This window comes from Gouania willdenowi, chromosome 22, assembly GCF_900634775.1.
Source record: "Gouania willdenowi chromosome 22, fGouWil2.1, whole genome shotgun sequence".
NCBI lineage: Eukaryota > Metazoa > Chordata > Actinopteri > Blenniiformes > Gobiesocidae > Gouania > Gouania willdenowi.
In genome coordinates, this window is record NC_041065.1 from 13449807 (window position 1) to 13593985 (window position 144179).

Genomic DNA, 144179 nt, shown 5'->3' on the forward strand with positions numbered 1-144179 from the left:
AATATTATAAAATTTGCTTTGTTAATGCTCCTTTTAAAGAGACTCAGAATTAAAGGGCTAAATATATGATCAAAACAAGGATAAAAGTATTTATCGCCCCCTTGTTTATATTTATTTTTATCTAAAAACAGGGGGGATATAATTGTTGTTACTTATTAGTAATCATTATTCTGTGTCTTCCAAAGATCAAACTAAGCGAGTTTGAAATAGCCTTATTTTTCAACATTTTAAGAAACAAGTAACGCGGAACCTTTGTTTTTAGCGCTGGTGACGCAGGGGGGACATTAATGTAAGACGCACTCTTCCCGGAAGTGATTCGAAATAGCCGCGTTGTAGTAGTGTAAATGTGTAAGCAGCGGTCTCCGTTAATGTTGTGATAAACTTTGAGGTTAGTAAGCTCACATTTTTAATAATTTGTGTAAACACCGGTTTAACGTGTAGTGGTGACGTCATAGTAATAGCTACAGAGTGGGTTTAATAGACGGCTTATTGTTCATGTACCTCAGTCGGAAAGCTAACGTTAACTGTTTGACGTAATGAAAAGAAAGCACTGTTTAAAGTTGTAAACCACAGTAATAATGAATTATTATTTTTGTTATAATTGTTTGTTACAAATTATAGCTTGGAAAACGTATAGTGTAATATTAAGGTGTAAATTATTATTATCATAACAATGTATCGTTTTATGTGTTATTGTATTATTATTGTTTTTGTTTTTTTAAGTTTTTAATCAACATATTATATGGTTGCCATAGAAGCTGTCAGTGATGGCCACCACAGAAAAGGAAACCCCAGCAAAAAAGATTGCGGCACCGTCTGTTTCACAGATAAATGCAGACTATGTCACACAGGTAATGTTGTCCGTGTTGTTTTTCATATATGATTGTCATATTTTGGCTCCAACTGCACAATATGAGAATTAGTGTGGGATAGATCGTCATGGTGTTTCAATACAGTATATGTTCTATGTTTCATAAAAAGCTGGTGATCAACCCTAAAGTATTGTCAATATAAGGTATACAGTAAATATATATGAATTCCCCATCAGTAGGTAGATACTAAAAGACATTGTGCCTCAATCATTATAGAAGCACAAGATCTTTTTCTATTTTCTGTTAAAGCTAGTGCCTTTGACCCAATATCTAGTCCTGCTCCATGAGATAAGAACTTCTGGTCTTAATCTACTTAAGTTTCATATATGAAGGTGAAAAATCTCAAGAATTTTAAAGTCAGCAAAAAAAAAAAAAAAAGCTAGAGCTGAACTTCAATATGTAATTTTTATTTTTTATTTGAATTTTTTAAAAAATGGTATATTTATGTTAAAGCTTGTCCCACTTACGCCACTTGGAAGGCCACTTTTCTTTTTTGTTTGTGCCTTATAATTAATTATTTTGATTAATTAAACCCCAGAAGACTAAATCTTGGCGGTCACCCTCTCCTGCTCCATTCACGGGATTTAGAGAAAGAAGGGGTGAGCAGAGCCCAGAAAGGAGCCTCCTCATTGGCTGCCGCGATATATAGTGAAGTGCGAGCACGGTGCAAACTTGTTTTCAGTCTTGGACTAACTTTGGATGCGCAGTGGCTGTTTTCCTTCTAGACAGGTAATCTAATATTCCATTTTGCTATATTTTGTGTGCATCCTTTTGCGTGGTGACACGTTTTACCGGTAGTGCACTTTCAGTTCTCGTACGTGATTTAGTGCACTTCCAGAGAGGAGGAGACTGGGAGGGATTATCAGAGTGGGGGGCGGTATTTACGGTTCAAATTCAGCCATGCCCCTCTGTCATGGTTCAAGATTCAGTGCAGCTTTAATGGGCTAACTAGGGCTGCACAATTAATCACATTTGAATCGTGATCATGATTTTGGTTGCCACGATAAAATGAACGTGATGGTCGGCAATATTTACATTTAAAACGAGAGCACTCGGAGAGTGCAGACCTCCGCCAAGTAGCTGATTTCCACCCATATTGTGATTTAAAGGTTACAGCGCGTACTTCCCTACCACTACTACATTACCCATAAGCCACCTTGCATTACCCATCAGCCACCGCGCTGAAAGGAGCAGGCACATCCGCCCATGTTATGAGTGGCATTTTCTCATTTTTGGTAATCCAGAACAAGACCGGTTCCTTGTCCCATTATCAACATTTCCTGAAAATTTCATCCAAATCTGTTCATATCTTTCCAAGTTATCTTGCTGACTGACAGACAGACAGATAAAAGCGCTCATGCAGTGCAGACTTTCGAAAAGGCCCAATTTCGTTCTTAGTTGTTTCCATCACTGACAAAATTTGTCATACTCATAGTTAAGATATATTGACAAAAATACCGCAAAATGGGGTTTTCCATGTCAAAATTGGCAAATTTCAGCCTGCTGCCAAATCTACATTCTGGATCGGATCCGTATGAAACTCAACATTTTGATAGAGGTCACAACCCGGCATCAATCCACCAAATTTGAATGAAATCAAAACTTATTTAAACTGTATAGGAATTTTTGAAATTCGTAAATGGGCTTCCCAATGTTAATTTCCAAAAATCGCTGAGTCAACAATCTGGATGGGATCCGGATGTTGCATGTCATTGCCTGACATCATCCTGAAAAATCTTGAACGAATCAATGAAGAGCTGACGGAGATATGAGTTTTAGAAAATTTTGCTAAAGATAGGGAATTTAGCTATTTTTCCAAATTTTTTGTGACCTTGATCTTGAACCTACCTTCACCAAAATGTACTGGTCTCATCTGTGCCCAAAAACCAATTCACAGGAAAAAATTGAAGTGGATTCGTCAAAAATTGAGGACACTACCGTGTACACAAACAGACGCACATACAAACAAACATGACGACCAATATACTTTTGAATGTGAGCTGTTTCCAATGAGCTGCATTTCGTGAAAGCACTCTGTAATAGTATATTTATTCAGTTAACCCTCGGTGCATTTTAAATTCTTGTGTTAATAATTAATAATAAAAATTTTGGCCATTATTTATTCTACAATAAATTAAATAATCGGAAAATCTGTAAATTTGAATCCAATATCCGATATTCATTTTCAGGCTAATATCGGTCCGGTGTCGATATTGGATCGGGACACCCCTAATAGAGGCAGTCTTTATCATTGTTTTTAATGGAAAACATAAAACTAAGACAAACTGAAAGTAATTGGACCAAAAACATTAAGTGCCCGTGAATGTCCAAGATCCTCTAATCATATGTTCAAGGCTAAAGACTAAGACTGATTTACTTTTTGTTGCAAATGACCATAAACGATAAAAAATTAAATATTCTGGTTTATTTTGCCATTACTTTTGTTACAAAAGAACATAAACAATAAAAAAAAATGTACGTATATGCACTGTATATGTTTGTATAGTATTCTTACATAATGAAAAAACAAATATGAAGATTAAAATGTTATTTTGTGAAGGAGGGGTAGGCACCTATAAGTGCCTTGAACTTCAGCCTACTCCTTATGAGCACTTTCTCCTTTAAATAGTGTTATGTATTGTACATAAAATGTTTTTTTTATGTTGCTCAAATAAATAACTAAACAACAGTGTGAGAAAACTCATCTGCTTGTAAGGCAATGAGCTCATGAATAAAGGGAGTTCCAGATAAAGGCTGGAGTCAGTGGTAGTCATGTTATCCCTGTCCAACAATGAGTAAAGAGGAAGAAAGCAGTGGTCCATCATGATCTGCCCAGTGATAAACTGGTATCCTGATACATAATATGTAACATAATATTGTTTGTACTATGTTTGGTGTTTTTTTGCTAGTCAGTGTAATATTCAGCACATGTTGAATGACTATTTTTGTTTTTTCTAGCTGGCCAATAAATATTGGGCACCGCATGCAAAGAATAAGCTCCCGTTTGACCCTAAGGTGAGTAATCTAGATAGAACTTTCAATTAACATGACTCATTTCAATGATAATTTACAGAGCTGTGTAATACAATATTGTAACATAAAAATTGATGATCACAATGATGATTACAAATGGTACGAGTCATTTTTTAAAAAAAGGATCATTTATTGAAATTAACAAAGGTGATGTAGAACGACAACAAGTAAAACATTTAACAAATTATAAAAACAGGTGATGTAGAACAAGAACAAGTAAAAAAAAAAAAAACAAATAATAAAAACAGGTGATGTAGAGCAAGAACAAGTAAAAAATAGAGTGAGACATCTCATGAAATATTATGAAAGAGAACTGTTCGTCCTTGTCCTGAAATTAGCTTTGACAAAGGTTGGCCTGACTGAAGATACATTATTAACAGGATTATTGAGTATAAATATATATAATTATAGTATTAAACACAAAAAGAAGCCATGAATAATAGTCAATTCTAACACAACCCCAGAACATAAATTAGCAGAGGAAAATAACTTGTCAGCCAGCTGCTTGTTAAATACAACTGCGACAATAACACGTGGAACCACGGAACAACGTCGGCTAAGTTAAAAAGTTAAAAGATGCTTTGAAAGTTTAAAACTTGCTGTTGGGGTTGAAGAGCTTCCTTCACGCTCTGCTAGTGGGGGGAGGGACTCTGTGCTCTGTCCCGATACACGTTAAACATGCAAAAATTGTCCGGTTAAATCGTCCGGCCGATGAATCGGTCGATCACTAAAGGAATAGCAATTTAGATAAACTCCCAATTCTCCCTTTCTTACAGGTTTTGGAAGATGTTTATGATCAAGAAATTCTTCAGTCTAAGTAAGTGATAAATACATCTATTGTCACTTGTGCTGCTTTTGTGTTATAAAGACAGAAAGAATTGTTTACTCTCTGATTTGTTTGTAGATTTTCCATCCGAAAAGTTATGCTTCTCGAATTCAGGTATGTTATTTGACTATGTCTTTTATAATAACCAATAAACACTATTGATGACCTATTACACTGTTTTTACCTCTTTTAGCCAGTACCTTGAAAACTATCTTTGGGTAAACTACACTCCTGAGGTCTCCAGCAATGCCTTCCTCATGTCCATTTGTTGCATCATCAATGAGAAATTCAGAGAGAACGTTCCCGCTTGGGAGGTACAGAAAACTTAGCCTGTCCTACTTTTATTTACCGATATTTGTTAAAAGTAATATATGTTTGAACACTACTCCCTTTTCTTTTGGAGATATTCTGTGTTCTGGTGATTTGATTTGATTTTTTTTATTTTTGCCTGATGTTCATCAGGTGTTCAAGAAGGAGCCCACTCACTTTCCTTTCTTCTTCAAATGTGTAATGGAAGCAGTGCTGGCAGGCACGGAGGCTGGCCTTAATCTGAAAGAGCAAACAGTGCTACTGGTTTTCATGGATCACTGCTTCAACAGCCTGGTGTGTACAGCCTTTAACCATCATTTCACAACAGAATATTGGTTGATTTTTTATTTATTTTTGTGGAGGGGTAAAAAAACCCCAAAAAACGAATAAGTCGCATCTGGATGTAAGTCTCATGCCCAAATGTATTTGTAGTGGTTTGGATACGTTGTGCCAGTTATTATAAGGTATTACAATGGCAGGCCCAGCCTATACGCAGACTAAGCAGCTGCTTAGGGCCCCCTGGCCACTAGAGGGCCCCCAACCTGACAACCCCACTTGTATGTTACTGGTACTGCTGTGCATTGCGTGCATCAAAACTGGAATTGCCTACTACTCTTAAACATGTTCATAAATGATTCCTTACCCCTTTAACACTGAAAGAATATCTTTAATATTACGTGAATATCTGTAAAAGTCACATTTTTCTATTAGCTCTGTCTGCTATGCATGCCAACCAACCACTGTGTTACCAGCGCCCTCTGCTGGTCGAAACAAATATCTGACGAAAATACAGTACACTGACTATAAGGGAATATCTATTATGAAAATAACTAATAGCGTTCACGTTTTTCATGTTGTAGGCTTGTCAATCACTAAAGCTTCCGAGTTTCCTGGTTTTACCCCTTGACCATGTTTATACTTTTTATTTACGTTAATTTTTTTAACTTTTAAATGTGACCAGCAATGGCTTGTTTTAAGATTCACTAGGATTTAACTTTAGTGGAAACAATTGATATTATTTATTTTAATTGTAATATTTTTGGGTTTGTTTAAACCGTATTTCAAGATTGTTCCTTTTTTAACACTCTACGTTTTAGTATAGTTAATACATTGCTTATAATAACACAGTTTAGTCATAATTTCAGAATTCCTGTCAAATTAAAAAAAATTTTTTTTAACCAAAACACGGTGGGCCGTTAGTGGGCTTCTCTACCACCACTGGTGTTTGACTTTGTATGCACGAAACAGATATTGTGTTTGTTTGTCAATTGACTCGGGTGTGTTTGGTCTGCAGTGAGATTGAAATATTTGTTACCTTTTTGTTCAATACTTAAATTTAGAGTGATTACCTGTGTTCTCTGTTTGCTTTACTTGAATTTAAAAGCGCTTTACTATTTTACTTGACTTTTGACACGTAATGATTGCATGTTACAAAAAATAAAAGCAGGAATTGCAGAATTTTTTTGTCTTTTCAGTTTAAATTGAGGTTTTTTTTTTTATTTTTATTAATTCAGTTCATTTCCGACATGGTTGCAATCACAGAAATTCATTTTGACATTCAGAGCAGAATCACATCATTGTTTTTTTTTTTTGTTTGTTTTTTGTCCTTTTGCATGCCGGAAAGGGCGACGGAAAAAAGAATTATGCTTATCCAGATCCGTCCCCTGATTTGAACACAGATAATTTTACATCAAACCTCGTTTCTTTCCTTGTCAAACATTCTCATCTTCTTCATAATTTCATCATTAACGTTTTTTTTTTTCTCCAAGTGGGAGTCATTGTATCGACCAATAAACCTGTTAAATTATGCCGATGGCCTAAAAATGTACATATAATTTGCATCATTGAATAAATTCACACCCCCTAATTTTCAAACTGAAAATGTTGCAACTTTTACCTTGGAAATTTTGGTAGCCAATCTATCAGTAACGTGAGCAAAGTATCTGAATATAGTAGCCCACCTTTGGTCATTACAGTGGATAGATTACCTGGTAATAAGCCGGTCTTATATTGCATTATTTATGAGCATTATATTAGCATAATTTCTCTATTAAATTGAGGTTGTCGGCTTTTAATTGAAAAGTGGTTTATTGCATTTACCGCGGTGAATGTGAGGAGCAGCGGTGGTGATGAGTATTGTTCCTGTAGATATTTATGAGATCATAAAGTTCAAGGTTGTTAAACTTGGCAACAGTTGTTATTGTAATTTCAAATTCCAGTTATCATCATCAATCTAGCTGTTTAAAGTCTGGGTACTCCCTGAATAGGTACTGAGACCATCACAGGCAACACACATTGTCAGTTATAGTTAATAACAATAACACCTTTATCCACATTTTTAAATTAGAGATTTTAATTACATTAACTAAGTGCAAACTCCTCCTAAAAAGATGATTATACTGTAAGGAGTTGTTGGTGACATCCTACTACTACTTTAAATTATTAGGATGTCTCCATTAACGTGCACAGGAACTAATTGACCTACCTTTCCTGGGTGTTTTGCATATTAATGAGTAACAGCTTCAACATTGCTATAGATTTGCAGTGTTTATGAGAACAAATTCTTCTATCTGTGAGTTTTTGATTGTGGATGGAACGGCCTGGCTCACACTTTCTGCTGTCATCTCAAAAATCATCTAAAAAAATGTTCGTCTAGGGTGATCTCAGGACTCCTTGGAGGCTAGTCAAGTTCCATCACACTAAAGTCGTTCATCCATGTCTTCATGGACCTTGTTCTGTGCGCTGACGTGTGCATCACTAGGGGACGGGAGGCTCGGAGTTTGCAGCTGCTTCACAATAGACTCACTCTACACATACACACACTGTTCCTGATATTTTCTCAAAACCACAGAACGTTTGGATCTCTGAGGAAGTTTCTGCACACTGTGCATATCATGATCTGCTGACTCAGCTCTGTGATTTTACATTTCCTACTCATTTATTGAGTTGTTTCTGCTGCTGCTGCATATTGTTTCATTAAAATAACACTAATTATTGACAATGAAATATTTGCTTAATGACTTACTGCAAGAAGAAGAAGACGACAAAACCTTATCAAAGCAGTCTGCGTTCCTAGGTGATAGCTTCGCCTTTACAGTGGAAATGTTTGCCAAGGACCCCCTAAAATGCTTATTAAAAACACTTTATAATACTACTATTTTTATTAATTAGCTATAATCCAGACCTGTTTAAACATTAAAAATGGCTTTTTAAAATTCCTATTTCAATCTTAAAAATGTGACATTTTCTGAATTTATAAAAATAACAAAGTTTACACTCCTTAATAGGGATGTCCCGATATAACTTTTCTCACTTCCGATACGATACCGATATTGCAGCCTTGCGTATTGGCCGATACTGATATAGATCCGATATCAGCATGAATCATACATACTTTTATGACTTATTTTATAGTGTGGAATGTTAGAAAAGGCTTGATCAAGTGGTGGTACTCACACAGAGAACAATAGTCAACAATTCAAGTTCACCTCAGTTATATTTTACTGTCAGTATATGGTGGGAACAACTGAGGGCGGGGACAAAAACAGCCAAAACTTATGGGAGTGCTTATATCGGAGATTTTAAATGCAGTCCGATATTCGTTTTCTGGCTGATATCGGACCGATATCCGATAACAATATCGGATCGGGACACTCCTACTTCTTAATCAGATTTTCTACACTTGCATTCCTACTTGCTATTATAGAATTAAAATTTTTGTTTACATTTTTGTTACGTTATCTTCTGCCAGGTCATCATTGCAAATGAGAAATTGTTCTCACTGATTTACTGGGTAAATAAAGGTAAAGTTAATTAATTAACAAAATGCAGAGGATGAACATGAGTGTCTTCACATTAATAAGTGATCGTACGGATTGGAATATAAATATACATTTATCAGTAAGACTAAAATGTATGTGGGATATTTTGGATTTGCTTTCACTTATTATTTTGGTCATTTTCTTCCATGATGTATCACAATTTTAATTTTGATGAGCCAACCGATAACTTGCCACCTCTTCAGACCCAAAAACTCCCATAAGGAAATTGTTTTAAGGCAGCATTTAAAGTCTCCACTAGATGGCAGTATTAAGTAAGCATAACCCAAGCCAACAGAATAAAGCACACTGAAGCACTGCAGATAGACTCCCCTGAAAATCTGATGCCTAAAAATAAAGCCTCATAAATATTTTTGCAACCGACTTTATAATTTGAGGAGTTTTTATTTATTGCATTATGCACATTATAAGGTGAAGTGTCATAAAAGTTTGTCATGTAAATTGTATTTTAATAACCTTCTCTCTCTCTCTCTCTCTCTCTCTCTCTCTTGGCCGTGCTCCCAGGAGGTAGATTTAATCAGAGAGCAGGTGCAGCAGCTCATCTCTCTGCCCATGTGGATGTGCCTCCCACCAGTAAGATATCACATTATCCTCCTAATGCGGTTTATTTGGTGGGAATTGGCTCACCCAGTGATGACAGTGTTTGATCCCATCACACACAAGCATGAGCTTCCTCACTGTCACCCCCAATCCTCCTCTAAACCCTCTGAGTGCTGAGGGTATTTTTTATATTTTTTTTCTCTGTGTTTACAGTCCAGACTCCAGCATGAGTTGAAGAAGAGTCCCAAGCTGCAGAAGTTGTGGAATCTAATCAAAAAGAAATTTGACAAGATGGATGCAGCCGCAGCCGAGCAGTAATTTATTTCCTTTGTTCACGTGTTTACAGGAGGGTCTACAATACATGCTAATAGATAAATAGATTTTTTAATTGTCATGTGCATTCTGTGTTTCTTTTTTTTTCAGGGCAACTAAAGAAAGAACCTTTCTCTCAAAGCTCATTAAAAAGTTTCATGAAGTCCTTAAGTCCATTTCACCCACAGGTAATAATGAAGGGAAAAAAGTTATGTTTTATCTTTTAAAGTTATCTGTCAGATTAGCATTATATGTAAGGGTGTGAGGATACACTCGACCAACGATTCGATTCCAATCCCAATTTTGTTTTTATTTTCTTTAAATTCAAATCAAAGATTGGGATGTAATGATGCTCTTAACTCCTTACAATTTGAATATATAGAGATCATATTTTGGAGAAAAAATACAGATAGTGCTGTCAAGAGAATTAAAAAAAAAAACTCATTCACTACCATTCATTTTCAGAATGGCTACCCCCTTCACTGCCAGCCATTTTAGAGCATTTTGACTGATTTTTAAAGACCCACAGAATATTTTGTACTATGACATCTGAAATCTGAAACCAGATTCTGGAAGATTAGTCTCTATTTGAATTTTTGTTTTTGTTTTAAGCTTGTTTCGTTCTTCCATAATCAGCAGTTGAATATAGGCAAGTTTCACACAAATTGCCAATTTCTGACAAAAAACTGAGAAAAAAGGCTTTTTCTGAAAAATCCTGTCAGTGACTTAGAAACTAGAAACTGACTTGCTTTGGGGACACCTCAACATTGTTTTTCTTTTATAAAACTACAAAAACAACACCAAGACCGGGCTTTTGATGGCAAAATTATTAACATTTTGTTGTCTGGGTCAGAATTGAATGGATTTCTTACTGTTTTTTGGTCCAAGTGTATCAGCATTTATTGACACACTGTGACGGTTCTTTATGATTGTATTTGTATTTTCCCAAATTTCAATCTAAAACACTGCCCATTGTGCATCATATTTCACTCCTCCTACTCATTGTTTTGGGTGCACTCTTTTGTTTCCCAGCCAAAGGTGTGCACCAGCTGCTTCCCCAGCCACCGGCACTAACCACCATGTGGTAATTCAGGCCGACACTCGGACCCCCTACCTGAATGCTAAAAGCAGAATGTGTGTGTTTAGATAGAATTCAAACTTGACAGATTGGATTACAATCCTAAACCCAGCAGGGTCCATCACTCCGGTGTTTGCTGCATACCTCAGCCTCTAAGTACACAGACACAGCACTGTGCCTAATGAGGGCCGAGGTCCCAGGGTGCTGCTGTTCTGGCCATGCAGCATCTCACAGTGCAGCTCACACAGTCAGCATGGCACCTCAGGGCTGTCAACATCCGTTAGCTGCCCTCGTGTCCTTGGTGAAGAATACACATCCTGCCGCCTTGGCTTCGGATGTTAATCTGATTGTGTTTATTTCTGATTTCCTCATCTAAAGTGAAGAAGTAAACTCAATGATCCCTCCTTCATTTTCCACAGGGCCTGTAAACATGGACAAAGTGCGTTACTGCGAGAGATTCATTGAGCTCATTATTGATTTGGAGGTAAGACTCCGCCTCTGCTTCCATAAACACCAGCCAGAAATAATGCCTGTTCACAATTCACTTCAACTATTCTGTATTTAAAGTTTATGGTGAAACATTAGGCTCTGATACAGTAAGTAGTTGCAGAATTGTTTACATGACACTAATTTAGCTTATTTATTCTTCTGTTGGAGGAGCCAGGCTAGCAATGTGTTTTTGCTGACGGAGTTTGTATCTTGTGCTTCACATTTTGAATTACTCAGCTTAGCATAGAATACAGCTCAGTCTAACTGTGAGCTTTCTAGGCTAGGTATTTATTGTGTGTTTGAAATATATCAACTTTTTAACAGAATGAACATGTTTTCACCCTTTTGGTGCTCTAGCTATTCTGCTGTTCACACATGCTTAAATCAGTGGTTCTCAAACTTTTCTCAAGCCCCACCATTGCCCCCAAATAATCCTGACAAATAACACATTTTAAAATGTATTGAACTGGGTAAATACCCATGAGCATGATGGTGCCAGTGTATGTGGCCGGCTGTTTGCTGCTCCTGCAAAGTTTGGTGTTTTTGTTGATTTTTACCATCGGCACTACACAGATCCAGTCTCTGCTGGGGTATGATCGCCAGTATCTCCTACTTTTATAAGAAAGTGTCAGAGATTTGCTTGCGTTCCTGGCGGGGATTCCGCATCACTTGTAACGGTATATAGCCCTACCTTTACGGCGGAAGCGTCTCATCCTTTTTCCGTGCCCTGGCATTTCCTTGATCCCATCAATGCCTGCCTGGTACCTGTCACTGGCTCATCAGAGAGTTTCACGTTCCACCAGACCACAGGCCCAAGCTCTCACAAGGATTGGCTTGGTGAATGCTAGATCTCTGTCAAATGAAGCTCCCGTGGCCTGGATAGAGACCTGTGTGATAGAGACTTGGATCGGTCCTGGTGAGTGCAGCGCTTTGGTTGAACTTCTACCTGCTGACTGTTTGTATTTTAACCATCGGGTCGTGGAGGTGGAACGGTGACAGTTTATAAAAATGATTTCAAATGTAAGTAGCGCACTGTACGACCACCCAAATAGAACAAGGACTTTTTGAATGACTTTTCCGGTTTCCTGGCTAAAATTATGCCCAAGTATGACCGTGCCCTTTTTCTCTGTGATTTTAACATTCACATGTGCTGTCCTGAAAAGCCTAGGACTTTTTAAGCCTTATTGACTCATTTAATTTGGTGCAGTGTGTGTCTGGTCCTACACATGAACATGGACACACATTAGATCTTGTCTTTCTTATAGGGTATCTGTGCCAAACTTGGAGGTCTGTGACCATGTGATTTCGGATCATATGTCTGTATTGTTTGATTAACTTTTTCCTGTGCAGCGGTTAAATCTGGAGCTCCTGCTTAGAGACTTAACTCTTTTAACTCTTTTACTGCCGGTCAGTTCTCTCAGCTTTTGATGGGCTCTGTGACTGTCCTCTCTCTGTTAATACAGAGGAGTTCAGCTCTTGGTTTTACTCCTGCCGAGCCATACTGGACTCCGTGGCTCCTTTAAAAACTGTGCAGCCAAAAGTTAAATCTGAGCCCTAGTTAAATGAGCGAACTCGCGGAGCTAAATGGGAGTGCCGCAAAGCTGAACATAAGTAGAAGAAGGACAAGCTGCGGGTTTCCTTCCAAATCCTAAAGGACTTTTGGCGCTGCTATCAAAGCACTGTTAAAGAGTCCTGAAGAGAATACCTGTCAAACATAATAAAGTGCAATCGCCACAACCCATGTGTGTTATTTAAAACTATTGACTCTGTTCTTAACACCCCATAGCCAGTCAGCTTAGAGGCATCCCCTGAAATTCGCAAAAGCTTCCTGCACTTTTTTATAGATAAGGTTGCTACTGCTATGGCCCTCATCTCAGCTCCTCCAGCTGACCCATCTGACCCCGTTCCCTGTTCTGCAACTTTTGACAAGTTTGAGCTTGTGTCTTTGTTGTTTTTAGAAGATCTGGCTAGCAGTAGTAGTAAGCCATCAAAATCTCCCTGTGACGCACTCTCTCCTCGTATTTTTAAAGAAGTTTCCCCTAGTATAGGGCAGTCAGTTTTAGCTATTATTAACAGCAGCCTGTCTCCTGTTCCCCTAAGTTTTAAACTTGCAGTGGTGCATCCCCTACTTTAAGAAACACGGCCTTGATGGCAGCGTGCTGGCCATTTTTTGACCCATCTCCAAACTTACTTTTATTTTTTAAATCCTGGAGAAAGTTGTTTATGCGCAGTTTAATTCATTTCTGGTTGAGCAGCATAATGTTCTGGAGGTCTTTCAGTCCGGCTTTAAAATCCGGCATAGCACCACTGAGTCACCGTTATTAAGAGTTTTTTTTTATCATATCCTCCTGGCAAATGACACTGGTGACCATGTCATTCTTGTCCTTTTGAACCTAACTGCAGCCTTTGACACTGTGGACCACAATGCCCTAGTGGCTGCGTCACCTTGTGGGCATCTCTGGTTTGGCATTGGAGTGGTTTAGGTCTTATCTGGCTGACAGAAGCATGAGAGTTAGTCTTGGGAATTCAGTGTCCACTCCTGCTCCACTGTTGCATGGGGTTCCACAGGGGTTGCTTTTAGGGCCTCTTGTTTTTTCTTTGTACTTTCTGCTTCTGGGCTCCATCCTGAGAAAGCATGGCATCTCTTTCCATTGCTATGCTGACAACAACCAAATATATGTGCTGCTGAAAAAGAAAAATGCTTTCTCTCTCACACCACTTTTGGCATGTCTTGAAGGCATCAAAGCCTGGATGGTCTTAAAATTTTTAAACTTCAATGAAAAAAAAAACAGAAGTGGTGGTGTTTGGCCCCAGTGGTCCTTGTGATTCCCTTCCTTTTGATTTGTTCCCTTTAGCAAATTATGCAAAGCCAAGAGTTTTAAATTTGGGTTTTAAGATGGACAGCGATTTTAAATTAGGCCGGCAAATTAGTGCTATAGTGAAATCCGGCTTTTTCATATTGGGCAAGTGGCAAAGGTGAAGCCTTTTTTTTCCACAACAGCTCTTAGAAACAGTAATCCATGCATCGCGGCATGTAGTGCACTTTATTTTGGAGTCAGCCAGTCATCCCTCACGCATCTCCAGTTGGTTCAAAACACAGCTGCTCGCCTCCTAACTGGGGTACGTAAGAGCGAGCACATAACCCCTATACCGAGGTACCGAGGTCCAAATGGAAGCTCGGAGTGGACAGAGCTTTCTCTGTTGCAGCTCCTAAGCTGTGGAATGAGCTGCCATTACACATGAAAAATGCCTCATCACTGTCCAGTTTTAAAACTGCTCTTAAAACACATTTTTATTCCTTGGCTTTTAACCCAGTATGAAACTCTGCTCCTGTTTTAGTGTCCTGTGGCTTGTCTCTTTTCAATGTTGTTTATAATTGAATCAGTTTTTACAACACTTTGTGCCAGCAGGGCTGCCTTAAAGGGCTCTGTTGAGTTGAGTAACAGGGAACAAGTGATATCATATTTCATAATAAATAAAAAACTAGATTTAACCAATTACTTACATAAAAAATGTAAAAAGCACAGTAGAGAGCAAAATTAACTGTGACATCATGTTTCATTTTGCAAGTAACATATTTCATAAATACAGTAAATCAAAACTCAAAAACTGAATAAAATAATCACCTGGATAAGTGCAGTAGTCAAAAATACAGGAAATAACCAAACTTTTTGCAATCTGTACCAAGAAATTTTTTTTTGCGTCAGCTATTGAAAGTGTGTTTATTGTTCCGCTGCATTTCACATGCTGAAATAAATCGTAATTTCTTTGCTTAAATTTCATGTTACATTTTGTTCCCGGTTGCATATCCTATGCAGTCTAATAATTTAAAGGAGCATAGGGCAGAATCTAGAAATCAGACTCCGCAGGAATACACATCAAACGTTTGTTTATCACTGGAGCACAGCTGATACTGTGGATAGAGGATGGATACCCAACCGAACTGGTGTTCGGGTTCGGTCACATCGTGTTGTTTGCACTGCAGCGTTCTTCCTTTCCAGCTGCAGCTGTGATCCACGGTGGATGGAGAATGGAGCAAAGGACAATTTTAAAGGAATACACCAATGGAACATTCCTTTTACTGCACAATAACATGGCTTATCTTCTTCTTTAATACATGAATTATGTAAATAGATCCGATGGGTGTCTTGCGTGTCTCTTGTTTGTGTTTCACTTTCGCTTGTTACTCGTGCACTGATCTGATGTTGACATTAGCAGTTGTTTGTTAATAAAATTGGTGCTTACCACTAAAACAAATGAGAAAATGCGGCCCGATCTACACTCTAACTGTGACACGGTTATTTATTTACTCGCCGTTCATCTGACTGTTTACTGCAAGACCTGTGCACATGCCTCTGCCTGCATCTGTGGAACCAAAAAGTAGTTTAGTCCACTCTGCGTTCTCCAAGCAGTCTTCTTCTCATTCGGCTTTATTTCCGGTTTATTGGTACGCCTCTCAAAATCATTGGAGAGACGTACCAGAACAGCAGAACTGTACTGCTGTTTGAACCCCAAACAGAAATACAAAATGTATCACAATCTGTTCAAGGCAATAGGGAGAAATGTGTGTGGGATCACTCTCTTTCGTTGTGAGCGCTTCATCACCCATTACCATTAAAAAAAACTTAAAATGAATGTTTATTTTTTTCTCAAATCCTGCCCTATGCTCCTTTAATGCTCTTTTAATTCCTGCTACTTAGGCTATTCATTATTACTTTCAATCAATCAATCAATCAATCAATCTTTTATTTGTATAGCGCCAAATCATAACCAGTGGTATCTCAAGACACTTTACAGTAGAGCAGTCTTAAGGACGGACTCTTCATTTTATGGATACACACATATGCATATATACTTTCTTTGTGCGTAGGTGTTTTGTTTAGTGTTAATAAACATTGTCAATAAAGAAAGCTTTTTAAGAAGATTGGCATGAAATTGAAAGTGTCCTCCTGTTTGTCACGCCACACCTGTCGTACCTCAAGTCCCCACCACGGGGTGTGCCACACACTTTGAGAAGCACTGGCTTCAATGGACATGAAATAGTCAAAAATCAGAACTTAAAGGAGAACCATTTGGGAAAAAGTGATATTTTTTTCCCACTACTCAAATTCCTTAAGTTTCAAACCTTCAAATGAGGCAGACCTCCAATTACTTTAGGACTTCATAGATTTCATGTGGCTCATTGCTGACAGGTTGGTCTTGCTTTTCCTGGCAGCAGCCAGTGACCAGCCTAAGGACTGTCTCTGGAGACAATACCCCACGTTTCAGCGCTGTCCTTTACTAAAGCTCTGTTGCATGAGATCTGATAGAAATCTGAAAATTAATGCAGGAAAACACAGATTCTTGTTACAGTGGCCGTTTCATGTTGGCTGTCAGGGCTGTGGGGAGATCAAAGATGGCAAGGACGGTAAACGTTTCTGTTCCCTCAGTGAGTCGGTATAACTGGCTGCACCTGCTGCCTTTGAAGTGCAGCTTTGAATGGATAAAATGATTTTGCCTGTATTTTTCATATCAACACTCCACTTTACTAATATGTGTGTTTTCCCCATCTTTCTTTTACTCGCTCTCTTTGTAGTGACATTCTGTCTGTGACCCACCCTCCACCCAACTTCTGTTCAGCAAGATGTTACAAGATATTTTCATTTACATTTCCACTAAAGTAACTGTTTTTCTGCTTTGATAGCCTGCTATTTTCACTTTCACAGTATGTACGTGTGCTACAAAAAGGATGTTAGGAATTAAATTACTTTAGCAATAGTCCATTTTCATGTGATCTTTGTCTCAACAGCAGCTATTTTTGTTTTTTTTTTTCTAACTGATCGCAACAAACTCAAGAAAGTCAAATGCGTTATGCAATAAGTACAACTTTAATGAGGCAGGGGTTGTATATACTTGTGTTTGCATCGTAAACACGAGTTCACAACTGATTTCCTTTGTAATTGTATTCTGATGTGCTCTGTTACTCTGTAGCAGTGTTTTTCAAATGGGGGTATGTGTATCCCTAGGGGCAAATGATGGCACTACAAGGGGGTGCTTAAAGGTCCCATGTCAAGGTTTTTTTTTACCCATTTCCATTTGTTCTAAGAACCCCAGAAACATAGTATTTGAGGTTTATTTTCCCAAACTTGCCTGTTTTCCAGAGTTTTAGCCTATGAAAAGTCACTTTCTGAGCAACACTACACAAACAGGCTGATTTGCTGCCTACTTATGCATATTCACGAGTGGGCGTGTCTATAGACAGGACACTGACTTCCTCCTCCCTGCATGGTGAATGTAGGGCCAGAGGATGGCCCGCCCTCCTCCCACCCACTCTGTTGTTCTCATGCTGCTTTATAAACATGAGACAGAGCGTGACGGTGGGGAGTTCACCGGTACATACTGTACATAGACTTTAGAAAATACATACATAGTACTGCGCGAAGGATGCTGAAATGCTCACCTTCGTGGGCGTATCTGTTTACATGTCAATCATGGCAGAGCTTCCTGGAGGCGTGGCTTTTCCAGCTCAGTCCCGCATCAAATTCGTCATCAAAGTGAGAATGCTTCATCAAATTGGAGCGAGTTGTTTGGGCTCAAAAGGAGCAAATCACCCTCTAACTAACGATTGACGGAATTAATGAAAAACACTTTGGGCATGTGTGTGAAGCCCAAATAGCACTTTTATGATGTTTGAAGCACAGAAAAGTCCATTTAGCTTAACATGGGCCCTTTAAGAGAGAGAGAGAGTGGAAAATTAACAAATAAAGTGTCGGTCTTGGTTCCAACCCAGGCGTGAGATGACCGGAAGCCACTAAATCAGTTTTTCCAACCTTGGGGTCAGGGCCCCACGTGGTGTCACCTGGAGTTTAGATGAGGTTGCCTAAAATTTCAGAAAAATGTAAATAGATTTTAGAAATTATTTTAATTTTTTAAATTTTTTTTATTGAAACAACAGGGAATGCAGTATGAATACAAAAAAGCTGTTTAAAAAATTCTGAGCTCAAAAATGATCAAAAACTAATTCTAGAAAAAAGTGTCTTTGGGATTGCTAGAAATTCTTGATATTGATTTAAAAAAAAAGGTTAGAAACCACTGCACTAAATAGTGTTTTTTCCACTTACAAAATTACATTCTTTAAAATGTGTTATCACTCTTTCATTCCATCATTATCCTCAGTAGTTGTTTTAAAGTCGTTTTCTAAGCTAAATGTTATAGCTGGACAAAGAGGGTACCTGGATTGTGAAATAAGAGAAAGCGGATTCAAAAAAGTTTGAGAACCACTGCTCTATAGAAAATAAAACAAAAATTGAAACGTCTACCGGGGCAGGGAGTGCTAATTATCCCAAAGTAGGAGGGTGAACCACATTTGTAAAGCAGGACACATGACCAATTTCTAACAGATCCCCACCTTTATTACATTACCTTACATTACCGTATATTATCAAATAATTTGTCAACAAACCTTTATAACTAAGTCAAAAGAGCTTCCAGGTATTAGTGTTGTCTCCCAGTAACTCTTTGCTGTGCACAGTGTGATCTTGTAATAAAACAGGCCAGCAGTTCTATGGAACAGAATCACTACAAAGTTTCTGCACACATGAATGGGAAGTGGCTTGTTCACGTTCTTTGATTAGTGCTTTCACCCAGACTTTAAGACGTTTTTTATGTGAGCATCTGCTGTGTCTGCAGGCGCTACTCCCCACCAGGCGATGGTTCAACACGGTGCTCGACAACGCTCATTTGGTGGTCAACTGTCACCTTTCCAGCCTCAAGCAGATGGAAAAGGAGGGACACCTGTTCTGTCAGGTACACAACACAACTAAATATACACACACACACAAATATCACCATGCTGTAACTTAAATGCTTTAGGATGTGTGTGTTTATGTAAATATGTGTCTGTGTATATAACATTGCAGTTGCTGGATATGTTGAAATTCTACACTGGTTTCGAGATCAATGACCAGACAGGAAATGCCCTGACTCAGAATGAGATGACCACCTTACATTATGACAGAATTACCTCACTGCAGGTAAATGCAATTTTATGGATACACACATGTTCTTATTTGCCAATGTTTCTAAAAACATCCTTTAAAAATATATATTTCTTCAAGCTGTAAGAACATCATTATATACACCTAATTACATTTTCCTGTCAATCCAGCATTCTGCTTCACCCATTACACTTTATTGTTCTTAACCAAATATTTGCTACCTCTCTCACTGTGAAAGATGTGCTGGTGGGATACCTCCCTTCCTTTTATCAGATACTCAGAGCTACCTCTGTCATTTATTTATTTATTTTATGTTCTCTATCTTGCAGAGGACAGCCTTCTCTCATTTTCCAGAGCTGCGTGACTTTGCTTTATCCAATGTGGCAGCTGTCGACACTCGAGAATCTTTGACCAAACACTTTGGTCCCCTCAGGTAAATGTTAACTAATGGAAAAGCTGTGAAAAAAATAAGTAACACGTTGTAGTTTGATAGTGCACAAATAATAGGAAGTCATTTCCTCTGATCTGTTAATAATGCATCACTGATGTTTATTGTTCAATGTCTTTACTTGGAGGTAGTCGACCACCCTTTCCCCCTATTTATGCACTATATTTAGGGCTGTCACTTTAACGCTTTAATTGCGATTAATTAATTACAGGAAAAAATAACACGCAAAAAAAAATAACGCTGTTAATCACACTCCAAACAGTACGGAACCTTTCTCATTTCAAGAGTTCCCGGTATACCCATAATGCTGATGCACCGACTACAATACAAGACGGACGACTGCCGAGTTTCTCAGCTTTGTTTGCATTAATTCTGGCTTAAATAAAAACACAACCCCCCTCTAGCACCTCAATGCTAAACATGTAGTAGCTAGTACGGACAGTGCTAACTGCAACATGCTCCGAGCACGCCATGTTGCCAAAACTGAACAAGAAGACAGGGATCAGAGCCAAAATGAATAAGTCCTGATGTTTTATTTCATTTGTATTTTCTATTATTTGGAGATTGACTGAAGTACACATCAATATTCATCCTGATGGTCAAAACTAAAGGTGGCAGCAGTTCTTGGGACTAGTCTAACATACAGAGGAATATAAATGTCTACACCTGCATCTGTTCAAGTCTGTTAAAAACAATACATTACTTTATAAATACACTTTGTTATATATCAATCTTTTGATCTGCCACAATAATGTCATTAAAATGAAAATACCTCAAGTTGAGGGTGTTTCTCAGCAATTTTTAGGTGCAATTCAGAAATAGATTAATTAATTACAGAATATAATTAATTAATTGCACAATTTTTTTGACCTCTTGACAGCACTAACTATATTTATTCTCGTATTAATTTAATGCCTAAAGCCTCCAACTTAAAACATGTAGGTTTTACAATATGTGCAGCTTGTCCATACCAATCCACTTCAAAAATAAATAGCAGATGAAATACAGCCCCACACAGTCACTGTGCTGCTGTGCTGTAATACAGGAGCACCAGCCTTCCCCACCAGCCAACGTCTGTGCTAAATGGCAGCTAGTGAACCCGAGAATAGGCAGCTGGTAGCAGCCAGAGAAAGAGGCACGCCTCATTAATTTAATCGATTTGCAGTGGCTTGAGAATAAACTCTTTGAACAGCTGTGTTTGTCAGCTCATATTAGCTTGCCAAAGAGGCGAAAAGCAGCTTCACTTTGCTCCAGTCCATGCGTGTCTGCGTTTTAATGTCTGCATATGTGAACGGTATGAGAAAAGACATTGATGAATTGCTCGTTAGTACTTCATTACTTCCAAGTCTAATAAATCTTGGCATAAGGACATGTTAAGACTACCAACCCAACTGTTTTTATTATATGTAATTGTGCTAAAATTTCCCAAAATGCCCTTGTGTTTTGTGTTTCCACGGTTTTTAACTTCTCTTGTGGATTATGTATTGTAATATTGTTTGAGTCAGGCAGAAAGGTTTGAGCCGAGCTGAGCTGAATCAAACTTCATGTATTTCCTAAAGCGCTGCTGCTGCTGCTGCTGCTTTCCCTCCAGAATTACAGTTTTGAATGCAGTTTGAACCGCATTGTTCTGCGCTTCACAACTGTCACCAAAGCAGCTCCTGGGTAACTCTAAATATGCCGATCAGATTTAACGAGTCACTTTTCATCCAAACAACTTGTGCTAATGCCAGTTTATTCCAGATGTGCTACCCTCGGGCTAAGCCCCCAGTCACCCGCCATCTGAATTTATCCGTTAAGTCTCCCAAACACACAAACGCAGCATTATTGCATAGCCTCCCCATGCTCTTTCTCTCTCTCACACACGCACACACACACAAGCTAAGCTAAGGCATGACTATGTTTTGTGAAATAGGTCGTTTGAGGGCAAATAGAATGAATTAAAACAAAAAAGGTCACAGACAGTTAAATACTAGCACAGCACAAACTGATAAGTCATTTGGCTCTTCACAAAGAGTGTAATTAGATCTGTTATTTTCTGTTATATGAAATCTGATTATTTAGCTTGTTTTCTTTAAATGTTCCAAAAGAAACATAAACTGATAAACCATGACATAATTTGACAGAATGAATTTTCTTAATTCATATTAATTTGAATTGAACAAATGTAGATGCATGATATAATCATCTGTTGATAATGCTTGAAGGTGTCACGCTAAATTAACAGATTGACATGGAGTTATCAAAAGCAATTACACATGTATTTATCCTAATAAAGCTGTTATCTAGATTCTTTGACGCAACTGTCAAACCAGCAACCGTGACCAGTTTGTGTCACATCTTCATGCTCGCCTCACCTTGTCAGCAGCTTTGCTGACCTGGAACCTGTCATCTCAGTGCAAGTTGTTGTGCTGCTGTTTGTTGTCCACATGACCTATTCCAGGTCATCCACTGGGTTATCAAACTGCAACAGTGGCAGAAATGCCACCCCAGTGCCCAAGCATGACATGACAAGCCTCAGAATGAATGCACACACACGGCTCACAGTGGGCCGCCGAGGCCTGTCACAATGTGTCCAGATCCTGTCCTTCGCCGCTCACACCAGAGCCCGTCCCATGTCACAGTGCGTCAGCATGATTAAAACAGGTCTGTATTCAGAGAGCCACGCCTGAGCTTTCTGAGACAGAGATGGGTTTTGATTTTTATAATCCTGTCTCATCAGCACACATGCTGACGGAGCAGGAGTGCAGCGTCAGAGCAAACAGATTGCACCGCAGTGCTAATAAGCACAACAGATTTGGTAAAGTAGGGAGAATCTTCACGTGGAAGACAAAAATATGCACGTTAACATGGAATTAATTCAGTCTGTGTATTTTTTCCAGATCACATGTGCACCGTGCATGTCATTGTTCCTGTTATCAACTCAATCTCCTTCATTTCACTTGTTACCAAGTTGTTATCCTCTGACAGCAGTTGGTTACTATCTGCTTTTTGTCACCACGGCTTTCAATAAGTGTCAGCTCAATTTGCAGAGGCTAATGTTCAGGCTGACTAACTACTTGTTTGTCCTGTTTTCCTGTGTAGCCCCAATATGCTCCACCAGGTGGCCTCATATCTGTGTTTGCTGCCAGAGCTGCCTGAAGGGCAAGACACCACCATTGACAAAGAGGTTCTGCTGGAGCTGCTGGTAAGTGTCATGGTAATAGAAATAGTACAAACTGTGTGTTTGTAACAGGGTTGGGGTCAATTACATTTTCAGTTACAATTACGTCTTCAATTATTCATGTTCAATTAAAATTCCATTATGATTACGGTGACTGGCATTATTTCCAATTACAATTAAAATTACCATTATGATTTCCCCCCTGAAAAGCAATTACATTCTCAATTACTAAAGCTCAAATTCAATTAACTACAATTACTGAGCCTGAAATGAATAACAACATAAAATGTAACCTTCCTCTTATGGTAGCTTTCTGTTAGCATCTCTTAGTCAGTTTTGATCCATGTCTTAAATCAGCTGTAAAATACACAAAAAATATTATCTTTCATCCAATTCGTTTTTAATCTCTTGGTTACCTTGTTATTTTTCCTTATCCATGAAAATTTATGGTATTAATATTTTTGCTGTAGGCTTTTTTTCAGTTACTATACCCCTCGATTTATTTCTCTTTTTTCTTTTATGTTAAAATGATCTTAAAGGGAACTGACAGGTAATAGGAAAACTTGATATGAAACCTATTTTTTTTTTAACGACATATGTTAAGTCATAGAACTGTAACATTGTTCCACAGGTTTGCATTCAATTAACTTATAATTGACAGGTTTTATAGAAGTCAATTATCAGAACTCATTTCCAATTCAATTACGATTACAGCAGCAACAGGTTGTTTCAATTACATCATACTTGTTATTAATGATCAATTACGGAATTACAATTATAGTTGACACATCCCTGGTTTTAATAGAAAGTGTCTATTTGTACGGTTGCCGTACAGACAACCCCCGGTGCTATTTGTACGTTTACCGAAGTACTAGTACGTAGCATCTTAGGTTTAGGGTTAGGTTATAACCCTATATAGCAAACATTTTTAGGTTTAGGTTTATGATTAAGTTTATTCTTAGTCACGTGAGCTAAACTGGCCAATGACTGACCTATGACGTGACCTCAACTAAATGGGTATCCAGGATCCAGATGATATATTTTGACCTTTAGCTGCTGGCTGCAAACCACTTCACTACCCCTTCCCTCTTGTTTTGGTCTTCTAACTTAATTACTGCATTCAGTGAATATTTTAGGCGGGCATAGTGAAGACAGCCCTGATGAGCTAGAGAAGCATTTGTTTATTTCATTTCTCTGTAGTACCCCCTTGAAAAGCTTAGGCTAATTTCATGATGCTTTCCCTCCCCCACTCTCCTAATTTTCTTCTTAAAAGCCTCTTGAGAAATCGGTTGGGCCCTTGTTTTGCTCCATGTCCCAATACACACTCAAACATTTGCTGTAAGGCTCTTCATCAATATGCGTGCTTCTAGGCTTTCCCGTAGTTAGTCATAATTACCCATGAGAAGCAATAGAGAAGACATTTGGTGTTTTTTTTTTCTGATTTGATTCAAGTAATCTAAACCCTAAACATATGTCTCTGATTAGAGAATTGTGGGGTTTAATTTTTGTATGCCTGGAGTTGTCCCTGACAACCAGCATTTCTGACCAGAAACTAAAAAGCCTTAAATGCTACTAAGCATCCTCACGGACGCGCTCCAGGAGGGGGAACGCGTTTTCATTTTTTTGTTTTAAGAAGCACTACTGCAGCAGTCCCAAAGCTAGACCGAGAACACCGAAGTTGGTTTCAGTTGTGCAGCTTACATCACACATTTTTGCCCAACAACACGTGTTTTTTGGGGGGATTTTTGAAGTTCCTCAGATGACTATGGACAGAGTAAGAAACTCTTTTGTCTCTGCGTCTTTTGCCACATCCAGGTCTCTCGTCACGAGCGTAGAATCTCTCAGATTGAGCAACTGAACTCGATGCCTCTTTATCCAACTGAGAAGATCATCTGGGACGAGAACATTGTCCCAACAGAGTACTACTCAGGAGAAGGTGAGCATTTTAAACGGCATGCTAACTTTGCTTGGGGTTGGGGTTGCGCGTGGATCCCATGGGCGAAAATGCAGTCAAGTTAAAATGTGAGCCCAAAAGTGACATTTTTTTAAAATAAAATTACCGTAACATACGTGATAAAATTGATTTTGTAATACCTTAATTTTTCTTTGAGACCCAGTACCAAATGGTCCACAGATCTGTACCGGTATGCAGCCCGGTAGTTGGAGACCATTGCTCTAGATTTGTCTCTCTCTAGATCAGTTCACATTACCTGCAATCACATGTTGTCAGTGGTCTGTTCTCGGGCTGGCATTAATCTAGCGATTATTTTTTCGATGCGATTGATTTAATAATTTATTTTTCCAGTTCGATTCGACTTGATTCGATTATCAATTATCTCCCCATTAATTGACTAAAAGTAATTTATACATGTTGATATACATATCTAAAATGAAAAAAAAAAAAAAACATGAATTCCTTAACATTGCAATATAAATGTTTATTGCTCTTCGACCCAAAATTCCAAAATAAAGTTCAAGTAAGAATATAAAAGTACAAAATAATGCATTCAGAGTCAGAGGTAACATTCATTAAAAAATAAAAGGCAGTGGGAGCCAGCAGCCTGTCATGGTGTCCTTCCTGAACCAACAGAATTTAATATTTATGTTTAACACATAAACCTAACTTACTGAAAAGAAGTGCATCTTTTAATTTTTCATTCACATGAAAACAACAACTTAAAGTAATACTCTGCCACTCACACTTTTCTTAAACTCAAAATTCCAAATGCTAGTACAGAAAGTGATTTTCCAACAAAAAATAAGAGAAACTCGGAGGAGCTACTCGCGTTAGTTATTCTCCGACACTGCCATCCTTGTTTTTTGGTCAGACGATGCATCGGCGCGCATATTTTGCGTCAACGTCATTGATTACGTTGACGCGTTGTCCCGGCCCTATTCATGTTCACAACATTTTTAGAGTTTCTCTGTGTCTGTGTGCGTGTGCGCTTGCCAACATATTTACATTATACTCTTATACTTTTCATACGAGGCTGCCTGGCTCTTCCAAAGCTAAATCTCCAGTTCCTGACGCTCCACGACTACCTGTTGAGGAATTTTAACCTGTTCCGTCTGGAGTCCACTTACGAGATCAGACAGGACATTGAAGATGTCATTTTTCGCATGAAACCATGGTAAGATGTCTTGCATAGAAAAATTGTTTTTTGGTTCTGTTAGAAAGCCTATTATAAAATGAATTTCTATCAATGTAAGTTGAACACAAACCCATTTGTCTTCGCACAACACATTGATGATATTTTATTAAAAGATGTAGACGTCTGGAACATGATTCAGCATAATAAGTGATCCCATTATGTCAGGTAGAGTTAAAACTGTCTCGCTGTTTCCTGCAGAAGTAAACATGTAAGCAGTAGTCCCATGTGCTGCCCTAAATCCAGCATTCTTTCAGTCTTACACGTGCGCATTTGGACTTCTCGTTTTTTCCTCTTTCCAGGCAGTCTGAGTATGGTGGCGTAGTCTTTGGAGGCTGGGCCAGGATGGCTCAGATGATTACTGCCTTTTCTATAGTAGAGGTTGCAAAGCCCAACATTGGGGAGAGCTGGCCAGCTCGTGTGCGTGCTGATGTCACCGTTAACCTGAATGTACAGGATCATATCAAGAATGAATGGGAAGGTAAAACAGCTAAACATTTATTACATTACTTTTACATGTGCTGTGATCAATATTGGGATGGACGAATACATACCAAAGGACATGACCCTAAGACAGTGGTTCCCAACCTTTTTTGGGTCGTGACATCATTTTGATACCACAAATTTTTGGCAAACCTAAAGACTTTTTTTTTTAATTACTTTTTGATCATGTTTGTAATTTTTATTTTTTTTTATAATAATTTACTAAGTTTATACACATGTTTTGAGCCTATTTAGTGCTGTTCAGTTTGTGCTTTTATTATTAAACCTCATTAGCTTACTTTCTATTAATATTTTCTCATGTACCTCTTAATCTTTGTTAATAATGTCAAAAAAGCTTGACAGCTCACGAATGAGACTGAAACCTATATTGGACTACTTTTATTATGTTTAATATTATATTAGAGGATATATTACGTTTAATTCCAGAAACGTGAGGTACGGTACCAATGAGTTAAAAATAGTTTATCCATATCTGGCATGTTCACTTCCTCCTCAGTCAATGATGAGGCTTTATTAGATTATTTTAAATGTGTTCCATGTAGCGAGTATAACTTTCTCATTACATTCCCATGAGTCCTTTTCCCAGTGTTGAGCTTCATGTTATTAAGATCAGGCAGCTGCTGACAGGGTGTTTTGTCTCCCCACACTGATACTCTGCCTTGCTACCTCACATTTTTTCCCTTACAGACACTTTTTTCATATGTTTACCTGAGTGTCTCTTGAGGATTTATTGAGTTTTTCTACAGTTCAACATTTATCTATCGTCTGACTTTACAGGTCTGAGAAAGCATGATGTTTGCTTTCTGATCACCGTGCGGCCCGTGCTTCTCTACGGCACACGCTTCGAGCGACGTAAGCCCTTTGTGGACCAAGCTGGTCTGGTGTATGTGAGAGGCTGTGAGGTGCAGGGAATGCTGGATGAAAGAGGGCGAGTCATTGAGGAAGGTAAGTTCATGTCCCCCTCCCCACACAGACACACACAGTGACCATTGGCATCCACTTTTTCACTTCAGTATGTACCATCAGCCCTGATGATAATCTTAACGAGAAGTTCAGATGTTGTCAAGGTTAGAGTCAACAGTGGGCGTGACCTGTTGCCATTCATTCAACAGCAGTGTTGAAGTTACAAGTCCAGCTTTAAACTTTTTTATTTCATGCTTTTCTTATTAAATGTATTATGCAGCTGCAAAACAAAAGATTGCAGTACCTGCAAAATCTGATCCACCTTTAAAGGTTTCATGCTGTTTATTCACATGCAGTTATATTTGAACAGCAAAGTTGTATGAGAAAAGGACATTTATAATTGTATTGTTGCATCCTCGATGGTATCATCCAAAACATCCTACAATGGTAAATGGTATACCTTAGGACTAGTCATTAGACATTTTGGCGTGCTAATAGTTTTCTTTCTCTGTTCATCTTTGCCCATTTTTTATAAGGCGACACTCTTTCTAAGGTTTTCTTTTTTTCTTTTATTTATTTTTTATTATTCATTACCTTTAGTTTAAGTAGGTACTGTTTTATGAAAGACGACTAGCCTATAATAAAGCTAAACTTGAGTACCGTAAAGAACAGTAACACAATTTCTTTTTCCTTTGCACTCAGTTGCCTCTGTAATATAATAACATGGAAACAACTGAAGCAGACGTTAAAAATATAAAAATATTTAACCAAATATTTTTTTCACATCACAATGAAGTCTGTGTGAGGTCAGTTAGTCAGGGTAGTCTTAGTTTAGTTAGAATATTACAATGTATGTGTTTGTCACACTGCATGTAATGCAGGCCTTGTTGTTAATTGTTGCACTTGGATTAATATTATTGTTTTTTGTTTCTTAGAAATAATGTGATTTAAAACTAATTGACCTACTAAAAAAAATTTGTACAATAGTGTTGTATCTAAAAAATTAAGATTGTAAAATTCGTTATTGTTTATTTTTTCTGTGGAAAATAAATAGTCTTACTAAATTCAAATTGATTTCTTAGAAAGTGATGATGTCACCATGACACAAGCTCTTTTACTCGGTTGCTGTCCATGCAGCCCATGGCTGTCTGCTTGAGTTGTTGATTTAGCCAGGTTATCATGCAGTTGTTTGACTTTTTCCCCAGGCATGTTGTCCATGTGCCAAGGCATCCATTCCTTCCCCTCATTATCTCTCATCTGTTGGGAATAAATATGCAAATAACTGGGCTTTTACATAGACTGTGCGGCACAGAGTATGCTCCACCACTGTCAGCTTGGTTCAACTTTCACATGCTAAACGGGGATGAGTGCTATTGTGCCCGTTTCAGCTGAGCTGTTGGCTAATGTGGCAGTAGATCATCTAATGTTAGGTTACATTTTAACTTTCCTTTTGAAAATATTTGACACTTTAATACAACTGTACTTACACATTATGGTGCTGCTGTCCACATTGTTACTGCATATTGTAGAGGTTGTAGCTTTCACTCGTAAGCTATCACCCTGCTCTTTTAAGTGAGGGGATTTGATGATCTCCCCAATGTGCACGGCTCGCACACATCAGAGGCCAACAGGATTGGTTTCACTCTCCCGCTCTGAGCCCAGCAGCTCCTCACACGATCTATTTAGAAATCTGTGAGAACTGCACTTGCGGCACAGCACAAACTCCCAATGGGAGTAAGCCTAAAGGCTGTGGCCCGTCACTCATTTTAGTAATTCCTGCTCCTGAGAGGCCGATGTGCTGCGGCAGGACAAGGCTTGGTCAGCTTTTTAAAGGTTGCCTGGTTTTTTTTTTAATGTACGAACAGAATTCACTTGGAATTTAATACTTAGTTTCACAGTGTTCGTTTTTTGAGTAACATATTTTTTTCACCCATTGACAAATATTAATCCTCTCCCTTTGGTCCAGGACCCGAACCAAAGCCCAAGCTGAGAGGAGACACTAGAACGTTCCGTGTCTGGCTAGACCCGAACCAGTATCAGCAGGACATGACCAGCAGTATCCAGAAAGGCACTGAGGACCCATATGAGACTTTCAACATCATAATGAGACGCAAACCCAAAGAGAACAATTTCAAGGTTGGCATACACACACTGAATGAAACACCACAGCTTTGGACCTCCTCGCCATGCCATTCAGTCTTACTACAACTGTCATAACTGCTATAGTATACACGTTATACATTCTTTATGGCAGTGGTATTCAAACTTTTCAGCCTGCAACCCTCAAAATAAAGGTGCCGGAGACCAGGGACCCCCACTGTACCTGAAGGTGGTTAACACAGACATGAAAATTGAAGAACAGTCATGTGTAGACAGGGCCATTTATAAGGGTGAATAAAGGGGTGAGATTTTTGGGGCACATCCACAAAGTCAGCAAAATGATGGTCCATTGTTCTATGAATTTGTGATAACCATATTTATTTATTTATCTGAATAATATCCACTGTTATACCGGAAGTTTATTATTATTTGTGCCCTAGTATATAGGGTTGCAAATTAGAGTGGCCAAAAATGGACAGAAACAGTAGTAAAAAGGCTTCAAAGTGTCTATATTGGGTTAAAACTCAGTTTTTACCTGTTTTAATAAGTCGACCCTGTGTAAACTCCAAATGGTTCAAAATGCTGCTGCCAGACTTTTGACCGGTATGTCCAGAACATCACACATTACCCCGATACTTTCCTCCCTGCACTGGCTCCCTGTCAATTTCCGGATTGAATATAAAATACTTGTTCTAACATTCCGGGCTTTGCATGGCCAGGCTCCTCTATATATTTCAGACATGTTGTGTCCCTACACTTCAGGACGCAGCCTTCGATCCTCAGGTCAGGGTCTACTAAGGTTCCCAAAAACTAAATTTAAAACCAGAGGAGACCTGGCGTTCCAGGCTGCAGCCCCCAGACTCTGGAATGGTCTGCCCCAGTCTCTCCGGGAGATGAACTGCGTGGACACTTTTAAAAAACATTTGAAGACTTCGCTTTTCAAAAAAGCTTTTAGTTAACAAGATTTTATTTTTAATTTTTACTGCCCTTTTATGATGCTACACATGTGATGTAAATGTATGTTTATTGTTTCTGTGTACAGCACTTTGTGATTTTATCTGCGAAAAGCGCTTTATAAATAAATACTTACTTACTTACTTACGAAATGTGGCAAAAATTGGGATTGGGGTGGGTGGGGGGGGCTATTTGATTTAAAAAGGAGAAAATTATTTGGGGATGACAAATCGCGAATGTGGTTAAATTGGCAAAAAAGCACATGAAATATGGTGAAATAAGGTTAAAAGTTACAATAATGGGTCAACATATGGAACATTTGTTGGGAAAAGTGGTAGAAAGGGTATATAAGTGCCAAAAATGTGTTGAAAGTGGAAAAAAGGTGCAGAAAAGCTAATAAAATTTGATAGAGAAGTGGCAGGAATGGGAGTAATTTAAAAAAAAAATGCATTAAAAGAGCAAAAAGTATGGCAAGAATAAGTGATGAAAATAGATAAAATAAGTTTTGTGTAGTTGTAGAATAAGCGTAAACATCAGAAAAATCCCAAGGTTGAGAACACTTGCTTTACAGAACGTTATAAAAGGACAGACCTTTTTGTTTTTATATTTTCCAAAATATTTTCCACTGGCAATAAACAAACCATCAACATCATTATGATGTTGTTGGTTGCATTGCTTCAACTTGCACAACATTTTTCAGGTATTAAATCATGCACAAAACTCTTTAATCATTTCACCAAGGCTTTGTCAAGTCTGCTGTTTCAACCTCTGATTTCCCATCCCTGCCTTTCAGAGCCAGAGGATTGACAGATGGTTGTGAAGTGTTTTTTTTGAAGTGCAAGAGCTAATGGGTATTCAACAAACATTGTTCACAATCTTTGATGTTTGACACACACATAAAAAGTTTACATGTTTCCCCACACTGAGTTTGATGCACAGTGTATTAGACAGTTTTCGGCTCATTAAAATATATTTGACAGACAAAATACCCACTGTCCCATCAGCCCACCACAAAGCTGTGTCTGTCTGGGTAAACCATGTCCTGTGGGATAATTTGCATTTGTCTGATGTTTTTCATTCACCTAAATCTGACTTGTTTTTTATTTTTTTTATTTTTCTGAGTAGTGGACAGCACCACTGCAGCACCCAGGGAGCATTCATGGGTTAAGGGCCTTGCGCATGTGTCTTGCCTTTCACTTACTACCAATTAGCTGTCCAGCAACTCCTGATCCTCCAATCAAAAATCCCTTAGGCCACAATTCACTGCCCATAAGTGAAGTATTTATCTGTTTTCTGTCTGTATTGTTTCCGTTCAGGCTGTGCTTGAGACCATCAGACACCTGATGAACACAGAATGTGTCGTGCCAGACTGGCTTCATGACATTATCTTGGGTTACGGTGACCCTGGCAACGCTCACTACTCTAAAATGCCCAATCAGATATCGACGCTGGATTTCAATGACACTTTTCTGTCTCTGGACCATTTGCGCTCATGTTTCCCCGGTTACATGATCAAAGTTCCAGTTGAAGACCCTGAACTACAGGTTCCTCCTTTCAGGTAAACGATGAAAATCTAAGTATTAAGATACACTTTTCTTTGGACTAACTTCTCTTGATTAGTGACGTTTTATCATATGTTTTTTCATATTAGACTGCTTACGACAGTTAATCAAAATTGTGTTGTCTTTACCAGAATCAAGTTTCCAATCAAAGACCAAACAAACAAGGGAAAGAAGAGAAAAGCTAATGAAGAGTCGGAAGAAGACAAGGAAGACTTGACACTGATTGTTGAACCTTATGTCACACCAAACCGTGGACCGTATCCCTACAACCAACCCAAACGGTGAGAGGTCAATACCTGGGATTCATTGTGCCAACTCGTAGATAATCGAACAGTTAAGAGTTTGTCAAGGGTATCGTTAAACATCAAGTCCTTGGTGATCGGTCCTTTCTTTGAAGGCAACTGCACATGGTTTATAGCATTATATGCATCTACTTTTCCACTCCAGGTTTTCTATGGTGTAGCATGGATTATATCTTTGAAACCGGATTGGATGCTTGATTTAGTCCTCTCCCTCTGGCCTCCTGCCAAAACTACACCATCTCTATTAGAAAGCTGTATGCCAGCAAGCAGATGATTTGTCTCACAGCATTGTTCTACAGCCTAAATCTAAATATTGAGAACACTTATCACATGTTATATATATATATATGTGTGTGTGTGTAAATATCATGTTATTGTCATTCTCGTGTATAGCACATTATATTAGGACTTGTTTATTTGTAAATTGCTAGTTGATATTTAATTCAGTTTACTCCTAATAAAATGATTCAAATATAATCTTGTTGTATAGCAATGTTAAGCCTGTGCAGCATCATGAAAATGTGTTTTAATTTATCAATGTTGGCTATGTGAATTTTCTCGTAGGAACACAATTCAGTTCACGCCCACTCAAATCGAAGCCATCCGAGCTGGCATGCAGCCAGGACTCACCATGGTAAGGATTGAATTTTGTTGCTGATGTATAGAATGAGAATCATGCCATACTGAAAATGCAGAAAAGGCATCAGAAAACATTGTTTCTCCCAGTAGTTGAGATATTAGCAATAAAAACAAAAGCCAACCTAAAATCATATATGCCTATTGCTGCATTTAATGCAAACTCATCAGCATTTTCCTAGAGCTTACTGTTGGTGAAGTGCCGTGATGATGGGAGACTAGAAACAGGGTCTGAGTTATTTATGATGCTGTGTATGGCAAAGAGGCTATCATTACAGTCATAAAACAACTCTGTATGCATGCCTTTCTCTGCCCTACTCTTCACCCCTTTTTACCTTCCTTCATGGCCTAGGTCACAGTCATTAGCACCGTAGTAAACACAAATAACCATGCACTCATTTGTTATTGCACCTTTTATGTTTGGCATAGATGTAACACTGTTTATTGAGTTTGTAAGCCAATAAATTAGAATTTTAATTTGGTTAGCATACATATGATGATGATGATTATTATTATTATTATTATTATTGTCGCTTGTATACAAAGATGAGATGCATGTAATATTTTTAAGAAGAGTCCAAATTGGTCAAATTTCGGTTGTGCTTTTTCCAGCATTTCATCAGAGTAATCAAAAGATAATCATACACAAATTCTTATTTTTTGTTTCCTCCCTAGGTTGTAGGACCACCGGGTACTGGAAAGACAGATGTTGCTGTTCAGATTATCTCAAATCTCTATCACAACTTTCCAGAACAGAGGACGCTCATCGTTACACACTCAAATCAGGTCAGCAACCACCACACACACAGTCATCTACACAGTTTACAGCTTGGGCTCACAACTGCCCATTAATTAGCCAAAAGGCTTTATTTAAGCCATGAAAAAAAATGTCAACTCCAAGCTCTGTGGTGCCTTCGTTTTTCCTTTTGGTATTTAATCATGAAGTAATTTAGCATTTTTTATTATTATTTTTTCCATTGGATGCTTGCCAAAACCTATCTACGTGAAGCAGAGCGATAAGTACTGTAGTAGTGTCCCCTAGTAACCCTATTTACTCTGGTTTTTTTTTTTTTTGTTAAATGGGTTTTCCTCACCTTTTCAAGCTGTGTAGATTTTTTGTTTTTGCAATGCAATAAACATTAAATCAACTTCAGAAATACAAGCTTTTGGAATTGTACCCACCTTTTTCTTCTCCTGTTTTCTCAGGCTTTGAATCAGCTGTTTGAAAAAATCATGGCTTTGGACATAGACGAACGCCACCTACTGCGTCTGGGCCACGGCGAGGAGGAGCTGGAGACAGAGAAGGACTTCAGCAGGTGAGGACAAGCAGACGAGAGTAGTAGGTTTACATAAGCAGACAAACCTGAAACCCAACACAGAATGAATTCACACTTGGTTGTGAAGGTGAATTCAAGTAGCAGTGCTTACCGCACACGCACACACAAATGCCATCAACCTGAGTTATCTTCAATAGACATCATTGGACTTTCAGGACTGTAAGGGGTGTGTCTTTTTGGCCCAACACATTGGAAAGATGATTAACTCATTCTCCACCATTCTGCAGCACGGGAAGGACATGGGATGGCATCTGCCTGTTGATCATTATTTTTTTTAAAAAAGGAGGTTGCTTTGTTGTTTAAAAAAAAAGAAGAGTTAATTAACTGAAAAGTAATTGTTGCACATTATATAAATTGGGGATGGATAATTTTCATCTTTGAACCAATCCCGTACCAATACTGGCTACCTGGGAATCAGTATCAGAACTCAACGGCACCAATTTTTGGTGCTTATGTGAATTCATGTCGTAATAAATGTTCATTTGTTTACAAATCTAAATGATATAAACTTTAACGAATATATCAAAACAACATCCAACTGTTTGTATTGTTTCATACATTTCTTCATCATGAAACTTCCCAGTGTTTTTCCAAATAATGCACAATTTAAATCTGAGCTCTACACACTCCTATTCTTTTCCTTTCCCATCTGTAAAAAATGTGTGATGGGGTTAAAGGAGACCAAAATGGGATGGTTTAGAAACAACTGTATAAAATTTTACAAATTTAATTATTACAAACTAAAAATTAAAGTAAAGCAAACTGCTTTCCTGTGAACTACATTTACTGTTCATCTTTGGTCCTTGTACATTTATTTTTTAAGAACGCTAACATGTCAACTTTGTGGCGCAAAAGCCAAGCTCCCTGCACACTAACTGTCGTCCCTGCTGTGAATAAGAGGAAGAGGCTTGAATGGCTTCAGCCTTGTGTTTAACTCGGTGCTTCCGAAGAATTCTCACCACTGGCGTTGCACTTCGGGTCACAAATATTGCAGCGTGTTTAATCTGCATCGCGGAGCCATACTTTTGAGCGCTTTCTGTCAACTATGTTTGCTGTGTTGATTGAACCCAAAGCTACTGACGTTATTACACTTTTATGCGTGCAATTCTGTGTTCGTGTCCTGCATGGCAAATGACACACTCTTCTACTTCCTCACAGTCACAAGGACGCGATTTTTTTGTGAATCGGTTCTCGCCTCGGTTGTACCAATGGAATGCGGTCTGTACCTATAAAAGCACCAAATTGCCATCATTTATTTAAAGGATGCTGATATTACAATTAAAGTGGCTCTGATTTTCCATTTCAAAATTTCACAAATGATGTATCAGAGTTTGTTCATTTCTATGTTATTTCTGCATTACTTTACACTAGGGATGTACCGAATAAAAAAAAAACAACATTCAGCCTTCGGTTTAGTGAGTTAAAACCTAGCCCGAATAGTAGCTTGTGACGCAATGACGCAATCAAACAACGTGCAGTGATTTTGAGTCGGAAAAGTGTTGGCGCGTTGCTACACAATCAGAGCAGCAACAGCTCCTTCTTTCCGTACACAAATACAGCCAGACTCTCTCCTTTCTGCTTACCACTCTGTTGTCCGTCACCCTGTAAAAGTTGGATTTGTTCATTTCCACAATCGAGTCCATTGTTAGCACAGTGAGCCACGAATCCATAAACATCCCCATTGTTTCCTCCTTACACTACAGCAGGTCTTGCTGCATAGGCTGGTGTAGCATGTGTGTGAACAATGGGCGTGGCTCCAAGCAGTGACTTCCAACACGATCGGCAGCAGAAAAAGTAGTGCAGTTTGGGCGTCCAGTAGTGCAGTTTGTATTTACATATATGGCAATAAAGTATTATATGTATTCTAAATTAAACCGCAGTGTTTGTTTTAGCTGTAAGATAGTTGGAGAGGGAGGAGCTCACATTCTAGGAGGCGTGTTAGGTGACGTCTCCTACCAACGTAGGCAAAATCGAACTCGCCCGTTTGGAGTTGACTTTTTACAAAATGTGGAATAACAAGGGAGAAAACAGAACTTTTTCAACTTTGGCCCTCTGAATGAGGCTAAAGGGATGTATATCACTGTAGCAAAACTATTATAAAGAGTTAAAGCACTTTATTTTTTTTTAGAATGCATATTTTGTTTTTTTTGAAGGTGTAATATAATTGAAAAATTTTGTTGTGCTTTTTTGAAAAGCAAAAGTTACTGGAATTTTTAAAAAATGTCAGAATATTCAATAAACATTTACTTTCTTTAAAAAAACATGTCTATAAATATATTCTAGGCTATTTATGCACTATTTAAAAAAATAGTGAAAAACTTAACTGTATTTGATATTATTCAGTATTCGGCCAAGCATCTATTCTGCTTTGGCCACAATTTTTCATTTCGATGCATCCTTACTTTACATATTGTTTTGTTTCCTTTAATTGGCTTTCCCTAATCAGATTATATTACTTAAACTTCCTGAAATTATGCCTAACATGCTTATTGTCCTTAATTTTACATTTCTCTGCTATATTTGGACCGAATGCACGAGAGATTTAGCATGACAATCGGAGGCCCTTAATTAGTGTTGAAGTTTTCATATTTAATAAAAGATTAATTCAGGTCATCAGAGTTTTGGAAAATTGTGTCAATCATCTCGTGTGTGAACAGTGTGACCAAAAAGTGTTACACTGAAACTTTAAATGTACAAATATTCACAATAAACAGTTTATGTTGGTAAATTATGCATATCACAAATCATCTCGGCTGTCTTAGAGCAGTGGACTGTTTATTTAGTCCGGCTCATGAGGGAAATTCAACTTTTTTTTGGAGGTCTTGTTTTTGTCCTCCTCTTATCTGGGTTACAGTGACAGTACCTTCAGTAGGGTCATCTACAATGGCTACTACCCACTCCTCTGGGTGGATCTCAAGGTGTTCCCTGGGTTGACCCTGATGTCTCCTCCCAGCTAGACATGCACAGTATACCTGCTTAGGCAGGAGTCCAGGAGGCATCCTTACCATTTTGTAATGTGAAGGAGAGGAAGGTCAACTCTTGGACTCTTTCAGATGTTCAAGCTCCTCGCTTTATCTTTAAGACTGAATCAGGCCAATCTTCACACCAAACTCAATTTGACTGCTTTTACTTGTAAACTTTGTCTTTTGGTTATTACCCTAAGCTCATAGGTTAGAAATTGGAATGTAGATCAAACGCTAAAATTATTGCTTGCTTAGAATTTTATTTTCCAACCCTACTTGAGGCCTTGGGTTTCCGACCTAATACTCAAGCTCCTTCCCAACTTGACACTCCATGTCACAAAAGCCATTTTCTACTTTCAGGAATAATGCCCCCAAGTTTTCTTCATTGCGCTTCAAAAACCATAAATCATGAAATATTATCGACGTGATTCCCATGCAGATGGTGGCTCCACCTTTTTAAGTTCATGTTAGGTAAATTATTGAAATTAAACCAAATCAAAGTTTAAAGTCATGTATTAACTTTATGAATAATGTGAACCATACAGTGATGCTTTATTTTGTTGCAAAGGAAAGTAAAATTTTGGTTGTGCTTTGTCATTTTGTTGACTCAGTCCCTAATATCTAAACAATTTCCAACAAAAGAGGAGATGAGGGCACAATATTTTAAAGAAGAATGACACTGACTTTAAATCTACAGTTCTCTGTTACTGTTGCTTTATCTACCAATATTGTTCAAGGAGCCACACGCCTCTTTTTGCCTTTACTGGCATATCTTTTTGCCTTTTACTTGGGTACAAGCAGCTTAGTTTCACTGAATAACTGAAACATCCTATGTGGTGATTATTTAGATATTTATACCATACTTTAGTAAATATCATTTTATCCTCCACAACACTGAGCAAATTGCATCCTATAGCTCTTCTGAATGAGTAGGAGAGGATTCCAAGTGTGAATCATGCCCAACCAAATCTAAAAGCAGTTTAGCAATCCTTCAATTATGGAGCAACACTGACCTAACAGAAAGAGATTAACTAGCAGCATTGAATGTGTTCCCCGAGACCAGGCACTTATAACAACTTCCAGACTCAGCATCTATTTACTATGGCTGTTGTGCCCCAACTTTGTACAAAATGTGGGTTGTGACTAGGTCATGATGCAACATTAGCTTTATATCCTTTGTCACACACTCGTTTTGCAAGTGCTACGTCTTTTGCTTACTGTGGCACTGGAGCAGCTCTCTCAATATATTTTCCTGGAGTACCACAATCTAGGATGTTTTGGGCGGTTCCTGGCTCTTAACTTTCATTCTTTGAAACTGATTGTACTTTCTTCTTTGGAACTTGTGACATGACTTCATCGTAAACTGAGACGTGTTATATTCCTGTCACTGTAATCAAGGAAAGTGTGGAATATGTTGACTTTAAGTAACACTTTGCCATTTCTAGGTATGGTCGTGTGAACTACGTCCTAGCCAGAAGGCTGGAACTTCTCAAAGAGGTGGGAAAGTTTCAGGAGAGCTTGGGTGTCCCTGGAGATGTTTCCTACACCTGTGAAACTGCTGGATACTTTTACCTTTACCAGGTGAGAGTTCTAACTCAAAGGTCAAAATCCGCTGTATTTCAATGGTTGAATTGTGCTTTTTGGAGACAAAGCGCGTTTAGAAAACTTGATATACTAATCTGTTGAAGTTCCTCTCTGTAGCTTGCTGCTCTTTTTTGCCCTGATGACACATTTTTGAATATCTCTTCAGCCCTTGCTGTTTAGTTATGCCAAGAGAAAAATCAGGTGTTGCACGTAATGGGAGCTAGAGGAATAAAATTCTTGCATTAAGAAGTCAGGGGACAGTGACACTTCACAGAAACACAGTTTGCTACCTACACTTTATTTAAACCCAGAAATTATTTTATTCATCCCACAAGAAGGCAAAAGATTGGATAATTAGCTCAGTCTTGTGTTTATAACAGAGAATGTGCACGGATACTTAAGGTTTCCATGGTGGTCCTAATAACCCATACAGGCGGATACTTAACTCGCAATTAAATGGAGTCCTCTAGCAGACTCATTAATGCCTAAAGTTGTTATTCACAGAGGTATTTTTAGAATAGAGCAATCCTGCTGTTTGGTAGAAGCTGGTTTATTAGGTACTCGGTAGGGGCACCTTTGTCAGGGAGGCTATCTGTTCCATTTTGTTTTTGTGTGTGTGCGCGCGCGTTTTCTTTTCTCAGTTATTGATGGTTTATTGCAATGGGAATACAGGGTAGATTAGTGTGATTTAAATTGTTTACCATATTTGAAGACCACATCTTTCATCTAATTAAAAACATACACACACACACTATATGTGTTTATGTACAGTTGCAACCATGTCCACACAAAACAAGCATTTCATGAATCTATTAATGTTTTCCTCCCTTAATTAAAGGTAATCTCTCGCTGGGAGGAGTACATGAGCAAGGTCAACCCTAAACAGGGCAAGAAAGTGGAGGTGGAGGCTGTTGCCTTACACTTTCCTTTCCACAAGTACTTCTCCAGTGCCCCGCAACCCGTGTTCAAAGGCCGGTCGTATGAGGAGGACATGGACATCGCAGAGGGCTGCTATCGCCACATCAAGAAAATATTTACCCAGCTGGAGGTAAGAAGGTCCCACACGCGAGTGCAGTAGCTTCTTCATTCATTAAAGGTCCCATGCCATGCTATTTTTCACCCATCTCCATTTGTTCTAAATACCCTAAAAACATAGTATTTGAGGTTTATTTTCCCAAACTTGCTTGTTTTCCACAGTTTTAGCCTCTGAAAAGTCACTTTCTGAGCAACTCTACACAAACAGGCTAATTTGCAGCCTATGTATGCAAATTCATGAGTGGGCGTATTTATAGATGGGACACTGACTTCCTCCTCCCGGTGACGTAGGGCCAAGGGATGGCCCGCCTTCCTCCCACCCACTCCGTAGCCAAGCTCATGCTGCTTTATAAACACAAGACAGAGCGAGGGGGCGGGGCGTTCACCGGTACATACATAGACTGTAGAAAATACATACATAGCACTGCGCGAAGGACGCTGTAATGCTCACCTTCCTGGGCGTGTCTGTTTACATGTCAATCACGGCAGAAAGCTTCCCAGAGGTGCGACTTCTCCAGCTCAGTGCTGCGTTAAATTCGTCATCAAAGTGGGAACGCGTCATCAAATTGGAGCGAGGTGTTTGGGCTCACCCTGCAGTAAGAAAGGAGCAAATCAACTAAATAGCACTTTCTGATGTTTAAAGCACAGAAATGTCCATTTAGCTGAACGTGGGCCCTTTAAGCAGCTGCCTCTTGGATGTAATGGCTTGTTAGGAAGCTTTAGGGCAATTTTATTTAAAGTCTGCCTTGTTGCATCTGAATGACAAGTATCTTCATTTTAAATGCACAAAGCAGAGCATAACAATTAATTGCAACCCTTAAAGTAGAGGGAAATGTTTGGCTGTTACTGTTTTTGCTCACACATGCATTTCCCAGCTGTTTTGTTTTTTTTATTTAAGAAACTTACCATCTGTGCATGCAGGTGTTCAGTCACAAACAGCTGCTCTGAAGGCTCCAAGCATTCAGATTGTTGTAGATTAATACTGACGACTGATGGGGTTTTTTTTAGAATTTTAGTTATTTTTCTTCTTTTTAATTCCCTTCAAATAATAACATTATAATTTATTAATAGCTAGAATTTATTTCCTGTGTCCATGTCCAAATTAGTGAAGATGTGTTTTTTCTTCATCACATCCAATATTTCTATAGCAATGACTAAAAAAAAAGATGTGATGCATGATTTATGGGCAAACCAAGAAGGCCTTTGAAAAACAATAAAGAAGATATTGGCTGGAGGTTATTTCCCAACATGTGTGGTGACCTTGATTTATCTGGCCGGCCTCTGTATCACTGCATCAGTGCACCTCTCCCTCCTCCCGCGGCCTCACCCATGCTGCAGTGAAATCTGAACACCCATTAAGAAGTATCGCGTTACTGTAGGCAGGGTAGTAAAAGCAACACTCTGCTGAGTTTGCTTTCCTCTGCATGTTTTCATTAAGTTAGTTTCAAATCATTTATATGAGAATAAACCTTAAAGACCTTTGCCAGATGGACAGACATACTGTGTCTCTGTAGAGAGCGCTAATCTACTACGACTACTTAACAGCACTGTGACGTCTAGCATGCTTTATTTTTAAAGGGTAAATCAATCCAACTGAAAGACTATTATGTATTTAAACATCACTTGTAGAAATGAGAGTTGATTCTGAAGCTCCATATGTAATAAAAAGCATATCAAACACACGCTTGTGGCGGTCGACATGTTTGACCAACTGTGAGGTAGTGATTCCTCTATTCATGTAACTCCAACTGGTTTTATAAGGTTAAAGGCATCTGATGGTTCCAATGGTAGCATAGACTTACCAGTTTTGAGTTGTCTTGCTTGTTTAGCTGGATCTCATGGTTGATCTGTAGTAAGATGGCAGATAGCAGCACGCCCAATGAAGTGGATGAAACACAACATCAGATTAAAATGCTATTTCATCGTAGACTCTTAATTAGAGCGGAAATTTGACAAAGGTGATTGGCTGAAATCTCTAAATCTCCACATATAAAGGGATATTCATTGGTTTGGAAGCTAAAACGTTGATATAAATGATTCCAAAGACATTTCTTACACAAATTAGTAACAAAGTTTTGTCACTCAGCTTTAAACTGACTATCTAAAGAGAATTATGTGATGGGTTCACATGATTGAACGCTGTTTTTCTGTCCATCATCAGTGTCAGGGAAATGTTACCATCTTGGCTTCACGCTTCTCTCTAGAGTCTTAGAGGTTAAAAATAGATCTCATTAATATTGCATGGAATGATTGGCTTAATATTAATACCAAAATAGGAAGGCATCAAATATTTATACCCCAGTGCTGTCCGATTCAACTTCTCCATTTCTCTCCCATCCCCCCACCTCCGATACCCTGCAGAACTAGTGTAGCATCCTGAAATCAGCACAACTGTTTATCCATGTGCCTGCTTCTCTGGTCCTTACCTTCCTGGAGTTTCAAGTAGTTATTTGCATTTTGCACAAAAAAGCTGGAGATTTTTTTTCCCCAAGTGCAAGGGAAAAGCTAAAAGAAAATATCTGTGCCTAAGTCCTTTTCAAGCTCCAGTTTTTGAACAACTAACTACATTCCAAAGAAGAACCCTGTGGCTAGCTTTTTTTTAATCACACACTGTATCATGGGGACTGAGCAGATTTCCTCCTAATGAGTACAGAAAGCAAGGGAGATCATGTAAGTGATGTATTTCATTAAAAAAGCAGGACACCATGAACTATTGTCATTTGTTCGTCGTTTTCATGCCATTATTAAAGTTCAGAAACATCCAGCTTGTTTAGTTGTCTTTAAGGTGAAGCTATTATAAAACAAAATTGTTTATAAAGATTATTGGAGAACTGTACAGATTAATGAATTAAGAGGCCATTCAACATATTATTTGAAGGAAAAATGGGAATCGTGAATTTACATCGGTCAGGAGGATTGGATGAATATGATCAAGACTCAAATCTCAACTTCAGCTTCACAATGGCGGAGAGATTTCCTAGGAGAAACCTGATCAGATTCTTTACAACTCCAAAACACAAAATCTAGACAGCCAAATGCACAATCTAACTGCTGGAGAGAATGTGGTAACAATATGGCAGACCACACACATATTTTGGGAGTGCCCAGTTATCAGACCCATAATATAGTTATGTTTTGTGGGAAACAATTTTGTATTTACCTTCCGACTTTTTACCTGGGAAAAATAGACTTGGAACCTTCTGCAATTTTTTATGGCTGCCCGCAAAAAGGCAATAACAAGGCGTTGGCTTTGTAAGGAACCACCCACCTTTAATCAGTGGATAGGAATTGTTAAAAATATACAGCATATGGAAAAAATGACCTGTATATATGTGAGGCTCTCTGGGCCCCATGGGAAACGTTCCTCACACAAAGAGGTGTTAACCAAACTTAAACTTGAAATACTTTGTTCTCTGTGTGAACGATAGTGAGGTTGCTTACGGTGCACATGACCCCCCCACCCCCCCCCCTCCACGCAAACATTTTTTACTGTTGCTGCCGTTCGGGTTGTTCTGTAGAGTACCCCTTGTTAATTGCTGTGAAAAAAAATAAATAGATTAAGTTATTTTAAAAAAAAAAAAAAAGGTAGAGCTATTGTGAATAGTAGTTATCTAACTAAAAAGCAAGGGACGTCTGTGGGGATGTGTGTGTGGAGCAAATATCTCCCCGACGCGGTGCGAGTTGGACATGAAACTTGGTCGACGGGTTCAAAATACCCCGAGTGTGTGTATCTGTTATTTTGGAGTAATTTGGTCATTTCAAAATGTTTATTTTAATTTTATTTCACTTCTGGATGGCCCCGAAATGAAACCTATTCAACTTTTGACCTCAGGGTGTGAGGGGGCGCTAGCGCACCATCTTCACTGCACATCTCAAGAGTCACATGTGCGGCCAGAGCCAATCGCTGCGCACACAGCTGTAAACAGCTGTAAAATAGAGAAGAAGATAGTTTAGACCGAGACACGGAGCTCTCTGAATAGATCGTTTGAAACCGTCAGCCACTGGTGAGTCTTTTAGAGGCACGTTTCCCAACCCATTCAATTCTCCATCTGGAAAACTGCGGATTCTCTGTGGTGCCATGCATGGATGCTAAGCTCTGACCACTCGGTTCAAAGGTAAAAAATAATTTTTGTTTTTTAAAAAAAGACAGCCGAATTGTAGATTATACTTTAATTTACTTACTCACTCATGTAGTTTGGAGCTTTACGTTTTGTTCTGCGCAGTTTTGTTACTTTTCTGATTGGCGCTACAATGTCTATGGAGTTTTGTTATCAACATCTCAAACATTCACGGGAACACACAAGGTATTTATTTATTTGAAGCGCGTTCACGGAGTCGGATGTAGACACACACACGCACACGGCTGATGCACGTGCACGGAGTAGATGGACTTGGACTTGAACTTGATTTATATAGCGCTTTATCACCACACTGAAGCAGTCTCAAAGCGCTTTACATATCAGCTCATTCACCCAATCACTCTCACATTCACACACCAGTGGGACAGGTCGACCACTGGGAGCAACTTAGGGTTTAGTGTCTTGCCCAAGGACACTTCGACACTTTAACACATAGTCGAACCCCCAACCTCTCGATCAGAAGACGACCCTCTACCACCTGAGCCACGGTCGCCCCCTGATGGGTGTAGACACACACACGGCTGATGCGCGTGCACGGAGTAGATGGACGTAGACACACACGGAGGAGATGGATGTAGACACACACACACACACACACACACACACACACACACACACACACGCGCACACACAGTATTTATAATAAAAATATACTAAATGAGTAAAATAAAACAAAAACTAAACTATTTATACAAAAAATACACAAAATGATTCCAGAATCATTACAATGGCAACAAAAACAATAATTATACAAATAATGCACAAAAACACAACAGAAATATACAAAAATACACATAATGACTCCAAAAAACATACAATACAGAAAAATACACCAAACAAAAAAATATAAAATTGAGTAAAAAAAAAAGACAACAAACACATTTATCATGCTCATATCCCATAGAATTAAACCAGGAAAATTGCACCCACATTTTGCACCCGCAAATATACCCCTTATGCTCCCATATAAATGCATACTTCCAACGGGCACTGTACTAGTTATATGAAATAAAGCTTCAAATGTGATGGTGGACTTGTGTTTGACCGATTTCGTCTCCTGTGCACCCTTGAAGGAGTTTCAAGCTTTTGAGTTGCTGCGGAGTGGACTGGATCGCTCCAAGTATCTGCTCGTAAAGGAGGCAAAGATCATCGCCATGACCTGCACGCACGCTGCGCTCAAACGCCATGACCTGGTGGAGCTTGCCTTCAAGGTAGCTTTTGCATCAGTTTACCAGCACTTAACTCAGCTAGGTTTGTGTTTCTTCAGCGTCTTCAATAGTTGATTTTTTTATTTTTTGATAGTATGACAACATCCTGATGGAAGAATCAGCGCAGATTCTTGAGATCGAGACTTTCATCCCTCTACTGTTACAGGTAAGCTTCCAAAAATCTTGACATGATTTTTATGAATAGGCATTTTAGTAGTTGTGCAAAGTGAGTCCTTGTCAAAGTATCATATTAAGATTGTTATCGCCACCTGAGTTAAAAGTGCTCTATTATTAGGCCTTTCCTTGGCTTTAGTGATCGGTCATTGATCATTTTGCTTTCAGCACTAGTGTTCAATATCCACAATAGTGTGAGTTTGTGTGTAAATGTCAGACCATGAGGTACAAAAGCCTCTAAGACAGGTCACCTATTGGCAGTCCTGGTGCGGACCCACAGTGGGTGCCATGCCGATCCTGACCTACAAACAAAACAGGAGTTATGAATCAAAAATTAATGTAGTGCATCTATTTTTAGCCTGCGCAGCTATTTCAGTCTTTATGGTAGAGTTCTAGCCAACAAGGGAACACTCAAATAGTTGAGCATTTGAGTTTTGCCATCCCACATGATACGGCTCAACCAATCAGATTTGTGCAGGGCTGAGATTAAACATTGCACCTCAGACCAGCGACGCAGAGGAGAAAGAAAGAAAAAAGTTAAAGAAACAGACAGCAGAGCTGTAGAAAGGGAGATGCAGACAGTAGTGTCAGAAAAACTTGAGAAAAAGATGGTTAGATGGAGAAGTGATGAAAAAAAACAAACAGATGACTCTCAGCAAGAAAAACCAAGTGGACAGTGAAAAAAGAGCATTTTACCCAGAAAGGAGTCCTTTCTTTTTCTACTTCCCACAGGTGGAACTAAACCAGTCCATTTCATCTGTTCACAAACTGTGGTACTTATTAAAAGCTAGCGCTCTGTTCTCATCTCATTTTTCTCTTTCCTTCCCTCTTGTTTGAGAGGGAGCCTCTTAAAAGGTTTGATTAAAATATTTTTATTATGTCTAAAATTAGTTTAGACTATTTAGAAACTTTTCACTTTTATTAATTTTCTCTTCATTTAAAGAGTTGACCCATAGGAGTTATTTTAAATGATTCCTCAGCGTTTGACAATATCAATGTTCAGAGCGGGGCTTCCCTCTTGATATACCGTAATGTAAGTTTGGAGAGACGGATCGTCTTTGGTCAGGTCATGTGACCTGGAGAATGCCTGGAGAACGTATCACTTTACAGCAGTCACGTGACCACAGGCTTGGATATACTCATTGGGCTAAGACTTTTGCTCGTATTTTTCCGCCTGTTTGACTCCTGGTCATGGCCGAGGCAAACAAAAAGAACTGCTTCTGAGGATGTTAAAAAGACGCCGCCGAGACCCAGCCCCCTCCGCCCGGTGCAGGACACCACCCTGCGCACGCCGGGTCGCCTGTCCCCCATCTGCCCCGACCCCGGCCGCTGTGACAACCCATGGCAAAGGGGGCTGACGACGGCGGCGAGGCCAGGAAGTAAGGAGGGAGGGGAGCGCCACCGACGCGGCGAGGAGAGCCGGGCCTCCGGCAGCGGGGGGAGGAGGGCGGCGGCTGCTCCTCTGCATACACAGTCAAAAGAAAAGGGAGGCTGACTGTTTATTTTTGCGACAGTGCTGCGTTGCTTATGGCCACTAGGGGTGCTTGATGTGAAAGTTACAGGTCTAGAGCCCCTAGTGGCCAAAAGTTACACAGTGTGCCTTTAAACTCGATAATTTTTTTTAATTTATTTTGTAAATTGGAGAATATTGTGTCTGTAGTTATATTTATATATTCAGTTATATTACGTGACAAGAAATATTGTCCAAAAATACCATTGGAATTGTACAGAATTTATTTTAATTGTCAGTTATTGACATGTAGACGTTGATATAACTACAAGGTTACTTTAATACAAATTGCACAAAAAGATTGGACATTCGGATTTTCTGGACCTTAGCTCCAAGAAATTTTCACTTACTGGACCTTGTTGATTTTTTAGTTGAATATCCCTGCTATGAAAACAATCTTTCTACAGCTATTTTTTTTTTTCAAATTGTATTTCACCTGTGTCCTCCTTTTCCCCCTCAATTCTTTCATCTATTGAACCTAAAGATTGATTGAAGGAGTGACTCAGGCCTGTTGGATTATCATTTTTGTTTTATCACCTAATGGGGATGTGTAAACTTTATTTTTATGATTTATCAAATGTCAAGGTACAATTTTACTTGCCATCAATCCTACTGTTGAGCCAGCAAAACTAATCGAAATGTCAGACAGGATGAGCAATGAGCAATCACCTTATTGGGTCATGTGACACAGTTTGTGTAGCTATGTTTATCAGAAAACAAATCAAAAGAGAAAACTAGAGTAAGGTGTAGATTGAAAAATCTTTATTCATCCTCTGTATTCTTTTCTGTGTAGAACCCAGCAGATGGTTACAGCAGGCTCAAGCGCTGGATCATGATTGGAGACCACCACCAGTTGCCCCCAGTCATCAAAAACATGGCCTTCCAGAAGTACTCCAACATGGAGCAGTCTCTCTTCACCCGATTTGTGCGTTTAGGGGTTCCCACTGTTGATTTGGATGCCCAAGGCCGTGCACGTGCAAGGTGGGTTAAATCAATTTTTATTTCCTACTGGAAGTCTACAGTTACCTTGCCTGACATCTTGACTAGTGTGTACGTATGAACCTTACAAACAGCATAATGTGCTTTAAAACAATGTCGGCAATAAAGTACAATTTACTAGGGTTGTGCATTGCTCTGAATCTGACGATACGATACAATTTTACGATTTTCATGTCACGTTGCGATATATCTCGATATATCCTGATATTAACAATACGATATAATCACGATATCAATAATTGCAAATTTCACCTTTACGAGTACAAAACGAATACAATTTATTTCATTTTTTCCAAACGAATTCAAATACCAATATCAAAAACAAGTGGTTTATCAAACTGTCGAATTATATTTTTCAAAAAAAAAAGATTCTGATTCTGTTAAAGGGGACATATGCTAAATCCACTTTTTTAGCCCTTAAATGCATTTTGATGTATATTTAGATTGTTTAGAAGCACACTAAAGTTCAAATTAATCTCTTCAGGTGCTCCGTTGATATCTTTATATTCTGTTTTGGTCATATTTTTCAATCTGTTTCGATTTTTCGATTCTCTATTACGTTTTTTGAACAATAACGTCAGCGGAACTGCCAAATTAGGACATCGACTCCAGGCCCAACACTTCGAGCAATCCGCCATTTTTATTTCTCGCTTTTATTTTGTAGTCCAAGCTCCAGGATGCAGAAGTTACGAGTGGATAAGTCAAAATGTTCGGTTGTTGGATGTAGTAACCCACACGCTTCATTACACCGTCTCCCAGCATCAGAACCTTTTCAAAGTGCCTGGTTGAGTTTTATTTTTCACGGAAATGTACCCACATCTGTGGGTAAGGTCATTTTTGTGTGCGCGAAGCACTTCAAGGATGACTGCTTCAGCAACCTCCGCCAGTATAAATAAGGATTTGCCGAAAGACTTTGTCTGATTGAGGGGTCAATTCCTTCTATCTTTGGAGACGATGATAGTGTGATGATAAGACGTCCCTGTCATTGTTTTATTAGCATTAGCAGTTGCACCGTCTTCATATGTTAGCGTTGTGTGCTCGTTTTAGATCCTTGATGATATGGCCTACGTGATTTCATTTAAGTCTAAAGTTTTCATTAGTCATTTCATTTTGCCGTTTTTGTCTCCGAAAAGACTGTATTAAAATGCATTTCATGACATTAGCTTGGCGCTAGCGTTAGCTCGGTGCTTGTGTTTGCTCACTTGTTAGGGTTCTGCAGGTTCATCATCTTCATTTTCATCTCGCTCCGCCGGGTCAGACTCTGGCTCAAACATGTAAAGCTGGATGGACAAGTCTTCCGTTGTTGACATTGTGTAAATAACATGTGAATAAACTTTTTCTGCGCCGCTACATAGCCATATCTCTTCTATCAAACTACAAAAATGGCCGAGCAGGGTAGAGTTGAACCTGGAGAGGGGGCGGGGTATGAAGTGTCTCATTTGCATTTAAAGAGACCGCACCAAAACGAGTTGCTCTTAGAAGCACATCAGAAAAGGGGTAGAAAAGGGGTCTGGGGAGCTATAATAATGAGGAATTCAGACCCAAGCATTGCAGTTCCACTTTATATAGACCACAACTGTATGATTTATATCTAAAAAGGAAGGATTTAAAACCATGATATGTCCCCTTTAAGTTCTTAAATTCAAAGGAACCACATGCATCTATAAAATTACATTATATAGTTTATGAAAATAAAGTGCTATCAACTTCCAAGCTAAAATGCATTGAGGAGTGAGGTAGTATAACACGGTCTGATGTGGTTCACTGACACCTAGTGACAAGGCGTTTACGTGTTAAGAATATGTTAGCGTAATTAAGTCTTTTTTTTTTTCGTAAAACAAGACATGATTAAAATGAATTTGTAATTGATTACAATTGATTGTGTTTTAGATGTTGTGGTTTGTTAAATTATTTGCCTCAACAGGCTTACTCTCAACTTCTGTTGTTAAAAGTCCTTCTGCCTCTCTGTGCCGCAGCCTCTGTAACCTTTACAACTGGCGTTACAAATACCTGGGAAACCTTCCACATGTCCAGCAACTTCCTGAGTTCCAGGTGCCCAATCCTGGCCTGACCTTTGATTTCCAGCTCATCAATGTGGAGGATTTCAATGGAGTGGGAGAATCTGAGCCAAACCCTTACTTTTATCAGGTCAGAAACACACAACTACTCACAAATCTTAAGTTTCCTTGCTTCTAAGTTGTGGTACATTACACCGTTCAAGATTCTTTTGGTACTTTGAAAATCTGAAATTCAAACACATTTGAATCTAAAGAAGAATGAATCCACATCCCACAGTGTCTCTACTTTGAACTAGGGCTGGGCAGTATGACCAAAAATGCATATCACAGGATTTTTGAGGGTATATGATGATATTTTTTTTTTCATCCATAATCAGGTGTTTACAGCATTTTCTACTTGTTGAGAATCAGAATCAGAAAGCATTATTTTGTCGAGTACAGTTTAAAAAATAAACAGCACAGGGAATTTGACTTGGTAGTCAAGCAATAATAATAATAGTGATAAATATAAGGATATGGGATAAAGAAAGGATAGAGGAATTACTGCAGTAGATTGACTTAGGATGGTCTATTTTACTGTCATGATGAGTGAATATTATAGAATAATTCCACACTAGTAGTAATACAAGCTTGCAACAGCAGCCCAATGGCTCTTTGCCGCGCTAGCTTAGCTTTAGCATTAGCTTGATTTCTAGATTTCTTATGGTGAATAAGGTAGCGTTTTGTTTGCAGCTTCAACAGGACAAATTTTCCGCATTATAGGAATTACAAATTGCGATCCTTTGCTGTTTTTTTGTGAATTACTGCCAACATGCTAAGCTAACCGTGCCTCCGTGTCCGTGAGTGTTGTTCTCCTGTAGCAGAGGCATGCGCACGCAGGCACATACTTACATGCAGCTTCAGAGCTTTCGATTATGTCTTTCTTATCCATTTACACGTATGATTTACACCGTAACTAACACCAGAGTGCTACTGTTTACCTTCCTATTTAAAAGTGCAGCGTTGAAAAGGGTTCGGTCTGAAACGCGGCACAGCGTAGCATTCTGAAAGTTGTGTAATCAAATACGCTGGTACGGCGGTCTATTAAAAATTAATATCATAACAAAAATATATACCGGTATTTGGTATGAATCAGTATACCGCTCAGCCATACTTTGAACCTCTAGCACCGGTACTGTATATTCATGTAAAATGAACCAATCTTGATGTATAACCAGGACTTGCACACACCATTACACAGATATTCACTTACGCACGCTAAGTGCTGGCCTTTATTTCCTCTCAGTCAGTTGTTATACAGAAGGTTATTCATTTTTAAATTTTAATGGTTGATCCATTAGTATGATATATTCATCACTGTGCTTCGTCTGCAGCAAACAGTCGCTGCCCAGCACAGAGCAGAGAGCAGAGTATCTCTGTCCTTCACACCAGGAGCTGGGTTATGTTTCATTGACATTGCTGAGACGCCCAGACTGTGTTTGGGAGAGGGACAGGGAGGATGCGGATGTTTACTTTGTCACCGCAGCAGCTCTGTAGACTGTAGGTGTCACATATTACAGTGTGATGAAAGTTTTTGTCATCTACACATAAAATCAGTGGAAACAAGGTTTTGTTTTTTTAAAGGAGGATTGAAAGTAGCCCCAGAGGTTTTTTATTACAAAGTCAACTGCATCTATTGATTGTGATGATGTAGATTTTAATCACATAGCTTTACTGACAGCCGTGTACGAATGCACACTTCCCCAAAGCTTCTTATTGTTCCTACATCCACACCTTGTGCACTCCTCATGGCAGCAGGTCACATCAACATCAACCCCCTTTTGGCTGTTTCCATTTGCAGGCTCCTCCGGGGAATTGCCAGCACTGCTTACTTTGTCTGAGGCCCGCACACACTCAATCACACACACATACACACACACATGCACACTTTCCAAGCAATCAGAGGGGATGGATTTGACGTTGGAAGAGGAATAGTATCCAGTGTACACTCAATACATGCACAGCTGAACAAACACCACCACAATCAGTACTTAGCAATAAATCAGGCAGTGTGTTCCCATTCTACACATAAACCCATGAGGGCATGTGCACAGCCAACCCACTGCACAAAGGTCCGCCTCATTTGCTAAAGCACTTTCCATTTAGACTTGGAGCGTAGTGATAGCACTTTACCGTTGTCAAATGGCAGATAAAATAAAGATAGCTTTAAATCTTTATTATTTGTTTGAAAATGCCTGTCTTGACCTTTTTGCTTGTTAGTTTTAAATTATTATTTTGCTACACAAGCCACTTTTGAAATGGCGTAAGAGCAGTTGTCCTGGTGGGTGTTACTCACATTTGATCTTTTATTTACAATGTGTTTCATTCACACTGCACTTTGTGTTTGTCTTTTTTCCTAATTCTGTGAAGCTTCAGCCTTTTTACTTGAACTCAACGAGGCTGCGAGACCCTAACCTTGTTGTTACGGTTACCGACTTTACTTTGGGGTTCTGGTATTCAGTTTTATAGTAAACATAAACACAATGTATCCAAAGCTGGAAATTGTAACCAGCTCTCTACTAAAATAGTGTCCCAGTGCAAATATAAACATGTTATATTAGGGTGAGGCTAAGGACTCGGAGAGAAATCACTTTGTATTTGTAGAGTTTACACAGAAAGTGATTGGAAGGGAGTGTACCCTTAACACAGGGTATGGTGAGTGTGTTTGTGTGTTTGTACGTTTAGTTTATAGTGTTTTATCTGCATGTTTATGGCTCCCCATGAGACGTCTTTTCTTTCTTGTGTTTTGCAGCCACACTGTAAGGAGACCTCATTAGTGTTAATAAAAATAACAAGACCTTTCCATTGAATTTAAAATAATCAAGGATTTCTTTTTTTTTTTGCCTGAAGTTGAGGGTAATTATTACTACAGGCCTTCATTGTGTCATTGAATGCAAATTAGTCAAAAGTATCACTATTGAGTTTTAAATATTGATACAGCAAGGAGCTCATGAGCAACATTTTTATTCTCGCAAATTATTTATTTTGTAAAATTTAGTCATTTTAAAAAAAGATCTTGCTCTCACCTTATGGAGGTTGGATGTTCAGGAAAGGGAACAGATGCTGTCATTGATTTGATGTGTTGACTCCAGGGCAGCTGGACGAGGACGGGTTGTTGGTTGCATGAATTAACACTTTAAAGCAAGGCTGCTTTCCTTGTTTAATTGATGCTTGATTAATAATGCACGTCGCTGTTTTTATTTTTATTTTTGTGTTAGCGTGTGTGAAAGGCAGGGTTAGACCGAGAGCCATGATGCTCCAGCCAGTGAATTTTGTGATTGCGCGTGATTTTTTCCCCCCACAATTAAAGTAGAAATGAGAATTATTTATTGTTTGTCTATTAAAGTAGTTTGTTGTGAGACCATTCTGGCTTCCGTCAGTCTGCCCCAAGGCAGCTGTGGCTACAATAGTAGCTTACCACCACTAAGTGTGGAGTGAAAGAATAATCCCTTTATTCAGTAAAGCGACTATGAGTTCCCAAAAAAGCACTATATGAAATTGATGTATTATTATTATTATTATTACCAGAAACCTTTGACAGTGCAGCAAATGGTTGTAAATCTAGTCAGAATACATTTCTTCACATAGTAGTCTATCCTAATCTTATTGATAATTTTTAACTACCAAAATGATGCAGTTTAGTTGAATCTTTATTTAACCGGTCCTGATCATAACAATGTCTTCTCTGTGCAGAATCTGGCCGAGGCAGAGTATTCTGTTGCTCTGTTCATGTACATGCGTCTGTTGGGCTACCCTGCTGACCGCGTCAGTATCCTCACAACCTACAACGGACAGAAGCACCTGATCCGAGATGTGATCAACCAGCGTTGTGCAGGGAATCCATTCTTTGGACAGCCTAACAAGGTAAGATGAGTTTAAAGACTGGGATCTAATTCTAACTCACAAATCAGCAGATAAATAGCATGCACATGTATTGTACTCGTTCTATTTATAGGTCTTAATATGATGTCACCTGAAATAATCTCTTGGCAAGGGTTTCACACTCTCTACAGCTCATGTAACACTGAGACACCCCCTTATTCAGTATGCAGTATCACTTTTCTGGTGACACATTGCTTCTTCTTTCCCCCCCCCCCTTCCTGGTGAGGTTTTCACATCCCCAACAGACATGTTTTCACCTCATACATGTGTATAATCTGGTGGGAACATGCAATGCTCCCGTGACTTGTACATTAACAGCTTCCTCACACTTCTACATGTCAGATGGAGTCAGCGCACCAACCTTTTATTCTTAGTTGCTCCAAGGAGAACATTAAATTTAATTACATTTGATTTCTAACATCGGTATGGAAATAGTTAACATAACATGTTTTTGGATTGGGTGAGGAAGTTACGTACTCTTTAAACAAATAAAACAAAACAAAACAAAAAAAACATTGGAGAACATGCAAACTCCACTAGACTACATTGCTGTCCAAGTGTAAATTCATGATTTATATTTTCACATGTTTATTGTTGTAAAAGTCATCGATGTTAATATGTTTCCCAACTCTCTGAACCTTTGGTGTACAGCAGAGTTTCTCAAATGGGGGTACGTGTACCCCTAGAGGTACGCGATAGCACAACAGGGGGTACTAGAGAGAGAGAGAGAGCAAAATTAACAAATAAAGTGTCAGTCTTTGTTTCAATACAGGTGTGATATGACCAGAAATGATCAAAACTATAGAAATAAATCTGTTCATGAGTCACTAAATCAGTGTTTTTCAACCTTGGGGTCGTTACTGCATGTGGGGTTGCCTGGAGTTTAAATTACATTTCTTAAAAAATGTAATGATTTTTTTTATTTTTTATTTATTCAGTTTATTTCCGACATGGTTGCATTCACAGAAGTTTTGTTATTCCATAGAATTTTAATTCTTCTTCTTTTTTTATTTTTATAAAACAAACACTTTCACTTTGTTAAATATAAATCTAGTTCAACTAAAATGCAGTAAAAAAAATAAAAAAATAAATCTGAGCTCAAACATGATCAAAGACTAATTCTAGAAAAAAAATGTCTTTGGAGTCACTAAAAATCTTGATATCAAAATGGGGTCACTATGCAAAGAAGGTTGGGAACCACTGCACTAAATTCTGTTTCTTTTACATCTATCTATAAAGCAAGGAATCTATGTCTGTCTGTCTGTGTGTGTGTGTGTGATTCAGAATTAAATTTACATTAGGAATTAAGTGTTTACAAGGTCAGTTTAAAGAGGATTTAACTTTTATTTTGAATTAAAGAGGAATTAAAGCTCTTATATAAATGTGAGTGTTCCAGGCATAACTTCATGCTGGTGTGTTGTTTTTTCCCAATTTATTCATTTAAATATATGAAAACTCAGTAGTTATCACTCTACACATTTCACAACAAACCTAAATGTCCCTGACCTCCCACCTTCAAACACGACCTCATTTGGCCATGTATGAAAAAGTTACTGAATTTCCCACTTTTCTATAGCATAACATACTGCCTATGGGCACTGCACTATTCTTTAAAATGTGAGTTATCACTCATTCTTTCCATCATAAATGCTCTATAGTTGTTTTTAAATAGTTTTCTCAGTAAAATGTTGTAGTCAGTCAAAGGGGGTACTTGGATTCAGAAATAAGAAAAAGGAGGTACTTGAGCCAAAAAAGTTTAAGAATCGCTGGCGTACAACATTGTAACACTTGCTTTGTCAAACCTTTCGCTGCTCTGACAGGCAACTACAAATTGTGCTTACTTGGGAAAAATGCCTTGCAGCGTTAAGCCCCAACATGTCAGTCAGTCAGAGTGCTCATGGCCTTAGTCAGTATGCATGTCCAGGAAAGAAAAGAAAAAAACAGTGACAGCAGCAGTGACAGGTTGTGAGATTCGCTGAGATGAATGATAACCAGAGAGGAGGTGGCACAAATAAATGAGGAGCTCGTTTGGTTTAAAAAAAAAAATGCTTAGCGGCTGAAAGGTCATGTGCTGAGCACGGGGTCCTCAGACTGTCTGACAGTGTGTCACTGTTGTTAGAACCCAGGAAATGTCAACAGCCATTTTACTTTACTGTGAAGGCTTTAATGAAACGCAGAAGAGTATGAAAGCCAGTTAACACCAGTCACCAGCTCCAGGCATTCTCCTCAATCTCACCCATGGAAGATAAATCAAATATGACCTCCTCTGTATTACCATATAATATATGTTTCATAAATTTCAGAGTGTAATGCGTCACTATTGTTTCATTACATCTATTAAAATGTATTTCTCCTCTCCTCTGTGTACCTCTCACAACACTGGTATCGACACGCCCACTCACGCTCAGAGAGAGCGCGTTGCCGACTTTACGATAAAAAAAAACCCCAACATAAACAACAACAGATAAAATTATTAATGGACGGCCAGAGGTTAAAGAAAGGTTCGCCCCTCAAGTAAAAATCTCGGCAGTTTGTTAAATATGTTTGTATTTAAACTCATAAAATTTCTATTTTTAATGCATCAGATTAAAAAAATGTTCCATTGCAAAAATAAAATAAAAAATGAAAACAAATCAGGGTCAACTGTAGGAGTGTGACGATATCTCGATACGGAAATATATTGCAATATTTTTCCGTACGATCGATTGATATACTCCCGCTAAGTATCAAATTTTTTTTTTTTCTTTTCTGCTTTTTCACTAAAATGTCACTGTTTTCAGCACACTTGAAATCCTGCAACAGATGTTTTTGAAAAGCCACAATCAGTGGGACCCAATGCTGGATACTCAAACAGCCCTCGAGTCTTGTGAATAATTGCCTAATCTGCCAGTTTGACTCATGCACATTCCAGCCAGTATTTGCCATGAATAAGACCTAACAGGAGTGATGGAGTGGGTACCTCAGAAAGACAGACAAGATCTGTAGGTGTCAGGTGACCATTGGCTGTGAGACAGTGTGTTTCTGTCTTAATGACAGCAAAGAGGAGAATAAGAGAGATGGGTCTACTAGTTGCAGGAAACTTGTATGATGTACCTCATGGAGAAATATATGTGCTCTATCCACATTTATGCTTCAATGACATGACCTCTGTGATTATCTCCTTGGAAGATTTCTCATAAATAACTCAAGACCATGCAAAATGCTCCGCCTTGGGGAGATTGTCGATCTGGCTCCATTGTCACTGTCTGTGGGCTAAGAATACTTCCCTCTCTTAAGCACTCCTCTGCTAAACAAGGCTCCCTGTGTGTGGACATGTGCGTGCATGCATGCAAAGAAAGTTTGACTCAATCATTAAACATTGAACAGGCCACATCTCATGCTATTGTAAAAACCAGCATATTGTTGCCTGTGGTTATGCACCTGTTCTACATAGCAACAAGAAGGTATAAATAAGCACCTCATTAACTCTGTTACTCTTCTGTCAACATTTTCACACAAACGCTTTGCCGCAATTGTTTCTTCATATCTCAGCGAGGGGTTAGACACTGAGAGTTTCAGGTTCACTGAAAAGTGCATCTGTTAATAGGATTGCAACCACAGCTGCACAATCATTTATTTAGCATTTCAGTTCATATGGTGGTTGCTGTAGCCTCAGACCTCTGTGGCTTCTTGATGGTAGCAGATGTCCTATTGATTTGCCCTAGTGCATGGATCTGTAAAGGACAGGACAAACACTTTGTACATAGCCAAAGCTTTTTCCCCATGTGCTCCATGCAGGACTTTCTGATTAGAAGCAACTAGAAAAAGGTGTGGTTTGTTTAGTTTTTCTAAATGAAATTCTAGCTCTGGTTTTGGATGAAAGGCTCACTAAAACGATGATTTTTATCAAATATGTCTTGACGTTAAACATTTTTGTCAGATTAAATCATAGTGTATGCCTCATAGATCAATGAATCGAAGATAATTTACTCCAAAAAGAAAGGAAAACTCAAAGTTTGTTTTTTCATCTTCACCGTAAACATTCCATTTGTTGACATTTTCATGCATTGCATTGTGGGATGTGGAGTCCTATAGATTCATAGAAGTGTTTTTTTCTTCTTCATTCTTATCATGATTCCTTGTGTTTTTCACCAGACAAGGAGGACAGTGATTCACTCATTCACTCACACCTTTATTGTTCTAGTTTGTTCCCAGTATTCCCCGTGATAACAGAATGCAACTGCAACTCCACAACCCACAATGCAATGTGCAAAAATTTAAACAAATGAACCGGTTACGGTGGATATAACAACAAACTTTAAAGTGGCAATTTTGACCTTTTTTTTCTTTTTGGAGTAAATGATGTTTGATGGAGAACACTTTGATTTTATCTAATACAATAATACCATGGGTAGCAGTTTTAAACAAAAACTCAGGACAGAATCCATAAGTTTATGATTAACACCTTGCCCTGGCAACAAGTGGCCCATTATCCTGTTGGGCTCAACCAAAATATGAAAACAAACATTATACAGTGCTCACACAGCACTGTATAATCTTAATACAACTTGCCAAATGAAAAGTGTAATGAAAGACCCCTTTCATGACTATTCAATATATATTAGGGGTGTGCATTGCCATGAATCTATCGATTCAATACGATTCACGATTTGCATGTCACAATACGATATATCCCAATACTAAACAATACGATATACAGTACATAGCGATATAAATTGTACCTTTACATTTAAGTACAAAATGGTATGAATCACAATTAATTTAATTCTTTCAAGAATTAAATGAGTAAATAAATGATAACTAACTAAAGTACAAATTGCAAAAACAAGTAGTTTATTAAACAGTCAATCTATATTTTTCCTAGAATAGATTAGGATTCTGTTCAGTTCTTAAATTCTTAAAAAAAAAAAAAAAAAAAGTAATCACATGTTTTATGAAAATAAAGTGCAATCAACTTCCAAACTAAAATGCATTGAGGAGTGATGTAGTTTAACAAAGTCCGATATGGTTCACTGACACCTAGTTACTGGGCGTTTACGTGTTTTTGTTAAAAGACATGATTTAAAAAATCTGATTTGGACATTTTTGGATCAATACGACAATCACGCTGTGAAATATCACAATATATTGCCAAATAATTTTATTTCTTACACCCTTTGTATATAGGGATTACTTTTCTTTAGAGCTGGTTATCTGGTTTTAAATGACATTGTCGAATTTAGTCATAATGTTGAAGCAACAGCAATTTCAAAGCCGAAAACATAGAGGAATGATTCTACTTCTCAGTAAGACAACATTTCCTCGGCGTAAGAGAAAATGGGCTGGCATGAGTTTTCTCAGGGGTAATAAATCAAAGACAGCCTTTACTCCTCGGTTTTCTTCCCCTAAAGTAATCTCTCCTTGGGTCTAGCAGGTAGCATCTAGAATGTTAACCCTGATCCTCAAAGGCCCAGGTGTGAGAGGAGTGGTAGTAAATGCCTTCTAAGCCATATTAGCCCTGCTGGCAGTGGCTGCCCGTGTGGCTCACAGCGACAACAGCAGCAACAAAACCAACAGCACTCGTCTCCATCCTCTTTAAAAAACTAACTGTAAAGGGTCAGCGAGGAAAAGCAGCTTCACTAGAGTGTATAAACATAAATAAATCCAAGCTTAGTTAGCGCATCTATTTGCAGGCATTTTGTGTGATGTTTGGATGAGTGACAAACTTTTTTGTGTCTGTACAGGTTACAACTGTGGACAGATTCCAGGGTCAGCAGAATGACTACATCATCCTCTCACTGGTGCGCACCAAAGCTGTGGGACACCTCAGGTAATTACTTCAGTGCTTGCCAAGCAGGAAAAAAAAAAGAACAGGATCCAAAATAACCCCAGAGTCCCTGCAGATTTCCCTCCCTAGAAGAATACTTCAGTAATATGAACCACGCTTTAGATAAACAGGCCACAGGGAGACAGCACAGCAGGATTGTCAACATTTGACTCTCATGAGCCCTCACGAGGCTTAGCTTCTTCTTTTTTTTTTTCTCTCTGTCATGTGTAACCACTGAACAAACAAAACTATGGTTTTGCTGTGATGGTCTTTTTTAGCGTAATGATGATACAGGAAGGAGAAAGTTACTTCTTTCTGAAAAACTATTTTAAAGTATGTTGTTGTCAGTGAGTGCCGTGATTTAGAAAGAGTTCTGTTAGTTTTATATTAACTTGATGTCCCAAATTTAGTTTATTCGTGTCTTTCTACTACTGTCTGTCCGCTCACAATCATTCAAAACACTGCATGGTTCAATATATTTGTAATTACAGTAAGTCAGCTTGAAACTGTCTCCAAACAGTATGATTATTAGTTGTACATGTTCCAGCTTTAAACAATAATTTTGAATTTAAGTAAGAAAACTTAATTTATTTAATGCTTTTCACAGACATATAGTCACAAATTGCTACACAAAAAAAGACACATTCAAATACAAGAAAATACAATAAATATCTGCAGGTCTGACTGAGTTGGTGAGGCTTTCTGAAAAAAGTAGGTCTTTAAGCGCTTTTTAAAAGAATCTACAGAGTCCAAGGAACAAAGGGAGAGAGGAAGCTCGTTCCAGAGTCGGAGCGAGACAACTTTAAATAAAGAATCAGCCTGTCAGTCCTAGCCTGCTCTGGGAGAACCTGTAAACTCCACAAAGAGTGTGGTTTAAAAAAAAAAAGGTGACCTTTGATTTGTGAGGCAGATCAGGAATCTAAAAAACTCTGATATAAGCAGTCCATTCCATACTCCGCTCCACCACTTGTAATCAGCAGCTGACAGAACTGAATACTAACAGTAAAAAAAAAAGTGAATTGCACTTTAAAAGTATGAAATGTTTTTATTAGTTTGTCTTATTTTTCAGGGTATTCTAAACTATTTCTTATTTATTTTATTTGTATTCAATCGCAAAGTATTCTTGTGTTTAAGGTTAAAATATATGTAACCCTCAGGTTAATACTAAATGGGTCATTTTTTCTCATTTCAACTGTTGCTGACTAATGTTGTTCCTTTTTCGGTAACTTCACTTGATCAAGGCTTTTCTAACATTCTACACTACAAAATTAGTAATAAAGATGTGTATGATTCATGCTGATATCAGGTTGCATGATATTGTATAGGCCAATACTTGAAGCTGGAACATTGTAACCGTATCGGAAGTGAAAAAATTGGATCACGAAACTCGTATTTAAAAAACTCGAGACACTGTTTCCTATGGAAGTGGATTAGGGCCAATTTTGATGTAGAAAATAATTTTGGACAAATCAAGAATAAAGTCGAAATTTTGAAAATGAACTTAAAATACAATATTGTAATAAAAGTCAAAGGTTTGTCAATAAAGTCAAATCTACGGAAGCTGACGAGGGCCAGTTTACAATTTGACAACAAATAGCAGAAGGTGGCCAACTACAAAATGCCGTGTATGGATGAATGTGTTAAACTATACTTTAAAGTTGGGTTTAATAACTAAGATTATTTCTCTTTTCACTCATAAACATGGCGTTGTAATCTCTTTAAAGACTTTGAAGAGGTTTTCTTAAAAACATAATCTGTTCAGAAGGAAGAAAGAGTCAAGTTTGGAAGAGGTGGATCATTCAGTCCCATCTGAGGAGTTGTACGGAAACAGATTAGGACCAGTTTTGATGGAGACTGTTGTCGTGTATGGTTGATTGGCCCTAATCCATTTCTATAGATTTGACTTTATTAGCAAACCTTCAACTTCTATCACTATATTGTATTTTGAGGTTTTTTTTTTAATTTTGAATTTAATGTTGTCATTTCGACATTTTGATTTTGTTCTTGATTTGCCCAAATTTATTTTCTCCATCAAAATTGTTCCTTATCCTCTTCCGTAGTTTTCCTATAAAGCTTGGGCAGATCGTCAGTCCATCACATGGATGAACAGTGACAGACAATTGCAAGAACATACCGGTACATGTTCAGTCCTTACATTCATGTTTAATTTTTGGACGATGGTCGAAAACGAAGAAGAGCGCCAACAATCTGTAGCAAGCCCATGATGGGATAGCAGCTAACACTGACATCCAGCTGCAAAAGAAACGCCATAAAACACAATTGTCTGATTGTGTGTTTGTGGTTCTGAGGTGACGGCTCCTCAGAGGGAATGATCAGCTCCATGGTTGAAAACAAAGAGCATAATGGGCCATTACTGTGTTTTCCTCACACTGGGGTCACGGCATGGTGGTGTACCGCTGACTTTTTCCTCACAATTCTCCCCGACACTTCCTGGGTGCTACTTCTCTCCTCGTGGCTTTCTGCTGTCGTGACAACCACAGGGGACGCAGCTGACCATGTGATGAGCTGACCCACGCTCTGACAGGGGAAGCATTCCTGCTGATGCACGCACACACACGCACATGCGGGAGCACACTCTGACAGAGAAGCAGAGATCCTGACACACTCTGACACACGCGCGCGCACACACACACACACACACACACACAGTCCACTTCACCCTGTCATGTCACTGAACAGCCCAGGTGGGCGTCTCTCAGTCGTGCCATGTCCACGGGCTCATATGCTCCATGATTGGCTAATCTTCTGTGCAGCTTGTTTCTTATTGGTGCAAGCTGTCGTAGTCTTTCTCAGGAGAACAATACTGTTGCAATTTAAATGCTGTTTTTCCCATTGAGGTAAAATCTGAATGACTCCCTCATATTAAAACCCAACGGTTTGTTTTGAAAATCTCCCCTCGTTCCTCCTACAGTCATGGAACTCATTATCCATATTGCAAGAATTAATCCTCTTAATCTCACGGAGTGCTCAGGTAGACTCCATAGCCCATATTTTGGGCTTATCATCAATGTGTTTATTCTACGATTGTGTTCCATCCTCTCCTACACAAAACAAAGGCTGTTGTCAACACTGCCAGAGCTGCTCAGGAACGCCAAAAGACGTTTTCATCCACACATTCAGTGTGTTGCTCTACACTCACTGAGCCAAGGCGCTCAATCATCACTCATCAGCTAAAGAATGGCATTCCTGACTGTTGAAATCTGATTAAAGAGTCAGCACATTTTGATTGTTGACCTTAGAACTTGTTATTTTATTTGTGATTTACAAAGAGTCGCCCTTTATCTTCTGCTCATGTTTTTTGGTTGCTCTTTTAGCATATGGTTATAATGAAATGTGTATTTTCTAAACATTTCACTCGACTCGTTTATCTTGGGGTATATAAACCTTGAGCAGCCTACACAGTGGAGCCAACCTGCGAACGCCCGAGCTTGTTAAACCAAGGCGTTCTAAGATAAATGGCTGCTCTCTTTAAGCTCTTAATTCTACTGCATCATGGAATTCAAAAGTAACCTATCCACCTTTTTAGGTCCCCTCGCTCTCTTTGTGTGCTGTGCTCATCCCTGCCCTTTGCCATCCATTCTTTTCTTTCTCTTACAGCGTCTATATTTGTCCCTTTCACTGCGTAACCCTCCCTAAACCTCACTCCTCCTCACCCTCAGTGCTTCCATTCTCATCCTGTCATTTTACTTCTCGTCTTTGTTTCACCTGACAATTCCACGCTTCTCCCTCTTCACCCTCGCACTTGTTTTTTCACGTCTGTGTTGTGTGTGAAACCAAATTTTCAGCTCTCATATTTTCTTCTCTCCCCCCCCGTATCACCCCACAGGGACGTGAGACGTCTGGTTGTAGCCATGTCCAGAGCCAGGCTCGGTCTGTACATCTTCGCCCGCGTGTCGCTGTTCCAGAACTGCTTCGAGCTGACGCCTGCCTTCAACCAGCTCACAGCCCGGCCACTGCAGCTGCACATCAGACCACACGAGTACTACAACCAGGAGCAGCCTGTATGCATGCACGCGCACACACACACACACACACACACACACATGCACGTTATTGTCCTGGTGCTGCTACCTCCTGATCATCAGTGTAATAATAAAAAACTAAAAGATTAAAGGTTTTAAGTTGAGCAGTACACATAATTTAGTGCTGTTGTATCAGGGTGTAAATAGTGCAAACAGAGCCTGACCAAGTATGTCATTAACAACATGCTGCAACTACACAGCCATGTTCTTTTAACTGTTCATAAACTTTATCTTCCACAAATTGAAAATAGAGCTAAAATGTACTCCTCCTCTTCTTTGGTTCTGTCAGGCTAGATGTAGCAAAGGCACATTACTGCCCCCACAGGTCACAAATAGTAGTTTGGATAGCTCACAAAAAAATTAAAATCTTGCAAGACAGATTTTTAACGCAATGAGAAATCTTGTTGAGTTTAATCTCGCGAGATCTCGTTGCATGAGATCTCATCACACCCCTACTGTTGTGTGATTGATGCTATTGACTCCATAGCAAAGCTAGTAACTGATAAACACATTGTAGGCTTCATAAATCAATAAATTGAAGGTATTTCTTCTTCTATAAAAAAAAAGGGGAGAATTTGCCCACAAATATCAAAGGATGAATGACTCCTTTACTATCTGTTGAGAAATGATCATGTAACTTAAACTTCGGAAAGATTTTCCACGTTGCATTGTGAGATATTAGTTCCTTAGGATGTTCAAAGTTATGTTTCTGCTGAACTTCAACTTTTCTTTTTTTTTTTTACTTAATTCTTTTGGTTCTTTGCCAGACAATGGCTATGGCTGTGTTTGAAATGGTACCCATCGTACTATGAGCTACAAACTCAATGAGTATATACTTAGTATGATTAGGACGATGACTGTTCCCACTGAAGTATACTTAGAAGTTTTTGTTTTGAAAAGGGGATGTTTGACTTTTAGCTTGAAGCCAGTCCCAGGACGATTTTTTTGTTCCATTCACAATGCATCATGGGACGGTTGAGTATGACTAGTGTGCCCACCTTGCATACATCATAAATGTCCTGATATAGTATACATCCGGGTACTGTATTTCTCACATACCTAATCTTCTCATACTATTTAATGTGAACGAACTACATACTCTTTTTGATGTCAGACTTAGTATGAATAGTACGTTACTATGACATTTCGAACAAAGTCATTGATTCGCTCTCTTGTTTTCATGCTTTACGTCTCAGAAAGTCTTTACTGCCCATGGCTCTGCCTCTTATTTTAAAGTGAATCTTTATTCTTTGTGTCCCTTACTGGTCCCAACCTGTTTGCAACCGACTGCAGAGGCCATCGGTAAAGCATGGGAATGCCAGGCCTAGCTCTATTTAACCTCTGAAGGTCAGGAGTCAAAGCTAACACCCTCCCCTGATTGCGCCTCGCCAAAAGGAGACAACAATTGCCTGGTCATTGTGTCACAGTGATGAGCACGCGTGGAAACAGGGCCGTCTAAAATAGCCGATAGCTGCTGACACTTCATCTGACCATGGAGTGCTCATGGCTGGGGGGGACAGCTCTTTTGGGGTCACAGATGTAGCCCCTGTTTCACACATCCCCCAGTGAAGAAGCTTTTAGTGCTGGCATGAGGATGCAGCTTTAGCACCGTTTGAAGGGAAGTCATTTTTTATCATTAGAGTTACAGTGTATTTACTTTTTTTTTTTTGCACAGTCAACTTTTACAGTTTTAAACACCTTTCTCATTGACACATTGTCCTCCAGACCTATCAACATCTCCTTTATTATAGAAGGAAACCTCCAAGCATAATAACCCTGCACATCCAATGATAATTAAGTCATACATAAAATACTCAAGGTCATACAAGTACAAGTAAAACGTAGCTCAAATAATAGTACTCAAAGTAAAGGTTACTAGTTACTTTCACCCCCCACGTTTATTTTTGGTAACAAATCTCATGTACTGTATAAACTTAAAAAGGAAGAGACCAAATTTTTCACGACTGAAACGTAATTTACTTTCCACAAAATCTTATATGTATAAAATATTATTTTTGTCAAAATTGTAAAAATGAAATTAAAGATAAAATAACACCAATGAATTCAATTTATTTATTTTTTTAAATTCTCAGGCTCTAAGTATAGCTAAATGTATGAACTCTAAAACAGTGCCATGCCAAATGTGCCATGTGGGTAACAACAGAATGGGTAGAAACCACAACCTGAACCTGAAAGTGCCAAATAGCACTAGTAAAGCACTAGTTTTTGTAGTTTCAGAATGTCTGTTGATCATTTTAAAACAATGAATAATAATTTACTCAGTGACTGTTGGGTGGAGAAATGTAACAAATCAGTTTTTCTTTAAAACGTACTTAAGTGCACGTAAAATTGCTGATTTATAAATATACTCAAAAAAGTACAAGTACCAATAAAAGCAACTCAATTACAGTAACGTGAGTATTGAGTACTGCTAGTTTGCTGAAAGGAAGAATATTCCTCCTAATAATAAGCAGTTATTAGTGGGTAGTTACTTTCAGCTCATTCTGTCTCACATCAAAGCTTCACACGACTCAAAGAAGCAACACTAAGACAGATAAACCCGTCATTGTTATTCTGTCCACGTCATACGAAGCCTTCATAACTCTCCTTTCCTCTGATTCTGGCTTTCAGAGAGACGCCGTCAGACAGCCGGACCAAATCGTGAAGGACATGCCGGAGATGACCAACCTGGTGTATAACATGTACATGCACATGATGCAGACCTCCCAGAAGCACAGACAGGTAACAGTGTTTGCTGAGCTAAGCTTTCACACAAGCAGCAGAGCAGGTGCTGCACTAAATCTACTTTGTAAAGCACAACGTCATAAACTTTATGATACACGGGAGGCTGTGAAACTGGCAGCCCTGCTTGTGGATTTAAGATTAGTTTAAGGGATAACGCTCACGCTAAAAGACGGATTCATTTTTTTTTTTGGATGCTACTTAGACTGTCGCTCTGTGGTTTTATTAAATTGTATTTAATGATAATGACTTATTGTCTGTATGTATTTAACACACACACATTTAACCCAATAATAATTATTCTAAATAAATTTAGTCAAAATAAATGGTGCCATTAAAAAAAATTGTCTAGTGTTTCTAATAAGTTTAAAGCTAGGGATGTCAAACTTATTTTATATCAGGGGCCAAATATAGACCAGTTTGATCTCAAGTGGGCCGTAGAATTTAGGTGGGAGTAAAAAGAAAAATTTTCACGTCATTGTGCCCTAGTTTATAATATTGGTTTAATTAACTTTTTTTACATTTTTGTGTAATTTAGAGGCATTTTCTGGAATTGGTTGTGAGAAATTGCAAGATTTGTGTAAAAATTGCAATTAAAAATGACTGCGTTCATGTGATATAAACAATGGAAAACTAAAATATTGTGGAGTTTCATTAAATTGGTGAATTTGAGATATATACAACTGAAATATTTGGTAATTTACACATTAATTCATGTTTTCTCTGTCATTTTTACTTTCTTCTGCGGGCCGAATTGGATGCTCTAAAGGGCCAGATTTGGCCCCCGGGCCTTGTGTTTCACACAGGTGTGGTTTAAAGATCTAAGGAGTGAATCTTTTGATTTATTGGCACTTTTATTTCATCTACACATTTTAATTTTGGTGGGAAACTGGAACCAAACAGCTTAAGCCAGTTTTTTTTTTCAATTTTGGGGTCGTGACCCCATGAGGGGCCGCCTGGAATATAAATGGGGTCGCCTTAAACGTTTAGTGATTGATTAAAAAAAACAATACTGATTACAATCTTTATTATTATTATGAAATTCTTCTTCTTAAATGATGTTTCAAATTTAAGCACAACACGATCTTAAACAACTGTATTCTAAACTTTCACTTTCTTAAATATAAATCTAGTTCAAATAAAATGCAGCATCTGTTTTCTTAACACTGTAACAAACATGATCAAAAACTAATTCTAGAAAAGAAAATTGTCATATCAAAATGGGGTCACGATCCAAAAAATGTTGTGAACCACTGGCTTAAACTCTGAAATGAATCACACAGTTGAAGTGTTGTAGATTAATTATAAAGATCTAAACCCAGTGATAATCTATCTTTTATGTTTTTATGGTATAATGTTATAATTAAAAACAGTATGGATTATTTTTGTTTTCTTGTCTGTTTCTGGCTCTGCAGCAGAAGCAGCAGCAGCAGGCTCTGGCCCCGCCCCCAAAGCAGAGTGAGAAAGAAGCAGTGGCTGAAAAAGCTCCCGCCACCTCTGAGAAAGCAGCTGTAGCAGAAGAAGAAGAAAAAGAAACCCCCATGGAGCAGGAAACCCTAGAGGGAGACAAAAGCTCAGAGGCAAAGGCAGAGGACACCAACACCAGTGAAAAGAACCAAGAACCAGAGGAACCCACCAAGATGCCCGAGCACCCGGGCAGGGACAGCGACAGTGAGGAAGAGGAAAAGGAAGAGGAAGAGGACGCCACAGAGGAGAAAAAGAAGTAGACAAACCACCACTGGACTGTTTTCAATTAGTCTCGTTCAAGATGTTTTCTGCTTAAATTACTTTCTGGTTAAAAAGTGTTTTTGTATTTGCTACCGTTCATATTTTGATTAAAAAAAACACGAATAAAGACTTTGATTTCTTGAGTTCCTCCAGTCCACACACCAGAGTTGGGATCAGTTTTTCAATTACAACTCAATTACTATTACGTTGACCGGCATTTTTTTTTACCATTAAAATTACAATTATGTTTTCCCTGAAAGTCAATTACAATTACATTCTCAATTATTAATGTTCAGTTACAATTAATCGCAATTACTGAGCCTTTATTAAATGAAACGTAACCTTCCTCTTGTATTAGCCTTCTGTTAGCATCTCTTATGATAACAGCTCAGTTTTGACCCATGTCTTAAAGGTGCAGTCTGCGACTTTCAGATGGCGCTACAGTCCCGGGAAAGGGGCGGGGCCTGTGAGCAACAGCTGTCAGACAGCCAATCAAACACAATCCTGGCTCTGATTGGTTCTTTTTACTCGGTCGCGGTGCATTCTACCAATCTGCCAAAGGCAGCAGGAAGACTCGATGAGCCTTTTTTTTCACACAAACTACTAGTTTGATGTAAAGCTGTCCTTACGTCACAGCTTAAGCAAATATGACACAAAGTCACTTTTCTAAGAGTTGCAGACTGCACCTTTAAATCAGCTCTAAAATACACTAAAAAAATCATTATCTCATTTGTTTTTCATCTCTTGGTTTCCTCGTTAGGCTTTCTTATCAATGAAAGTATTGGTATTAATGTTTTTGGTGTGGGGGTCTGTGCCTTTTTTAAAATGAAAAAATGATTCTCAGGAGAAGTGACAGGTAGAGGGAAACGTATTCAATAATTGTGAACGACATATGAGTATGCCATAGATCTATAACATGCTTCCACAGGTTTGTGTTTAATTACATTGTAAATGACAGTTTTTATAGAATTACATCATACTTGTTGTTCATTACCAATTATACAAATTGCCACACACACATACTGCTCCTCCGTCTCACACACCCTCTGATGAATGTGTCGAGTCAACATGTTTAATCCATAGAGAAACCTCTGTCACGATATACAGTACTTCCATACATTCATCTGCTTTAAGCACAGCTCACATCTGATTGGCTCAGCCTGTACAAGCTGCAACTAAGCTGCATTTGTAGGTCACTCCCTTCACAGGAGGGCTTGTGTTGTGTGCAGGCAGGGCGGTATTTCACTTTGCCCTCAGCAAGCACATACATCTTCTGCCATTCATTGTGTAAAGGGCGGGAACGGTGTGGCCTGTTGAGCCCTTAGTGTCAGCGATGGGTTTGGAACTCAAAATATACCCATCATATGAGCCTGAGAGAGCACAACAGCTGCTTTCATCCACATCAAATATTACGAGTGAGACGCAGAAGATTTACAGTTCACTTTCACGGCAACTTAAGCTCAAGTATTTTGGGAATATTAAAAAATAAATAATTTTAATATCAATTATTGGAACTATCTAGAAATTGAGAGTAACTTAAATAAATTATCCTGATACTTTAGACTAGGGGTTCTCAACCTTGAGGGCAGGACACCATTTGGGGTCGCCAGATACCTTTAAGAAACCCATTTTTGCTTATTTTTACTCATTTTTCTGCAACTACACCAAATTTGCCATATTTTAACCTGTTTTCATGCCATATTTTTGCTCCTTTTAAGGAATTTTTGCTACATTTCTGCCACTTTTTCTACTTTCAAGCCATTTTTGTCGCTTATAAACTCTTTTCACGCCTAATGTTGCAAATTTTGACTCAATATTGTCACTTTTAACTTCTTTTCACCACTTTTTTGGACTTTTTGCTAATTTTACCACATTCTGAATTTGTCATGCCCATTATTTGCCAGTTTAAACTAATTGTTCTTACTTTTTTGTGCTACTTTTAAGCCAATCTTGACACTTTTTTTTACCACTTTTTCCTGTTTGTTTTTGGCCACTCTAATTTGCAACTTTATAAGCAATTTCTGTGCTTTATAAAATCCCATTCCACCAGTTTTGGTCACTTTCAACTCATTTTTATTTCTGATTAAACCAAAGATTTACATCTTTGAGATGACTATATACTATGGCGCTTTTAATAATAAACTTCGGCACTTATTAAGCCTTTCCACCACTTTTCTTACCTAACATCACATATGTTGACCCATTATTGTCACTTTCAACCTCTTTTCACCATATTTCATGCTTATTTTTGCCTATTTAACCACAATCACGATTAGTCATGCCCATTATTTGCCAGTTTAAACTAACAGATCCTACTTTTCTAAATCTTATTACCCCAAACCCCCAAATTTACACTTTGATCCCTTTTTACCCCTTTTTTTTTTTAATTTGCAACTTTTGACCAATTTCTGTACCATTTAACCACCTTTTCCACCATTTTTGGTCACTTTTAACCCCTTTAATTTCTGATTAAAATGATGATTTATGTCTTTAAGATGACTAAGTGCTGTAATGCAAATAATAATAAACTTCCTGTATAACAGTGGATATTTTTCAGATAAATAAATAAATGTGGTTATCACAGATTCATAGAACAATGGACCATCATTTTGCTGACTTTATGGATGGACCCCAAAAATCTCTCCCCTTTATTCCCCCTTATAGATGGCCCTGTCTACACGTTATTCAGTGTTCAACTACCTTCAGGTACTGTGAGGGTCCCCGGTTTTTGTCCACTGCTTTAGACAATGGTAAAATATAATTTCTAAACAATGTTTAACATCCTTGTTAAGGGCTAACTTTCAATTTTGAAAATGGGAAATTTCCAAATTTGAAAATTCCTGGAATTTTGTAACCCGAGTTGAAAAGTGATGTTGAATAAATGGATACGTATATTTCAGTTTGCATATGATAAAGTTATTTAAAGTTACTCCCAAATGCTCATTAATACCAATACATAATTCTCATGAAAAGTTTATATTTCTTATTATTCCCGAGCTTAAGTTCCAACGAAAATAAATGTTTTCTTTTGCAACCCTAGTTATCACCCAAATGTGGAGCGTTACAATGTTTTCAATGGTTAAGTCTGAAGAATGGATTCTGAGAAAAGACTAAAGTGTGAATTTTAAACCACTGGCAAGAATTGGAAAATCAAGCCAATAATGTCCTGCTCTATAATCTGCACCCAACCCAGCATTTCTAAAAGTTTAAACCTATCACTGGTTGCATCTCTCCAAACTCATGACACACAGTCACATGAATGTCTGGTATAATGACCTCCCCCTCCCAAGCCTTGAGTCACTGTTGTGTCTTCATCTGGCTGTGGTATACGTACCTTGTTGCAGTAAACTGGAGCTAACTGGTGGGAAGTGGCCCTCTGCTAACTCAAGTCATCTGTAAACGCTCAGGCACAGACTGGGCCAGTCGCTGAGAGCCAGAAGAAAAACAGCTGCTGATACTTCCTCCATCAGCTCTTCCTGACTGAAGGTGAACATGACTTTTATTCACAATCGTTGGATTCTTTTCTACTTTGTAGTCCTTGTATCTAACTTTTGAAATACTGCGTTTAGAAATGACTATTTGATTTGTATGATTTTGGTTGTTGCTTTGATAAAAGTAATTATTGGTGTTTTTACGACTGTTAGCATTTTAGTGGCAACATCCTACGAATAAATATGTTTCAAACATTTGATATATTGGCTGGTAATCTAGGAAAATGTTCAGGGCAGCTATAGCAACAGATGTAGCTGACCTCCACATTTGTTTGTGTGGTTCTCAACCTTTTTTTTTGGCCCATGACCCCATTTTTATATCACAAATCTTTGGTGACCCCAGAGACATGGGGTTCTTCTTCTTCTTCTTCTTCTTCTTCTTCTTCTTCTTCTTCTTCTTCTTTTTCTTTTTCTTTTTCTTTTTCTTTTTCTTTTTCTTCTTCTTTTTCTTTTTCTTTTTCTTCTTCTTCTTCTGTACACTTGTTAAAATCACTACTCCTCTGTCATTCATGTACAAATCGGGCTGAAATTTGGTAGTTATAATCTATGGATATGTACGCATCGACGCTCACAGCCCAATTTTTTAATTTGGGGCCCCAAAAGAAAAAAAAAACGAAAGTCGCTTTCTCATTTATTTGCGAGTCAAATATCACGATGGTTGGTGGTACTAAATCATTGGCACATACCAATAAATCAATGAGGCCCATTACCCCTTAAGTGTCAAGGGGCGCCAGGGGAACTCGTTAGTTCTCGTTAGATCAGAATGCAGTTTAGTATGAATACTCTATGAATGATTATGATGAGATGCTCAAATCCCTTTTTTCTAAATGGGCCCCAGGGGCCCACCCCCCATTTCTGGTAATTTCTAAATTTATGGGAACATAGTGGTGTGATATATCATTTTAAAGCTAATTCAACGTAGATTACAATTATGCCACGCACAATTCCATTAGGGGCCCTTTTTTAAGCAATTTCCATTAAAGTCATTTTCTCATTTATTTGTGAGTCAAATATTGCGACAGTTGGTGGTACCGAATCATTGACACATACCAATATATGAATGGGGCCCATTACTCTGTATGTGCTACGAGGGCGCCAGGGGGCCTCCGGGGGCCCCATTCTTTAAATGACTACTCCTCCGTTAATGCTAATTGAATTGAGCTGTAATTTGACATGAATATTCTATGACTGGATGCCATGAGCCTCTCTGAAACCTTTTTAAAGGGGTACCCCTTTTTCGGTAATTTTTAAATTTATGCAAAATAGTCGCGTGATATATCGTTTCAAAGGCAATTCAACGTTGATTACAATTTTATGTTGCACAATTTCATTTGTTTTACTCGGTGGAACTGAGTAATTTTACTGAATTCTCAGGAACGTGATACGTGCATTTCAGCTTGGAGACATAGTTCATCAGAACTTGTTTCTCTTGAATTAGTTCTGTTTTTGATCATGTTTGTTATACTGTGTTACAAATACAGAGTAGCCATGAGATTAGTGCACATTACAAAGTGACAAGTCGCACCAGGTTAGATATTTTTAGGCCGGGCTACTGGACTCAAAACGAGACTCACTTTGTTCTTCTTCTTGTTCTTCTTGCTGTTGTGTACACTAGTTAAAATCGCTACTTATCTGTTATTCGTGAACGGATCGGGCTGAAATTTGGTAGGTATAATCTATGGATGTGTACGCATTGAGGCTCGGAGCCCCATTTTTGATTTGGGGCCCCAAAAGAAAAAAAAAAGCAAAAGTTGATTTGTCATTTATTTGCGAGTTAAATATTACGACGATTGGTGGTACTGAATCATTGGCACATACCAATATATAAATGCTCGTATGTGACATATTTTCTTTTCTTTTTTTCTTCTTTGTTTCATAATTATTCATCAAGATTAATACTATTAATCATTAAAAAAACAAAAATATAATTTTAATCAGTAATTTTGGATCAGCTACTAGACATTTCATGCGACCAAATTTTAATTCCAGGGGACCCCAGATGGGGTCACGACCCTAAGGTTGAAAAACAGTGGTCTAATGGGTTCTGATGGAACAAAATGATATTTACACCTTTTTTTTTTTTAAATTAATTTGTTTATTTGACATTGCTAAATCATAACCTACTATTATGATCTTATTATTTAAGTTATTTGAAATAATTTTTTTTAAAAAATGACAATTTAAAAGATCCCAAAAACATACAGTATATAAAAGGGATCCAGCAGAGAGTAAATGTCCCTAATGTAGTTGTTTAGTTTGTGTGGTTCATGTTGAGTGTGTCATTCATTGCCCAACTCTTTGTGACAGAGTTGTCATAACAGGAAGTTACACAGTGAAGACAGTGCGGCCCAGAGAGGGAGAGGATCTGACCACATGAGCTTTAAAACAGTTCAAACAGACTAAGGAAATAAGTGTGACAGCACACAGCACTTTCACACTCACTAAAGCCCAGCTCTCACTCTCTCAACTTTAAGGTTGGGCCTCGGGGAGTTTATTTCTGGTGGATTCTAGCTTTAAAAAAACACACACAAAAAAACATCAAATGGTACATTAAATACAGTGTCTTTATACTTTTGATACCTTATTCTGCTCTGAGTTGAGTTTTTAATGTTTTTATGTTGTGTACCTCTCCTTTGTTTTTATTGTGATGTTTATGGGCACCAATTGGACTCATTAAAATGCGTACATTTTAGTTTTTTTTTTTTGTTTTTTATCACAAAAGCTACAGTTTGACATTAATGCTTGTTGTCACCAATGTTATGCATGATCTCTGTTGATCTGCTGTTAGGGTGACTAATGAGCCAGTGTCGGGGCTTTGCATTTTTAAATTACAATTACCCACGTTCAGTTACAACGTAGTTACAATTATGGTGTCTGGCATTTTTTTCCAATTCAAATTACAATTAATATTTTCCCTAAGAAAGTCAATTACAATTACATTTTCACTTACTAAAGCTCAATTACAGTTAATCACACTTACTGAGCCTTTAACGTAACCTTCCTCTTGCGTTAGCTTTTTGTTAGCATCTATGGTAATAACGAGTCAGTTTTGACCCATGTCATAAATCAGCTCTAAAATACACTAAAACATACAGTATTTATCATCTAATTTGTTTCTTATCTCTTGGTTTCCGTGTTAAGCTTCCTTATCCCCCTAGATTTATATATATTTAAATGGTGACAGGTAGTGGGAAAAGTTAGAATTAGAATGTCTTTATTGTCATTATACAATTATACAATGAGATTATTTGGCACACAGCTAAAAAGAAAAAAACACCAGAAGAAGAATATAATTAAGTAACTCTAATTAAGGTATGATGGGTAAGTATGGTAGGAGTTATTTACAGGTAGCAGGGAATACATTATGAATAGATATTGCAGAATATAAAAATAAATATTTGCACAGTATGAAATGTAAACTATTGAAGAAATGAAAATATAATTATTGCACTGTATGAAATGTAAACTCTTGCAGGAATATGAAATATATTTATTGCACAGTATGAAATGTAAACTATTGCAGGAATATGAAATATAATTATTGCACTGTATGAAGTTGAACTGAAACATATTCCAATGTTTGTTAAGCCAAAGAACTGTAACATGATTCAACAGGTTTGTCTTTAATTAAATTGAAAATTAGAGTTTTTTTTTTAATAGAATTTCCATGTCAATTGCAATTACAAAGTCAATCATCTTAACTCAATTACAATTACAACAGATTTTTTCAAACTCACAATTACATTCAAATGAAGTCATAATTGTAATTAATTACCAAATACGCAATTTCAATTAGAATTGACCCCCAACCGTGATTGTGGGCGACGTGTTGAACATAAAGTCCAGCTGGTCTTTATTGCCTGAGGTTGTCAGCGTATTGTGCTTTATGAAGGCCACGCCCTAATCCTGAAGTACATCCAGATCATCAACAGGCCATGGTTCAATCTGATAATCTCCTATCATCACAGAAGAAGCACCGCACTAGTGCTTATCATATCAGACAGACAAACTAGGGCACAATAATGTTGAAAATACTCGCTTTCCCACATAAAATCTGTGGCCCTCTTGAGACCAAACTGCTTCGTATTTGGCCCCTATATGGTAATGCATGGAGGCTCCTGACTGCCCCCCATGACAATTTGTGTACCCCACTTTGGGAACCTAGGCTCTAACTCTACCTTTGTCCTCCAGAACAGGATGGCCAACTGTGGCTCCTTTTTCTGGTGCATCATTTGGCTGGTGGTGCTGCTATGCATCGGTTGGCCTCTCAGCATCACCTTGGGGGGTCTCTATGGCCTCATCAGCCCCCTCACCACCTGCCTGGGCCTGGACCGACTCTCTGACTTGCTACTGGAGGGAGCCAACATAGGCAGAACCTGTGTCAATAACATGAGACACTGCAAGCCTTTGTGTTAGCAACGATTCAGAGTAATCACGGCAATATTTCTATGAATGTCAAACAGCAGAAAACAATGCTCGACTGTTAATATCTGCTGACACTGCAAAACACTTGACCGTTGAAGTTCTAATGAATTAACCATGAGCGTCACTTTTTCTGTGTGTTTGTCAGAAAACAGAATAAACTTTGTGTCCGTGTCCTGACTTTGCCGTTCATTTCAGCATGACGCTGCACGCCGAAGATAAAAATGTAAACGGCAATTTAACAAAGGCAGCGCTTAGACATGTAAATAACTGTACATGAACTTATAATTCCATTAAAAGTGCTTTGAACTTGCCCTCTGTGGATGTTTGTTGAAGTATCTGAGCAATGGCCTCTAAAAGCAGGAAGAAAAAGAGAAACCTGACAACTGTGATAGCTGTAGTTACAGTTTTAGGCTTTAAATACTAATACATTAGATATATTCAGATGGTTTTTATTTGGAGTGATGTTCCTCGTTTTGAGTCAAGCAGAAGATGGGCATTGTTGACCCTCAGATTACGTGAAGGGTAGGTCATTTTCAAAATCTAGCATGATTTTTAGTATAGCATTCTCCGAGGGCTCTGCCTGTACCCCCTCCCCTCTGTGCTCCCTCTAAAGCCACGTCCTTCACTCACGTGCATGAGCACCGCTGCTCCAAAAGCAGACCTAAGCTTATCGCTTGTATTGTGTAAAAACTACATTGTCTCATGTCTCATTCAGTGGTAAGTAAACACTAAACTTTATCATTTATATATGTTAAAAACGTGACTAAATACTCAGTTTTAACTCTGTCACTGGTGACGCGCTTTGAGTGTGAGTTCGTGCACGCAAGGGGTCGAGAGCGAGCAGGGAGACAGAAAGACGTCATTGGTTAAAAAAAAAAACCAAACCGTCATTTTTTCATTGGTCAAATTTTTTTTACAGGCTTACAGCTGCTACAGATGACAGATTTTCTTTGTTCTTTTTTCAGAGCACATAAGATCTTACTTTCTGTCAGGACATAAAGACAATTTCAACCAAAAACTTAAAAAGTGTATCAGAAGAAAATTACTTACCCTACCTTTAATAGTCCCGGTGTTTCACAGTCATCCTTTGAAGCTGATATCCGGAGTTTCTGAGAAACGTCTCGATGCCCCGCCCTAAACAGCCTCACTTCCTCCCACTGCCTCTGCCAATCTACCAGAAGCCACGCCTCCACTTTTCTGCACGCGCATCGTGGAACATAACAAGGTTGCTTTGGGTCACATTGATATATGTCTATGGGTCAGGTAAGAGCCAAAAACATATTTACCTGTTTGCTGTTGTGACGCGCTGCCTTGTTTCCGTGCACAGTTCAGCATTCACTTTGATTGACAGTCTAACAAACAGGAAGTCAAAGCCTATTGGCTGGGGGGCAGCCGGCGATCGTTTCCATTTGTATAGGGGTCTATAGGACGAAGGAGGGGCTTATATACATTAATAATTATGAATGACCACTGGCAGTAGACCATAATAAAAGACTAGTTAGGTATTTTTTCACATTTTAAAAGAAACATACATACATACATCGATTTCTCAGAAACTCCAGATATCAGCTTTAATGGTTTGAAATCTGCTTCTTATTGACAAAAAAAGTTTTACTGTTAAAAGTTTTTGGGATCCAATTTTGAATTGAATTATGTAAATGTGATGATGAAGTTGAATTTTGGGGGTTCTTGGTTAACTGCTGACCTTTGCTATCATCATCGTAGGCCCTGCTGTTGGATTCCTCTGAGAATAAATCAAAGTGATCTCATGTCATCTGTAGGATTCTGTAATACCATCAGCGTAAGTGACAAATGGAGAACTCAAACACATCTTACTATTTCCTAAAAACAGGAGTATCACGCTGCCTTCATGAGTTATTGCTCATTTCAAACTCCTCACTGCTTTAAAGTCTCATCCTTGAGCTTCCCTCAAATTCCTGAAAACAAATATCTAGAAAGTTGTTGGTGAGGACAGTTTAATTTATGTAGCGCAATCAAAAAAACACGCACATCCCCTTGGAAGCAGTGTGCTGGATCAAAAAGGCCAGAGATGCAATGAAAAAAAGTCCAAACAACTGCATAATTAGCTCCAAATTTGAATTTAACTTACACCAAAAAATGTGACGTTTCGGGCTGGACATTATGTCTGATGAAGGGCGTCCAGCACGAAACGTCACGTTTTTTGGTGTAAGTTAAATTGAAATTGGGAGCTAAGTACGCAGTTGTGCAGACTTTTTGACAGTTTAGTTTATGCTTCGAGAAAGAACAGAATTTGTCACAGTTTGAAGGTTCATGAAGAGAAATTATTCTTTTCAAAATGAGCATCATGAGTCAGAGTGAGCACAGATATAACTCATATACAGTACATATCGATGCTACTTTTTCACTTTTCGATACGATACAGATATTGCAGCCTTATTTATTTGCGGATATCGATCTGATCCGATATCAGCGCAAATCATACACACTTTTATTACCTTTTTTTTCTAGCGCGGAATGTTAGAAAATTTGATATTACTGAAACAGAGAACAATAGTCAGCAACAGTAGGTATGAGAAAAACTGACCCATTTATTATTAACCAATTGCTTACATACATTTTAAACATATGATTATTCCAGAATTAAATAAAATAAGATAGAAGAACCCTGAAAAATAACCTCAATAAATGTAATAAAAACATTGAACATTATATACTGTATAATATAAGTAGATATAATCTGTTTTTTTATGGATAGATGACCTCTCTATAGTTAAAAAAAAGCAGTTTGAAGTTGAGAAAATATTGCAACAATGTCATTTCAACTCAAAACTTTCTCAAACTTTATAACCAAGCATGAAGTCAAAATAAGAAGGCTGCAAAAGGGAACTATCCAATGACTTATTGATCAGGAAGCATTTTAAAACTTTGAGTTACTGTAACAGATGAAAGAGTTTTTCAGGCCTGACATTATGTCACACTTCATCTGGTTTCTTAGTGGCAGAACATGCGCCCAGTGTTTCTGAAAAGTTCTTCAACAAGCAAACAAACAGATGCACAAAGCTTGTCCTAGCAGTGTGTAAAATGGAGCAATGCAGAATGGAAAAGTAAACTTAACTACTGAACTAAAGTCAAATCTTGGCACCAACCAGAGGAAGTAGATTTTGAAAATCAAAAAAACTCTAAAACTATGTGATGTTGTTTGAAAAAGTCTGACCAAGTGGGAGTAAAGCGCTTCAAAGCTGCTTTACTTCATGTTATTGTTTTTAATAAGGCCATTTCTGGGGGGGCATCGGGTCATTAAAGCCTGCACGGAAACCTTTGATGTCTGGGTTCAAGGTTTAGATTGAATTTTCCACTGCAGAACCTTTGAGAGCAAACATCTTAAGCTAAGACTAACACATTTTCACACATACACACAGAAATGCTCTGAAGCAGAATGATCCAGAGGCTCAAAGAGCTCATGTTTTGGCACTGTGGGTTCATGGCTGACTTACTTATTGAATTTTGAAAGCTAACACCCAGAGGAAAGGGTGAAAAGTTTTTGGTTTTAAGCTCTAGGAGTGAAGGGTTTCTTCATGAAGTATAATGGAACAGACATGGCCTTATCTCTGCTTTATTTACTGCATTTCTTTGAGATTCGTACTGTAGTGAATGCACTAAGATGGTATTTATTTGGTGTTTTCAGTGCAGAGGGTTGGGTCAGGGCAGTGGTTCTCAACCTTTTCAGCCTACGACCCCCAAAATAAAGGTTCCAAAGACCAGGGACCCCCACTGTACCTGAAGGTGGTTGAACACATTGAAGAACAGTCATGCGTCATCTATAAGTGGGAATAAAGGGGAGAGATTTTTGTGGCCCGTCCATAAAGTCAGTAAAATCATGGTGAATTGTTCTATGAATCTGTGATAACCACATTTAATTATCTATCTGAAAAACATCCACAGCTATACAGGAAGTTTATATTAGTACTTAGTCATCTTTAAAATGTTAATCATTGTTTTAATCAGAAATTAAATGGGTTAAAAGTGACCAAAAATGGTGGAAAAGGCAGCTAAATGGCACGGAAATTGGTTAAAAGTTGCAAATTAAAGTGGCCAAAAATGGACAGAAAAAAGTGGTAAAAAAGGGTTCAATGTGTCAATTTGGGGGTTTGGGGTCCTGTAATTTAAAATGTTGGGACAGTTTGTTTAAACTGGCAAATAATGGGCAAGACAAATTGTGATCGTGGTTAAATTGGCAAATATAAGCATGAAATATGGTGAAAAGAGGTGAAAAGTGACAATAATGGTTCAACATATGCGGTATTAGGTGAGAAAAGTGGTGGAAAGAGTTTATAAGTGTCAAAAATGTGTTGAGAGTAGAAAAAATGTGCAGAAAAGGCATTCCACTTTGATGGCAAAGTAACAGAAATGGAAGTAATGTAGCAAAAATCCATTAAAAGGAGCAAAAATATGGCAAGAAAAAGTGATGAAAATCGGTTAAAATATGACAAGTTTGGTGTAGTTGCAGAAAAGTGGGGAAAAATAAGCAAAAATGGGCTCAAATTGTTCAGAGGTCTGGTGAACCCCTTTCCAGTGTCTCACGACCTCATATGGGGTATTGACGCCAAGGTTGAGACCCCTTGGGTTAGGGGACTAATCCTTCTAACCGCTTGCTGACTCAGCACGCCAGGCACTTAAAAGTCACATGTTGTGGTGTGTTTACAGTGTATTTTCCACACCAGAAAAACATTTTTCCTAAACTTTTACACAGTAAGTCTAAAGTTATATATGGGTGTGTGAGGTGATTCTATCTGGTGGATTAATCATTAACAAGGTGATGCTCTGTAATAATGACTGTGAAAACGTTATTTAGTTGTAGATCTTCATGGAAACTCCACAATATTTGCTGCACGGGGCTCGCTATTTTCCCATACCTATATAACACATTTACACATGGGAAATATGGAGGAATTGTGGAAAGAACTGTCATTTTTGCTTAAAACCCTGCAATTTCTCAAAATCAACCACACAAAACGCCGCTATTTATGCTCAAAAGCAAGACATTTTGAAGCGGAAATCCTGCAAGGACTGATTCATTGCTTGGATATTATTTGCCAGGGCCTTACAAACTATATACAGTTCTGTATATCTAATGGGTATATCATGAAATTGCTCTTTTTTTCTGACCCAAAATTTGTGGCTCAACCCCTGCAGTACATAATCGAGGAGGTGTTTGCTTCCTAACCAATCCGAGAATACGGAGAACATGCAACTTCTCGCTGAAATATCAGGACAATCAAAGTCAGAATGTGGATTCTCTGTGTGCGGAGTGCAGAGTTTCCACTGCTTCAATGTGACTCTGTGTTTCCATTCTCCATCCTCGTGCTGTGAGATACCATCTGGTGTCTCTGGGTCTCTTTCATACAGTAGGTGAAAAGGGGGGGGGGATCTTTTGTTAGATCCCTGCAACAACACCCCGAGCTCAGTGCATTTTCCACGGGGCTCAGAGGGACATCAGACCATGTTTGATTACATTTTTCTTTCTTTCATTTTTTTTTAAGCTAACCGTTCGTTTCCACCCTGCTGACTCATGCCATCCAGTGCCCTGAGCTACCATGACAAAAAGGGTAAAAGGAAGGCCTGTGCTCCACCAAACACTCGACAGAGATATTATAGCAAATTACCGTTCTCATCCGGCGCGGCTGATTTAGTGACCTTAACTCACCCTTATTTCTGCTCGCTTTGCTGCAGTCGACGAGTGAGCTGTAAAATGATGCAATGAGAAGACGTTTTTGTGAAAAATGAGAAGTTTGCCCAACGAAAACTACAAAGAGCTCATACAGCAACTGTGTGTCAAATGTATTATTGCTCCAAAGTTTAGGTAGACAAAAAAAAAAAACCCATTGGCCTCATTAGGAAAAATGACCAAACTAAGCTCTAATAATAGTACATATCAAGAAATGGCTTTATGTGTGTGCATTGTCTACAACAATTTATTGTTACATATGTATGAATAAAAAAAATGTCTCACCTCTCAAAAGAAAAGGGGGGGGATTGGTCTGTTGTCTTTCTTATCAATAGTTTCTAAATCAAATTATCTTATTGTTGGTAATTGTATAATAGTGGAAAATCAAAGATGTGCAAAGAAATCAAACAAACCTCAGCTTTAGGGTATAAGGCTGCACTTCATTGATTATTTAAAAGGACTTTTGTTCTGAAAATAGAGCAGATTTACTCGATTTTTTTGTATCCTTTAATCTGCAGTGTCTTAATTTAACACTTTAAAACATTTAGGACTACATCACAGAAAAAAAGCATGTTTTTTTCCCCGAACTCCGTGAGGTGAGAGCGGAACTTTGCTTTTTAAAAACTCAGAGGCTTTCCTATCGGGTTTGACTGGCGTTATCCATTCTCAGCGACCTCCAAAAATAGCTCAGGATTCAATGCCTCAAAAATCCTACAAAATGCCTCCCAAAATACTCTTGCGAATCATGCCTACCTACAAATCTGTGCAGCTGTCTGTTTAGTAGCTTAGTCAAATTGGAGTCATGAATATTTCATTTTCATTCCAAAGTGCATTTTATCCTTCCTTTCTGTTGACACACACACACACGCACTGAACCACACTCATTCCTGTAAATGCAAGTTTTAATCTAAGACAAATTCCCCTCAAAAGGATGTGATTGATACCAAGCTGCGCAATGATGCAAAATTCATGTGAAAGCAATTTTAGACCGGCTTTGATTGCATTTGGTCTTTTCTATCTTGGTTCCTGAGGAACGCTGAAGATAGTTTTGGTTGAGGATGCAAGCGCCAAGAAGGCTTGACACCTCTGGGGCTGAGTGACACTCCCCATATGAACAAAAAGCTGTATTCTTCATTAGGGCCAAAGATGATGATTAAAAATCTAACCCAACTGCTTGCAGGGATGCCCAGGAGGGAGAAAAATAGAAAATATGTACAGGCCTGCCCCTTCAATTAACCACATACTGCTCTGCTTTTCCACACTTAAATACTTTCATGTCTGCATCAATACACAAAAGGGTTATTTGTAAATATATGTGCACAAATGTGTGACTGAGAACTCAGGAAATCAGCCTTTAGTTTAAAGCTGCTTCCCAGTTTTTTTTATTTGAACTTAAGCATATTGTCATAGATCTGTGTGATATTCGTTCATTTGTTTTTCAAAATAAAACCAAAGTGAAAAAAATTAAAAGACTTTTTTTTTCAATACTTAATTCCAGGCCCAAAAAGAAAATACTACTTCCACCTTCAAGTTTGTTTTGCCACTTCATCATTTGTTCTGCTGTCGCTGTTGCTAAGCTTGTATATGCTCAAAGGTCACATCCGGTGTCACGGTCTGAGTTTACCTCTGTACTAAGATTATAACCTTAACCCTAACCTAATCCAATAAACAGATAAAACACGTGTCCGTTCACTTTGAAAACAAAAATAAACAAAAATGAATTCTTTTTTTTTTTTAGCAAAAATTAATTTTTTGGTAGTGTGCATGTGCGCGCATGTGCATATATGCGCATATATAATCTCAGTACGATGTGAACTGGTCACACGTTTTGCTTCAAATCCAAATATCCAAATTGGAAAATCGCTCGTTATCCGCTTTTCCATTTTGCAATTTGTGCACAAAATCCGAAATGGGAAAAACGGTTCGTTGTCCATTTTTTCATTTTGGAATCATTATGGAATAAACAAATTTTTTTTTTGTTTTGGTTTTATTTTGAAAAACGAATGAACGAATGATACACGGATTTTCATCGATCAAGGATTTAAATATAATTTCAAAAAGAAAACAAAAATGTGATTTCCATACTGAAATGCCCCTGTGATATGATGTATGTAGGTAAAACTACACATAGTCTGAAACAGAGAATCAGTGAGCATAAAAGCTCCATCAGATCATACTCATCCAGCAGACAGTCATTTTAATGCTCTTTCCCGCCTGATTTATTCCTTTCGCTTCCAGAGAATTGAACATGTACATTTGCTGAGATCAAAGACATTGACAAAATATGGTGTCGAAAAGAAGTATTTTGGATTCACACACTAGACTTTCTACACCTAAAGGGCTTAAATGTAGATTTTGACATGAGTGCTTTATTAAAATATCTAAAAAAAAAATGTAAGCACTGCATTTTATGTCGGTCTACCTGATGTGTATGCAGTGTCCTCATGCTTCATGTCATGTATTTTTTTTATTTTCATACTGTTTATTTGTATATATACAGTAACTAGTTTTCCCGCTAATTTAGTTGTCTTTATGTATATATTCTGATGGATATCTATAATGCTTACTTACTTTATTTTATTCATTGCTGTGCAGTCAGGACTACAAACTCCTCCCTCTGCTTCTGTACTACATCTCCCACATGATCAGGAGTGAGCTAGCAAAGGTGTGACTGATTGCCTATATATTATATAAGCCTGTTCATTGTACCCATGCTGTTTGTTTCCCTGATGAAGCTCCTCTGACCGAAAGCTTGGGAATTAAATTCACATCTTGGGAAACATTTCTTGCACTGCATTATGGGATGTGGAGTCCTGTAGACTGATGCATGGAAGTGTTTTTACTTCAGTCTTACCATGATTTCTTGTGTTTCTTCAAAGATTTGGATCTTTCCGTGTGAGCTCCCAAAAATAAACATCTGCTGTTGTTTTGCCAAAACCTTCAGCCAGGGAAAACACTAGAAATGTGCTGGGAAGTCACTTTGGCAGAGTTTTTGTGGTGGAATAACGGTTAAAGGTAGGGTAGGCGATTTTCAAAAGCTAGCATTATTTTGAATGGAGCTTCCCCGACGGTTCCGCCTTTACCCCCCTCGCCCCTCCCCTCTGTGCTCCGTCTCACTCACATGCATGCGCACAGCTGCTGCAAAAGAGGAGCTCAGCTCATCGCTCGTCGTCTCATGTCTCATTCAGCAGTAGGTAAAAAATAAACTTTACCATTATATATGTTAAAGAACGTGACCAAAAACTCTGTTTTTACTCTGTCAGCGGTGACGCGCTTTCAGTGTGAGCTCGTGCATGCGAGGAGTCGAGCAGGGAGACAGGGAGAAGTGATTGGTTAAAAAAAACGGTTTCTTTTTTTCCATTGGTCGAAGTTATTACAGGTTTACAGCTGCTGCAGTTGACTTATTTTCTTCGTTCCTTTTTCAGAGCACATAAGATCTTAATTTCTGTCATGACATAAAGACAATTTCAACCAAAAACTTAAAAAGTGGATCTGGAGAAAATCGCCTAACCAATCTTTAAATAGTTCAAATCCAACCTGGGCCGTCACTGGATATTGAGCAAGTCCCTTAACCCCAACTGCTCATATTGTCTGTCACTTTGAATAAAAGCATCTGCTAAATCAAATTGTAATCTTCTACTGTGTCCACATCTGATGTGGAGTGAGTGATTATTTTCAAATAGTTGAAATGAGTTGTAGTTACTTGGTACGCCTTTGTATTTTTGATGAACACTGATGTTATTTCAACAGGCAAATTATTTTCTTCCCTCATTTGAAACAGAATGACAACTTATTTCTGGAGTGACTTGCCAGTCCCATAACAAGTTGCCTATAAGCTTATTATGCCACAAATGTTCATAAAGTACACCGAATATTTACTTAGCACTTTTTAAAACTGAAGCTTACTGTCCAAAGTATAGCGATGATAATGAAACCGCTAATGTTTGCAGAATAGTTGCAGCTTCGGTGACGTTGATCCAAGCCTCGCGCTGCTCTGAGGTGCCCAGTGGAAGCCTTTAACATAAGCCAGCAGCTTGTCACTCAGTATTCAGAGCACGGGGCCAGATAGAGACACCCAATTTTCACAGTGCAATGTGCTCCATGTCTTCTTTTCTCTCTGCTGTGACCTTTAAATGGCCCCTGATGCTTGGAACCAATGAATGTGACATGTTGGATAGAACAGAGTGCTTTCAGACCATTCGTATTGAGCTAGTTTTTGATGAACAGCTCGGCTGCTACAATCCTGCATAGGGACATTCCAATATATCTGCGCAATATCGACTCAGGTTCTAAACCTTGCCTGCATCAGGCAAATGGATTCCCCTCAGGCTTCTTTAAAGGGGCTTGTACTCTGTTTATGATGTGAAAGTTCCATAGAAAATCAATGTGTTTTTGTGCAGGACAGTTTTGTCCTTATTATCTCATCTCCAGTGCTGAGTAATGAGGCTGATCTCCAGAGGGGCTGTGAGTAGGAGGAGAATGATCGTGCCACAATGATTTAATCTCAACAGCAACTATTAGAGGGAAAGTCACACTCCAGGACTATTTGAGCATTTTCCAAGTTGCTCTGTGTATAACTTGGGTTCTGGTACCAGCCTTTCACACCCAGGATGCTCCTAGAGCCAAATATCATTCCATAACCATTTATACAAAATAATATCCTACTCAGCAAAACCTCCGTCTAACCAAACGCCGTCAAATTACATCTGACCTTCATAGGACGAATGGTCTCCAAAACGTCCCATTCCTACGTGTGACTTTAGTTTTCATTCTAGATGGCAATATGTTGTGTTTACTGTATATTCGCTGTAGCTCTATTTTAAAGTACACTGTGATTAATACACTGCGGCGTACTCATGGGGTACTTGTATCTGGGTAGGTGAAATTGGGCCAAGGTTTTGGATTGTTCCTCCAAGTGTTGGTTAGGTTTTTGTATGGGCACTCAGACATCCCTAGCACTGATAACTTACAGGAGCCTTATATCATCCCCTGGCCTCTTCTGGTAGGGTTTTTTGCTAGTTGTATGCCATACCGGGATATGAATCACTCCTGTATATAAATAAAGACGATTTTGTCATGGACAAACAGAAGGCGGACAACTTGTTTTCCCCTATTTCAAGATGGCGCGCGTTTATTCACTACCGGTAACACCTTGTGTGATGTAAGCTTGACTTCCTGAATTGTTTGGTTAATAAAAACATATCTTAAATTAAAACATTGATATTCCTTAAAGCTGATATCCGGAGTTTCTGAGAAATCTATGTTTATGTATCATTCTTTTGAAATGCGAGAAAAATACTTAACTAGTCTTTTACTATGGTCTACTGCCAGTGGTCAATCATATACATTAATGTATATAAGACCCTTCTTCAGCCTATAGACCTTTATACAAATGGAAACAATCGCCGAGTGCACCCAGCCAATAGGCTTCGACTTCTTGTTTTTGAGACTGTCAATCAAAGTGAATGCGGAACTGTGCACGGAAACAAGGCCGCGAGTCACAACAGCAAACAGGTAAATATGATTACCTGACCCATAGACCTATATCAATGCAACCCGAAGAGACCTAATTATGTTCTGCGATGTGCATGCAGAGAAGTAGAGGCGTGGATTTTGGTAGATTACAGAGGCAGAGGGAGGAAGTGAGGCCATTTAGGGCAGGACATCGAGACGTTTCTCAGAAACTCCGTATGTCAGCTTTAAATAAATAAAATAACAGCTTTCAATCTATTCTCGTATTCGAAGCGGCACGGTTTCTTCGAAATATGTCATGTCACGTTTTAGGTCCTGAGGCCGCTGAGTCTAACGACTTTTATTCTGAAGGCTGCGGCCATGTCATTTGACGTTGTTTCATTTGACGGAGGTTTTGCTGAGAGATGAGTCCGTTCGGTCTGGTAAATTCTCATACCTGATACCTCACTCTGAGACCTGAGGACGTCCTAAAATGCTCATCGTACTCGGGAGCAAACTCAGGTACAGCAGTGTCCTTCATTAACACATAACGCAATGGTCATAATAATGACTCTAATATTTGTATGCTGGGGCAAAAGGATGCTCAGAGCTGGCCGCAGCCTGCTATTTATTACATAAGACCACAACAAAGAGTCACACAGTGAAGGGTCATAGCTGGGGGTCGGGTGACAGCAGCATATGATTCATGGCGTGCTTTGCCCTTTTGTCTTGTCCTCCTTGTGGTGGAACCATTTATTGCTCTTAGCCAATGTTACTGCACAGCCTACAGAGCTGCTTGTGTGCTTAGAGTAAACCGGCAATGTCATCTCCGATGTCTTACTCTTTTTACAGTACAAGGGGAAAAAAAAAGAAATATGGCACATGTCAAAACAGGAGCTGTTAGGATCTCATAATTAATACTGATGCTGCGAACCGCCCCTATACTTTTATTCTAGCTCATGTGTAAGGATTTCTAGTTCAATTTTAATACAACACCCCTTAAAATGTGATATTCATAGATTTTTCCAAAAATAAATTCACTTTACATTACTAAAATTTGGATAAAAAATAAGAGAATCCCCAAAAGGCCAAAGTTCTTCTGAAATAATCTAGAAAATAATACATTTTTACCAAAAAACAGCAGTAAAAAATAATAACGATAGCGCTTTTGACAAAATCCCAGAGAAAAGACTACCCAGCCTTATCTCCCACAGTGTACCAGCTTAACCCTGTTCCCTATTGCCTTATATCAGTCCAGCCTGCTCATGTTTAAATTTAGAAGACTCCCTCGAATTGGGGACACCGCACACAGATCCCAGTGAAATTAATATGTTTCAGGATGGCCTTTCTTCTCCTCTTTGCTGGGACACATTTGAATGGTCTGGTGGTTTGGAGCAGCTGCAGACACCAGCTGTGTGGCACAAGTGGTGTCTCCATAGGAGTGGTTGGAAAAGCCTTTTGAAAATGACATTGCAACATATTATTTATGAATAATATGAAGGGCTAGGGGGAGCCATTTTATTTTACAAGGATTTTGTGAAATTTGACTTCACGTCTGTTTTGTCTATTCATATATAAACTGTGTTGTCATCTTGGATTCATCAAAACACAGGCTACAACCTTCTCTCTCAGATCTCACCGTTGTCCTCTCTTCAAGGGGGGTGGGGAACAGATGTCTGTGATGGATTTTCCCCTTCTTTTAATGCCATTCATGGACTGGCTGTTGTCTAAGGAGCGATGGGGTACTAAATATGGAGAAAGGGTCGCAGGGTTCGACCCTCTCACCCAATCAGACACTTACTTGTACAAATTAGCCACACATAACAGTGCTGTTGTCCCGTGTTTACGCAGCCAGAATCTGCCCCCCCCCCCCTCACTGCTGATTTGGTGAGTACTTGAACCAGTAGCGACGCCAGGATAACATAAGTCAAAAAAACAAAACAAAACAAACCTTCAAGGCAAATTCAAACTCCGCCTTTCTCATGTGAAAATTACAATGAAGGCAATTATGAAGTCCCTCCTTCATCCTATAGACTCCTATACAAATGGAAACGATCGTCGAGTGCGCCCAGCCAATAGGCTTCGACTTCCAATTTTTGAGACTGTCAATCAAAGTGAACGCGGAACTGTGCACGGAAACAAGGGTGCACGTCACAACAGCAAACAGGTAAATATGATTTTGGCTCTTACCTGACCCATAGACCTATATCAATGCGACCCCATGCAACCTTGTTATGTTCTGCGATGCGCGTGCAGAAAAGTAGAGGCGTGGCTTCTGGTAGATTGCAGAGGCAGGGGGAGGAAGTGAGGCTGTTTAGGGCGGGACATCGAGACGTTTCTCAGAAACTCCAGATATCAGTTTTAGGAAATATTTGCATTGGACCTTGTGTTTGTTGACCCCCATCGTCTGTCACCCGCGACACCAGGTAATCAGATATCAGTGTATGGTTACAAACATGCGTAATTCCTTCGTCTGAGCTGTTCTGTTGCTGGTTCATGTTATTTTTAGGGTGTCATGGTTGGTAGGGGCCAGAAAGACTTCCACGATGGTGACGAGGGCCAGAGCAAAAAAGGATATCCTTACCGTAAAAGTACCCAATCGAGCGTAGAGTCATCACCAAGTGGGACGACACCAAAAAGATCTATCACCCTGCTGGCAGAGGTCCGGCTCAAGCCAAAGTCCAACAGTTAGAAGATGACCCAGTTTATGTTTGAAAGTTTCAGTGTCCCCACAATATATATGGCTGTCCAAGCTGTAGTCTTCTAATCGTACCACAGGTATAACGTCCTTATGTGACCACTACACTTTCATGGACAGTTGAATTAATCTCTATAATCTCTTGTTCTGGACTCTGGAGATGGTGTGACCCACAATGTGCCAATCTATGAAGGTTACACTCTTCTTCATGGCGTTATGCGACTGGATTAAGCCGGTCGGGACCTCACAGATTGGCTCATAAAGATCCTGACTGGGCGAGGATATTCTTTTGTCACAACTCGTGAATGGTGAATAGTAAGTGTTCACTGATGACCACAAAGCCTAACTAAACTGTGCAAATTTATTTTACTTCCTTTTTACCCCAAAAAGAAAAGGAAAAATGTATTTTCCCTTCAATTGTGAAGTGAAAATGAACTTTAAAGAAGGAAAAATGTGGGTTCTCCTTTTCTCCCGCTGAACATTCCTTGTGTTATTTAAATTCTACTTGGCAAATAAATCATTTTTGATTCTGATTCCCTGGGGAAGAGTTATGAGTTGCCTGATGGTCAGGTCAGTATTGGCAATGAACAATTCTGTTGCCCAGAAATCCTCTTCCAGCCCTCATTCATCAGTGTGTATTTTGACTTCACTAACAACAATGAAAAAGTTGTGTTTTTAGTCTATTTTGGTCTGCAAATCTGCAAACTAATTACTTACATTTACTGTAACTTTTCCATACACAATGTCACCATTCCTTCCATTCAAGTCAACCTGATTGGCAACGTTTATCACAGTGGGGTGCACAAAAATGTGAATCACTGTGTGTTTTTATTGTGTATTATTGTTGTCATTTTGTGTATTTTTGTTGCTACTTTGTGTATTTTTTTTGTGGTTGTGTGTGTTTGTTTTGGGGGCCACACAAAATGAAACCAAAGGCCGCTTGTGGTCCATGGACCACTGGCTGCCAATGTTTGCGCTTTACAGTTTATGATTCTTTTTATTTTGTGTGACAATTGTAGTTACTGTACTTGGTCTCAATGCACTGATCCAAACATACTTTCAGCCTGAAAACATCGTGGCTAATGTCACCACAAACCTTAATCATTAGATCATTTTAGCTGGTATATCCACTCTTCAAACTTTTTCTAAATGTTTCCACTTTTTGGAGTTGTGTGTCAAGATTTGGTCACATGGAAGCTGCACATTCTTCTGCTGCACGTTTTTCTTAGTACCTGTCAACAGAATCTGATTTGACACAATTCGCTCCGACCCATTTGTGATCAGGCAGACAGGTGTGATGGGGACACCTGAGGGATGTATTGAACTCCACCCATAGTGGGCTAAGAGTCATCTTCTGTCCACTTATACAATTTTTGGTGTGGGTCTATTTCTAAATGCTTAATATTTCAATTAGTGGGATGGTACGCATGTCACATTGCATTAATTGGCAGAAGCTAGTGAGATTTGAAAGTACATTTCTGACTTTGTTCTTTCCCCCCCTCTCCCTTTCTACCAAAACAACACCCTGTTCACGGCTTTATGAGTTTATTCTCCTATTAGAATTCTATCACTCTTTTCTGGTTAGGGCCATTCTAATTTAGAATAAGGCAAACCAGGAAAATGTTAAATTAGTTAATTTTCAATATTGAAATTCAAAGCAGCACAAATTCATCTTGTTTCACATACATTTTCATCTATCTATCTATCTATCTATCTATCTATCTATCTATCTATCTATCTATCTATCTATCTATCTATCTATCTATCTATCTATCTATCTATCTTATACAATAATATATGCAGTAAAATATAAACTTACAGTGGGGCAAAAAAGTATTTAGTCAGCCACCAATTGTGCAAGTATTCCAACTTAAAAATATGAGAGAACCCTGTAATTTTCATCATAGGTATACCTCAACTATGAGAGACAAAATGAGAAAAAAAAAATCCAGAAAATCCCATTTTTAGATTTTTAATGAATTAATTGGTAAATCCCTCAGTAAAATAAGTATTTGGTCACCTACAAACAAACAAGATTTCTGGCTCTCACAGACCTGTAACTTCTTCTTTAAGAGGCTCCTCTGTCCTCCACTCGTTACCTGTATTAATGGAACCTGTTTGAACTCGTTCAGTATAAAAAACACCTGTCCACAACCTCAAATCGTCACACTCCAAACTCCACTATGGCCAAGACCAAAGAGCTGTCAAAGGACACCAGAAACAAAATTGTAGACCTGCACCAGGCTAGGATGACTGAATCTGCAATAGGTAAACAGCTTGGTGTGAAGAAATCAACTGTGGGAGAAATTATTAGAAAATGGAAGACATACAAGACCACTGATAATCTCCCTCAGTCTGGGGCTCCACGCAAGATCTCACCTTGTGTGGTCAAAATGGTCCCAGAACCACACGGGTGGACCTAGTGAATGACCTGCAGAGAGCTGGGACCAAAGTAATAAAGGCTACCATCAGTAACACACTACACTGCCAGGGACTCAAATCCTGCAGTGCAAGACGTGTCCCCCTGCTTAAGCCAGTACATGCCTGGGCCCGTCTGAAGTTTGCTAGAGAGCATTTGGATGATCCAGAAGAGGATTGGGTGAATGTCAGATGAAACCAAAATAGAACTTTTTGCTAAATCCTCAACTCGTTGCATTTGGAGGAGAAAGAACATCATACCTACTGTAAAGCATGGGGGTGGTAACATCATGCTTTGGGGCTGTTTCTCTGCAAAGGGACCAGGATGACTGATCCGTGTAAAGAAAAGAATGAATGGAGCCATGTATCGTGAGATTTTGAGTGAAAACCTCCTTCCATCAGCAAGGGCATTGAAGATGACACGTGGCTGGGTCTTTCAGCAAAACAATGATCCCAAACACATCGCCCGGGCAACAAAGGAGTGGCTTTTTAGGCAGCATTTCAAGGTCCTGGAGTTGCCTAACCAGTCTCCAGATCTCAGCCCCATAATAAATCTTTGGAGGGAGTTGAAAGTCCGTGTTGCCCAGCGACAGCCCCAAAACATCACTGCTCTCGAGGAGATCTGCGTGGAGGAATGGACCAAAATACCAGCAACAGTGTGTGAAAACCTTGTGAAGACTTACAGAAAACGTTTGACCTCTGTCATTGCCAACAAAGGGTACATTACAAAGTATTGAGTCACACATGTTGTTTTTCTGCTGCTGGGGGTAAAACTCAAGAGTCTGTCCATCATGTACACACAGGTATGGAGTGTGCTGGCATTAATGAAACTACATACAACAGCGTCATGACGATAGGTAACTGCATTCAATTCAATTTAGGGTTGTTATTAGGGATGTGCATTGCCATGTATCTGACAATACTATACGATTCACGATTTGCACGTCACAATACAATATATCCCAATACTAAACACTACGATTACAATTACAAAATTCACTTTTTTCAAGAACAAAATGAAAGGAAATACAATTTATTTCCTTGTTTTTAAACTTGCGAGAACAAGGAAATGGTAACTAAGTGTAGTTGAAGTACCAATATCAAAAACAAGTGGTATGTTTATCAAACTGTCAAATTACATTAGTCAAAAAAGGTTAACTGTTGCTTCTACAACAGATTGTTAAATAAATTGTTAAATTGTTTAAAAAAGTAACCACATATATTTATAAAAGTGCCCAGTATGTGTGTGTTTTATGAAAATAAAGTGCAATCAACTTCCAAACTAACATGCATTGAGGAGTGACATAGTTTAACAAGGTCTGATGTGGTTCACTGACACGGGAATTTACGTGCTATACATTGTTTAGGGCAATTAAAGGGGACATATCATGCTAAATCCACTTTTTTAGCCCTTAAATGCATTTTGTTGTATATTTAGAATGTTTAGAAGTACAAAAAAGTTCAAATTAGTCTCTTCAGATGCTCCATTGATATCTTTATATTCTGTTTTGGTCATATTTTTCAATCTGTTTCGATTTTTCAATTCTCTATTACGTTTTTTGAACAATAACGTCACAGTATTTGCAGCGGAATTGCCAAATTAGGACATCGAATCCAGGCCCAACACTTTGAGAAATTCGCCATTTTTATTTCTCGCTTTTATTTTGTAGTCCGAGCTCAAGGATGCCGAAGTTACGAGAGGATAAGTCAAAATGTTCGGTTGAAGGATGTAGTAACCCACACGCTTCATTACACCGTCTCCCAGCATCAGAACCTTTTCGAAGTGCCTTATTTTTTTTTTTATGGAAACGTACCCACATCTGTGGGTAAGGTCATTTTTGTGTACGCGAAGCACTTCAAGGATGACTGCTTCAGCAACCTCCACCAGTATAAAGAAGGATTTGCCGAAAGACTTTGTCTGATTGAGGGTTCAATTCCTTCTATCTTTGGAGATGACGAACAGAGCACTTCAGTAAGCTGTAAATAACGCTAAAAAGTGATGATAAGACGTCCCTGTCATTGTTTTGTTAGCATTAGCAGTTGCATGTTAGCGCTGTGTGCTCGTTTTACATCCTTGATGATATGGCCTACGTGATTTAATTTAAGTCTAAAGTTTTCATTAGTCATTTCAAGACTGTATTAAAATGCATTTTGTGACACTAGCTTGGCGCTAGCGTTAGATCGGTGCTTGTGTTTGCTCACTTGTTAGGGTTCTGCAGGTTCATCATCTTCATTTTCATCTCGCTCCGCTGGGTCCGACTCTGGCTCGAACATGTAAGGTTGGATGGACAAGTATTACGTTGTTGACATTTTGTAAATAACGTGTGAATCAACGTTTTCTGCGCCGCTACATAGACGTATCTCTTCTATCAAACTACAAAAATGGCCGAACAGGGTGGAGTTGAACCGAGTGTCACCTCTGCAACCTGGAGAGGGGGCGGGGTATGAAGTGTCTCATTTGCATTTAAAGAGACAGCACCAAAACGAGTTGCTCTCAGAAGCACATCAGAAAAGGGGTAGAAAAGGAGCCTGTGGAGCTATAATAATGAGGAATTCATTCCCAAGCATTGCAGTTCCGCTTTATATAGACCACAACTATATGATTTATATCTAAAAAGGAAGGATTTAAAAGAATGATATGTCTCCTTTAAGGTAAATAGTTTTTATTAAAAAACATGATCGGTTTGAACATTTTTTGGATCAATAACATAATCGCACAGTGAAATATCATAATATATCGCCAAATCATTTTTTTTCCCATCAGACGCTTAATCCACAACATCTGTGTTTAGATAATATTTCCAACTGAGGGAATACTCTTGGCAGCTCCATCCTGGCCTGTCTTTCCACCTTCCAGTAGATGTGGATCAGTAAGCAGAAATATGATGAGGCTGGGCCCTCCATCGTCCACAGGAAGTACTTCTTAGCAGCCAAACTGCTCCTGCTTGTGCCAAAACAACTCAAATTATAATTTAGAAGCAGAACCCCAAGTGTTGTTGCCCAAAATCTTTGTTTACAAAAGTGCAATTCACATGTGCTGTTACTTAATAAACAAGTGTTGAGACTCTCCTGTCTGTCACTCTCGTGATGAATGGATGAGGAAAACAAACGAGTCCAACGACCAACATGGGATCTTTATGGAAGCCCGTTTCCGCCATTAAAAAATCACGATGGAAAGTCATATTTATGAGTTAGTAAATTCATAATTATTTATAGAAAGTCAAAAATATGAGATAGAAAGTCATAATTACGAGAAAGGAGGTCATAATTGGAAGAAAATATTTTTTAAGTAAAGTTGCAAAGAAATATACAAATATGTGTTGGAATAATTTAGCAATTAAGACTTATTCATGTACTTCCACTATTTTCTGTGTGTTGGATTATGACTTTTCTAACTCATGATTATGACTTTACTAACTCATGATTTTGACTTTACTAACTCATGAATATGACTTTACTGACTCATAATTATGACTTTACTAACTCATGATTATGACTTTACTGACTCATGATTATGACTTTACTAACTCATGATTATGACTTTACTAACTCATGATTATGACTTTACTGACTCATAATTATGACTTTACTAACTCATGATTATGACTTTACTAACTCATGATTATGACTTTACTAACTCATGATTATGACTTTACTGACTCATAATTATGACTTTACTAACTCATGATTATGACTTTACTAACTCATGATTATGACTTTACTAACTCATGATTATGACTTTACTAACTCATAATTATGACTTTACTAACTCATAATTCTGACTTCACTAACTCATGATTATGACTTTACTAACTCATAATTATGACTTTAACTCATATTGATGACTTTAACTCATATTTATGACTTTACTAACTCATGATTATGACTTCGCTAACTCATAATTATGACTTTACTAACTCATGATTATGACTTCACTAACTCATAATTATGACTTTACTGACTCATGATTATGACTTTACTAACTCATGATTATGACTTTATTTACTCATAATTATGACTTTACTAACTCATAATTATGACTTTATATTAATAATTTGTGATTTTGTGTCTCATAATTATGAATTTACTAACTCATAATTGTGACTAATTCATATTTATGACTTTACTCGCTCATAATTATGACTTTACTAACTCATGATTATGACTTCACTAACTCATAGTTATGACTTTACTAACTCATAATTATGACTTTAACTCACATTTATGACTTTACTCACTCATAATTATGACTTTACTAACTCATGATTATGACTTCACCAACTCATAATTATGACTTTACTGACTCATGATTATGACTTTACTAACTCATGATTATGACTTTATTAACTCATAATTATGACTTTACTAACTCATAATTACGACTTTATATTAATAATTTGTGATTTTATGTCTCATAATTATGAATTTACTCACTCATAATTATGACTTTACTAACTCATGATTATGACTTCACCAACTCATAATTATGACTTTACTGACTCATAATTATGACTTTATATTAATAATTTGTGATTTTATGTCTCATAATTATGAATTTACTAACTCATAATTATGACTTTAATTCATATTTATGACTTTACTCGCTCATAATTATGACTTTACTAACTCATGATTATGACTTCACTAACTCATAGTAATGACTTTACTAACTCATAATTATGACTTTAATTCATATTTATGACTTTACTCGCTCATAATTATGACTTTACTAATTCATGATTATGACTTCACTAACTCATAGTTATGACTTTACTAACTCATAATTATGACTTTAATTCATATTTATGACTTTACTCGCTCATAATTATGACTTTACTAATTCATGATTATGACTTCACTAACTCATAGTTATGACTTTACTCACTCATAATTATGACTTTACTAACTCATAATTATGACTTTATATTAATAATTTGTGATTTTATATCTCATAATTATGAATTTACTAACTCATAATTATGAATATAACTCATATTTATGGCTTTACTCGCTCATAATCATGACTTTACTAACTCATGATTATGACTTCACTAACTCATGATTATGACCTTACTTGCTCATAATTATGACTTTACTAACTCATAATTATGACTTTATATTAAAAATTTGTGATTTTATGTCTCAAAATTATAAATTTACTAACTCATAATTATGACTATAATTCATATTTATGACTTTACTCGCTCATAATTATGACTTCACTAACTCATGATTATGACTTCACTAACTCATAATTATGACTTTACTAACTCATAATTATGACTTTATATTAATCATTTGTGATTTTATATCTCATAATTATGAATTTACTAACTCATAATTATGAATTTAACTCATTTTTATGACTTTACTCGCTCATAATTATGACTTTATTAATTCATGATTATGACTTCACTAACTCATAATTATGACTTTACTAACTCATAATTATGACTTCACGACCTCATGATTATGACTTCACTAACTCATGATTATGACTTTACTCACTCATAATTATGACATTACTATCTCATAATTATGACTTACCGTGGTGATTTTTATTGATTTTTAAGTGGCGGAAACAGGCTCCTATAGATCTTTGACATCATATCCTGATTGTTTCCACCAAAATAATATATGTTTTCTTATAGATTGTGGTCTATAATTATGATCTTGTTTTTATTTCCCAAATGACAAAATTAGATCATTAAATGGTTTAATCTTGCTCTGTTTTTAGTCAGATGAAAAGCTTTTGTCCACAAAAACAATGACGAAAAGGATTAGTAAGCAAAATTACCGCATGCAAAAAATAAATAAATAATAATAATAATAGTAAAATAAATAAAAACCACAGTCTCATGTTTCATCTGTTTAAACGCTACAAATGCAGAGGATCCACTGACACACATTCTGCTTTGCTTTGAGCTGTGATAGAAGCGGTTAAACTCTCCACGTTGGTCTAATATTAGCGCGCGCGCGCGCATAAGTTGAGGTCTGAGAACAATGTGCTGGGCGGGGTCACACATTTTGCTTCTATTTTTAAACTTTCCACACAGACAGAGAGAAGCAGGCAGACAGACAGGCAGGAGGAATGCCTCCTAAAGCGATTAGCAACACGGATGGTACTTTCACTCTGTCACAGAGCATCATCTGGGCCTGAGGTGGAAACAAGGGCGGCATGTGCCATCCGGATCCGTAGCAGGGATATATGGAGGGATGCCTGGGGGGGATGCTGAGGCTGCACACCCGAAAGTTAACATCAAGAATATTCCCATGGAGCACCTCTGGACACTTTATCGATATATGCCTTAATTTGATCCCTGGTGTCACAGGTCCCATAACAACCAGGAACACCTGCTGGGAAGCACAAAGTCAGCATCCTGTAGAATTACAGTGCGTGTGAACAAACACAAAAAGTCTGTTTAGAAATCAGATGCCCCCCCCCCTCCCTCACCCCTGGGTGCGCTCCTCGGACCGGTCTGTTTGTACGTGACGCATGGAATGGGGGGGGGGGGGGGGAGACAATACTTAAAGGCGGATTAACGCTGGCAAGACATTAAATCCAACCTCCCTCCATCCAGACACATGCAGGCTGCGCAGCCCATCAACCTGATCTGAAGATCGAAAATAGGAGGGCTTATAGTAATCAGCCCTCACACTCTCATGACAAGGAAAAAGTGTGGCAACGTTGCTGGAGCGCGTTGGCACACACAGCAGGACGCACGCTGGAGCTGCGCGCACGGCGCACAACCAACCAGACCGCGCTGAGACTCACAGGGACGGCAGCGGCATCCCGTGACGGATGCATTTTTATTTTTTTTAGCTGAATTTGGACCTTGTGGACACCGATAGCAAGGGGAGACGAGGAGAAGCTGGACGGGAGATAACGCGTCTTTTTTTTTTTGGAGGGATTTGAACAGAGTGCCGTTGTACCTTTGTCTTCTCCGGATGCTCAGAAATGGGGGAATGGACTATACTAGAGAGGCTCCTGGAGGCTGCTGTCCAGCAGCACTCTACTATGATAGGAAGGTAAGATGTTTAAAAAAAAAAAGATAGAGAACAAAGAAGAAACGCAGCAGCCTCCAGGATCGTCTTTAGCATGGCCCCCAGTCCCCCGTTTCTGTCTTGTGACTCCAGGATCTTCTGTAGCATGGTGCCCGTGTCCTCCGTGTCTGTGTCGTGGATTTCTTCATCGTCTTGTTTCACAGAAATCTCTTCCCTATATCTTTTGTCCACCTCGACAACAGAGGCAGCTCATGGGTTGACAGCTGTCTCTCCACAATCTGGGATGGTGCTGCAAAGTACCAAAAAAAAAAAAAAAAAAAAAGCTACACTGAATTTCATGTTTCATGTGTTCATCCATCCACTTCTTTTCATCCGATCGGTGTTGGATGTGGTGAGTTGGAGAAGCGGTTGTGCTCTGTGCAGGCGGTAAAGAGATGGAGCGAGAGTCGCAGGTGTCACCTTTTACACAGGTTCAATCCAAGCTGATTGCTTACATGTCATTACCATTGAATCATATGCAGAAAGACCCCCCCACCCCCCCCTCCAAAAAAAAAAAAAAAAAAAAAAAAAAAGATATTAAAACCACTTTGGATCAGTGGTGGAAAACACCCTGTCTAGACGATCTCCAGGAGCTTCAGCACTGGACAGCTCCCTGAGATCTCAGCGCTTCCGCCGCCGAGGCAGCGCACAACTGACCCCCCCCACCCTCACCCCCTCCAACATCCACAGATTCACACTTATTTTCACGTTGTTTGTTTGTTTGCTTGCTTTTTAGGATCCTACTAACAGTGGTGGTCATCTTCCGGATTCTTATCGTAGCAATAGTTGGAGAGACTGTCTATGATGACGAGCAGACCATGTTTGTTTGTAACACCTTGCAACCGGGTTGCAACCAGGCGTGCTACGACAAGGCATTTCCCATTTCACACATTAGATACTGGGTGTTTCAGATCATCATGGTTTGCACTCCCAGCCTCTGTTTCATCACCTACTCGGTGCACCAGTCCGCCAAGCAGAAGGAGCGCCGCTACTCCACCGTGTATCTGACACTAGACAAAGATCAAGATTCACTCAAGCGAGACGAGAGCAAAAAGATCAAGAACACCATCGTGAACGGGGTGGGCCTCCTTCAGAACACCGAGAACTCCACCAAGGAGGCGGAACCGGACTGTTTGGAAGTGAAAGAGATCCCTAATTCGGCCATGAGAACTACAAAGTCCAAAATGAGGCGACAGGAGGGCATCTCCCGCTTCTACATCATCCAGGTGGTGTTCAGAAACGCCCTGGAGATTGGCTTTTTAGTGGGTCAGTACTTCCTGTACGGATTCAACGTGCCGTCCGCGTACGAGTGCGACCGCTACCCGTGCATCAAAGACGTGGAGTGCTACGTGTCCAGGCCCACGGAGAAGACGGTGTTCCTGGTGTTTATGTTCGCGGTGAGCGGCTTCTGCGTGGTGCTCAACCTGGCCGAGCTCAACCACCTCGGATGGAGGAAAATCAAAACGGCGGTGCGCGGTGTCCAGGCGCGAAGAAAGTCCATCTACGAGATCAGAAACAAGGACCTACCCAGGATGAGTGTGCCCAATTTCGGGCGCACGCAGTCCAGTGACTCTGCTTATGTGTGAAAAACATATATTAAAAAAAACTTAAGAAAACAACAAAACAAAACTGTAATGGACAGCTGCACGCCTGATTCCTCTCATGGACATATTTTTCTTTCTTTTTTCTTATTCTTATTCGTTGGACTTCATATGGCAAGCGTGCGTTACACGTTTGTTGACTTATTTATTATTGCACTGATGCAACTTTCTAGCAACATTTATACTCTGTAAGATCAACGGAGACCATGTGTTCACGTATTTACTCTTTGCAGGCTGTATCTGTTGTACTTGAAAAGAGTAAATGCATAAAAAGAAAATTGCACTAAGAGGTGAACACTGAAAGCCTGACCTTATCCAAATGTCCAGCTATTATAACCTGGTGGTGTTAAAAAGGCATTTTCCTTCCATATTTGTTGGCACTAAATAGAATAAAATCCCACCAAGGAGATTTATATATGCATAATTATATAAATCCTCATTGATTATAGTTTAAAAAAAAAAAAAAACACACACCACATTAATTCATGTTTTTATTTTTTTTAAATTTGTGTTGCCTGTGTTGCACCACTGACCTTAACATATATAACCATTCCATTGCTTATATAATAATAGCCAACTTGCAAATCAGTATCTGATGAATTTGCAGCAAACGCTAATGTCTGTGACTTCCTTAATTTCTGACACACCAAAGCGCCCACGGCTTTTATTTGTGAAGTGTTTTCTTGCTTTTGTGTAATCAAGTGCCATACTTGTACATAACAAAAAACATATTATATATATATATAAATGTATACATATAAATATATATATAAATATATGTATATTAATCATCATGAAAGCTGATTCCCTGCTTGAATTATGCTTAATACAGCCCAGATTTCTTTCTTTTTTTTTTTTAAATTGCTTTTAATGTATCTTTTGTGTTTTAAATGAAGACAATAAGATATATGACTTTCCCCCCCCCCCTTGTTTTTATTTTAACTTTACAAATGATGCAGAAAAATAACTGAAGTGCTAAGTCCTTTTTATATATATACACACACACAATATTGAAAAAAAATTAAATTCATATTCCTCCTCAATCAAATCTGATGGAAATGATTCAGCGACGCAAATAATAGCACAAAATTGACCTTTTTTTTGTCAAATGATGGGCAATAGAAATCTGCTCTGGTGCTACAGTTTTTCCTATACGGTTTTAAATGTAACCAAAACGGATCAGAATGATAATATAAACATCATTATTTTCTGTGGAAAAATTAAAGTGGGATTCATGTACACCAGAAACGTGTGAGTTGCACTATTTTTGTGTCCGCTGCTGTGTAGCTTGTTGTGAGTGATCTATCAACGGAGGCATCCGGTGGAAGTTTTAGCTTTGGTGCAGTGAAGATAATAGCCACACCCACACTGTATGAGAAAAGAATCTGTACTGCAGGACACACCTTTTACAGGATGTTGCAATACTGATGATGATGCATCTATAGATGTTAGAAATGCATCAACTGGAAAGGCTAGGACACAACCTTTCGTAGACAGCTGCATATTCACAGTTACAGGACATATACAGGAGGTGTGTTTATTACAGTAGCTGGGATGAAAATAGCGGATTGTTATTCTGAACATCAAAGCAGCTGCCCTTTTAGGTGCTCACGTCTTCTTCACCTGTTTAAGAAAAGAAGCAGCCTGAGCATATAGGGGAGGGGTGTGTGCTCCTCCTGAAGGTCAGAGTGAAGACCGAAGTCGGAAAGAGAGGAGAAAAAAAAGGAAACATTCAAAGACAAGAGGCTCAATATTAGACCACGAGAGAGAGAGTGAGAATGAACTTAAGACACAAGATAATGAAATGAAAAGTCTACATGGACTGTTAAAAGGAGGATTCTCCTCTAGGATGACTCTGCAAAGCATGGAGAAACTTAACAGCAGAGGTGTAAAAAGAACTGATATATCCTACACAATGTTTGTTGATCATTTTAAAACAATAAATGATCATTTCCTCAGTAACAGCTGGGTGTAGAAATGCAATGAATGACTACATCTTTTAAAACGTACTTAAGCACAAGTAAAAATGACTGATTTAGAAATATAGTCAAAAAAGTACAAGTACCAATAAAGCAACTCAGTTACACTAATGTGATATACTTAGTAATCAGTTACTTTCACCTCTGCCTAACGGTTGTGATTCCAACCCCCAGAGTCAGCAATTTTTGTTAAAAAAGGAGAAAGACAGACATGATTGTTAGCTTCTCTCATGCAGATGCATGGCAGTTCATAACTGTAAACAATATATGTTTAATATCCTGACTATTTGGATTAATGCAGGAGTTTTCTAACTTGGTCCTGAAGGGCTGCAATCCTGCAGGTTTTCTCTGCTTACAAACTGAATTAAATGCAGCGCTGCAGAAAACCTCCCATTGCAATCACTGGTTGATTGATGTTTTTATTTCAAACATGTAAAATGATAACACAACAATAGTTAAAAAAATAAAATAAAAAAAAATAGAATGATGAATTACAACAGCAGAAATAAACCATTGATTTGATCTGCAAACACTGAAACCTCTCAAGTCACACGTGTGAAAAGGAGTAGGAAGAAGTGTAAACGTATTTAATCCTATCCCTTTATTCACACATCATTCAAACACAAATATGAATAAATAAGCTGGGTGGGTAATGCATATAATTCTGAACTTAACCTTGTTGTCTTCATTTTATCAATAAAAGTCACATGTTTTAAATTATAGTGCAGGTGTTCAGCTTCAAGTTCTCAAGCTGAAAAACATTATTTCCTGATATTGCGGTGCAGTGACAAATATATATGGCTTAACGCTTTTAAAAAGGGGCATTCAGCTCTGAAATGAAATGGATTTCTATGAGCAGTGAGTATCTTCATCTTAATTCCATTGTTTTAAAACTGAAATGTAGCAGAATATATGAATTCAGCACCGAAAAGCAGTAAATATGTCTTCTTTGGCTTTATTTTTAAAGGTAGTGCTGCACCAAAAGGAGATAGTAGTAGATACTGGATGGGTCCATGGCTGCCAACTCAATAGAAACAGATGTTTTTAACAGAATTTGTGAAGAAAAAAATAAAAAAATAAAAATAAAAAAAGTATATATATATATATATATATAACATTTGTGAGTGTTTCATTTATTGCATTTGATTCAGATGCAGATCTAAATTTGACTTTATCCAATTTATTGCACACAAAAAAACGCACACAATCCAGTTTTCTGAAGTGTGTTTTGTGTTGTGGGTTTTATTCACATAACGAAACATCATAGATGTACTAATGTGTTCAGTGAGAAGCATTTTTAGTTATTTTGCATATCTTAGTTTAAGCCCGTTTTACATTTTTAAATTGAATGTTTAAAGCCTTTTCCTATACATTGCAGATATACCTATTTGCATTTTAGGAGCTTCTCAGTATCGTACACATGAAAGATAGTATAAAACATAAAGCAAAGGAAATAAGTCATGATTTGGCAGCTAAATGAGTGTGGGGGGGAAAGATGCACACATGACACTAATTACATTAAAACACCAAATCAGTGACTGCGTTTAGCAAATAAATATAAAACTAAATAATTTCAGGTGTCATTAAAACAACAATTCAATCAATAACAAATAACCAGATGACAGAGCTGAAGTAATAAAAAAAAGGCTTTTCTAAAAAATGTATTGAGTTAATCGCCTTCTGATCCCACTTATCTTGTTCAGGTCAGAGTGCATAAGGAAGGGTATGAAGAATATAGCAATTATTATTATTATTATTATTATTATTATTATTATTATTATTATTATTATTATTATTATTATTATTATTATTATTATTATTATTATATTCAAATATTAAAATTAAAATTAAAATTAAAATTAATATTAAAATTAAAACAAAAATTATTTTAATTAATGATCAAAAGACAGACAGGACAGCATTGGAAAAGTTTTTCATTTAATGTTCAATCTAGCTTTACTTTTTTGCAAATCTATATATATATATATATATATATATATATATATATATATATCTATATACATATATTTAAGAATCTGCTTTGAGATCACTTATTAGTTAGTGTTCTTTGGATTTATAGCATTATAGAATATCATTTGCATAAAAGAAACTCTGTGAAACCATACTCTATATGAATATATAAAGTGTAGTGTCACATTACTATACTTTCTTCATTTTATAAACAAATAAATTTTTTTAACAAACAATATATTTGATCTTCTTTTATTCTTTTCCAATTGCCAGTCCAAAGCATCAATTTGATGATGTATTGTATCTAAAAAAAACAAATAAATAATTTGCAATCACCAAACTAAGGCAAAGAAGGATTAAAACATGCACTGGAGCATTTCACTTTTAAAATGAATATATGGGAATCCAGAATTTTAGCCAAATAATTAATTGTCCACTTATGCCACCCTGAAAACAAGACTGTTCTCTCAAATTATAATTTTCCTTAGAAGAGTAGGCTGCATTAAATCTGCATTTTTGTGGATTTTTTTTGGCATGAAGGAATCAAAGTAAACACAGAAAAACAGTGAATGCAGGGTCTTTTTGATCCACTAAGCCTGAGGCAGTGAAATCAGCCCGGCGGTGGCAGCACTTCTGCACAGCATGGTGAAGACAGATATGGCAAACATTGAAACCAAACATACGCATGGAGGAGGAAGTGGTAATGCATTAGCACACCATGACCAACTTTTTAACTTTCTGTTTCCCATGAGGAGAGCAAATGCATCCAGGGCTATTTGGCTCTAACGACCCTCTCGTCTCTCCCTGACCCTCTGGAGCAAACGTTCCCTCCTTTGAGCTGTGCTTTAAGGCATTTGGTTTCCTAACTTCACTATTTGAATCTTTGCCAATCACAAGGACAAAAGGATGGAGGGATTTGACCGCTTGCTTTGGTTGGGGTTTTGGTTCATATTGAAGGATTTGGTTGAAAATAAACACAGGCACCAGGAAAATATACCTGACAGGCCCTGACGGCAGATTAATTTCTCATCCATTTTTTAATGTAACCCCTGGATTAAAAACATTAGCGGATTATACTCAGATTTGCCAATCAGAGGTTCAGGGAGGGACAGCCAGCACTGAGGTGAGGACATATTTACCCCCCAAAATTAATCCTACTTTCAGCCAAGTGGGCTAGTTTAAAACTATAGAATTATAAAAACATATAACTACCACTTTCTAAAAATGAAACAAATTTGGTTTTACAAGTGCAGGATTTACAACTAACTATATTTACCACTGACCTATCTCACCAGTACAAACCAGTCCCTTCAGACATTTAACCTGAAGCCATAACTGGGGTGTCAAAAGCATTTTTATTCAGGGGCCCAATACAGAACAGTTTGATCTCAAGTGGGCCACAGATTGTATGTGGGAAAATTAGTAATTTCAACTCTATTGTGCCCTAGTTTACACTTATACTTATACAGTACAAAAATACTAAAAATGTAAGAAACTGACAATATCCAAGCAATAAGTAACAGATATCAGTCCCAACATGATCTTCACTTAAAGGTGCAGTCTGCAACTCTTATAAAAGTGCCTTTTTGTCATATTTGCTAAAGCTGTCACTATGTAAGGACAGCTTCACATCAAACTAGTAGTTTGTGTGAAAAAACAGAGTCATTGAGTCCCCCCTGCTACTCCTGCAGCCTTTGGCAGATTGCCAGAATGCACCGCGGGCGACAGTGGCTCAGGTGGTAGAGGGTCGTCTTCTGATCGAAAGGTTGGGGGTTAGATCCCAGTACCTGACTATGTGTCGAAGTGTCCTTGGGCAAGACACTGAACCCTAAGTTGCTCCCAGTGGTCGACTAGCGCCTTGCATGGCAGTCCTGTCCCACTGGTGTGTGAATGTGAGAGTGATTGGGTGAATGAGCTGATATGTAAAGCGCTTTGAGACTGCTTCAGTGTGGTGATAAAGCGCTATATAAATCAAGTCCATTTACCATTTACCGCGACCGAGCAAAAAGAACCAATCAGAGCCAGTATTGTGTTTGATGGACTGTCTGACAGCTGTTGCTCACAGGCACCAACCCTTTCCCGGGGCTGTAGCGCCGTCTTTTTTTTACAATGTAAAGGTCTGGAAGAGTAGAAGATGGAATTAGCGACTTTTATGCTTGCTAGGTAATTACTGCTGCTTGATTTACATTATGTTGGATTTGTAATTGTTACACTAGAACTCTGTAGTGCATGTGTTTGTTCATGTGTGCGCAGCAGCCTCCGTGTGCCTGCAGTAAGTGACACTGTGTTGCTGAGGTGTGTGCACATTGACAGAGAGAGAAGCGCAGCAGTAATATGCTTTTAACAGAGCATGCTATATTACTGTGATGTTGCTGTCTGACCAACGTTGCTTGTTAACTCCTCTGAGGGAGGGACTTTGGAAAGTTTGGAGGCAGGGCAAGAGAGCAGCGGGGAGGGAGGGATCTGAGGAGTTGCAGACTGCACCTTTAAGTTGAAGCCTATTGGCCTGGGAGAGAGGGATCTGAAAGTCACGGACTGCACCTTTAATATATCCTAGATTTTGTGACCAATTTCTATTGAATTAATTTTAACGTTATGTAATAATTTAAAGAAAAATTAAGGTTTTGTTAGAATTTTTTGTTTTTTCAAAGGTTTAAAGTTGACTGCAATCATGCGATAACCACCAAGAAAAATGTGAGCCCCTGTAAATATTGTCGAGTTTTGTTCACACAATGATGAACGTTTTTTATGTCTTTTACAATGTATACCTACAGTGAAATTTGTAAATATATAATAATAAAAATTATAATAATCTGTAGCACACAAGAAAACAGCTTATTCAGATTTATCACTCGATTTATCTAATTAATCAGCCTACTGGCATCTTCAGTGATGAACAATCTCTTTTTTTTGTGGAAAACATAATCTACCAATTTGTTGATTAAATATATAAAAACAGAATTAAATATATAGACTGTCTCGAGATTTGTGCCAACCACAATGTGCGGAACATATACAATAATGCAAACATGATTACTAACATAACAGATAATGTTGACTTTTAAAATTTGTGTTGATGTGTCCTTTATTGTAGTAAATTCATGACGAAATCAGGCCGGCGGCCATTTTTTGCTTCATTTTTGCTGCAGTACCATACATGAACTGCTGGGCGCAGTGTCACTTCACCATTTACATTGTGAAGAAGAATTGTGCAACAGAAGAAGAACCAACCTAAAGTCTCAAAAGTTTGGGACCATTCCACCAAAAGTTATACTAGTATTTTTAAAAGAGCAACAAATTAATTCATATATATTTATTAAGAATTAATTTGGGAAAAATTTAATGAAAACTTTTGAACACTAGAGGTGGTAATGCTTCCCCTATCGCCCGCAAACTCTGCATATGACTGAGTCTAAAACTGTTTTTTCTGTGTTTTTTGTTAAAGTTGAAAATCCACTTACACACAAGTACGTGGTAGCAAAGGGCATCAAGCACATTTGGCTAGCGCAAAGCAAAGTAGCTCTCGCCATATTTTCGCTTTTTTGACAAGACGTTATGTTGCGTTCACCGGACGCGGCGCAAATTTTTGTGACGCTGGCACAAACATTTTCACCATCTCGCCACCTTTCTTTTCACCATCAACTATGGAGGACCCCAGTAAAATCACTGGTTTTACCTTCTGTGGAAGCCGAAGAGCCGTCAAAACACTCGAGGCAGGCGTTCCTGGATTCACCAGGTTAACCAGCGACGCATCCAACTCGGTGAGTTTCACTGTTTTCTTCAGGAGCGGCACCAAATCCTTCCTAGTCCGGTCACAGTAAAAAAAACTGGCCATGTCGTAGAGCTCCGGGTGGTCACACACCACCACGATTATTTTCTCTTCCATGGTAAAATGGGAGAAAAGACCAGTTTTCCCGTTGACGGCCTGGCGTCATTGACAACAAGGACACTGATTGGCTTTCGCACCTGTGCGTCACACAAAAATGGAATTTGCTGGAGTTCAATATTTTCAACTCAAGCAAATGACGAATGTCACGGAAAAATGGGAGTGCGCATGTTGCGGTCTCTTGTCGCACGAACCGCGCTGCCAAACAGAAAAAGAATTTGCCTCTTACCTAGTGTCAATGTCATGGGGGGGGCATTCGCGGGCTATTCCCCACCTGCTGACCTACTGTGCCCCCCCCACCCCACTCTTCCCATGTTATAGGGGGAGCTTTTTATTACTCAAAGTCAAGAGATCTAATTGGTTATCCCAATGGACTACACAAACTGACAGCGCGGATAGAGCCTGCTCTGTTGATTCACGTGACGTCCCATTGCTGCATCGTGAGAGCCAGAGCCGTATAGAGATATAGTTCTAGAGTGCTAAATTCAGATGGAGTGCAGGAAGTGAAGTAGCTTGAGAATCTGCCATCTGAAATAGTCAAAATGCCCATGTGTAGTTTAGGGCTGCTCCAAATGTTCTAATTAAGAAAAGGAAAAGAAGAGGATGCTAGACAGTGCGGAGCTTTCTTGTGTACCCTGCAGTTTTCTTAATGCCCTCCTATTTAATACTGGCTGGTGCCGATGTGAACGCAGCATTAGTCTTACAGAGGCCAATGTCTAATTTGTAGCAATGCATGGAGGCTACTGACTGCTGATCTTTTTATATTCTAGTTTCCAAAGTTGTCCCACTGTTTTAAATTTTTTTTTTTTTTCACGTACCCCTTGTGACAATTTGGGAGTACCCGTACCCCACTTTGGGAACCTAGGCACTACACACCAGCCCAGTCTCTTTCCCTCCTGTGTGGACAGATCCTTCTGACACCTACTGCTTGTGTGAACCAGCGACAACCACTTCCCACCTCTACATTCTCTAATAGCTTGTTGTACTACATATAGTCCATCGACCCTGATAAATGTTTAGGTTCTGCTCCATTACGCAGCCAATAAAAATCAGTGGCTGGCAAGTCTTAATCGGACACGGAGCCGTTCGTGTGCCAATTGGACTTTTACTAATGTATGGTTGGAAGAACAGAGCGACTATGTGATGGGATAGAGGGGAGAGTTACTGTGATACTAATTTACTGCGACCCTGCATGAAAGGCAGTCACACATAGAACGGACCATCAATCACTGCTCTGTATTAGACAGGCTGACGGATTTTCTCTCTCACAGATGTAAGATAATACACTTGATGTAAGATTTGTGGGTGAAGTGAAAGGAATACCTTTAGGTGAAGGGGGGGGTGCAGCATGCAGTGTGTGAACAAAGGCAGTTATGAAACAAAGTCTAGAAACAAAAGGAAGCTGAGGAAGAGACAGATATTGCTTTGATTGAGAATTCAATTGTTTTCATCCCAGGGGAAGTGTGAGATTGCACAATCTGAGTTGAACTCACTGACCTCGCCATCGCTGCTCGGTTCATTCATCATCCACATCACTGTAGTTTACCTTTAGACTCTGTATGAACCAAACACAAGGTAATCTGTGCTTTCACTGTGGCTTTCCTGTGAATATTTCTGCTTCTCCTTTCAAGTCTTTCTCTAAAGAATCCATCGCTCCTATTTTTGTACTTCTTTTTTCCACAACCTTTTCTCTTTTTCTTTACTGTACCAATCCTCTCTCCTGATGTGATGCCACTCTACAGTAAATCATCTGCTGTCATTTTACAACGACTTAAAACAAAAAGGTACTAGATCAGACTTTAGCATTAACAATAACCTAGCAATAGCATTAACCTAGCATTAACCTTGTAATAGCATTAACCTAGCATTAGCATTAAGCAAGCATTAAGCTAGCAATAGCAATAACCTAGCATTAACCTTGTAATAGCATTAACCTAGCATTAGCATTAAGCAAGCATTAAGCTAGCAATAGCAATAACCTAGCATTAGCCTGGCATTAGCATTGACTTAGGATTAGCATTAGCTTAGCATTAAAATTAGCAAAGCAATAGAATTAACCTAGCATTAGCCTAGCAATAGCATTAGCCTAGCATTAGCATTAGCTTCTTTATTTATATTCTAGTCTATTTTAATTTTTCATTCATGTACCACCATCACAATTTGCGTACCCCTGAGGGCACCCGTACCCCACTTTGGGAATCTAGGTTGTATACCATACTGGGATATAAATCACTCCTGTATTGAAATAAAGTTGTAAAGTTAACTTATGCAGGACTACCTTGAAAAAGAAGTTTTTAACCTCAATGGGACTTTTCCTTGATAAATAAATTAAATTTAATTTAAAAAAGGCATTTTTGTCATCGGACAAACAGGAGGCTAACTAGTTGTTTTCCCCCATTTTAGGATGGTATCCTTTTATTTCCTACTGCTAATGTAATCTGTTCAGTGCACTGGAGCCTATCTCTCCTTATATTGGATATGCGTTGCCAGATACAGCTGATGATTTATCATCCTCAAACAACTGGAAAACCACCAAAATACTTTCCAGAATCTGCCTTTCACAGGTTTTAGAAAAATAAATTACCGGTAGACTTATCTACATTACATTTTTGTGCACTTCTTTGCTAATTGTGTAGTTGCTCTCATTACTCCTCTAACTATTCCCCTGTTTGTAAAAACAAATCCATATTTCAGTAACTGTAATTTGACGTAATATGCCATTTTTTTGTCCTAAATAAAATAAGTGGTAGAATATTATGACAATATAACTGGTTTCTGCTGAGTTTAACATTTGAAGTTTACTTCAAATTAGGTTCAACTTGTTGTATCGGTTTGTTTGAAATGTGTTGTTTTCATTCAGTTTTCTACTGCCAACAGAGACACACTTCTATGCTAAATATTGTGGCAGATTGCTGCACTTGCCCAAAGTGACCTATATGCAATGACACATGCCTGCTCCGCTCTGCTCCTACAAGCCTCCAAACACACAAGCTGTGCTGCTCCCTTGTCCGGGGTTTTCTATGAAAACTGCAGGGAAATTTGTGCAGAAACGGATGCTGCAGAGGTGTCGCTGAGGCGCTAATTAGACTGAGAAATCTCTTCTGTCGACCTTCCTTCCAAGCCGTCCAGTTTCACACAAACACAAAAAAACACCCATCTCTCCTTGTAACACATGCACACACCCGCTAACACACACACACACCCACTGGAATGCATGGAGGCACAAACAGTCACACGCGTACACTGATGAACTGCTCTGCTTGAAGTAAAAAAAAAACCAAACAAACATAAAGAAAGTCTTATCTATAAACCACAGATCTTGAGTAATTGGTCATTTTTGTGGTGACGCTTGTGAAAATTTGAGACATTAAAATAATATGGTGTTTCAGATGTTGGCTTCAGTGATTGCAGGGCACGATGAATAGCCAGTGGTAGAGGTTGCATGTTCTCCTTGTATTGTACAAACTGGTTCTGAAGGGGCAGTTAGTAAGAATTACAATAACATATGGGTGGTAATAAGTGGTGGCCATTTAAAAGACTGCTGATGTGCTAAAGCAGCTTTTTTACGCCTGGTCGCCTGAAATGGCTAATACTGATAAATTTTCATATAAAATGACTGAATATTGATTAAAATCATATATATGCCCCGTGGCACCATTATTCAAATGACTCCTCCTCCATTAGTTCTCGTTAGATCCGAATGCAGTTTGGTATGAATACTCTATGAATGAATATGATGAGACGCGCAGAGCCCTTTTTTTAAAAATAGGGTACGGGGCCCGGTAATTTCCGGTAATTTCCAAATTTATGGGAACATACTCGTGTGATATATCGTTTAAAAGATAACTTAACGTAGATTACGATTATGCCTCGCACAATTTGATTAGAGGCCCGAGGGGCCCACCCCCACTTTTAGAGAATTTCCATTAAAGTTTTTTTCTCTTTTATTTGTGAGTCAAATATTGCTACAGTTGGTGGTACCGAATCATTGACACATATCAATATATGAATGGGGCCCATTACTTCATATATGCTACGGGGATGCCGGGGGCTCCGGGAGGGCCCCATTCTTCAAACGGCAACTCCTCCATTAATGCACTTGGAATCGGGCTGAAATTTGACATGGACATTCTATGAGTGGATGTCAAGAGCCTCACCGAGAAATTTTTGTGAGGGCGGGGACGCCTCTTTTCCCGTAATTTCTAAATTTATCGGAAAATAGTTGTGTGATATATCGTTTTAAAGGCAATTCAGAATAGATTACAATTTTATGTTGCACAATTTCAGTTGGTTTACTCGGTGGAACGGAGCCATTTGACGGAATTCTCAGGAAGGTGGTATGTGCTATTCGGCGCAGAGAAATAGTTGAGTTGGCTCATCTTGTCACTTTGTGCACTAATCCTGCTGGCTACTCTGTATTTGTTTGAGTCTAACAAACATAATCACAAACAAAGTTTAGAGAAAGAAGTCTCTGGGGTCACCACACATTTGTAAATAAAAAATGAAGTCTCGACAGTAAAAAAAATCTAAAACTAATATTTCAACAACCTCATGTATTAAAGACATTTAAAAAATAAAGACATGTACAGGTAAGTGCTATTTATCTTTCAAACTATACATTTTCTTATTGTAATTACTGTATATGAGTTGTATTTCCTCATGATATTACCCCTACCTGCGCTCAATGCTAAAGCTGAGCTGTGCATGCATAGCTTTGAGCTCTCATCAATGAGACGGGACAGATGAGACATACAGAGCAAAAGCGTTAAAGAATTGGTGCTTCTAACAAGGACCTACACAGCCACCGCAGGGGCAGAGTTCAGCCCTGGTGCTACACACTGCTGATGCAGTGGAATATCTAAATAAATAGTCTAATGGTATTCTGGAATCAATAAAACAACAGCAATACTGATGACTCTACCTGACAAAGGTCTGTTCCCCCTGACCTCAGCAGATTTATGGTACCTGACTATTAACAAAAAGAGTGAGAAAGAAAAAGAAACATCACATGTGTAACTCCTGTATTGGAAGCTATATTTTTAATATAATAAAACTAGAAATTATTCACATTTATGTCAGTATTTAATAAAATGACCGATCTGAGCAAGGGTTTGTCATCTTTGTATGTTTAGGTTTGTCTATTTTTGTTTTCATTTCATATATTTATATTTTTTTAATTTTGTGTGTTTTTGGAGTCATTATTATATACCTGTTCTTGCTTTGTTTTGTCTTCTTCTGTCATTCTTGTTGTCAGAGCCTTTTTGTGTTTTGTTGTTTTGGTTTTGTATATTTTTAGTTTTCTGTGTATTTTTTAGGCCAGGCTACCGGACTCAAATGCCACTCACTTTGTTCTTGTTGTTGTTGTTGTTGTTGTGTACGCTAGTTAAAATCGCTACTCCTCTGTTATTCTTGAAAGGATCAGGTTGAAATTTGGTAGCTTTAATCTATGGATGCATACGCATCGACTCTCTGAGCCCGATTTTTGATTTGAGGCCCAGGGGGGCCCCAACAGAAAAAAGTTGATTTCTCATTTATTTGCGAGTCAAATATTACGACGATTGGTGGTACCGAATCATGGCGCATACAATATATAAATGGGGCCCATTACCCCGTACGTGTCAAGGGGGCTCTCCTCCATTACTTCTTGTTAGATCGGAATGCAGTTGGGTATGAATACTTTAGAAATTAATATGATGAGCCCTTTTTTTGAAACGGGGCTTGGGGGCCCACCCCCCATTTCCGGCAATTTCCAAATTTATGGGAACATAGTCGTGATAAATTGTTTCAAAAGTAATTCAACGTAGATTACAATTATGCCTCACACAATTTGCTTAGGGCCCCTCTTTTTTTTGGCAATTTTCATTAAAGTCGTTTTCTCATTTATTTGTGAGTCAACTATTGGGCGACCGTGGCTCAGGTGGTAGTGGGTCGTCTTCTGATCGAGAGGTTGGGGGTTCGATCCCAGTACCTGACTATGTGTCGAAGTGTCCTTGGGCAAGACACTGAACCCTAAGTTGCTCCCAGTGGTCGACTATATATGAATGGGGCCACATATCTCCGTATGTGCCATGGGGGCGCCAGGATTTTTCAAATGACTACTCCTCAATTAATGCTCGTTGCATCGGGCTGTAATTTGACATGAGCGGATGTCGAAAGCCTCTCCTTTTTTATTTGGTGGAACCAAGCCATTTGACTGAATTCTCGGTAACGTGGTACGTGCTATTTGGTGCGGAGATGTTCCGAGGGCCCGGCCGTAGTTCATCCAAACTTGTTTGTAGTGGTCTTCTGTGTTTTTGGATTAACATTGAGTATTTTGTTGTCCTTTGGTGTATTTTGTTGTTTTTTGGAGACATTTTGCGTTATTTTTGCAGTTTTTTAAATATGTTTAGGCCCGAGCGCCACAAGGCGAAGGGGCTCTTGCTCTCGTAGTGGCCACACAATCAGGGAAGGGGCGGAGCCTATGCGAACGCCACATGCCTGTCAGTGACCAGGTACCCCTGTCATGTCGTAGGCATGCCCCTGCGCTTTCCGAAAATGTATAGTTCATATTACTCAAAAAAGGGTAAGGCAGACATTCAAACAAAATTCAATCACGCGCTTCTCTAATTTCTGGCTATTTCCGATTTAAAAAATGCAAAAATCTGATGCGCCATCGCCCCCAAGTATGCAAAAATGCATTACGAGATAGGAATTGCAAAAAAAGTTTTTTCATCGTAGAATCATGAAAATTGACACAGAAGTAGACCATGACAAGACAAGTAAAAAAGATTACAAAGACTATGCCAAAAAATACACAAGAAGTCCAGAATCTTGAATTGAAAATGGAAATTTGCAAAATTGCTACTACTACTACTACTACTGCTACTACTACTACTATTACTACTACTTCTACTAATAATACTACTACTACTTCTACTACTACTACTACTACTACTACTACTTCTACTACTACTACTACTACTACTACTACTACTACTACCACTACTACTACTACTGCTACTACTACTACTACTACTACTACTTCCACTACTATTACTACTACTTCTACTACTACTACTACTACTACTACTACTACAACTACAACTACAACTACTACGATTACTACTACTACTACTACTACTACTACTACTACTACTACTACTACTACTACTACTACTATTACTACTACTACTATTACTACCTCCGTTTTTTGGCATTTGAAATTTTTTATCCCGTTTTTATGCCTTACTAAAGCCTTACTTCCGTTTTTAGGCGTTTGAATATTCTTCGTCCTTTTTTATGCCATACTATAGCCTTACCTCTGTTATTTGGCGTTTGAAAATTTTTGCGCTTGTTTTTGCCTTACTACAGCCTTACCTCCTTTTTGAGGCGTTTTGAAATTTTTTCGCTCGTTTTTTTGCCTTACCTCAGTTTTTAGATGTTTTATTGTTTTTTGCCCGTTTTTATGCCTTACTACAACCTTGCCTACAATTTTGGCGTTTGAACAGTTTTTGTGCTTTTTGATGCTTTACTATAGCCTCACCTCCATTATGAGGCGTTTTAAATTTTTTTGCCCTTTTTTATGCTTTACTATAGCCTCACCCCCGTTTTGAGGCGTTTATATTGTTTTTGCCCTTTTTTATGCCTTACTATAGCCTTTACCTCCATTTATGGCATTTGAAAGTTTTTTGCCCGTTTTTATGCCTTACCTACAATTTTGGCGTTTTAAAATGTGTCACGCTTTTTCATGCCTTCCGATAGAATACCTCCGTTTTGAGGCATTTGAAATTTTTTTCGCCCGTTTTTATGCCTTATCTCAGTTTTTTGACGTTTGAAATTTTTTGCGCTTTTTAATGCCTTATTATAGCCTTACTTCCGTTTTGAGGCGTTTGAAATTTTTTAATGCTTGACCTCAATTTTTTGGCATTTTAAATTATTGTGCCCGTTTTATGCCGTTTTATGGGTGGAAATATTTCACCCATTTCATGCCTTACTACAGCCTTATCCCCCCCAAAAAAGCCTTACCTCAGAAAAAAAAATCCCAATTTTTCCATTTGTATTCCTTCCTGTATAGCTTTAACTCGAAAAAAAAAATCAGATTTGCATTTTAACGCCTTTCTATAACCTTACTTTCAAAAAACTATGTTATCAGTGAATGCCTTACTTTAGTCTCACTTAGGAACTGCCACCCCATTGCGGAAACTGGGATTCTCAGTGATCTCCCATTCAAGTATTAACCAAGCCTGGCCTTGCTTAGCCCTCAAGATCTGACAAAATTCTTCAATGACAGGCAAGTATGACCACAGTAGCTCCTGTTTAAGTGTGCCCATCACAACTAGTTTTTAGGGTTTTATGACTGTTATCCCAGAAAAAACTATCCAAAATCTTTTTGGATGGATGTTACATGCTTTGGACGTCTGCGTCAGAGTCACTGATTGACTCACTACACTAAAGCTCCTCTTACTGCTGACATTTCTTGTGACGTTTTTGACTTTTACTTTTAGATTATTTAAATTGAAAAAAGTAACCAAAACACTACTTTTAATGGAGGAACATGATTTGATCCCCTGCTCTGGTGTGTCAGAGTCATAGCTTGAAGCACTACACTATAGCTCCATTTACCGTTTCAACTTCTCGTAGCATATTTGACTTAATTTAGAGCATGAAACTTGAAAATTGTCTACAGGTCATCACCCCAATTCTTCCTGATGAATGAACCATTATTGCAGCAACTGTTTATCCACCACACTATATGTTCACACTACCTTAACATCACTCATGGGGTATTTGACTTTCACATTTGTGGATATTAGCTAAAAATGTTAGCAATTCAAAGAGCAAGTATTGATCCCATGTTTTGTTAGTTAGAGGAGCAGTGCTCACAGAATGAGCTAAACTCTGCTACACTCGATCAGGACGATGATATGTGGTGTTTATGATACAAAAACTGTATTCTGCAGTCTCGTTTCAGAAAGAAAGGACCAGACATGGCAAGCTGACTCAGTGTTCGCACATTTATCGAGAAAAGAGAATCTTCACATTTAGTTGTTTTTTTTTTTTGTCTTACTGGAGCCTTACCTCTGTTTTTAGATGTTTAAAAATTTTTCACACTTTTTTATGCCTTACTTTAACCTTAACTTTGTTTTAAGGCGTTTGAATTTTTTTTTGCCCTTTTTTATGCCTTACTATAGCCTTACCTCCGTTTTGAGGCGTCAGAAATTTTTTTGCCCTTTTCATGTCTTACTATATTCCTACATTCGTTTTAATGAGTTTTAAATTGTTTTTGTCAATTTTTATGACGGACTATAGCCTTACTTCTGTTATTTTGCGTTTGAAAATTTTTTGCGCTTGTTTGTGCCTTACTATAGCCTTATTTCCATTTTTTGCATTTTTTTTTTGCCCTTTTTTATGCCTTACTATAATCTTACTGCCATTTTTGGCATTTTAAATTTTTTTGCTCTTTTTTATGCTTTACTATAGCCTTACCTCCGTTTTGAGGCATTGAAATTTTTTTTGACCTTTTTTTTTTGCCTTACTATAGTCTTACCTCCTTTTTAAAGCGTTTGAAATTTTTTTGCCCTTTTTATGCCTTACTAAAGCCTTACCTCCGTTTTGAGGCGTTTCAACATTTTTAGCCCGTTTTTCATGACTTAAAAAAACCACAACACTTACCTTACCTCCAATTTGAGGTGTTTGAAATTTTACTATAGCCTTACTTCCGTTTTTTGGCGTTTGAATTTTTTTTGCCCTTTTTATGCCTTACTAAAACCTTACCGCCAATTTTGGCATTTGAAATTTTTTTGCCCTTTTTTATGCTTTACTATAGCCATACCTCTGTTTTGAGGCGTTTGAATTTTTTTTCGCTCGTAGCCTTACCTCCGTATTGAGGTGTTTGAAATTTTTTTTTCCCTTTTTTATGCCACATTATCTTCCTACCTTCATTTTGATGAGTTTTTAATTGTTTTCGTCTTTTTTTATGCCGTATTATAGCCTTATCTTCGTTTTTTGGCGTTTGAATTTTTTTTGCCCTTTTTATGCCTTACTATAGCCTTACCGCCAATTTTGACATTTGAAATTTTTTTGCCCTTTTTTATGCTTTACTATAGCCATACCTCTGTTTTGAGGCGTTTGAAATTTTTTTCGCCCATAGCCTTACCTCCGTATTGAGGTGTTTGAAATTTTTTTTTCCCTTTTTTATGCCACATTATCTTCCTACCTTCATTTTAATGAGTTTTTAATTGTTTTCGTCTTTTTTATGCCGTATTATTGCCTTACCTTCGTTTTTTGGCGTTTGAATTTTTTTTGCCCTTTTTATGCCTTACTATAGCCTTACCGCCAATTTTGGCATTTTAAATTTTTTTGCCCTTTTTTATGCTTTACTATAGCCATACCTCTGTTTTGAGGCGTTTAAAAAATTATAGCCCGTTTTTATGCCTTACTTTAGCCTTACCTCCAATTTGAGGTGTTTGAAATTTTACTATCGCCTTACTTCCGTTTTTTGGCGTTTGAAATTTTTTAGCCCGTTTTTATGCCTTACTATAGCCTTACCTCCGTTTTGAGGCGTTTGAAATTTTTTTGCCCTTTTTTATGCCTTGCCATAATCTTACCGCCATTTTTGGCATTTGAAATTTTTTTGCCCTTTTTTATGCTTTACTATAGCCTTACCTCCGTTTTGAGGCGTTTGAAATTTTTTTGCCCTTTTTATGCCATACTATATTCATACCTTCGTTTTAAGGAGTTTTAAATTGTTGTTGTCCTTTTTCATGCCTCACTATAGCCTTACCTCTGTTATTTGGCGCTTGACATATTTTTGCACTTTTTTATGCTTTACTATAGCCTTACCTCCATTTTGAGCCGTTTGAAATTTTTTTCCCTTTTTTAATGCCAAACTATATTCCTACCTTCGTTTTAATGAGTTTTAATTGTTTTGGTCCTTGTTTATGCCTTACTATAGCCTTACCTCCTTTTTGAGGCGTTTGAAATTTTTTCGCCCTTTTTTATGCCTTACTAAAGCCTTACCTCTGTTATTTGGCGCTTGACATATTTTTAAGCATTTTTATGCCTTTCTTTAGCCTTACCTCCGTTTTTAGGCTTTTCAATATTCTTCGCCTTTTTTCATGCCTAAAAAAACCACAACACTTACCTTACCTCCAATTTGAGGTGTTTGAAAATTTACTATAGCCTTACTTCCCTTTTTTGGCGTTTGAAATTTTTTTGCCCTTTTTATGCCATACTATATTCCTACCTTCGTTTTAAGGAGTTTTAAATTGTTTTTGTCCTTTTTTATGCCTCACTAAAGCCTAATCTGTTATTTGGCGCTTGACATATTTTTGCGCTTATTTATGCTTTTTGGCGTTTGAAAATTTTTAGCCCGTTTTTTATGCCTTAGTAAAGGCTTACCTCCGTTTTGAAGCGTTTGAATTTTTTTTGCCCTTTTTATGCCATACTATATTCCTACCTTCGTTTTAAGGAATTTTAAATTGTTTTTGTCCTTTTTTATGCCTCACTATAGCCTTACCTCTGTTTTTTGGCGCTTGACATATTTTTGCACTTTTTTATGCCTTACTATAGCCTTACCTCCTTTTTGAGGAGTTTGAAAATTTTTTGCCCTTTTTTATGCCTTACTATAGCCTTACCTCCGTTTTAAGGCGTTTGAAATTTTTTTGCCCTTTTTATGCCTTAGTATATTCCTACCTCCGTTTTATTGAGTTTTAAATTGTTTTCGTCCTTTTTTATGCCGTACAATAGCCTTACCGCCATTTTTGGCATTTGAAAATTTTTTGCGCTTGTTTATGCCTTACTATAGCCTTACCTCTTTTTTTCGCATTTTTTTTTTTTTGCGCTTTTTTTTTGCTTTACTATAGCCTTACCTCCTTTTTGAGGCGTTTGAAATTTTTTTGCCCTTTTGATGCCATACTATATTCTTACCTTCGTTTTAGGAGTTTGAAATTTTTTTGCCCTTTTTATGCCTTAGTATATTCCTACCTCCGTTTTATTGAGTTTTAAATTGTTTTCGTCCTTTTTTATGCCGTACAATAGCCTTACCGCCATTTTTGGCGTTTGAAAATTTTTTGCGCTTGTTTATGCCTTACTATAGCCTTACCTCTTTTTTTCGCATTTTTTTTTTTTTTGCGCTTTTTTTTTGCTTTACTATAGCCTTACCTCCTTTTTGAGGCGTTTGAAATTTTTTTGCCCTTTTTATGCCATACTATATTCTTACCTTCGTTTTAGGAGTTTTAAATTGTTTTTGTCCTTTTTTATGCCTCACTATAGCCTTACCTCTGTTATTTGGCGTTTGACATATTTTTGCGCTTTTTTATGCCTTACTATAGCCTTACCTCCAATTTGAGGTGTTTGAAATTTTTTTGCCCTTTTTTATGCCTTACTAAAGCCTTTCCTCTGTTATTTGGCACTTGACATATTTTTGCGCTTTTTTATGCCTAACTATAGCCTTACCTCCTTTTTGAGGCGTTTGAATTTTTTTTGCCCTTTTTTTTGCCTTACCATAATCTTTCCGCCATTTTTGGCATTTGAAATTTTTTTGCCCTTTTTTATGCCTTACTATAGCCTTACCTCTCCGTTTTGAAGCGTTTGAATTTTTTTTGCCTTTTTTATGCCATACTATATTCCTACCTTCGTTTTAAGGAGTTTTAAATTGTTTTCGTCCTTTTTTATGCCGTATTATAGCCTTACCACTGTTATTTTGCGTTTGAAAATTTTTCGCGCTTGTTTGTGCCTTACTATATCCTTACCTCCATTTTTCGCCTTTTTTTTTTTGTTGCGCTTTTTTTGCCTTACTATAGCCTTACCTCCTTTTTGAGGCGTTTGAAATTTTTTTGCCCTTTTCATGCCATACTATATTCCTACCTTCATTTTAAGGAGTTTTAAATTGTTTTTGTCCTTTTTTATGCCTCACTAAAGCCTTACCTCTGTTTTTTGGCGCTTGACATATTTTTGCATTTTTTTATGCCTTACTATATCCTTACCGCCATTTTTGGCATTTGAAATTTTTTTGCCCTTTTTATGCTTTACTATAGCCTTACCTCCGTTTTGAGGCGTTTGAAATTTTTTTGCCCTTTTCATGCCATACTGTATATTCCTACCTTCATTTTAGGAGTTTTATATTATTTTTGTCCTTTTTTATGCCTCACTATAGCCTTACCTCTGTTATTTGGCGCTTGACATATTTTTGCGCTTTTTTATGCCTTACTATAGCCTTACATCTGTTTTTTGGCGTTTGAAATGTTTTTCGCCCTTTATTATGCCTCACTACAATCTTTTTTTAGTTTTAAGGCGTTACTATAGCCTTACTTCCGTTTTGAAGCATTTTAAATTTTTTCGCTTGTTTTTATGCCTGACCTCAGTTTTCTGACGTTTGAAATTTTTTGTGCTTTTTTATGCCTTCTTATAGCCTTACTTCCATTTTTAGACGTTATAACATTTTTTCGCCCATTTTTCGCCCGTTTTTATGTCTTGCCTTACCTACGATATGGGTGTTAGAAATTTTTTTGCTTGTTTTCATGCCTTACTTCAGTTTTTAGATGTTTTTTTGTTTTTTGCCCGAAAATTTTTTCGTGCTGTTTTATGCCACACTATAGCCTTACCTTTGTTTTGAGGCATTTTTTCGCCCATTTATTTGCCTTACCTCAGTTTTTTGACATTTAAATATTTTTATTCTATTTTTATACCTTACTTTCATTTTTTCGGCATATAAATGTTTTTTGGCTTTTTTTTTTATGCCTTGCTATAACCTTATCTTCTTTTTAAAGTGTTTTACATTTTTTCCCTTTTTTTTGTATTTTACTATAGGCTTATATCCATTTTGAGGCGTTTGAATTTTTTTTCACCCTTTTTTAATGCCTTACTATATTCTTTCCTTAGTTTTAAAGTGTTTAAAAAACAATTTGCCGTTTTATTTCTTACTATACGTTTGACATTTTTTCGCGCTTTTTGATGCTTTACTACAGCCTTATCCCCCCCAAAAAAAATCCCATTCTTTTTTCATTTTCAGACAAAATATCCCAATTTTTTCCATTTGTATTTCATCTTGTATAGCCTTAACGCCTTACTTATAACCTTACTTTCAAACAAATTATGTTATGAGTGAATGCCTTACTGTAGTCTCACTTAGGAACTGCCACCCCATTGTGGAAACTGGGATTCTCAGTGATCTCCCATCCATATACTAACTAAGCCTGGCCTTGCTTAGCCCCCAAGACCTGACAAGATTCTTCAATGACAGGCAAGTGTGACCACAGTAGCTCCTGTTTAAGTGTGCCCATCACAACTAGATTTTAGGGTTTTATGACTGTTATCCCAGAAAAAACTATCCAAAATCTTTTTGGATGGATGTTATATGCTTTGGACGTCTGCGTCAGAGTCACTGATTGACTCACTACACTAAAGCTCCTCTTACTGCTGACATTTCTTGTGACGTATTTGACTTTAACTTTTAAATTGAAAAAGGTAATCACAGCACTGCTTTTAATGGAGGAACATGATTTGAACCCCTCCTCTGCTGTGCCAGAGTCATAGCTTGAAGCACTACACTATAGCTCCTCTTACCGTTTCAACTTCTCGTAGCATTGTTGACTTAATTTAGAGCATGAAACTTGAAAGTTGTGTCTACAGGAGGATGGTGACTCAGTGTTTACACATTTATCTAGAAAAGAGAATCTTCACATTTAGCTGTTTTTTTTTGCCTTACTGCAGCCTTACCTCTGTTTTTAGACGTTTGAGTTTTTTTTTGCCCATTTTTATGACCTACTATAACCTTTCCTTAGTTTTAAGGCATTGGAAAAAAAAATTCGCCGTTTACTTCCATTTGGAGCATTTGAAATTTTTTTGCGGTTTTTAATGCCTTACCTCAGTTTTTTGGCGTTTTAATTTTTTTTTGCCGTTTTTATGCCTTACCTCCATTTTGAGGTGTTTGAATTTTTTTTGCCCGTTTTAATGCCTTACATTAGCTTTTTGACGTTTTAAATTTTTTTTCTTGTTTTCACACCTTACTATATTCTTACCTTTTTTTCAAGGCATTTACTTTTTTATGCCTTACTATATTCTGTCCTTACTTTTGAGGCGTTTTAAAGAAGAATTTGTCGTTTTATGTCTTACTATAGCCTTACTTCCGTTTTGAGGCGTTTTAAATTATTTTGCCAGTTTTCATACCTTACCACCATTTTGAGGCGTTTTAAATTATTCACCCTATTTTTTATGCCTTACTATGGCCTTACCTCCGTTATTTGGCTTTTTTTAAAAAAAAATTCTCCATTTTTTATGTTTTACTATAGTCTTACCTCCAATTTGAGGTGTTTGAAATCTTACTATAGCCTTACCTCAGTTTTTTGACGTTTGAAAATGTTTTGCCCTTTTTCTCGCCTTACTATATTTTTTACCTTCGTTTCAAGGCTTTTTTCATGCCTTAATATTTTCCTAACTCTGCTTTAAGGCATTTTAAAGTTTTTTTTTTTTTTTGCCTTTTTATGCCTTACTTCAGCCTTACTTCCGTTTTGATGCGTTTTGAAATTTTTCACCCTTTTTTTTGCCTTACCTCCATTTTTTTGTGTTTTAAATTATTTTGCCTGTTTTCTTGCCTTTCCTAATTTTTGAGGTTTTTGAAATGTTTTCGCCCATTTGTATGTCTTACTATAGCCTTACCTCCTTTTTTTTTAGCATTGGAATTTTTATATCTATCTTTATAGCCTTACCTTATAATTTTTTTTTTCCATTTTCATACCTTACTACAGCCTTACCCTCCCCCCCCCCAAAAAAATCGAATTCTTCTTTCATTTTCATGCTTTACTACAGCTTTATCCCCCCCAAAAAAAATCCCATTTTTTTTTTTCATTTTCATGCTTTACTACAGTCTTACCTCAGTAAAAAATCAAATTTTTTCCATTTGAATTCCTTACTGTATAGCCTTACTACAAAAAAAAAAAAAATTAAGTTTTTCCATTTTAACACATTACTAATACGTTTTTTCTCCCTTGGTCTCCCATCCAAGAATAACCAGGTCTAGCCTTGTTTAGCACCCAAGATCTGACAAGATTATTCAGAGACAGAGAAATTAGCTCCAATGTAAGTATGCCCATCACAACTAGTTTTTAGGGTCTTATGCCTGTAACCTCAGAAAAAAACTATACAAAAGTTTTAAAATTTTTATGCTTTGGCAGCGATATTATTTCTAGAATTTTAATGCCATTTACAACGTCAGTTATCTGAACTAAATTACAACTCATTCGTGAGCACAACAACAACACATTTTAACATATACACTATAATTCACCCCATCCCTGCACCAAATTTTGATGTTTCAAGTATTTGAAATCTTTTTGGATGGAAGTTATGTGATTGGGACCCCTGTGTGAGAGTCACTGCTTGACTCACTACACTAAAGCTCCTCTTATTGCTGACATTTCTTGTGGCGTATTTGACTTTTATTCTTAGGGTATTTAAATTGAAAAATTTGACTGAAGTATTGTTCTGAATGGGATTTGAACCAGTGCTCTGGTGTGCCTGAGTCAGAGCTTGAAGGACTACACTAAAGCTCCTCTTACTGTACATGCTTCTTGTAGCATATTTGACTTTAAATTTAGAGAAATTCAAATAAAATTCAATCGCAAGCTTCTCTAATTTCTGGCTATTTCCGATTTTAAAAATGCAAAAATTTGCATATACAGTATATATATATATAAAACAGAGCAATTATTAATATCATCATTTACATATTACTCCTTTCTAAAAGACATTGTAGTTACAAGTTATTTTTCAGTCGCATAACCACTAGTCAGCCTTAGCATCTTCCATACGTGCACTTTCATAGAAATGCTAAAGTACTGTAGGTATGATTACAGCACAAGTTTCCATGTACTGTAACAGAAGAGGTCAGTAGGGCTCCAAGGTCAACTATGTGCAAGGCTTTGATCGGAGATTAGAGTCTGTACGGCCCTCGACTGAACCTGACAAAGATTATTTCTGTATTTTTATTTTATTATGATATTGCACTATTAACTGGGAAGTAGCACCCCAGGGAATAAGGTGGATAAAGGACACAGATAATTGTGTTTTATTGTCTTGATTTCTTTTTCCAAACCATGATAAAAGCTTCTCACCATAAATATAACATACATTGGCCTCTTCCATGTGTGACACTTCATGCTGTGTTGAACGCTGAAGCCTTTGAAGCCTTGGGCAACGACTTAGAGTATATTTCATTCAATCAGGATTTTATGTCACGGCATCAGGATTCACAAGAGTCATAGAAATATTTGATCACACACCAGTCATGTTATTTACAAAATCTCCATCACTTTGTAATGTGTCACTCATCATTCACACACATGAACAGCTTATTAAACCTAATCCATGATGTGAGTAGCAATCATTGGACTGGTTCCAATATTCCTGGCTGTTTCTAATTTCTCCACACTGGCAGGGGAATGGAGCTTTCTGAAATGCCTCTCTCGTGTGAGCCAGGCTGGGCAGCTCTGAAGCTCTCCTATGGCCTCAGGATTCCCAACTTGAAACAAGCTGGTCACCCTCCAAACAGAGATTTTGGTTCACATGAGCTAAGTGAGCAGCTGTCCCCCCACAGACTCTGCCTGCAGCATTACACTCTGCTGAATGGGATTGTTCTCTGCACGTGCACGCCGTGGTATGAGGAAAACAACACAACATACAAACATAGACAGTGTTGGAGTATTAAAGGCAGTAGAACATTTATCTATATCAGAGAAACATTAAGTACATTTCTCCCTGATGTTAATTTTGTTACTTTTTTGTTGACAAAAAAGCAACTAATTAAATAAATACTATATCAAAATATATAGTTAGATTTTTGTTAACTAATAAAAACTAAACTAGAATTTTCGTCACATGGAACGAAGCCCGACCCATGTGATCACTTGGTTTTACGCATTGATCACATTAAGTCTGTCAGTGTGTGTTTAAAAACATTAACACCATCCCATATCAGGTACATAAATAGTAATTTCATCTTTTAAAATTACATAAGCTTTTATGTTGTATATGAGAGAGAGAGAGAGAGAGAGAGAGAGAGAGAAAGAGAGAGAGAGAGAGAGAGAGAGAGAGAGAGAGAGAAATTAACAAATGAAAGCATTCAAAATATGGGGGTTTATATTGTTTATTTTTAGTAATAAAATAAATAAAAATGATAATCATACTAAATGTTACCAACCACTCACAAAATGACAACACAAACACACAAAATAAGACAATAAACAAAAATACTGAGTAATAAACAGAACATACAAACAACAACACAATACACAAAATGACATTAGAACATGAACTGAAAATGCAAGGGTAGATCACATCAGGAGGGAGATGACCGTAAATGATAAAAACTATAGAAATAAGTAAATACTGTTTCATCCACTTATTTACAGAATGAGATTCTTTAAAATGTGTATCACTCATTAATTCCATCATTATGCTTTATAGTTGTTTTTTCTCAGAATTCTGAATAAAATATTGAAATCGGACAAAGGGGGTACAGTACTTGTATTCAGAAATAAGAGAAAAAGTTTGAGAACCACTGCTCTAGTAGACTATATATGTATTATATTTAGTCAACTTAAATAATAATGCTGTTTAGTTGACTAAAACTAAAGACTATCACTGAAATAAATAGTCCTGATGTGATGACCATGATTTGACTAAAACTAAGTAACATTTTGGTCAAAAGACTATGACTAAATTTAAATCAAAATTTGTTGTTAAAATTAACACTGGGCTTAACATACACTGTACATTAATCACCTCAGTTTGAATCCGACCTAAATTGAGGTTGATTGGTTAGTTTTTGTAAATGTTTTCTTGTGTGTCATAAAGCCACGTGATTGAAACTATCTGTATTTACACCATGTTTTAGCCTTACTTTGCTGCCTCAGGCATCATTTACAGTATATACTCTGTATGAAAGCTGACAAAAGTAGCAACAATTGTACTTTAATATTAAACCAAAAACACTGAAACAACACTTTAGTGTGCCACACCACAGTAGTTTATATACAGTGGTCCACAGCGTTTTTGCTGGACCACTTTCACACCTGTGGGAGTGTTGTGTGTGAACATATGGAAGTGGCAAGTTTTTAAAATACATTTGTCAGAATAAAATTCCAATGTATTGAATTTGTTAAAGGAGGATTCTTTCTTTGTGGCTTAACTGGAACCATTGGTTGGGAACTTGAACTGTTGTGTTAAAAATATGTGTGATTATATACTTTTCTTTAGCGATGTCTCGATACAACTTTTTCACATCCGATACGATACTGATCAAGCAGCCTTGCGTAATAGCCAAAGCCGATATCGATCCAATCCGATACAATATCGGCACAAATCATACATACTTTTATTACTTATTTTGTAGTGTGGAATGTTAGAAAAGGCTTGATCAAGTGATGTTACTCAAACAGAGAACAATAGTCAGCAACAGTAGGTATGAGAAAAACTGACCCATTTATTATTAACCAATTGGTTACATTTATTTTAACCTTCAACATAATATCTACAGTATTCTACAACTGAATAAATATAATATTCAATTATATATATATATATATATATATATATATATATATATATATATATATATATATATATATATATATATATATATATATATAGCATAGCTGCTATACTGTATATGCCACTAATAAAATAATATATGGACATTGTCTGCTTTTGACAGACATGAACCATCAATCGTGCATCGTATGTACATCCCCTCAGCTACATGCATGTGTATGTGTGCACACTGTGCACGTGTTGAACTGGTTATCCATCAAACCTGTCTGCTAACACTCTCTCCCTGCCTCTCTCTCTCTCTCTGTCAGTCGGTTTGATTGCCTGGGCCGAAAAAAAGGGTTTTAATTACGTTTTTTTTTTTATTCAAACAATTAATCCTGAAGCTCAGTACAGCAGGGTTCCCTCTGGGGAAAGATCTGGTAAACAATGAGCCTTTATCATGGCGCTGCGTCTTTAAAATCCCTTACTCAACAAACACAACCCAAGAAATGTAAGGGAAAAAACAAAAACAATTCAATTCAATTCAATTCAACTTTATTTATTTAGCGCAAAATACAACAAAGTCATCTCAAAGCGCTGAACAAAATATAAAATCCACTGTAAAAAAAAAAGAACCCAACAAGATTCACATGAACAAGCATTTAGTGACAGTGGGAAAAAAAAAAACTCCCTCTTTTGTATTACTGATGAGATAATTATTTTCAAGTCTGACTGAATATTTGGTATGATTACGATTAAACATTTTTTTGTATTAAATATACTATATTTTGGAAGCTAAAACATATAATTATATGTTTTGTGCTTAATTATTTTTTTTAAATAACTAAATACATAAATGTAATCATTTCTTGTGGATAATTTGTAACACAATCAAGTGTTGATATTTAACCAAACCATAATAAAACATAGTATTAAGTAAAAAAAAAAAAGTCCCCCAGCACTATATGAAGTAAAAACAAGTCAACTAATGCAAATGGATGCATTGCATGTTAATATATTTATGGTTACCCTATATAATTATTGCTATGTAAATGCCATAATTACGGAGGAATTTTGATAACCGTAAAACAGATAGTGGGGCGTTCTGCATTAATGAGGTAGTTTTCTACTTTAGGGTGTAGAACTTTTATAAGTGAGGTGTGTTTCTATGTCGCCTATCTCTGTTTCACACTGGCTTCTTGTGTGTCTGAAACAGAGTGTGAAATTTCTGCTCCAACATTCATGAGAGCAGACCTGCACTACCTTGATACCTCATCCTGGGTTCATGAATAAGAACACATAACAAAGGGAGATGTAACAGGTCTAATGTTCAAAAAGAAAAGTACAGACAATGGGGGATGAAAAAGTGCAGCCAGACATTATCTTTTTTCTCGCAGTAATCCAGCCACGCACTCATCACACTGCCTTGTTTGGAGATGAGATCTCACACACGAGGACAAAGCCTGTGTCATCTAGCATTAGCAAAGAGCAGCCTGAAGCTCTCAAGTTGCTTTTTTTCATTCAGCAGGAAAACGTGCAGCAGTCATCCAAGCTGTTTCCAGATTTCTGATAAATCATGCAGTGTTTACTACTACTACTACACAGGGTACAGAGATGAAACCCAGATCCCTAAAATCATGTGGGATGATCCTCGACTGCATAATTCATCAAACCAAAGGTACAATTGCATGTGCAATGAGGACATCTGGCTGAACATTTAGATCAACCAGCACACGTACAAAGTCGTGCATCTTGTATAATATGGAATCATTGCAGGAACTTAAAATCTAAGTAAGTAAATTACACAGCTAGCCATTTTATTTTGCAGATTTTATTTTATTTTATTTATTTTGCACAATTACAGAATAATACACATTGTCACATCAGAGATGGATAAACAGTGCAGGAAAAGGCAGAAAGCGCAAAGAGCTTATTTGAAGCCTATATTATTTGTTTGAAACTATTAAAAATTAAATGACCAGACAACAATCAAATGCATCACATCATAGCCGACCAATCAGATCAAACCTATAATGTAACGAGCCAAAACAGCATTGAATGTCGGTTATTTTCTCAGGGCATTTTCTCTATGTAACTCATGATGACAAAGCATCTGTTATTGGTGTTATTTTATTTAAAAAAAAGAATTGTACATTTTGACAAACTTTTTATTTTATTCAGATGCCTTGGTGGAAAAATTAATGTACCTTTTCAAATTTATACATGAGATGTTTTTACTCTAGACAAGGGAACCGTGGCAAGATTTATGACCAAAAAATGAAAGTAACTTTTACTTTGAGTACTATTTAATTGAGATACTTTTTACTTGTACAGTTCTTGAGTATTTTATGTACAACTTACAGTACTTCTACTTGCGTAGGATATATCAGTACTCCTTACACCTCTGCCTACATAGTAATCAGTAAAGAACAACAAAACTTAAAAAAGAAATATATATATATATATATATACATATATATAAATAAATAACTTAAGATAAATAGTTAAAATGACTAAACATACAATGAGATATTATCAAAAACACAAGTGATTGTAAAGGATTTGTAAATACCTCAGTGTCACATCATTCAACAGGATACTCATCCAACAATAAAAGCTTAAATATACCACAAAGCTAGTTACGTGCAACCAAAAACCTCTTAAGACATCTTTTGTAACATTTCAAAGTCTTACAGTTTTTTTTCAAAGTGTAAATCATTGTTAAATAACTTAGTGCCCCTATTTTAATGCAAGTTGGCTTCTGCTTGATAGACGTTTAGGAGGATGAAATGGAGAGATTGACGAAGTGAATAAGAATGAATCTGTGAGTTTATTTTAGAGAGATTTCTAAAGTGCTCCGGAATACATCAAAATGCATACTTTTATATTATGAATGTTCAGAATTTGTAGTTTTTCATCACATCTACTTGTTTACTGAAATCTCTAAATACTCTAAAGTTTTCTCGATGAACCTGTCATAAAATGTCACAATCAACAGTGCCCTCTTCATTAATTACAATCACTTTGTCAATCCAAACACTCAACTTTACATCTATTCTTTAATAAAGTATGCACCCCTTCCACAGTTTGCATGACACTGTTTCCATCCTGGTGCATTATTTCCACTCATATTTGACTGCACTCACTCGCTGTCATTCATTTTTCTTCCTCTGTGAAATGCTGCAAGCGTTCCCTCAGGACCTACATTCTCCATCAACCACTGAGTTCCTCTTCTCTGCTGCCTGATGCTCTAAAGGTCACGACACACAATCAGTGAAGATGATTGCTGATGCTGTGAGACACTGAGGTGTACTCAGGTCATGTCCAGATATGCAGGTATAGGAACGACATCAAAAAGGATGATTCATGCGAGTTGGAAGTCAGCACGAATCTCCGAGTCATCACGTTGTTCACCTGAAAGTCTTTTTTCCTCTTCTTCTTTTTCTTCTTGTGTACACTAGTTAAAATCGCTACTCCTCTGTTATTCAAGAACGAATCGGACTGAAATTTAGTAGCTATAATCTATAGATGTGTATTCATCGACGCTCGGAGCCCGATTTTCGATTTGGGGCACAGGGGGGCCCCAAACAAAAAATAAACCAAAGTCGATTTCCCATTTATTTGTGAGTCAAATATTACGACGGTTGATGGTACCGAATCATTGGCACATACCAATGTATAAATGGGGCCCATTACCCCATATGTGTCACGGGGTCGCCATTTTTCAAATGACTACTCCTCTGTTGTTTCTTGTTAGATCGGAATGCAGTTTGGTATGAATACTCTATGAATGAATATGATGAGATGCTCGGAGCCCTTTTATTTTTGAATGGGGCCCAGGGGCCCGACCCCCATTTCTGGTAATTTCCAAATTTATGGGGAACATAGTCGTGTGATATATCATTTCAAGGGTAACTCAACGTAGATTACGATTATACCTCACACAATTCGATTAGGGGCCTAGGGGGCCCTTTTTTCAGCAATTTCCATTAAAGTCGTTTTCTAATTTATTTGTGAGTCAAATATTGCGACAGTTTGTGGTACCGAATCATTGACACATACCAATATATGAATGTGACCCATTACTCCCCTTATATGCCACGGGGGCACCGTGGGACACCATTTTTTTAAATGACTACTCCTGCGTTAATGACCATTGAATTGGGCTGTAGTTTGACATGGATATTCTATGAGCGGATGTCAAGAGCCTCTCTGAGACCATTTTTTACTCAGTGGAACCAAGTAATTTGACTGAATTCTTGGGAACGTGGTACTTGCTATTTGGTGCGGAGTAGGCCCGGCCGTAGTTCACCCGAACTTGTTTATTAATCACATAACTAAGGAAATGGAGTAGAAAAGTGAAAGAAGCAATATTGGAGCATACATACAGTCCTCATTTAAAAATGTATTTTACTTGGAACATTTCAATGGGAAAAATTGTCCTTTTACTGCTTTTGTAGAAGCAGCTCTGAGCACTTAAGGTATTTGAGCAGGGGTGCCATACTTTTACCATGGACAGCTGGTGGCGATCTACTTTGTTGGGGGGTAAATAATTGTAAATAATCTGGTTTTAAAATTGAAATTATTACAATTATTAGATAATTATTAAATATTTGCCAATACCATATTAAAATACAATGATAATATTGAAGCAGTAACTCTTTTAATTTATTTCAAAAATGTTAATACAATCACTAGAAATGTTTTGGAAATAAAGTTTGTGAAATATACAGAGTAAAAATTTAGCGTTTCCATTTCATCATGGCAGAACCAAAACTTTGTGAAAGTATAATGGTCTGCAGTTTGCGTAACACTTTACTTTAAGTTTTATACTTAAGGCTGACATTATGCTGTCATTATGATGATATGACACCTGTCATTAGCATGAATGAGGTGTAATGAAGGCAGTCATTAAGTTTTGTTCTTATCCTAACCTTTCTATCCCTACCTAACCCTAACCCCAACAATAACCCTAACCCTACTAACCCTGACCCCGATAAATCCCACCTCCTAAACCACAAAATGACAACATAGCTCCAAAGGTGTCATAATTTAGGGAAAGGTGTCATAATTTGGCCAACAAAACTTAATGACAGCCTTCATGATACCTTATTCATGCTAATGACAGATAATGACAGCGTAATGCCAGCCATACGTATAAAACTTCAAGTAAAGTGTTTCCGCAGTTTTAATTTAAAACAGGGAACAATATATTTATATTATCTTAGCGCTCTTCAACAGTGTTTCTCAAATATGGGTACACGATGGCACTACATGGGGTACTTGAGAGAGAGAAGGTGGAAAATTAACAAAGAATGCATTAAAAATCTTGATTGGAACATGTTCTGAAAATACAAAGGACAGCCTTGTTCCTACACCTGGTGGGAGATGACCGGAATTTATAAAAATTATAGAGATAAATCCATTAATGAGACAATAATGTTGTGGTCGTACAAAAGGTGGTACTTGAGACAAAAAGATTTGAGAACCACTGCTGTACAACACCAATTCTACAGTGTTTGTATATTGCACAGCCACGAACAGTCGGCAAACCTTTGTTGATCTCTATTAGCCTACTCATGATGATCTGTGGTAGTCTTTTATCCGTGTAGTAGCACATGAAATGAAAGGCACTGAAACAAAAGCAGTCTCTTTGAGTCCTGACAGTTGTCTTGTAAAGCACAACGCCTGTCACCCACCACCATTGGAATAGACCAACAATTGCTATGCTGCAAACACCAAAGAAAATCCCTCTTTTTTTATCCTTTGTTGGTTTCTTCCTATCCTAAATGTGGAGCATCTCATCTTCTCACTGTCTCTTTGATTAGTTGTGTGCTCATCAATGCCAGTGCTCAGCTGTGGATAGTCTGCCATCCTTGTAGCACGTCTCGGGCCTAATATCTGAGAGCTGCCAGAGGCTATTCAGGCTGCACTAAGCTAACACGCATGCACGCACTCACAAACATTGTCCTGGTCACATACGGGTGACAAAGGGTGGGCATGCAAGCTTTGTTCTGTCTTGCGGTTTGTTGCAAAGAATGAACACATTGAGAGGAAAATAAATAACTTGACAGAAAATCCAATGCTTTTTTTGTAGTCTAGTTAAAAGCTGCAAATTAGACGACACACTAACAATAAACAGAGTGCATTCTGAGTTTGTTGTTTTCTTAGTAAAAATGACCCACTTTCACTAAATTCTTCCAATAGAGCTTCTTGACTAAATTTCAAACACCAAATCTATTTGTCTCTGCAGAAAAAAATAATTTACCTCAATTTCTTCGTGAATATCAGTGGTTTCCCCTCCTTACATTGCAGAAATATTGCATTTACTCAGAGGACACTATTCACGACCTATTGGTGGCAAGCAATATTTGTATTGAGTTTTCTAGGACTTTAGAAATTCACATAAATATGCAGCAGTAAATAATTTGTCTGTGTTTTGGCCAGCTTACATGAAAAGGTGAAAGTTTTTTCTGATACTGGGGGTCAAACTATGAAAATTGAAAAAGAAAAAACAACTATGAGGTTACTTGAAAATATATATGTTGATTAATGCTAGTAATGTTGTAATATACATAGGAATAATCTCTTAGATTTATAAAAGAAACATTCTAAAGCTTCTGAGGAATCTAAGCACTGGACTACAGTCCGTGGACCATTTGATGCCAGGCCACCAAGAAAGAAAAAGCTTTAAAAAGTGATACATTTTTCATTTTTGCAAGGGTTACATGTATTATATTTTGAAAAACTGACTCATTGCTGAAGTGAGCCACCCTCGCAGAGAAAAAGTCAGTGCATGCGCAGGGTACAAGCGCCATGCACCCTCATCCCCACAGTATGCAGAAAGGTTGTCCGTTTTGAAAGTTCTAAGGGCTTTACAGAAATCCATCCATCCATGCATCCATTCATGCTGTTCCTTTAAAGCAACACTGTGTAACTTTTGGTCACTAGGGGCGCTAGACCTGTAACTTTTACGTCAAGCGCTCCAAGTGGCCACAAGCGCCACAGCACTGTCGCAAAAAATAAACAGTCAGTTGGGCCAGCCTCCCTTGTCTTTTGAAAGTGTATGCAGACAATAGTTGACCTGTTGGTTGAAGAGAGATCATCGACTCGCTATTAGAGAAAAGTAAAGTTAGTTTTATGTAAGTAGGAATCTGTTGCTTGTGCAAAATGCCTTAAGGTGCTTTCACACCGAACGCGACTTAAGTGACTGAAGTGACTGAAGTGATTAGATTACATTCAAATCAATGTAAATGATGAAACCTCAAGTTATTCCCCCTCAAGCAATGTGACTTTGAGCAACTAGTCGCTCAGAGTTGAAAAATTCGAACGTTTTTAGCCACTTCAAGCGACAACTGTCAAGCCGCGGCAGCAGCGACCCCCCTGATCCCTCCCGCAGCGGAGGGCTGCACTACACTTCCTCAATTTATCGGGTCAAGGTAAAGCGGTTATCTTCTTGAATAAGCCTACATTCTGAGTGAACTCATCCTTTAGTAACTCCGTAAGTTGATAATTTAAACCGTAAAAGCGGAGCTGTCTATGATAAGTGCTGTAAATGTACGCCCGGAGAAGAAGAGAAAATAAATAATCAGATCTCGCTCTCTCTAAATAAAGATGTAGTGACCAAAAAGCACCACTTAGTGAAAAATACTAGCAAAAGCTTTAGCCCAATGAGTATATCAGAGCCTGTGGTCACGTGACTGCTGTAAAGTGATATGTTCTCCAGGCATTCTCCAGGTCACATGACATGGCCAACGACAGTCCGTTTTCTCCAAACTTACATAGGCGGTATTTCAAGAGGGCAGCCCTGCTCGGAGCAGTGATACTGTCAAGCACTGTATATTGGCCTGAGGAATCATTTAAAATAACCAATATGGCTTTAAGGTGCACTGGTAGTAAAGTTTTTGAACTGTGGTGAAAAATATGCTATCTATACAATAAGAAAAAAATTCAAATTAAATTTCATTCAGAGAGACTGAGCCACCAATCGACAAGCTAACTGTGAAATGGCTAAATGTAATCCTTGATTTAACTGTTTCTTAAAAAGAGGACCGCCAATGTGTCACTTCATCACTTTGTACCTGAAAGTTGCTATGGTTTCCTCTTTGCAAATTATTCCTTCCTTTTAACCTTTGATTCCCTCTTCGTCCTGCTCTTCCATCTTGTAAGCCTGTTTCTGCACCTGCTGAAGGTTAAAGAGCAGTCGATTGCTTTAACAAGCCTGAATGTGTTTATTTCTTTATTGGGATCCCCATTAGCTTTCACCATAGTGGTTGCTAATCTTCAAGATTCTAGTATATATAAGAACAGACAAAAATATACACAGTTTCAAAATATACAAAAACTTTACAAAAAGAAGGTACATTAAGACACATTTTAATTACACTAACAAATACATTAAAAAAAAATACATGACATACATTCAGATTGATAAAAATATTACTTTAAAGATTTTTTAAAGATGCATAAAGTTGACCTGTCTTTCAGGTCCCTACGCAATATGTTCCAGAAGTTAAAAGCTCTAAAAAAGACAGAGATTTCTAAATGGTTGGTATTAGGACGACTGGTGACTAAGTTGGAGTTTGAAGCAAGTTGAGTGCATATGATGGGAATATTTGATCTTTTCTTGAGATAATCATGCTGGGCCAGTTAAAATAATTATCTTTAAAAATATAAGTAAATCATAATGCATTTTAGTTTCAATGAGGGGCCATGATAAGGTGTAGTGCATATCATTAAAACTGGTCTTGTATAGCAGGGGTTCTCAACTGGTCTCACCCTGGGACCCACATTTTGCCACGATCATTAAATCACGACCCACTTTTTTTCAGAATTCAAAAACCAAATTTATTTTTTCAAAAATAGCTGTTGAAAACACACATATGTAATATTTTTTAAAACATAAATGCTGTATTTTCCTGTGCAACATGCATTTCACAGGATGCCCATCAAATAAATGACAAGTCCAACATAAGAGACATTAGGGCTTTAGTTATTTTTGACCAGCTGCCGTGACCCACTCAGTACAGGTCCGCGACCCACTTTTGGGTCCTGACCCACCAGTTCAACTTTCAATTCAACTTTATTTGTATTGCGCAATTTACAACAAAGTAATCTCAATGCGCTTATCAAAATATAAAATTCATAATAAAAAAGAAAAAAACCCAACAAGATTCACATGAACAAGCATTTAGCGACAGTGGGAAGAAACAACTTCCTTTTAACAGGAAGAAATCTCCAGCAGAACCAGGTTCAGAGGTGGCAGCCATCTGCTTCTACTGGTTGGGGTTAGTGGACAGAAGGACCAACAGAACAGGATGGAGAGATAGAACATCAGAGTGTCCCAGACTAGTTGAGCCATAAACCACAGATCAGGAACTGCCATCATCAGCTTCACGACACCTGAAACAGAACAGAGAGAGAAGGGCGAGGAGAAGGCACTGACTGCAGAAAAACATGATACAGTATTATCAAGTCAGCCTGCCTTAGCCTTGGACCTCACTCCCAGTACCCTAGTCAGTACTTATTGTAAAGGTGACAAATCTCTTCCCATTTATTGGTAAGCTAACAGCGACTCCAAGGTCTGTAAATGCGACTGTTTACAGACGAGACCATGTCCGCTCTAGCGGTTAAGTTAGTGCTATTATACGGTATACACTTCAGCATATAAGCAGGTTTTGAGTTTAGCCTTAAAGTTGGAGAGGGTAGCAGCCTCCAGCCATCCATCTGCTTGGACAATAGGGCACTAATAGGTATCTAAGATATACAGGAGCGTGATCATGCAGAGCTTTGTATGCTAACAGGAGAATTTTACACTCTATTCTACATTTTACAGGAAGCCAATGAAGGGAAGCCAATACTGGAGAAATATTCTCTCTCCTGGTTGTTCCAGTTGGGAATCACTGCTGTATAGGACACCTCAAAGCAAGGTGAGCAGCTTTGTTCTGGGTAACTTGAAGCCTGTGTGCTCTGGACTGCATGTTCTTTGCCTTTTCCCCCCACTTTCCCCTTCAATTGTACAGCCCCCAAACCTCTTTATCCTTTAACTCTACAGCACCATCAGAGAGAAATACACTGCCTGTACACTAAAACCTCAATCCCCACATTTGAAAAATCAATTTGAACAGTCAAGCAATTTCCTTTTTGAGAGAAACATCTCATTTTGATCTCCGCTTAGACACTCTGCGCTGTCCTTTCCTGCCCCCACCAACTAATGCAGTATTTGGTATTCTGCTCAGTATGGCTTATATTCAGCGTAATACAGAATTGTCATTCAGCTTCATGCCTCTTCTCAAACATAGCATAACAAAAAAACAACAGAAGAACAATGTATATCATAACTCCCCCAGGAATAATGAGTAAAGTAATAAAAACTGTAAAATTAACAAGCAAATCTTATTTGTCATAAAATAACGTGATATATTATTAAATTTGATTTGTAAGCACCATCAGTCAGAAGATATAATCTACATCGCTGCTTTTCTGCATTAAATGGCTATAAATGTTTTCTTTCTGTTCATATTGTGGTTTAGCTAATCCACCAAAGCATAACTCACAAGCTTAAAAAGTCCTCAACATGCACATACTGTACACTCACACTGTATGTTTACTCTACAACATAGATACAAAAAATGGTGTTTTTCATACACTTCATACTCATATTTCATGAAATAACTGCAGCTTTACTGTGCTGCTGTCTGTTACGTAGAGACAATATAATGTATTCTATGGCGTGGCTAGATGTTTCGAGTTATAAATGCGTGGCCAACTATAGATGGAAGTTCTCTGCAGTCCTCTAATTCATTTTAATGAGGGCATTTATTTTGGTGCAGCGACTGTGCCAAGAAAAGGCAAATAAATAAATAGAGTCACATATCTTCAAGCTGCTGCAGTGACAAAGGAATGCACACAACTTCTTGGTGCAAAAACTTAATAATGTGAATGTCTGATTTTCATTGAGGATGAAACCACTGCAGTAAAAAGAGGCTTATAAGTTTGTTTTTGTTTTTTTTTTAGCTGGTTTTCCCTGTGTAAGGTTTTCTACACAACAAACGCCAGTAGAAAGTGATACAAAATAATATGCTAGTACTGTTGCATGCACTGACCTGAACTTGTTATGCTGAAATTGAAAAAAATATAAAATGAAAAAATAAAACTCAGAGAATGCAAATCTCCTCCAACCACCAGGTATCTTCTCTGCAAGATATTGGCAGTTCTCTAGATGAGTGATGCTGATCATGGTACCATCATCTTTAACACTTAAAAGGTTCGGAAGAAATGTATATTCCCAATAATAACAACACAGTGAGTTGAAATGTATGGGACCCCAACATTTTGGAAAAATCATGATGAAATGCGCAATCTGAACCCGGCCCGGATGAAAAATGGTAGGATTTTTGATAAACTAACCCAACATAACATATATAACCAAATTTCATAAAGATCGGTCAATTATATACCAAAATATGATTTTTTTTATTTTTTTATTTCACCAACAATGAGAGATAGTGATTTTTAAATCTGATCAAGAATCAGTATATTAAATTTGGATCCCCTCCAAAATTTTATGGAATCTTCCAAGGCATATGGTCTTTTTTTTTGGTTAAATTGTATGTACTTTTGAAGTAATTCTGCTAAAAGACAAACAAACAGACAAACACAGGTGAAAATATAGCCTTTTTGGCTAATTTACAAATTAAATTGATTTTAGTTATATTCAGTAAAGAAGAAGAAAAAGCACAAAATTATATCGCACATGATTATTAATCAATCAATCAATGTTTATTTATAAAAAGCACTTTTCATACAAAGAAATGCAGCTCAAAGTGCTTTAACATAGTTTAAAATACAACCACCTCATGTAAACTCCACCCACCACACACAGACACACAAGTTAAAATAAGGACAATGGCACATGGCTGGGTACAGACGATCTAGCAAAGGAGACATCAGAAGGAGCGTCTCCTTCCATCGGTCAACTTAACAGTTTTTTTTTTTAGAAAACTGCAAAGTTGCATTTGCAAAAGTTGAATCAAATTAAAATAAATGAATAAATTTTAAACATATTCCAACATTTCCTCCACCATTTCTGACTGACCAGAGACTGCCATCACTCTGTGTGTAATTATACCATATAGACAAATGCTGCAGGGCTGCCCTTCACCTTCATGTGGAGGCAGCAGTTTACCACATACTTGGCAGCGGTTCGTTAATGCAGCTATAACGTCTATTACAGTTGGCCTGGTCACTCAGTTCAACAGTGTAGCAACGTGTCAGCTCATGTGCGAGATTGTCCACAGGTCAGTCTAATGCACAATCAAGGATGACATGATTTTATGGAAGTGGGGAAGTGGACAGATGGTCCACAGCTGGGATCCTCAAATACCAGGTTGCAGCCCAGTACAGAGTCGTGTGACAGCTGATACGGGTCCGCAGGGAAAGCAAGAACAGCAGAAGCCATTCTGACCTAAAGAATCACATTTTTATGACTGTAAAGCTGCAGTAAAATCATTTTTATACAATATCCAATTTTCTATTTTAGTTGAGTGTCTGCAAATGATACCATAAAAATGCATCAAACTAACTTTAGATGTTAGTAACTTAGCAACAAACACTCTGATTTTTGGCTGCAAGAAAACACATTTTAAACTTACAAGATCCTGAAGGAAAGATGATGTTTTTTTTTGCATTTAATGAACCATATTTAAAAGCATCTGACTAGCACCCTCAAGATGATTTTCATCTGCCTATTGTCGTGGTTTTCCCAGGTGGAGATGTGAACGATGAAAAAGATGTAGAGTGGAAAAAAGGGATCGTAGAAACTGGCTTGCATAATAACACAAAGTTTATTAACACAAGCAGAATCAGAAGAACAGGGCTGAGGCAGAAGCCCTGTGAGAGCAGTTGGGGTCAGATTTACTCTGAAGAATCTTAGCCAAAAAAGGCCTATATGACTTGAGACAAACGGGAGGAGTCTAAGGCTTTAGCCTTAGAACAAAGAAAGAAAGCCACAAACTTTCACACCTCAACAGATGGAGGAAGTACCAACCTGGGAACAAGAAACTTTCAGGGTTCACAAATTAATCAACATCCAACAGTCGAGTTACAGAGATAACGGGCAGGGGGTCACAAATAAAGCCATCTGTTGACATCTTATACTCAGCTTGAAGTGAAGAGGTATATTGCATAGAATGAATAACACTTGTAGTTGACAATGGGTTATATGAATGAGAACATTCTGTTGGTTCTTGAATTATCTGAAGAGTGGCATTGAACAAACTATATTTGCAATCTAGATTTCTGCAAGAACCATTCCAATAATCCTTCATTTGTGACTTTTCAAACAAATACATATTCTTTGATCTCATTTTGAGGGGGAAACAAACAGCTGGTATTCTTCCAACATCCTGAGTCACCTTTGGGGGTGATAAAATCCCCTGGGCTCCGCATGGGTTCGGAGCCCAGAGTTTGAAAACTTAGCAAGTAAACATTGATTGATTGTTTAATGTAACAAAGAGGTGAGAACAGGAACGAACCTGTTCTTTGATCCTACTGTTCCTTTGCTTGGCCAGGAAGGGGAAAGGGTCCCCCCTTGGTCCACATTTACACTTCACAGAGAGAGACAACCTTCTGTCTCCCATGCTGAGGCTAATACAGTTTCTCAGTCAAAGTTCAATTTAGATGCTTTAATTTCCTACACATGTGAAGCAGTCAATACACCTCACTATCATTAGAATATATATTGTTTACATTTGTTTCAGGCCACCTGCATTATTGGACTTTACTTCAGGCTTCTTAGAGGAGGAAACCATAACATATGTAGGACACATCACGTCAAAATAATGTTAAAAAAGAATGAAAAATAACAAAATGTAAAGAAATCAAAGTTGTGGCCACCCTGGGCCATCACACCAGTGTCTATATCCCCTAACTTACAAAATGACAAAGACTCTAACTGTACATATAAAAAAACCAACCTGCAAAACAGGACTACCAGCAATCTCCAGTCCAAAACTAAAACAACAACCTTCTTTCACTGGTTTGAACAGGGAAACAACAAATCTATCTCCCTGTGTCTGTTTCCTCAGTCTTTTTAGCCACTTCTCCTTCCGTCACTGATTGCTGATTTGAATCAGGTGTTGAGCTGAGCGAGGAAGGGCAGGCTGACATTATGAGAAAGCACAAATTAAAACAATACTAGGTATAATTAAAACTATAAATACTGCCATGCAGCTACGATTTCATCTTTCAATGTTTGGCAAAATTGTGGTTTGGCATGTTCATGCTATTTCATGCAGTTGTAGAAAACCAATGATTTAACCTTGTTGTGAGGAAAACTAGGCAGGTTTAGGTTTACTATGTTTTAAGTTGATGCTTGAATTCTACAAAACACCAGGTCATGGACTGGTACTGGTCCAAGGACCTTTTGTTACCAGGCAGCAAAAAAAAGGTGTTAAAAATTATATGTATTTGATTTCTCAATTTTTTGTCTTGAAGAAAATTCTACTCTCACTTTAACGCGCATTACTCATGCGCCTGATGCGTCGCGTTTTAAAGATACTCGATGCATCCAGCCACACGCACACATACAACCCGACCGCCATCACTGGGCCGTATGGAATCACAGCATGTAAATAAATTTGTGCCATCTGATTTGGAATCTAAATTGTTATCACTGAATTTCTTTTAGCTTCGAAGTTTAGTGTGAGAAATTAGTCAGAAATTTGCCTTTTTTTTGCAAGCTTTACACTGACCTCCACAATAGGGAATTCAGTTTAAAACCAGCCTTTTCCCCCCTCACCCATCCTTCTGTTGTTACCCCTTTTTCCATCTAAATATGGGGCACCGCTCTTGTGGCGACCCACAGTTCTCCCGCTCTTGTCTCCCCACGTTATAAGTGTTACTGTATATATGTGGTTGTCTTTTCATGCTTTTCTTGGATGGGATGAAACTGAAATGTGAATTTCATTGCTCTGATGCTCTGTAACGTGTGCAATGACAAATAAAGCTGATTCTAACTATTTGGCTGCATGTTGAATAATTAAAAAAAAGAAAAGACAAATGTGTAGAGTCCAGAATTGTAAAATCCATTAAAATGTTTAAACTCAGCACAATATATGTAGATTCAGCTGTTAAGATTTTCTTTTTTCAAAGCTTTCAAATTTCTCATCAACACAATCTCCCTCTCCTCATTTAAAGCTTGCTTTAACCGAGCTGAATGAAAATGCGATGCTTTCTCATTGTTTCAAAAGCAGATTATCTGTGACTTCCAAGCCCCTAATATAGGCAACACAACATATTGCTTTGCAGCATTGGAGCCACTATACTCCGCTTCACACCATTGAAGATTCTGAAAGCAGAGAAGTGTTAATCTTTTTCGTGATGCAAACCCACTGGAGGAAGGAAAAGACGCTTGTTTTGTTTGGAGAATGATCTGCAGTAACACTAACCCTCTATTTCCATCAGTGCATATAACCATAGGTGAGGGGTGGAAAAGCATGAGCTGTGTATGAAACAATGAAAATCACACACTTACCAATTGCTTGATGCTGAGAGTGTCAAAGAAATATCAGCATACAGTGAGTGATTGAGCATTTCTTATTCTTGTCACACAGCAGACCTCTTGGATTCCCTTCTATTACCATCATTAAAGGACTTTTTGTGTTCAATTTTATTGATGTATGATTAGATTCATTTTTTTTAATCTTTACAATACTGAATTCAATTCAATTCAACTATATTTATAAAGCGCAAATTACAACAAAGTCATCCCAAAGTGCTATCAAAATATAAAATTAATAATA

At 37.9% G+C, this 144179-nt stretch overlaps 2 protein-coding genes, 2 long non-coding RNA genes and 1 pseudogene across 4 annotated transcripts; 4 read left to right on the forward strand and 1 right to left on the reverse strand.

Moving 5' to 3' along the window:
* Positions 1–295: 295 nt before the first annotated feature.
* On the forward strand, positions 296–68326 carry aqr (aquarius intron-binding spliceosomal factor). Its single transcript, XM_028438376.1, has 36 exons — positions 296–388; positions 756–851; positions 3831–3887; positions 4682–4722; positions 4810–4845; positions 4925–5045; positions 5194–5334; positions 9384–9452; positions 9633–9733; positions 9843–9919; positions 11229–11293; positions 18967–19083; positions 19197–19310; positions 19604–19707; positions 22804–22906; positions 24698–24818; positions 25872–26013; positions 26334–26512; positions 27313–27480; positions 29405–29574; positions 31809–32050; positions 32186–32335; positions 32921–32990; positions 33668–33778; positions 34199–34308; positions 38738–38873; positions 39715–39924; positions 45124–45261; positions 45353–45424; positions 47736–47923; positions 49918–50089; positions 53692–53862; positions 59604–59689; positions 63534–63708; positions 66361–66471; positions 67887–68326. The coding sequence occupies exons 2-36, from the start codon at positions 768–770 to the stop codon at positions 68196–68198; spliced, it is 4464 nt and encodes a 1487-aa protein (XP_028294177.1). The 5' UTR covers positions 296–388; positions 756–767; the 3' UTR covers positions 68199–68326.
* LOC114456538 (uncharacterized) lies at positions 28264–36042 on the reverse strand. The gene is made up of 3 exons (XR_003672839.1): positions 35913–36042; positions 34175–34282; positions 28264–28695 (listed from the first exon to the last, which is right to left on the reverse strand). It is a non-coding gene; the product is annotated as an uncharacterized LOC114456538 (long non-coding RNA).
* A 3188-nt stretch (positions 68327–71514) lies between the features above and the next one.
* Positions 71515–76426, forward strand: LOC114455867 (uncharacterized). Its single transcript, XR_003672766.1, has 2 exons — positions 71515–71685; positions 75882–76426. It is a non-coding gene; the product is annotated as an uncharacterized LOC114455867 (long non-coding RNA).
* A 10011-nt stretch (positions 76427–86437) lies between these two features.
* On the forward strand, positions 86438–95263 carry LOC114456391 (actin, alpha skeletal muscle-like; annotated as a pseudogene).
* Positions 95264–98939: 3676 nt separating this feature from the next.
* LOC114456852 (gap junction delta-2 protein) lies at positions 98940–102039 on the forward strand. Its single transcript, XM_028438877.1, has 2 exons — positions 98940–99418; positions 100170–102039. Exons 1-2 carry the CDS (start codon positions 99348–99350, stop codon positions 101017–101019), a joined length of 921 nt encoding a protein of 306 aa, XP_028294678.1. The 5' UTR covers positions 98940–99347; the 3' UTR covers positions 101020–102039.
* Positions 102040–144179: the final 42140 nt, after the last annotated feature.

What these genes read in the sequence shown, in the direction of transcription:
- aqr (XM_028438376.1), top strand. Translation starts at nt 768, where the DNA reads ATGGCCACCACAGAAAAGGAAACCCCAGCAAAAAAGATTGCGGCACCG. An exon ending in AGAACGTTCCCGCTTGGGAG is followed by an intron (nt 5,046 to 5,193) that starts GTACAGAAAACT and finishes GATGTTCATCAG; the next exon opens with GTGTTCAAGAAGGAGCCCAC. An exon ending in TCGTTACACACTCAAATCAG is followed by an intron (nt 33,779 to 34,198) that starts GTCAGCAACCAC and finishes CTGTTTTCTCAG; the next exon opens with GCTTTGAATCAGCTGTTTGA.
- LOC114456852 (XM_028438877.1), top strand. Translation starts at nt 99,348, where the DNA reads ATGGGGGAATGGACTATACTAGAGAGGCTCCTGGAGGCTGCTGTCCAG. An exon ending in CACTCTACTATGATAGGAAG is followed by an intron (nt 99,419 to 100,169) that starts GTAAGATGTTTA and finishes CTTGCTTTTTAG; the next exon opens with GATCCTACTAACAGTGGTGG.